The sequence below is a fragment of the Agelaius tricolor genome, unplaced genomic scaffold (assembly GCF_023055355.1).
Source record: "Agelaius tricolor isolate 1412-34295 unplaced genomic scaffold, bAgeTri1.0.p SCAF_2, whole genome shotgun sequence".
NCBI classification, from domain to species: Eukaryota; Metazoa; Chordata; class Aves; order Passeriformes; family Icteridae; genus Agelaius; species Agelaius tricolor.
In genome coordinates this window covers 31,336,576-31,480,754 of record NW_027269262.1, presented here as the reverse complement: position 1 = coordinate 31,480,754, position 144,179 = coordinate 31,336,576, and the positions used below count along the sequence as shown (strand labels likewise).

Genomic DNA, 144,179 nt, shown 5'->3' with positions numbered 1-144,179 from the left:
CACAGGAGCCAGCACAGCAGGGGCTGGTGAAGGAAGCAGGATGCCACTGGGCATGTCCCAGAGACAGCCTTTTCTAGGGTCTGGAAGGGCCTGCTTGAAATTTTCTGCCCTTCAGAAAGCCACAACATTAACTGAAACAAAGACTGGAGGCAGAGATTGCTGCTGCAAAGACACACTGGAAATTCTTCCTCATCCTCGTATTTCTGTTCAGCTGTAACAAAGGAGTAGAGAGGAGGTCCCCCTACAGTTGGTGTTTAATTTCCCTCCTTGTGTAAAAAAACTATAATGCTTTGAATCAGTGAAGCTCTCTAACATTTCCTGGCAATATTCTAATACTTAGTAGAATTAGAATTATCTATTACATAGGCTTCTGGCAAGTACCTGAGTATGTAGATCTTAACAGGATTTGGGATCATTAGACTTTGCATTGGGAAGAAGCATGGAACTCATCTTCATTTGTGATGATTTGAGAAGAAAGATATATTAATTTTCTGCTGTGTTTCTTTTCCCATTTCTGTGCTGGTGATTTACATGATGGATTTATTAATCTAAAAATGCATTTAAAACCAGCTTATATTAAAGTAAATCATACAACATTTCTGAGAGTGTGTTTAGTTTCAGATCTGTGATTTTTTTTATCTTTTGAAACTCATTCACATTTATTGGCCCACACTTTCAAGTCCATTTCTGACTGATGCAACTACAAATTTCCAAAAGCAAGATAACCATCAATTGATTCTGACAGTTCATTTCCTGATTCAATCCTGACTGTAATCATACTGATTTGATGCATCACTTGTTGGCAGGAACATGATTCAGTGTTCAATCACAATGCAGTGTTTTGATGAAAAGTTCTCCACACATATATAAAATATAATTGTAGTACAATGTATTTAACTGCCCATTGCTGTTGCAAGCATATGTTGTCCTAGGATTTCTCCCAGGAACACTACCCAGACATACTGAATGATAATAACTGCCACTAAATCAGGGCACAGTTAACCACACTGTCACTTGATGTGGATTAATTTAACTAGTGCTAATGCATGTAAAAAATAATTAACCAGAAGTTCAATAGGTAGAAAACTTATGTTTTAGCCTTCACAACAGATCAGTTAAATAAAGATAAATTCTGTAAAGTTCACTCATTTTTCAACAGACCTCAGTGAAGAGTAAAGGATTTCTGAGGTTCACTTTACAAGAGCCTATGAGCATCAGTCAGAAATTTTTTGTTCACTTTGGGGATGAAAACATTCATGAGGTTTTGTAACAAAGTTTACCTGCATAGACAAATTCCTTGTCTTTTATTTTCACTATCTGTGAATATTTATTTGCAAGGCACTTTATGAGAACAAGTAAAAAGTAGTGTTTGGGGATGTTGGTTACAAAGATGCAGAGTAGCTGAGAGTGTGAAAATAGGAAATACTATTTACACAGTTCTGTTTCTGAAAAATATTCTGTACAATAACAATATTTTCAGCAATGCAGCATCAAAATTTACACAGCCCATGCTGAAGATTTTGATATTCTCTGGTTTTGAGGATCTTAAATTACAGTAACATTTTCTCCAGCATAAAGAGCAAACAGACTAGATATATGTATGAAGCGAGCTTATGTCTCCTCAGTGTTGATATTGCATGTAGAAATTTTTGCAATGTTGATATTGCATGTAGAAATCTTTGCCAATTAATCTCTTCTTTGGCAGTCTATGGGGCTGCATTTTCAGCTGGAGCATGCTACCCACTTTGCTTCAGTGTAAGATCAAGCCCTGCATATTTTATTTAGGAAAAAAAAAATATGAAGAGAATTATGTTAATAAATGTTGAAGAGACTAGGGGAAGATGTATCAGGGGTTGAAAAAGCAGAGCTAATGAGGTTTGACAGGTTAACTTTCCTGGAATTTGCCTAGGGTATCCCCTCAAGAAGTAGATGATTTCAAAATCAACATCCTTGAATGAGCTTTTGCATAAGCTTTACCTTTCTCCTCCTAAGTGTTACAGGGGGAAAAAGTTAAGTGTCTGTAAAAGCAAATAAAGAGAAATTTTAAGGGAAGATAAAGAGATCCAACAGCACAATCCCAGGGGAGATGAGAAAGGAGAGCACAAATGAATCTTTCTGTAGGCAAATGGAAGAGAAATTTTGTCTGGTTTAACATGCAGTGGGTATAGCTGGTACTCAGAAGAATAGCATGGTGCCAGCTTGTCTATAGCTATCAGTACATATATATTGCAGTCAGTATGAATGTGACAGCCAGGGAGTGCCCTGTGGTAGAAAGAAACCTAAGCCAGCTGCAAACTAGTTAGCTTGGTAGCAGCAGGCATCTATTGTGACAGAACAGTCATGGATAGAGTCTGCAAAACCAACATTGCAGGAAGGGAAAATTACCCTGAAATCTAAAATAACCATAGAAATTAAAGCTTAATAGAAATTTAAATGGAAATTGTGCCTGCCATTAAGGAGAACTGAACAATTCAAGGTAGCTGTTGGTCTCAAGATTCTGTGGACCCTAATAGCCTAGAAATGTTTTGGTGCTGGCCACCAGCTGTCTGCAGATGGATCTGGCTGAGAACTCCTGCATGAGAAATACATGAAGATATTTGCAGAGATATTGGGCTGGCAAAAGTTGAACAGCTTTCACATCTACTTGTTCCGCTTTGTAACACTGCATTATCAGTTAACTTGCAGTAGGCAAGTTAACCAGCTGTGTCCCATCTCTCAATCATTTGCATCCATTGTAGGAAGTGAGTTAATATGCAGCATACTGTTAAAATAATTCATCAACCTGAAATCAAAAGCTCAACACAGTCTCAGAAATAATAAGATATACTTCAGTTTAATACAAATTGCACTTAGCTGCATTGAAAACTTCATAATCACCTAATTTAAAGCACAGCAACACAGGGGGAAAATCCTTCTAGACAGCTATTTAGACTGGTTTTCTTTGACATTAGCAGAGATGGAAACTGATGGAATGGATCTAAATGCCTCCTTCCAAGCCACTGACTCTAATGAACATCCCAAATCCACTTCCAACTAAGCACCTTCTGTTATAATATTGAATTACATTTCAGTCATTTTTTATAAAAGATGAGAAATTTAATTGAGGCATTTTATCACTACAGTACACTATCTTATCAAAAGAAGTTATTAAAGCCATAGTGCAGTCTGCTCCAGAAGAAAATTTTGAAAAATTAGAAATTTTGGAGCATCTGAAGTCTGGAGAGCCCTTGAGAGCAAGTCTTCCTCCAGCACAGTATCTGCTGCTCCTAAGACCAGCCTGGCATTGCTGCTTGGGAATTCTGCTGTAGCATTAGGTTTGCAAATATAAGGAGTGTCAGCAAAAGGGAAGTTTAAATGCTTTCCAAGCTGCTTTTGTGTATGAGATATGATTTAAAATCTTTGTCACAAGTTCAGTTTAAGGGTGGCAGCATCATTCTGAATCTACCCAGTTTTTTTAAAAAAGGATTCAGCAGTAATTTTCAAGTTCTACATTTGCCCACCCAGCTTGCTGGCAACATCAGATCATTTTTTTTAAATCCTGTCACAACATTTATAGAACGTTTTTTTCCCCCTTTGCTTCAGGAAACAGTCACAGAAGTAACAATTAAAGTGCATTGATTGATAAAAACTGTTTTGTGGCAAGTCAATTACAGGCCCAAACAAGTATATCTATTCCAGTCACCTTCACATCAGCACTCAGGCTAAATCACCCAGGCAGTCACTTCCAGGGGTATACACTGTGTGCAAACTGTTATCTGACTGGCAAAGACTGCTGTGCTGTGAACCCTGAAGCCCCTTTAAAAATGAGCCCTTAAAAAATCCTCACACCTGTGTTCAGGGCCTGCAGTAAGACTAAAGCACAAATTAAATGCTCCTTCAAATAGAATGGCTTTTCAGCAAGCTGTATTGGTAGATCCTTTAGGGTCTGAGAAGACACAATGCTAACAGCCCTTCCATTGGTCTTGATGAGAAATAATGGAGGAAGGCATTATTTGACAACAAGCAGTCACTCTGTCCTGAAGAAAAACGGAATGGCAGAGGAAGAAATGGAGGGGGAAGGCTTTCCTGGCTGTCCAGCTTCTGTACAGCTGCTGCAAACCAAATTGTGCTGAAATACTTTATGTTGTTTGGAGTTTTCTTGCAAGTTGGAAGGCTGCATTTGAGGGTCTGTGCAGCTTCTATTTTGTTTTGGGGTTCTGCTCTGCAGAACAACTTGCAGTCAATTTATCAAGCACATGATGCAACATAAAGGCTGGGATATTCTAGTTAATCTGCCACATAATTAGTGTCTTACTAACTATTACATGGTGGTTCTCTATCCCAAGCATCACTTACAGGCATATGAAGGATATTTTGGTCCCAAATCTATAAGACTGTCAGTAGCTGGGGTGGAACAAGCCAGAACTTGGGCTGTTACACTGACTGTGTAACACAGGCTGGTGCTTTTATGTATGTCTTGCAATGACAGGGGGAAAAGGCTTATCTGGGATATTTTCCTACACCAGGAAGATGTAACTGTATATATATGTATAGCTGAGCACACACATGTATTTCCCACAAATATATGTATTAGCAACATTATGTGTAAAGATAAAAATATATCTCTAGCAGTCACATAAAACTTTATTGCCTATGTTCTGAAACACTTGTCTGTGTGGGAGAAATTATTTTTTAACTCTTTTAGTCCAGTGACTGTGTGTCATTTGAAATTTAAAAAAAGACAAAACATTATCTTTCTTAGGAATATATCTATGAAAAGTATCCAAATAAAGATTTGTACAAAAAGTAATTCTAGGAAACCTAAAAGGTCTGGTTTGAATGATGGAATATTCCTATGAAAGTTATTATTTTTACAATTTTTTTCTGACATAGTTTTGTAAAGTCCTAGGGAGTGATCTGAATCGTTGTGCTGAAAATATTACTAAAAGTGCATTAGAAAATCTACAGCCTATTTTTTCTTTACCTTCTAGGAATCAATACTAAAACATAAAATGGACATTTTTGTCTTAAAAGATTGTCTTAAAAAACTTCAATTGCTGTACATAAACAGAATTCTTAAATTAAAAAAGTCAAATGAGCTACGTTTAACTCTTTGTTGATGCCTCTTTCAGAAAATGAAGATTGTTGAATCAGGAGCATCCTTTAGCCACCATCTCTAAGGTAGCTGCTCTTTAAAAAAAAGAAAAAAAACTAGTCTTTTTAGCCATAATGCATTTTTATTCTCCGCTGGCATCCGTCTAACAGACAAAACTGGTCCTTCAGCAGTCCCGCAGTTTAACACAGATACGTGTCTTGCCAGCTCCTCTTTCTGCATCGGGCTGGGAGCAGTGAAATGATCATCCCCATTTCTCAAAGCAAGAGCTCCACCATTTGTTGGCCGGCAGCAGTGCATCCTTCCACGCGCTTCCAAGGGCGAGACAAGGAGAGGGAGGCCGAGGTTTGCCGAGCAGGGTGACATTTCAGAAGAGACATTTCAGATGCACATCCTCGTTTGCTAGCCTTGCCTTTGCAATAAACAGAGAGCTGTAGAATTCCTGCTCCCAAGACGCCCTCGCTGCAGGACAGAGCCTCATTTTTCACAGTGCTGAGGAATGGCGGTGGAAAAGTCGGAAGAGGAGAAGGGCACTGAGATTTGTGCATGGCTAAGCAGCACATGGTTCAAGAAAGATTCAACACAGCTCTTGCCTGGCACCAAGTGAGTGGAACCATGCTCTCAGACAGGGAGAGGCTGCTGGCACCGCCATGCCTGAGGTACCATGGGGGATACATAGACCCGTGCCAATGGGAATTTCCCAAATTTATGGCACTTTGAAGTTTCCTGTTTTCAGCTAGGGTAGATTTGTTTTCTTCTCAGTAGCTGTTACAGTGCTATTTTGGGGATTTGGAATGAGAATGGTGTTGATAACATACTGGTGTTTTGGATTTTTGCTCAGTCATGTTTGTCCTAAATCAAGGACTTTTTTCTTTGTCTCATGCCAGTGAGGAGGTAAATAAATAAAATTTAAAAAAGCAACCCTAACTGTGAGGGAGCATGGCTGGGACAGATGGCCTGAACTCACCCAATTTACTTTATTTTCAATTATGAAACTGTTCTTATCTGAACATACAAGTTGTACTTCAATTTTCCTCCCCATGCCACTGGGGTGGGCAGAGGGGGAAGAAAGGGTGGGTTAAGCAAGCGGCTGTGTGGTGTTTTGTCTCCAGTTGGGTTTAAAACCATGACAGTTCTTTTTGGCATCCAGTGTGGGGCCTGAAGGGTTGAGATAAGGATCCAACCAGAGTGTGCTAAAAGAAAATTGTTATAAACATTCACTCCATTGGTTTAACAGCTGCTACTTACAATTTGGACTTATTTGCTTTCGTACTCAGCATTTTTTCTGTATTATTCCAGTTATACCTTATTTGCATTAAGTGTTCTCTGTGATGTATTTTGTAGGATGGGTTTATGATATGACAGTGTCTCTGTTTGGGACACCAGTCTGGGTTATGTATTCAGTAGTGCAGGCACCTTTGTGCGTTGGGAGTCATCTACTCAAAACAATTAATAATCACACCTTTGGTTTTTTCTCCTCAGAGGAACAACCCACAGGGGAGACAACTTCCTATTTTTTTCTCTTCTCCTTTTTTACTTCCTTGTTCTCCAGGCCGATTACTGTAGTCAAGAAGTTTAAAGATTTTCAATATCTTTTGGCTACCCTTGAAACCAAACATGTTGTTCTTGAAACCAGAACAAGTGTCTATACATAAAAAAAATTAAAAGCCAGCAGATGTTTCTGATTTTTTTTTTATAAGTCCATTCAGACTTGAATAAAATGTCCAGATTGCAGAAACTGAAATCTATGAGGTTTTAAGTAGAAATTAGCACAAATATGGTGTTGCACTGTTTCCAAGGATAAGTCAACTCAGGATAAGATCATAGAATGGCTTGAGTTGGGAGGAACCTCAAAGATCATCTAGTTCCAGCCCTCCTGCCATGAGCTTGGACACCTTTCACTTGACCAGTTTGATCCAAGGCCCACACACCCTGGCCTTGAATGTTTTCAGGGTTGGGGCATCCACAAATCCTCTGGACAACCTGGTCCACTGGCTTACCACCCACACAGAAAACAGAATCATATAATACAAAAAGAGTCTCCCTGGGGTAGTAAATGTGACTGAAAAATAACATGGTTAGGCTTTGAGCAGTTTTCCAAAGTTCTGACAGTGTTATAATTACCAAACTACAGATTTTGTAAATGAAATGGTTGCTTTTGAGACATAAGGAAGAAATTAATTCCAGAATAGAGGACCCAAAGTGCACTTTATGCCTTTCCACAATGCTTCCAGGCCTTGTGCATCTGTATTTCAGGACCCTACTTTTATAACTTTCCATTTTCATGGAAGAGCGGGAGTTGCTGCAGTGATCTCCTCAGGCAGCTCCAGTGCCAGGCACCATCACTGCAGTCACTCAGAAATCCAGAAATTTGACCATCTAACAAAACTGTGATGTTTACCAGGCCTCAGCCACACAGAAGGAGTCACAGGTTTTCATTCCCTCAGTAGCTTCTCCTGTTGTACACAAAACATACTCCTATCTATCTTATACACTCAGCTGTGCATACAGCTCTGTGCATATTACTGTGTAAGGATGGATACCATAATCTACCTCTAGATCATGCCTTATCTCAGGTATTGCATGTTATATGCAACAGGGGATGTTATACGAGTCAATCTTCAAATAAAGATCACGAGCACCTTGAGCCATGTTTATTTATAAAGCCCTAGATTTATTTACAGGGGTAAGGGGCTGCTTGAGCCTGGCAGCACTGGTGGCAGCTGCCCCCAGGCTCCAGCTGCTTGTGGTGTGACTGAGATCATAGTGTCAAAGGAATCCCCACTCTGGCCAGGATTGTGTCCTTTTCCAGGTGACAGACTCCCTTGAGACATGAATAAATATTTAATGTATTCATTCTTCTTATGACATAATTGAAAGCATATCTGAAGCCCCATGAATGAGAGATTCAAAAATAGTATTTTCAAATTCAAAATAAAGCCCAAAAAACTGTGCTGCTTTTGGAAATCTGCCGCTCCTCCAGTGAGAAGCTGAAGAAACTCCAAAGAATTGCACAAGATTTTCAAAGAAAATTAATGAGAAAACTTCTACTGAACTATCTGCTCCATAATTTAAAAAATGAGAAATGCTTTCTTTGGGCATTGAGTTATGAAACAAAATTATAATATCCATATAATCACAAAAGATTGTAACACATTACTAATTCAGAAACTTTAATTTTAATAAAAATACTCCACAAAGGAGATGAGTGTGATTAGTTTAAGAGTGCTTACAGGTTTCTAAATTTTTTAAATAATAGTTATTCCTGTGATAAGAATGGAAAAAAACTCTTCACATTTTAAAGGGCGTGCCAAGACTTCCTGGAATCCTGGAAAGGTTTCTAGATGCCAACAGCTTTTGAATCTCTGTGTGGACAGCTAAATTATTTTACCATTCTGGTGCAGGAAATATATAGCAATATCATCTTAGACTTCTCATTTGGACCTTCAAGCATAGTATTCTGCATTTTTTTATCCATGGGGAGGATTCAGAATTGTTCTCACAAGACTGGCAGGTCACTTAAACTTGCATAATATAGTATCAGAACAATGCATTTATTACCATAACTTACTAATAAATAAATCAGAATATTTCTGGAGTCAAATTTTGTTATGCTTTTTTTCCTCTTGGGAGAAGAAGAAGGGTGGAATGTCACACTGTGTGACAAATGAAAATGACCTGAGCCCTTGTGCTTTTATGATCTGTCAATATCTTTCTGGTAATAAGATGCCCATAACTGAACACAGCATTGCAAGAGCGTGTTTTGCATCCTAAAACCACATAAAGAAAGATTATTAGCTTCCTGCTCCAATCCAGGATGATAGGGTGCCTGGTGGATGCAACCCAAAACCACACTGACCTTTCTTTCACAGGCACAACATATTGGAAGCTCATGTCTAATTTGTTACTTAATATCCCTTGGGATTTTTAAAATTGGACTGTAAAAGGTACAAGGAAAACTATGAGTCTCACTTCAGCAAATGGATGGAATTTTTATTTCAGAAAATAGTTTCCCTTCTGGTTTCTCTTATCTTTTATTGTTGTTTCAAAGCAACAATTTTACAAATATAAATCCACACTGAATAACTAATTATTCTATTCCAGTGGATTACTTTATATGACCCAAATCCTGATTGCTTAGGTAATATGAGGGGAGCCTTAGAATCAAAGTTACAAGTCCAGTGCATGGAGTTACCAGGAGCCTGCTGAAGACTCGCAATAAATACAGAGGTAAGATGTAAGCAATGAGTAAATAATATTTCATTAATCACAATTTCTATTAAGTATGTAGGTTTTTTAATCACAAATTAATTAAGGAGACAAGTTAGATAATTAAAGAGACTGTACTTTTTATAAATTTAACCAGCTGAAAGCTTTTATTCAAATGAGTGTTCATCTCTATTAACTCCTCTTGCTGAACTCTGAGTGTTCAAGGACACAAGACACTCCCCTTGTTTAATGTTAGGGGAGCCTGGTGCCCTAACTTTGTGTCCCTGAAGGCAGTGTGTAATGCAGCTGGAATGCTAATGGGTGACATGTTGCAGGAAAAAGGAAGCAGGTTATCATATTTGGGACATTGACAACTCAAAGTGTTGGGTGATATTAAGCAACAATAGTCACTTGACTAACATGATAGCATTAGAAAAGCCAAGTCCTGACCTGCAACTAAGATATGTCATGCTCAGAAAGTGGATTAGGTTCAAAATGAAATGTACTGAATACAAAAAGAAAACCTCCCAAACAACAAGATTCAGGGTAGGCATTATAAATGTGGAATGATGAACCAATCTTATCTCTGCAGTTACAAACACAGCTCTGCAATGGTCAGTCCATCTCCCTTCTTATTGGTGTCATTGTCCATACCTTCCTCTCAGGAAACAGAAAATAAAAGACACAATTCCACAAAGTACATAAAACTGGCAAGTGTTGGTTTCAGGCATTTGTGTATAGACAAATAGGAGAGCAGAAGCAGAGGCAAGCCCCTGTGAGCAGCACCCAGCACGGCAGGAGTGCACTGGGACACAGGCAGGGCAGCACAGAGCAGCTGGGAGAGCTCAGTGCCCATGAGCTCAGAGCTGCCACCTCCCCCGGGGGAGCAATTCCCCACTGAAGGGACTAAAAAAGCTGAGGGAAGAAAACAGCTGCAGGGACCCATTTGCATCTTGTTGTACCTGAGGATTTAGAGCTCTGTGACCATCCTCTGAAGATATCACCAATGTACAAGAGTCTCCTAGACACATCTGAGATTGCAATTGGCTTTTTCATATTGATCATCCATAAAGAAACTGCACAAGCATTAGAAAATAAAAGAATATTTATTTTAACAGATCAAAATTCCAGTTTGGGGTTTTCTAGTATGATTTTTTCTTTTTTATTTTTGGTGAGATAATTCATTGTGCTGCAGAGTCAGAGTAGTGTCGCTGTGTGTGTGTGTGTGTGTGTGTATGTGTGTGTTCCCTTTTACTTGGTTTTAGTTTACTCTTCTAATTGCATAATAAATATAAGGAAAGGAGCAGGACACAGATAATATGAGCAAAGCTCTATCAGGAACCTGTGCTTTCAAGGTCTGTGCTAGTCTCACATTGCCTTAAGCTTTCATGTTTGAACAGCTAGGAACAAGAGTATTTGATCACACACTTCAGAAGAGCATTTTGAGGCTAAATCCATTGCATACCCTAATAGTTTGAGAAGCCTGAAAATATACATACAGAAGTTATAATTGCTCTAGGCTAATTTACTTTATATGTATAATATGGATACAACAGTTCCTTTTTCATGAGACAGTAGTCCAGATTTTTAGTCGTTCTACAACAAAAGGTTTTTACTTCATCATGGAACATGCAACACACCTTTTATGCTACCTATGCTTTGATCCAGACTTCAACCACACTAGCACCTACTTCACATGCCTGTCTCACAGAGCTGAAATGCACAGCAGCAATGACTACTTTGTGCAATGACTAATTATCATTAGACCTCAGCAGTCATTAATGGGAAAATAGTCAAATATATACTGTTTTCCCAGTAAAGTGAAAGAAGAATCACTGCTAAGTCTGATACTAATTAACATAGTCATATGCTTAAAAAAGAAAATCAACAATGACAACACTGTGGTGACAGCTTGGCAGTGTGATAGGTGATACTGAGGACCAGCCAGTTGCACAGTAATACAGATTGCTTGGCAGGATCATAAAACTCAGCACTGGCAAGTTTTTCAAATTGCCTTCTAGCATGCTCCCCACTCCCAAACCAAAATTAGGGATGCCTGTGTCAAATTCATAGAATTTTGCATAGTCTGAATTTAAATACCTCCCAAGAGGGAAATTTACTGGCACACTGGGAGAATCTCTTCCACACTTTTCTCTTCCATCCCTAGAGCACAGAAGCTTCTTCTGGTGTCTCAGCAGAGTCTACTGATGGACAATTGGAATGCTGATTCCTCTGCAGTGCTCTCCATGTGTCTGCTATCTATCTTCCATGTAGGCACTTTTATTTAATAGCTGCTGGCCAAGTTTAATGCTGCATTCTTTATTCAGGCTACCCCTCTTTGTTAAAATTTCCTTCACTGAGGACTTTTTCCAGACCTATGATCATTTCCAGTTTCTTTCTTCAGTTTTTCATTGCTCTTATGATTTCAAACTGTGCCTGCCTTCATAGTCCTCTCCACCTTGCCCCTTCTCCAATGCCCACAGATATATTCTTTATCCCATACTCTAGGTCACTTGTAAAAATACTGAGCAGCTGTAGACACAAAGTGGACCCTATCTGTTTTGACAGTGCTATCAGTTGTAAAAAATCTTTGAGCATACTTTTCTGAAGAATTTCCAAACTGCAGTTTGTCCAGAATGTGCTTCCCTTTCTCAGCTGTCATTGCACGACATGAGGTAGCAACCAACGCCACCAACTGCTGCTCATCTGTGCAAGAGATTTCTCATCTTGCTGAAGAAATTCAGCAAATTGCCACAAATTCTTTCTGAGAAATCTACACTGTTTGTAACTCATTTTATTGCTTTATTGGGGGTTCACAGGTATTGGCACCAATGGGTTTTTTTCTGTAATTCATATACAATTAATTGTATATGAATTACAGGGCGGGGCTGTGGGGAGCTGGAGTCTGGCCTGGGCCTTGAGCAGGCTGGGAGAGCTGCAGGGGGCTGAGCAGGGACAGCCAGGGCTGGCTGTACTCTCATGTCCCTGACAGTTCCCTTACTTTGTTTGACATCAGGGAAAATCTTATCATTTGGCCACATCGGTCCCTTCTCCAAGGTAAGCAACAGGACAAGACAAAAGGAATTCAAATTACATCAGGGGAGGTTTAGATTGCATATTAGGAAAATTTCTTCACTGAAAGACTTGTCAAGCACTGAAGCAGACTGCCCAGGGAAGTGGTTAAATCACCATGTCTGGAAGTGCTCAAAAAGCATTTGAATTAGGCCCATTTTAAGTGAATTCATAATGCAGCAAGTCACTCCAGAGCAGCTAAGTATGGTAGTGAGTAATTGTTTCTTTGGTAACTGCAGCAAACAGCCTTATGCCTAATAAAATCTAAGAGAACAGAAAAAGTCCCAGTGCTCAGTTACAGCAAGAGATTAGCCCTCACTCCAGAGGCACCACATCCTGCCCAGCCTCCCAGATCCAGCCCTGCTCCCCAGCTCGGTCATGCTGGGCTCTGTCATTTGGTCATGATTTATTTACCCAGAGTGTTAAGTTGTCCTGGCATTTCCACAAGAACTTGTAATGGATATGTAGCTGGCAGAGGGCATGTGTACACAGCACAGCACAGAGCATTGTCAGAGATACCCATCTGCCTGGGAGGGAGCCAGCACACCTATGTGGAACAGCAGAGCTCTCTGCAAAAATACAAACCTGAATTCCCTGGCCACATTCAAGCACAGAAGCGAATTAGCTCAGCTCAGCACTGCACATGCACAGCTCACATCTCCCAGCCAAGCAGGATCAGGGCCAGCAAAGAGATCTGTGTGTTGATCTCTGCTGTGCAAGGCTGGCATTCCCCACAGAGGTGGCTGTGCTGCCTTCTCCTCCTGGTGGCAAAACCAGGTCTTCCCTCAGCATCTTCTGTACAGCAAATGCAGGAATACCATCTGCTTTTTCCTCCCCTTGTTCTTACTGAGCACTGGCTACAACCAAGATGACCTTTGTCAGAAAATACTTATCATACTATTTATGTCTTGAATTGTTGACATACCTTGTCAAACAATGGATTTAGGTCCTGCCTAGCTGATGTATGAAGTCCAAACCTGATTTATAAGTCACGCCTCTTTGCTAGTGCATTCATTTAAGGGTCACTGAGCTGATTTATGGCTTGAGATTTTGAATGATAAATCACAACTGCATTCTGCATTTCCTGAAACTGATTTTTAATCCAGCACTTTTCACTTCCATTATAATCTTTGCTCTGCTAATTTGACTGTACAAATAGTGAAAAGGTGCCCTGATTAACAAGATAGAGCTCCAGGGAATACTTTGCAATGCTCAGGCACCTTTAGCACCTCCAGGCTCATCAGGCCAGGGAAAACTATTCTAGTCCCTGTATAACCACACCACACACAATCCCATGCACCATTCTGCAGCCTAACTCAAACCAACACCTTTGAGGCTGGTGTGGTCTGAACCATAGTTTTTATAGGTCTCTGACTGTGTCTGACAATCCAAACAGCCAGCATCCATTCATAAGGGTTCAATACACCTACTCTCAGATTTGGGATTATACAACAAAAAGGCTGCGAAACCAGGAGAGCATGGCAGGGTAGGTTGGGCTGAGTGCTGAGAGACAGTCCAGCAAAGCAGGTCTCACAGGGTCACAGGGGAAGGCTAGCAAGCCCAGCTGGGCACAGGGAAAGAGTATTAACAGAATCCCAAAAAGATGGCAAGGTGCTAAAAGCAGGAGTTTTCCACAAGAAGGGGGTCAGACTACTAATACTGCCTATACAGCACACTTCGAACATTAGAAGTGTGAATTACCATCTGCATATTTTGGCTGGTCCTTCTGTTTATGAGCATCTCATGCTCGTAACAGAGATGGAATAGGTAGTAAAGTTAAAGAGAAAATACAAAAAGGAGCGCTTGCTGCCAACTCAGGTGCAGTTAACTTCCCTAAATTTTCTATTTAAAACAGATGTAGAGTTCAGCATGTTACTGGAGGAGACAACCTCTCTTCGTTTTTGATAGTACAGTATCTCTTGGGAATTAGGATAGGAAACCCAGACATGTATTTGTATATGATTATTTGTATATTATTGCTATATATATTTACAGAGATTTATTCTGCTGTTGTACCATGAGTCTCTATACTGGTCAGGCATGTTCATTCAGGAAAAATATCTTGTGTCACTAATTTGTGGCTTTGTCGACCATAATTCAGAAAAATACGGCAGATTTTAACACCTGCAGATTACAAAATCCTGTTCAACTACAACTCATGTTCATAGAAAAGGAAACCTCTCTCACTGGTTCCAGTAACAACTGGGTGTTTCTTCATACAAAGCAATAAAAATGTAAACACAGATGAGAACTGCCAAAGTCCTACAGGTAGGTGCCTACGCCCTGTTCCCTTTGCTCCCTCTGTACTTGGCACATCAGATGGCCCACAGCTATCCTCTTACAGGAGGTGTTGTGACCCAATCCTGGGGATTGAGCCAGCACAGTAAGCCAAGTCACAAAAAAGTCTTTAAAGAAGAATATATATTCATCTCTTTCTTTGGATCGTGTGACTAAACCAGATGTAGGGGTATTGACCAAAAAATAAGAAGAGTCAAAGGCTTCTGTTCCAAAAAGTAAAATGATTGCCAAAAGAACATTATTGTCACCACTTACATTGTGACTGACATTTCCATTCCTGCTAGGCATTTCTGTGAATGCTTAATTCACGTGTTGAGTGTTGCAAGTTCGGAAATAAGACAGGTTGCATGTGACATGCAATAGCATTCTATATGTCTCTGTGATGCTCATAAAAAAAAAGAAAGTTGTTTTAAGAGCGCTGCAGGACCAAAGGAAAAGCTGCAGAATTACTTCAGGGCCATACTGAGGCTTTTCAGCAGAAACCAACCAATGCATTAGAAGGTGGACAGAGGAATCAAGGGACTTCAATACACATAAAGCCTATGTGTGTAGCATGTTTGCATGAGGGAGTCCTCACCTAAGGCAAACATTTGTTTAACATCTTTATGGATTGTTTGGACAGGGCAATTGAGTAAGTTCACAGATGAAACAAAGCTGGGTGGGAGTGTTGAAGTGTTGAAGGTAGAAGGTCTCCACAGACAGACCTCCACAGAAGGTCTCCACATTAACAAACTATTGATGGGCTGAGGAAAATGGCATGAGGTTCAATAAAGTAAAATGCCATGTCCTGCACTTTGGTTACAACAACCCCTGGCAGCACTACAGGCTGCAGGAAGAGCAGCTTGAGAACTGCTCAGCAGAAAGGCACTTGGAGGTGCTGGTTAACAGCCAGCGGGATATGAGCCAGGTGGGTGGCCAAGAAGGCCAGTGGCATCCTGTATCAAGAATAGTGGGGCCAGCAGGACCAGGGGAGAGATTTTGCTTCTGTACTTGGCACTGATGAGGCCACACCTCGAATACAGTGTCCAGTTTTGGCCCCTCACTTCAGAAAGGACCCTGAGGTGCTGAACTGTGCTCAGAGAAAGGCAACTGAGAGGGTGAAGGGTCTGGAAAGCATGTCTTATGAGGGAACTGAGCTGAGGGAGCCAGGATTAGTCTGGAGAAAAGGAGGATCAAGGGGGAACTCATTGCCCTCTCTAACTATCTGAAAGGAGGTTGTAGTGAGGTGGGGGCCAGGCTCTTCTGCCATGTCTCAAGAGGAAGGATGAGAGAAAATGGCATTAAGTGGCACCAGCAGAGGTTCAGATTAGATATTAAAAAAAAAAACCTTTAGTGGACAGAGTGGTTAGGCATTGGAGTGGGTTGCCCAGGATGGTGGTGGAATCACTGTCTTGGGAAGTATCCAAAAGGCATCTGGATGTGGCATTTGGGGATATAATTTATGGTTCTGCTATGTTGGCAGCTGGACTAGATGATCTTGAAGATCTCTTCCAACCCTGATGATTCTGTGATTCTGTAATTGCCAAGGAGGGGATTTCCAGACTAGAGGAAGAAGATATAAACCAGAAGCAGCACAGACTTGGGCAATTCCCTTGATGGCAGCAAACACAATATTTTATAGTTCTGTTTCTGCAACAGTGTTTGGGAATTTTTCTGGTAAGTACTGACAAAAGGCCGAGAATGAGAAAAGGATTTTAAAGAAATCTTCCTCTCATTCATTTTTCACCCACCATTTCAGATTTCTTTTATTTAGGTGCAGATGGCAGTACTTGTAGGTGAGGAATGGTACTGACATTAGAATAAGGGTTGTGAGAGGCTTGTAACTTACGGAAGCAGATATTTAAAGTCTTTTAAGAGTAGTTATTCTGTCAGAATAAATGTATCCTTTAATAATCACATTAATAAATGTTATTATCTACTCTCCATTTATACAATCACAGTTTGAGAAGTTCCAAGTAGAACTTAAGGAGTTGTTCCTGGGAAACATACATTTGCATGGATCTAAGATTTTTTAAAGAAACCGTTATTCAACATGCAGTTTAGTTACCAATAGTGTTGAGAAGGTGCTTGTGGTTGAATAAATCCAGCTCCAAACAGGTTGCAAAACAACGTTTTTCTTCTTTGGGCAGCTACCTGTAAGGACTTATTTTGGGTGTCACCCTGACACAGAGGGGAAAAAAATAGAATTTTAAGGTAATTTCCTCTGTCCCTAAAACTTCATCAGAGAAAAAGTAGGAAACAGATGTTTAAAAACCAATAAATTGCAGACATTAATATTTTCAAAATCAATAATTTAAAATTACTCTTTGCATCTATTCAGGGCTACTTGCAGCTGCTATGACCTACAGGCAGGTTAGCTCTTCTCTCAGATTTGTGACAGCCAGCAGAGGGAAAATGGATTATCTCTATGCTTTGACACAATACTTTTCTGCTATATAGACATGCCTCAGAAATAAAATTGCTTGAGGTGTTCTGCTGAAGGTATTTAACTCTCAGTATGCAGAGACAATGACTGCTTGCATTACTGAATGTTGCTGCATGGAATTTTAAGTGTTGGTCACTAGAGCAGAGAAGTGGACACACTCTCTGTAACACAGTTCATTTCCTTGGCAAACCAAGGTTAGTGTCCTTGTTTGGAGATACTTCATCCTCTTGAATCCAGCAGGATGCAAACTGTTGGCAGTTATACTCACACCAATCTCCAGGCTTGCTTTTGAGTTTGCTTGCCTGCCAAACCTGGAAGATCTCAGTTAAAATATTTTTCTTCACTGCTGGCTGACAAGATCACAGCAGCCCTTCCTATCTACTGGCTGTAGAGTGAGGTGATAATTAAAGAAACTGAAGCACTAATATTTGCCATAGAAGTTGCATCATTAGCCACAATGACACTTGTACTTCCTGAGAAGGCACCCGAACCTCTGAAAGTTAGAAAACAGTGCAGACAGTGCTGCCAGACTGGGACTTTCTATTTTCAGTGTAAGAAATGGGTAAGCACTTAGCTTTTCCTTGTTCCATCTGCAAATCCGTTTCTCTGCAGGTCCCAAGCTGTTTTCATTCACCTGTCCTACCTAGATGGGCAGTGTTGCTTTGCAGTTTCACCCAGTGCAGTCTGTGGTTGTTTGCCATGCTCAGTACTGATGGTGGGACTGAATCAACCAAAGCCTTGAGGTACAACTGCTCCACATAACTCTGAAGGGAGCAAACCAGAAGATACCATCTGCCTCCAGCTTTTAAAGCAGGATTTATTAGAACTCAGCATATTAGTGCAGAGTAACTTGTCAGGTAGAGAAATCTTATTGAGTGAATGACGTAAATTCACAAATATTTAAACAGGTCTCTTGTTCCCTGAAGCATTGAAGGGAAGATCCCTCTCTCCACCCTGCTTCCTGCCTCACCCTGTCCCTCTGTCCGCCTGCTCTGCCCTCGGGACAGAAGCCATCTCCCCTCCTTGTTTAACAGAACCACCATGGGAAGCACAGGCTGCCCCAAACTGCCCCATGCAGCAGCAGCAGCACAAGCCAAACAACAAATGCTCTGAGAAGCAATGTGGTCCTCATCTCTCAGTGACACCTGACTGTTAGCTGACATTTTTATAAATAAGACCTGTCTTTTCTGAAACATAAATATTCCCAAGACTGGATTAAAGGAGGACTGAAAGCAACATTTCCAACCTTGAATCTCCTCCAGCAGTCCTATAAGCTCACCAGGTTCTTGCTTCAGCAAAATTATTCTGCCTCAGTGAAAGTCTAAGGTGCCAGCAGCAGGACAAGAAACCTCGAGGGCAGAGCCTGCACAGGCTGTGCCAAACTCCTGAAGAAGCACATCTCCATGGGACTGCTCAGTGCCATACACATTTTTTTCCAATCAGATCAAAATGTTGCTTGGTTTTGCACCAAGCATAGAATCAGGATGCTTTTCTAACTTTTCAGTAGACCACTAAAGGACATGTTCAGCACACTAAATTCTTTCATATATCAGACGGCTTATCTGCAGGTATCTCCTGTTCAGCTTCCAATTTCTTGCTCAGTGCCAGACTAAGATAAACCTTTCCACTCATCATTGTTGTTGTTAAAAGGTTAAGTCTTTAGCTCATATCAGCCTGCTGACTGCTTGCCATCTGACTTAACGTGGCCACTGACATGGGGGTTTTAAATCCACAATGTGTCTGCAGCCTGTAAACCATGGTTAAGCTGACATATTGGTCTTCCAACAACCAAGAATTCATTGGGAGGAAATTCCACTATTATTTAGTATGTGTGCATATCTGCAATGACAAGTTCTTCTTTAACAAGTAACAAATAACCCCTTTTTTTTTAATGTACAAATCAGAAGGGTTGTGACAGAGACTCTGTACCAAAGAATAAGGCAATAGTGATGAGTCATCCCAGAGACAAATAAACCAGATTTTCTATATGTGAGCATGTGCAACTTCTCCTGAATGACTTCCATGTCCTGTACTGTACAGGTCAGAAGGGCAAGAGAGCTGAAAAGTAACAGTAACTTCACAATAACTGTAAATTGGGCATTTTCCAACCTGTGCACAGCAAGCCAGAATTATACTTCTAATCATTTTGGCATGTGAATTGATTGATTTACCCTGACAACCTCCATTTCCCTGGGGAATGCAAGCTAGGAAAAATTATTTTTATACCACTTCTTGTCTCTGCCAAGTCTGAGTTCAATTTGGTAAGACAAAAAGAAAGCACCAAAGTTCATCAGCAGTGTAGAAGTTCTCATCATGTGTCTGTGCTCCTTTTGCATGAGTCTGTGGCCTCACAACTGCAAGACTTTAGGCAGTGCTTTGGCATTTGTTTCTGTTGGGAGACTGAATGAGTAGGTGTGTGTGTTTATGTGTGGTGGCCACCTGGCTGACCATCTAGGTCTGTCTGGGAAGGGAGGGATTTTTTAATAAGCTTTCTGATTAGCAAAAACCTGAGGGGTAATGTAGCTGTGTGGAAGTGTCCTTGTAATGATTCAGGGTTTTCATGGTACAGGAAGCTATATCAAAGCCTTCTTCATTCCTGGGTGAGTGTGAGTGGGGATGACTGGGGAGAATTGGTCTTCTGCAAGAGTGGACAAAGTGTTGACAAGGAGGCATTGCCTCACTCCATGTTTGGCAGCAGATGGGCCAACATGGCTGGGTAGAGATGAGGGTGCTATTACTCTGGCATGTATATTCTGCACGAGACACCAAAGAACCAGTGCCCCTGGAGCAAACCAAGTAGCAAAACATGCCAGAAAAAGGAGCACGTAGCTGCCTGGGAGCAGCACACAGTGGGAATACAGCTTCACTGAGCTGTGGGTCAGGACCATGAAAAAACTCTAATAACTAAAACAAGTGGCACAGGTAACACCACCACAGTCTAGATGAAGAAATTTGGTTCTATCACCCAGCTACAAGGCTGCAGAGTGTTTCATAAGAAAACATAAGACACCTCAGGCAGTAAGACTCTACCTGAAACACCTTGTTTTCTCTTTCAGGGTATGAAGGATCACATATTTATGGATATGAAGGAGCAGGTGTATCTTTCAAATGCAAGTCCTTTCTAGGGTAGGGAGGTGTAGATTATAGATCACTCTTGAACTGTTATTTCTGGGTCTGGAAAAATTGCCTTACCCAAGCAAAACAAGTCCCACAAGACAGGAAGTAAATATAACTTCAAAAGGTGGTGATGTGGTGCTGTAAAAGAAGAGGGGGAATGTGTGGATCTGAAGGGGTCTTAGAGAGTGACTCAAAAGAAAAATTCTTTTCCTAGAAAAAGTAGAGACCATACAGAATTTATCTGGGTAAAGGATGTGTTTCTATCACTGCATTGGATAATCATCTGTCTTTGTTTATTACTGTTAAGTAGGGGAGAATGAACTGGCAACTAATAATGTATTCAGTGCCTGAAACTTGATCAAGCAACAGAGTTAATCCCAAGTTAAAATTTAATAATAACCTTTTTCCCCAAAAATCTGAATGAAAGTGCTTGATCAGACTCTGAGTATACATAAGAGTGTATTTTCAAACAATTGTTTGGAGATCTGGGAAGCTTGGTTGCCATGCTCTTAATGTAGGGAATATAGCAGATTCATGAGGAAACCCTGGAGCAAAACAGTTAATAATGTCATGTAAACATTTTCCATGCAGAGGTCACACATAACTGACACACAGCACTGCCGATTTGATAAAACACTTTTGTAGACTAAAACAACATAAGCCAGCCTGTCACTCATTTGAGCCTTAGCCTCAAGGCTTATTTAAGATATAGAAATGAAAACGAAGTGTGCTTTTCTGATACTCTCTCCTGTTTCTCTTCCACTGGTGCTGGAAGGACCAGTAGGAGCTCAGTACATGTTGGAGGAAATTGTGGTGCCTATTGGTGAATGACACTGCTATTTGTACTCTATGCCCTACATGACCCAATCAATTCTTTGTTGCAATAAACACCACTGCCTGGCTAAAAAACTTAACCTCAGAAATACTGAACCCAAAACAAATGTCATTTGAACTAAATTGGCTTTTTTTTTTGCTTGTTTGTTCATTAAAATTGTTCATAAGATTCCATTTCCTGAGGCAAACAAAGGGCAATAGAAGCAGAGATACTGCTAAACATAATCCTTGATGATTTTATGTTGAAACATCAGTGCTTGGCTACACCCATACATCTTAATTGTGCTGCTATACTCATTCAAATTAACAATTACAACCAGGAATTCATAAATATAAAACTTTACCTTATGTACAATAAATTTCTATGTTTATTGTATTGCTACCTATCAGGCACTCTACACCAGCTCAAGATTTAGAACTCAAGAGTTTGCACCTGAACTTAGAATTTTGATTGATTTGACAGCAGACTACTCATGTCTCTTGAGGGAAATATTGTGCCATTGAAGTTAGCTATCTGGCTGAAGAGTTTCTTTGCTGTGACTGTTACAATCAGCTTCTCAGGATACTTTTTTGACTCAACTTTATGACAGAGATAATAATAATAAAATATTACTAAACTTGAATGTGGCTGAGACTAAACAAGAGTATTTTTCTTACTTTTTGCTGTTGTAGGAATCTAAAAATGTTAAGAACTCTTCCCTTGATATCATCTTGCAGACTAGTTGTTCAACCTACATCAGTGAAGAAAGCCACAGAGATGGCTGACTGATTTGTGTGCAAAATAAATATTTTGTCAGCCTCCTCCAGCAGTCTGAGGGACCATGAGCCCAAAAGACAATGTCAGGTGTCAGTTCTAGAAGGCTAAAAAAGTGCCAAAAGCTTCCCAGGGAGAATAAAGCATATAATGAAAACTGTTAGAAAAATATAGCTGTATCTGGGTAGTGCACAGAACCCGTAATTCTGTGGGACTAATCCTGGAATAGCAGCAGTATTCCCAGAGACACGAGAGGGATGTGCAAGGGCTGCTCACACTAATACCACTAAGAAGGGAGCAATGCCTACACCAGAAAAAGACTCAAATAAGGTTGCTGTAAGTTGAGTCAACTCCCTCTCCAGATGAACACTCAACAATATTTGTCAGTGAAAGAAATCCCATCACTGGACTGAAATAAATACCCTGAACATTTGACAGTTAGTGAAAACATTAGATTACATTGATGCAGATGAAATAGTCTCTGCAAAGAGGAGGTAAGTGCCATAAATTGCATGCACAAAGATTTGGTTTTTTTGGTGAATGCTTCTAGAGAAAGTGTTTTTGTATGCTATATCAGGAGGCTGTTGATTCCAAATACAATTTTTATTGTATGTTTCAATCTGTGCTAATTTTGCCTTGTCATCTGTTGCATTACATCCTGAGGACTTTCATAATTTATTTAACGAAAATTAAGAGCAATGAGCAAGCACGCTCCATTGTAGGGCTTGGTGATTCTCAGAAAGAAACACCATTAAAAAGTCTTGAAAAATGAGAAAATTGGTTCTAATGTATTTTGAAAAAGATATTTGTCAGTGATGCCAGTTACTGAAAGACAAAGGCTGGATAAACAACTTTTCTTTATAGATATAATGTTTTATTTCAAACAAAGGTTATATTGCTCTTATGGTCAAAAGACATAAGAATGGCAAGATATGTAATAATCATTCTTTACTAGACCAACTCATATTTGAAAAAAAAGTTAGTTTTTTGGGCATGGAGGGCTCTTTTATACATAAAAACTTGTTTTTATTTTCCATTGCTAGATAGCAATGTGAATATACACACTATCAAAAACACAACAATGCAGTTTCTTCAATTTTAGGCTCTTTGAAATCTGTATGTGAAAAGACTCAGGCAAAAAAATAAGGAGGAGGTTTTTTTTTTGCCATCCTTATCACTGCTACAAACATTGTGGTTTACTCTAGGCTGTCAGTTCATTTTGATCTTGGGGGTAAATCCAAGCGAGTGGTCTGAATCCACTTCGGAACAGGATTTGACATCATTGTGAAAATTTGTCATGACAATGGATTAGCCTTCACTTTGGCATGCATGATGAAATCATATTTGTGTTGTGCATAGAGCAGTGCAATTTTGAGTGGGGACTTCCTTACAAAAAGATAGAATCCCACACTCAAAAATTTTATATATTGGTGACTCCCTCTAAGGTGAACAAATCCGATTTCTGGGACTGATAACTTTTTGTGACAAAAAAGGACAGAGAAATTAGCCTTAGACTGCCATTGCAACACATTGATTTTGTCCAATTTCAATCTGCATTGAATTTCATTATATTTTTATTAGTACTAGCATTAAGTATAACTATAAAAACAAGCTTTGTCCCGAGAGATTTCTGTTTAGTAATGCACATAATTTTAAGTTAAAAATAAATACAGAAGTCATCATTGACATTAGACCGGTTGTAAAGCCATTAAATGACAGTTGTCCAAACATAATTGCTAATGAGGACTTGTTGATAATAAGTGTTTTCCTGATAAACTCTCTAAGGGATCAGCTGCCAGGATAATGTTCCTCAATACCCCCATGTCAGTTCTGAAGGAAAATACAGGTGATTATAACTGGGCAGGGAGCTCAAAGATCAACCAGCAGTGAAAAGGAGCGGTCATTTACACAGTGGGGACAATTGCTGGGTCAGAGGGTGGAACAAGGAGAAAAGGGCTGTGTTTGAACTGGGAATGTGTTTTCCAGCTCTGGATTTGTGTGTCTCTTTTAGTCCTGATCACATTTGTGGCTGCTTGGAGCTCTCCCAAGCAGAAGGCCAGGACAGATTTCTTGGCTTCCTCCTTCAGCAGTCACTATCATGGTCAGCCTGGAGGAATGGTGTGGGCAACAAGGGGAAGGGTGGCAGCCTTGAGAGTGGTCCTGGGTATGCACCAAAGGATGGGCTGAAGGAAATAAAGCTGCTGCTGAGGATGTGAAACACTGATGACTTTTTTCCTCTTTATTGTCTCTCCCATCTCAACCTCAAGGCTCAACATTTCTAAAATTAGCAGTGCTTTCCCTTGCTGGTGGTCTCAAATCTCAAAGGAGGATGTATGAAGAGGACAGAGACTGTTCCAACACCCTCACAAGGGGAAGCAGAGGGGCAGGTGCTGATCTGTTCACTCTTGTGACAGGACTCAAATGAACAGCATGAAAATGAGTCAGGGGAAGTGTAATTTGGATATCAGGAAAAGATTCTTCACCCAGAGGGTTTTTGGGCACTGGAACAGGCTCCCCAGGGGAGTGGTCACAACAGCAGCCTGACAGAGTTCAAGAAGTGTTTGGACACTGCTCTCATGGTGTGACTCTTGGGGTATCCTGTGCAGTGCCAGGAGTTGGACTAGATGAACCTGATGGATCCCTTCCAACTCAGCATATTCTGTGATTTTAGTAAGAATTTAGGGCAGAGCTATCAGTAATGAAATGATGTCAAAACAGCAACACTCAAGTGCACCTTGAAAGAATAATGAGGCTTTTAAATCCTTAGCTGGTAATATTATAGCATGTTGTGGCTATATCACAGTGATTTAAAATATTAGAAATATGTGTAATTATACTATACAAAGTTAACTATATATTTCTAAAAGTTAAAAAAAAAAAAAACAAAACAAACAAGCAAAACAAAAAAAACCCACACATTAAAAAAAAAAAAAAAACAAACACACACCAAACTATTGCAATATTTTAAATAGAGGCTGTTTTAATGTAATTTTGTATGATGTTTTGGGAAAAAAAAAGATATTTTTACTCATGGAAATTATGAAATTCTACAATGGTTTTCCAGAAAAAGAAACCTGTAAATATATAAAAGTTCAAAGTTAAAAGAAACAACAAATATTTTAAGGCAACAATGAAAGTAGATACAGTATAATTTTTTGTTCACTGTTGATAATCACCAAAGAACTCCACTTTGCACAAAATCATTTGGTATCAGGGAATGGGGCTCTGTGGAGCAATTGAAATCAAGTATGCTTCACTAACAGCAATTAACAGCATGCAAGCTGTAGTAGCTGCTGCACTGAAGCAGGGTTAAGCAAGATGAAGGAACTCACTGCATTACTTTGAGAAAGATTCCACTTTTTTTTAAGGCTGATGTAAATCTGCGATTATATCTGTAACTTTTGTAGTCACTATGGCCCTAAAGGCCAATGTCTTTTATCAGAATTCACTTCTCATATATATTAACCTAATGCTCATTTGCAGAGTTACTAATATCAAAATAAGCAGTAACTGACTGCATACAAGAAGGTTTGTGCATGTGACTGTTCCATGTATTGTTTTTCCCATGTATAAATGAAAGCTAAAATCTACAGAAAGGGGGTCTTTTGCAACGACTTATTTACATTTGTTAATAAATGTCTCTCAATCCTAAAAAACTCTTTATTTCTGAGAAAACACAAGGTCGGACATCCAATGGAAATATGTTTGCCAACAGACCACATGGAACAGGATAAACATTTAATTATGTAATTTTGAAACTCCAAGAGAATCAGCAAAGCTATAATTTTTCATGTTATTTTGGTTTTGAATATTTCACACTAAACTCTCTGATTATATAAATGCAAGTTGACTCTCATGTTAAAGGCATTTTTTCTTTTGAGCAAAAAAGGACAATTTTTTTCTCTTGACATTGGAGGGTGGAAATTTTTCTGTGGAACCAATACTGCTTTAGCAAAACCCACCACTTTATAAAACACTGCAGGAGACTCTACTGTGAACTAGTTTTGTTTGTCAAAAGACTAAAGTATTTCCATCTGCCTTCAGCCAGTGAGAAGTTATCCTAGGAATTATTTTAGAGAAGACTGAATTGGAAATGATAGAACTGTTTGCTAAGGAACATATAACCTATAATTGATTTTACTCCCCTCAGTTTGAATAATACTTTCCTTTATCTAAAATGCATGAGTACATTTACATCTGTGGCTCATTTTGGCACAAAACTACATTAAAGCTTCTCTCTGAAAATGAGCTGGAGTCTGCCCACATTGTTTACTGTCTTATCCTCCTTCTTCAAATATTAAATCAGTACCACAATCAATTTCAAACTATTAAGTTATAGACTTTGGTATTCTTGATGGATTGTTAGGTCATCCTGCTCAAAAGTGGCACACAAAGCCAAAAAATAAATAGACATGATAAGTAAATAAGTCACGATATAGTTATGCAAATATGCTGGTAGGAGATGTGCTCAGTTATCCATTTTCCATAGGCTTTTTCAAATTTGTAATCATGGCTGACATATACAAGTCATAGAAAACTCTAATGAAGACTATAACTCAAATTATATGTACTAGTTTCTGGATTTTTTTTTTTTTTTTTTTTTTTTTTTTTTTTTTTTTTTTTTTTTTTTTTTTTTTTTTTGTTCTTAGCATTTTGGAATAATTACTGATCCAACATGCTTTTGAAGGTTCACTTTCGGCACATGAAAGACCTGACCTCACTATAATGAAAAAGGAATTGTGTGCAATCCCCTTGAGTTCCCAGCCTAAGCCAAAAAAGAAGATGCATGAAGTTCATTTGTGGAGAGAAGAATGATGTTACTGTGTCCTGTACAGCTTGCAGATCTTTTCTTATATACTGTGTAAGAAACATGCTGAAGATGATTTGGGTTACTCTAACAAAGAAATGAAGAATTAATACAAGTTAATGGGGGGTGGATAAGAAAAAAGAAACAAATAACCCCATAAAAATAAACCCACCAAACCCCAAACACACGAGTTCAGTACTAAGGTTCTCAATAAAACATTACATGTCTTGACTGAATGGTCCTGCTCAGAACTCTGAATGCACAAACACTGTCACAGAACTGTGGGTCCAGTACAGCCATGAGATGCATCTGCAGCATGCATGGAAGTACTGGACCTTGCAAAAAAGATGACTTGTTTGTGCTGCTGCCAACAAAGACCAGGGAGCAAGAGACCTCAAACTAAATTGAGAGCAGAAAACATTTTATAACATATTCTTAAAATGGACAGTAAAAAATCACAAGGACCACACTTCCTTCTAATCAAAGAAATGCAGTGAAAGTATTGCACTGTCATTTGCAGGGCATGTGCAGATGCTTCAAAAAGGTCCAAAAAATATTCATGAACTGCAAAAAATGCCTCTAAGAATAGAGAGAGAAAGACTTTAACATAACAAACAGAAGACTGAGAGGTGATTACATGGTACAATCATCTCTATGAGGGAAAAATACTAATACAAGAATTAAGAAGTTTTTGAAACCAGCAGTGTAAAGTGCACCTTTCAACAACAAGGTTGAAAGCTAAAACTTGTCATCCCCATTATTAAAAAGGCATCCCCCATATTAAAAGAATATTTTAAAGGGGAGGATAGTTTACCTCTGAAAAATGGTAATAGAGGAAGTAGCTGATTATCCATCTCTCATGGTCTTGAAATTAACTATTCAAATTAACCATATCTTGGGCTGCATCAAAAGTAGCATGGTCAGCAGGGGAAGGGAGGTGATATTCCCCCTTATTCCATTCTCCTGGGATCCCACTTGAAGTACTGAGTCCAGCTCTGGGCCCTTAGCAGAGCAAAGACATGGACCTCTTGGAGTGAGTCCAGAGGAGGGTCATGAAGATGACCAGAGGGCTGGAAAATCCCTGTGATGGAGTCAGGCTGAGAGAGCTGGAGCTATTCAGCCTGGAGAAGGGAAGGCTTTGGGGAGACCTTATAGAACCTTTCAATACCTAAAGGTAGCCTGCAAGAAAGCTGGAGGTGGGGTTTTTACAAGGGCATGGACTGATAGAACAAGAGGGAATGGCTTTATGCTGGAAGGTTAAAGATTAGATATTAGGAAAAAATTCTTTACTCTGAGGGTTGTGAGACACTGGCACAGGCTGCCCAGAGAAGCTGTGGATGCCCCATTCCTGGAGCTGTTGAGTGGATGGAGCTTCGAGCAATCTCTTGTAGTGGAAGGTGTCCCTGTCCATGGCAGGGAGGCTGGAACTCAATGACCTTTTCAAGTCCCTTCTAATCCAAACCCTTCTACAGTTTTATCCTGCACTGAATCACAAATCAAGTGCAGCTTCCTAATGAAGTAATTATAAGGAAAATGTTAACAAGTACAAAACAGGCTTCTTCTTGTAATATCACTCTGGGAAATGACCAGACTGTTTCAGGTGAAAATCAAACATGCACAAACACGGAATCAGCTTGAACCAGGCTCCTTAAAGGGAAAGGTTTGCAAGGATGTAGACAAATTAAATTAAGCCTTAATTATAAACAGTAGTAAGACTTCATTTTTTTCAAATAACCTTTGGATCTGCCTGGTCTTTTGTATGGAAGGTTAGGCAAAAACAACCTTCATATCTCAGTACTAAGCAAAATTATTAACAGTATCTAATCATTGCTAAAGTGATTGCTTTCAAATATACACAGAATTAGTCTAGCTTCATAGTCATATTCAAACATATTTCTATTTCTGCTTGATTAAAATTTAAAATAAAAAAGAAGATTTTAGATTAAAGAAAACATTTTTCATGAGGACACTAACCTTTTAAAAATGCCACATAGCATTAAGAAAACTATCTGCTGTATTTCTTAGGCCAAAAGCAATCTGAAAGATAATGCAATTATAAAGATTGAGAACATATTTTTAAATAGTAAAAATACACTTGGTTTTGAGAGCTCATAAGCTTTTGAAAACTTTTTTTTCAAAATTTTTTTTTCAGTTTAGTATGGAGGTAAAGTGCACAGTAGCCTTTACCTATAAAATACAGAAATAGTCCTTAACCATGCCAAACATACTCACATGCAGTTAGAAATGTGCACTCATACACATGGATGACATGCAAGTAACGGAGTTTGGCTTCATGCTTGCAAATTGCATTTTTCCTTCCCTTCCCTCCCCTAAAATTCAACTGTTGTAATGAAAGCCTTATTAGATTTTCTACTTATTATTAACCTGGAGACCCTCCAGCCTCCTCCCTACTCTCTTTCTTATTCGTTTTTAAACTTCTGACCCGATGCAATCTGCCTGCAGGGGCAAATACAGTTATCTCCTTCTAAATTAAAATTGTAACTCATTTGGTACAGTTTACACAAGGCCTCAGCTTTGACACATGCAATTACTATGAACATAGGAGGAACATGATTGCTGAGAGCCACCAGAAATAGAGTTTAATCAGAAAACATGGAGTTGTTCCAACAGATTTGTAATTTCACCACTTGCTATTCTTTTATGTTCCTGAGTGTTCAGATAATTAGATACACTATTTTTTTGCTTCCCAAGAGGCCAGCAAAAGCAAAATTCCTTCTTTTACATTAACAAGATGAAATTATAATACAGAAAATCTATAACTTTTCTGTTGAAATGACAAATTCATACAACATTAATTTTAGTACTTACAAAATGTTACAAATAATTTGTTCTGTAGTATCAGTGTGTATCACAAAATGTAGACTTAGGTGAATTAATCACCCATTCAGATGGATTGCCCAGTCTATCAGCTTTTACTCACATAAGAACCCCTAGATAGCTCCCTTTGCCTATCTTAAAAGGCAGGGTTTTTTTAAAGTCCTTAAAAAATATAAGGTTCATATTTTGTGCCACTGTTAGGGAAGGATCCTCTGGGGTAGTGGATCAGACTGCAGATCCATTTAAAAAAATTGAGATGTTAGGAAGAAGATTCATAGCTCCCCCTGATCTCTGTGCCTCCAACTCCTCTCTGAAAAAGGGATTTTTAATATATTTGATCAAGTTTAGTGAAATATAGAGATTAATTACCAAAGAGACATCACTCAATGCAATTAGAAAGGAAGATGCAGACTTCAACAATATGTTGAGTGCCTTGCATGATGGAACCACATTCTTTCAAGAATAGGGCTGTTCATGACTCAATTGCTTTTACAAATAAAAGCATCTAAGCAGTAAATATAAATGAATAGACAAGTGCAACATTGCAGGGTTTCGGGGTCCTTTTACTGGGGTCTGAACACATTCATCTTAATTATACTTTAATATCAAGTTCCCCAGGCTGATGGATGGGCCTCTGGGAGGACTGTAGGTCAAGTAGGGAGTAAGGTTACAGGAAAGGGACACAAAAAATACTTCAGGTAAAGAAAATGCATGGCTGATGATGTGCTCTGTAGTACAAATGCAGTCCTGCAGCTCTGGCTGTTTTTTCAAGAGGCCACCTGCTTTCTATTTCTCCTTTTATGTTAGCCATTAATTTTGCTGCCACAGGCACAATTCATACTTACAAGGTTGGAGGCTCAGACAAAAGCAGCTGCTGTTTCAAATAGCACTACTCCATTTCCAAGACAGCCAACTCAGCTGCAACAGCATCAATGACATGGATACACCAAATTCACCAAAAGACAGATTTTCCCATCTTTAACACACTCTTTTATGCTGCATACATAACAGCAAAGCAAACTCATAAGGCTGGAAGGAAACAAATTGTAGATAACGCAAGTTTATGGAAAGAAAGAGTCTGGAACAGCAACAGAGAAGCAAAGCAAAAGAAAAAAAAAAAAAAAGAAGAAGAAAAGGATTTTACAAATATTGGTGATGAGGTTTCCAGTCTATCTCAAGCAAGCTTCTTGGTATAGAAGCTTTCTTGGTTACTGAAAACCTAACTTATTTGATAGTAGCAGTTACCCTATTTATAAAAATATGGCAAAATAGATAAATGTTCTATTACCCTGCTTGATTAAGAGTGGGATGTGCCATTGGCACACACTGCCTTTCTGGCAGCCTGTGCACCCCCAGCCCCCTCCCCAGGACCCCACACTCAGCAGCCTCTGTGGGAGAAAGCAAAGCATTGGCAGAGTTCTCTCAGGTCTTAAAGAGTTTCTGACCTGAGACAGCCCTGGGCAATCTGTGCTTTTTTGTTTAAAGCCCATTTGGTTGCATCTCAGCCCATTCTGAGAAAGTCCAGCCCAGGGATCCCTGCACCACACTTTCAAAGCTGAAAATGCAAGTAATGCAACTCAAAGCATCCCAATACTATCACAGGCACAGCTCTTGAATTGCATTGATGTTGATACAAGGAGGCAGGACCCTGCAGCCAGCAGCAGGATCAGGGAAGAGGAGGAGAGAAAAGGAGCACAGTAGCCCCAAGCAGTCTGCCTTATGTTGCAGATAAGAAAACACCCCCTGAATCAGCTGGAATTTAACCATGCCATTGTACACCAAGGAGAATTAGAGCTTGGGAGCAGACCTCCACTAACATGTGGGGACAGCAAGGGCTCACAGTGAGTGGTTTTGCAATATCCTGAATGGAAAAGAGTCTGATTGTTCCCTGTCTTGTCCATTGCAGAAGCAAAAGCCAAAAAATTCATTTAGTAGCAGCCATGCTCAAAACAAACAAAAGGAAGTGCCTAACCACACAGCAGATGGAGAGATGATAAACTCCTCAACTCAGAGGCTGCAGATTCAAGAAGTGTGATAGGCCTCTAACAGAGTCTGCAGGAGCATTTAAAAGGTCCTAAGTGTTGCAAAAGAGACCACAGCAGATTCAAGAAATACCCTCAGCTGGGAAAGTTTTAAAAGGGAAGTACTTTATAGATTTGCTTTTATTGCTCCCAAGCCACAGGCTTTTGGACACTGTTGGAGACAGGATAATGGATTAGTTAGCCCATGATTTGTACCAGTCCAGCCACTCCTCCACTCTTAAGGCTTAAATGTCCTACCAGCTTCCAGTTAACAGCAGCTGGGATATTTCCATGGCTGCAGCTAAACTGCTGAGTTTGACAGTCACATCAGGCTTATCCTCCAAAAGTATGCTTAATCCCATTTTTTTAAACCTGTTTCTGATCTCCATATTATCTTGCAACAATTATTCTAAACTCTGTTTAGAAACTGTGAATAAAGGCACTTCATCTATGTTACTTTTAATAGGTCACTTGGCACCTTCATAGAAAGTGCTCTACTAACCACATTATGGGAAAACAGTAAAAAATTTGGGGATCTTTATCATATTCTTTACCATATGTTCATACAGCTCTTTTCTAGCCTGAAGCAGTTCATCTACTTATTTTCATCCCTCAGTGCAAAATTATTCTCATAAAGTGTTAGAAAGAACATATTTTAGGAGGTAGCTTTGAGAGTTTTATGCCAAAATTTACAACAGATAAAGCATAGGAATTTAACGGATAACAGTTTATTTCTATAGATAATTTTCAATTCCTATTATGGTCTTCTCTTGTGCTGATTTTTCATGGAATAGAGACTCTACCCTTGTACCAGACTCTTCTGCATCCCTCTGTCACAGTTCAGATATTTACAGGCACATAAGCTGACTCTGAGGGAACTGTGAGGACACTGAGTACTGTAATACGAACATGAAAACATCAAATACTAAGTATAGCAATAGAATTATCCACAGCACTTAAAAAGAAAGGACTCTCTATAGTGATATTATATTTTTATGATGGCCACGGAAATTGATAGTAACAGTGGCTCAACAGGAATAAGGATAGAATAGAAACATTTTTGTAATTCATTTGATTTGTGATGTTAGACCTAAACTTCTCTCCTGTGCTTGTAGATAGAGACAAAAGCAAGTGCATATACGTCAAATGTAAAGACAAAATATCTCTCGTCCTGTAAGAACAGGTTTATTTGCTGGAGCAGCATAGCTTTCCGCTAGATGGTGCTCCTAGCCTTGGGAAAGCCATAAAGAGGCTCATACCTGCTGCATTGCGTGGGGAGGAACAAGTTGTTTCATGAGCTGGTGAACCAACAAATGCAAAGTGGCATCTTGCAGATCTCAATCCACATTTCTAGAGCCCTAGGCTGCAGTAATTTTGTCCTTTCCTCATACTTGCTAAGGACTCATAAGCATATTTTCCATTTCATTCTCATGTTCTAGTCTTCTCATCACAGAGACTGCCCCAGTCTTCACCCACAAAAATTCACAAAGCCTGTAAAGATGCCTCTAAAACATTTTCTGCAAAGCAGGTTTGTGCAGAAACCACATCTCTCAGAAAGCTGCTTTAGGAAAAAATATCTATATGGATATATTATGCAAGTTCTTTATCTGATCATCTTCATTCTTACTGCTATTCTTTTTATCTCCTCCACTATTTCCATAAGGGTTACCATCTTCTTCATTTTTGACAGGTAAAAAAAAGAAAATAAAATTCTAAATAATGCTGTTGACAGACACTCACTTCTGCTGTTCCATTGGCAGATTGTATAGATACACATCACCTCTCCTTGCCCATCAAGAGGCATTAATTCTTTTGACTTGGGCAACAATTAGTGATACCTTCTCCTGTACTCTCTTCCATCTGGTAGCAGAGCAGCTTTTTCATTACCCCCCTCAGAATAGCAACATATGTAAAAGCATGTTGAAATACTGGAGACATTTCAGAGATGAGTCGCTGAAATGATCAAAGATAGGAAAAACGTATCTCCCGGTGAGAGATTCAAAAAGTTCAACTGTCCACTTTAAAAGTGTTTAAGTACAATCACTTCCCAAGATAGGAAAAGAAAGTTAAGAATTAGTACAGAACCAAAAATACAGACATAGTTCTGTCCAAGCTAGCACTGGTGTGCAGCAGAGTTGGGTTCATGTGTATTATAAGATGGAAGAAGCTAAAACTGAGCGGACTATGAAGTCTTCCCAAAGAGAGTTGTGGGTCGAGGTTGTTTTTTTTTTTTTTATTTGTTTGCTTGGGTTTTTTTCTCCTTGCAAGAACTGTCTTTGGCTCAAAACAGCTTCCTCTGGTGGGTGGAACAGCCCAGCAGCACGCAGCACCATCACAATTTTTGTGTCAGAAACATACTGCCACAGTCCACTAAAGTGAGATTTCTATTCAGGATGTAAGATTTTCCTGTGGCATCTGGAAGATCACCATTTACAATTGCTGTCACTAGAACACTGCTGATAAACCAGCTGTTGTGACTGAAGTCCACATTGCCATCATGAAGGAGCAGTCCACAGTGCTGCAATGCTTTTGGAAAGACCACACGGTCATGTGGGCTGCTGGTGAGATTCATGTATCCAATACACTGAGTGCACTCATGGAAAGAATATTCCTCTGTTGTTTGATAGAGTTACAGAGAAGTCTAGTTACAGTAAGACTGGTTTATCACTCTTAATAGAGAAAGACAGTTTGTTTTCCTCTCTAGGCTTCAAACCCCTTTAATAATTACTTTGCTAGAAGAGAGGAATGGCTGACCACGGCCCTAGGCAGATCAACAGGGAAATCTGTACTGACAGGCAAATGTGATATATGAGGCTGAGTCTGACAGATCCATTTAACCTATCCTGGGTGAGCAAGACATAGAGAAGAAACATAGAGACAGAGCTGCTGGAAGTTTGAACTGCAGATGTTCCTTCTGTGAAACTCTATGACTGATGGGGGAAGCCCACTTTGCCTTACCGTGTAGAGCCTTGACTCCATGCTAGAGACTGCCCACCTCTGCACCTGGTAATGATGGGAATCATCATGGACATTTAGTGTTCAGAACACTACCCACAATAAAAATATCTACACATCCTGTCCCAGAATGATGGCCCTCACTACTGAGTATCTCCTCCTTTGCCTGTCTTTTCCCCTGCCCCATGCCCCAGTGCTACCTTGTAGAGCACCTGGTAGAGCAAGGAGATAGCAGTGGTCAGAGTGCTCCTGATGTCCTTTCCAGCACATGTCCCTCACAGAAACATTTAGGCTGCATTCTCCTGTCCTATGGAACAGAAAAGGCATTGAAACCACTGTTACAGTGCTGTATTTCTGGTTGCAGAGATAGCAATAAAACACCTTGCATTGTGGCAAACAGGGGTGTCTTACGTTCACCTCTTTTTAAAGGAGTTTTGAGACAACTTTGGTCTCTATCCCAGAGCAGAAGTCCTTGGACTCATTCCATTACTTACAAAGGCATTAAACTCTCTGATGTGTCCTTTTCCACCAGACATACACTTGTTGGATTGATTGGCCCTGGTTTGAAGAGCCTGTGATGAAAATATGATGTAGGCCTACCATGTTTTCCTGAAGCTGAAAGTGCTCTCAAGGGCCTCTCAAGGCAGCCTCCCCCCATGATTACCAGGTCAATGTAGGTGGGTTTGCAGCCTCCTTGATGACTGCTGCCAGCTCACTGGAATTGGCAGCTACTTGAAACCCATCAAAGAAGAACAGATATGCTACCCTTTCCGGAATCTCCTCCTTTCAGGAGTTTCCACATGCAGATGTAGAATTCAGCTCCTTCATTCATTGTTACAGAATAAGGCTGCCCCAACTTAAATGGTAATGGATGAAAAACAGTTTTGATTTAATTATCAAAAGCTGCACACTGGATGACTTGAGATTAAACACGGCTGAATAGAAAGACTGGCTACAAAATTTGCCAATAAAATAAATGCCTACTGGACAATTTTTCAAAATTGTATTTACTGCAAAATATAGTGGAGCTGACCCTCTTTGGATTCTTTTCTACGAGGAAAGAGCCTTAAGTCTTGAGTGAAGAAGAGTAACATGCCAATGTAACAGAGGTTTGGGGATTTCACAGAAGAGCACAAGACATTGTGGGTTAATTGACCTGTATCTTTTGAAAGGAGATATGAAACTATAGGTTTTTTATGTGGTCTGTGGCAAGAAATTACCTGCATGCAACCAGCTCCTACATGGTAAATTATGTGAGACCAAGGACTGAAAGTATGGTGTATGCATCTGTGGGCATGAATATCTATAAATTATTAATATTATTATTATTACATTACTGTTGAGTATCTTTATATATATATGATGCAGTTGCAAACTTCAAGCTTCTGCTGAGCTGAGCAGGAGGATACTGAGCTATATTTCTTGCAAGTCATAAAATAAGTCAATAAGTAAAAATTTGACATTCATCACAAGGGAGAGAAACAAGCTAAAAGGGTGCCCATGGACTGTGGACTCTGCCATGGTTCAGTTTTGGAAAGCAGTATAAAAGATTCTCTTCATCATGTCAGACATCAGAAGGCAGTGAGAAAAGAGACACAAGCAGGGGCATAAACTTTTCTCAAGCTTTCAGAAAAATCCCAAAGAGTAGTTAAAAAGGAGGAGAAAAAATGCTTTTCATGATAGCAGCAGTGTATCTGAAGGAAAAGGTGTTTTCTGAGAAACCTCCATTCCCTGACTTTCACAAACACTTTGTGTGACAAAAACAGTCTCATTCATGCTACAGATTGTGAAGTTGAGATTTTTAGGGCAGATCAGCCTTGAAATATATAGCAGCTTGGTTACCTGTCACATTTTGCTTTTTGTCTCTGATACTGCAACCATTGCCCAAGTCCCTGGCTGCTGGTAGATTTTCTGTGCAGTTTATTAGTTTAACTCACTAGTCAAAGAGGTGAAGTCCACCACTTCTGGAGCAATGGCCATTCAGGCAGAACACCACATGACCACCTAAAGTGATCTCTGTAACTTCTGCCCCCATATCCCAGACAGCAACTTTTGCATGAATTTCTAATTCCATTATGGAAGACTGAAAATAAGTACTACAGCAGCTAATGTGAGAAATGTAAGCACCCGAAAGGAAACCTTTGAATACTTAATTTTTTTTTTTCACTAGTCTTTTCCCAAATCTGGTCTTCTCCGAAATAATTTGAATCTGGATGCTTTTAGCTTTCTTCCAGTCACTGGACCTTGTTATGATATTGTTTTCTGCAGGGTTAGAGTCATCTACCATTGACAATCTCCTTAAGTGCCTGTAATTATGAATCCTACAGGATACATCAGACTCCAATTTTATCACCAGCCTGGTTCTTTTTTCCTGACCACAGAATATTCTTTTGTTTTCTGGCTGAAATCTCTTTTAAACACTAGCATCATTTATGAAGCTGTGATCCTCTGGTAACAATCTCACTCAAGCTGCAAAGGACTGTCCCATGCTCAATCCAAACAGGAGAGCCATGTCAATGCATGCTTGTGACATGAGTTGGAGCCTGAACACCGTGCAGGGATGATCAGCTGATTCTGGGGTGTTGATCTCCGTGCCCTCTTAATAAATTCACCATCTCTAAATATTGTTTCCCTTCTCTCTGGCTCACTGCGATGTGAGCCAGAGAATTACAGCACATGAATCAAAGGGCACAGATAGGGCTGCAGCCACCACACAGGCAATGCAACTACCTCTGCCTCCTGGGGACAGCATGTGAGGAGCTCTGCATTGTTAGCAAGGCACAGGGGCAATAATCTTCCCTGCTCCCTTTGCAAATCCTCTGCTGGCTGACCTGTGATTACTGCTGGTTGTGGGTGGAGTTGTGTGAAGTCACACAGAAGAGCTTAAAGCTCGTGTAAGACATTTTGTTTAACAGGGGCTGCTCTGTGGACCATCACTATGACTATTTTTCTCTGCCACTGAGTAGATTTTCTCAGATCTATCCATCCCTATCAAAGTTCTGGGAAAACTGTCTTATCCAGCCAGCAATAGCACACTACGAATGAATCAAAAAGTCACTAGCAGGGAGCTCCTGCAAATTGAAAACTGGATACTGAGTGCCATCTTTTTCCACTTTACACAACAGACATTAAAAAATCAACTACCTTTTGGCAAAAGCCAATGAAAAGTGTTAAAATCTAATCTATACAAGATTAGTATAGAACAGGACTGTGCAATTTACAACTGAATCATTTCAAGTGACTTTTACGACTTGACAGGGTTTAAAACTTTCACATCAAATTAATGCACTCTGTATAGCCAACCTTAATTACTGTTTGTCATCATTGCTCACTGTTATAAAATATTTCTTTTGAAATGTTACTAACACAAAATGTTCTATTCAGATTATCATCTTTTTATTGGCAAGATGATCTTGAATTTAAGAAAAGCTGTAGAAAGGTTAGGTACAATATTAACTAACCACTCTGTTCTCCAGCACCAAGAAATTGTTCATAGCATGAAGAACAGCTAAGTAATTCTGAGCTCATAGAAGAGCCTATCTAAATTTAACTGCTGTATCATGGTAATGAGAGATAAAATGCCCTGCATCCACAAACAGATGGTGCTAGCCCACATTAATAAACTCACTGGAGAACTTAATATGCTTAGATTTAGATAGGTTATTCCACTGCATGACGCAGTCCATGACGCATCCTGAGGCAATGTATCTGTATTTGGCAGTTCTTCATCATCCTACTTGGTTCTCCAGGCTACACTGTCTGCTGACCCTGTGTCCTGTCCTGCCTCTGGGCTATCCTCACTTGCAGACATACAGGCACAGCCTTTTGTGGTTCTTACTTGTGGAAGCCAAAAACACTCACTGCGGCACAGCCGCATTTTGTATTTTTTCCCGATCCCTGGATTTTACTGACCCCACAGAAGATCTGTACATCCATCAGTATTTGGAGAGCAGCTAGCGCAGCCCTGCTCTCCCCAGCAACATCCACACACACACACACTCCTTTTGCCAGCAGAGAAAAAGGAGTATACAGGTATGGAAGATATGGATGCCTGTTTCTGCCTTGCCCTGCTCCATCTGAGGGCTGCAGCTGCCAGGGAGCTGGCAGGGGCAGGAGCATGAGCTGGGCATAAGGCTGCTGGCACCACTGTGACTCCCATATGGGCTTCTTATGGCTTCAGGCTGTGATTTTGCCTTCCTAAAATCCAAGGCAGCAGATTGAATCCGGACAATTTTGCCCAGGGATCTTTTGGCAGCTCATCCTATCTGCACTTCCAAAAGCATAATATGTTTGTATATTATGCTTTGCATATTTAGCCACTGTTATTAGCTTATAGTAAATAAATATTTAAAACATATTAAATATCACACTATTTCAGAAAAATTAAGAATTCATGTGATTGGAAAACAGTACTGAATGCAATTGAATCGTGGTATTAATTTCATGAAGGCTGCTTCTGGTGATATCATTTATATGAATTTGATTCATCTTATCAGCAATCTCTATTACTATTTGTGATGTGAATAATGAACAAAGCTTCCAAAAATAAATCTTTGGATACCATTTTCCTCCTGTTCTGAATAATGTTAATGTAGTTCTCTTTAAATAAAGGTTGCCTAATACTAAACTTTTGTAAATAAGTACAATAACTTAGAAATGAGAAATCTTAGGAAGCAGGTGGAAGAGAACAAGTGCAAACTACAGCTCAAATGTGTTGGAATTCAAAAGGTATTTTCATAAGATATTGCAATATTTGCACAAAGACACAAGTGGAGTATTCAGGAAACTTTAGATGTTCTTATCTACTTCGTATAATGTGACCTGGAAGACGGGAAGTATTTACTTAGTATCCTAACTTGCAGAAATGATCATGACAGTCATGGAGCTTTAGCTGCTATATATCTGGCCATGGGATTTACATGGGGGCAGAGAAATACTCCTTCTTTTGAGCACAAGTGCATCTGTAGAATTTGGTAAGCATGTACAGTCTACTTGCAAATGACAGCTGTACCTGAGAAAGCACAGGTAAGTCAAGGATTTCATTCCCTCCCAAGATTATCTTATATCAAGGGCATACTTTTCCATCTCCTGAGTACTGCACTTTCCTGACAGAATTAGAAACATAAAATGTTTTTACCCAAAACATTGAGAGAGAGAAAAGGGAGAAGGTATATGAACATGAGAAAGAAATGAACACATATATAGATGGCTACAATCATAGTGAAGCACTGAAAATATTTTTTACTTTATTTTGTACCTAGTTCCCTTTAACTGGGCTCTGTTTTCAAAACCTTGTGTGTGTAGCTATTTACAAGGATGTGGTTTTCCAAGTAGGAACTGAGAGAAGTTCATTCTAGATCCAAACCATCTGTAAAAACCAAATATTTTTAAATGTCTCTGAGATATTATCAGAACTAGTATGGACTCTTTGTTCTGTGTTTCAGTTTAAAAAAATAAGAGAGAAATAAAATACATGGGACAAACTGGGATACTATTGATCAATTGATCAAGTATGAGGCAGATCTCAAATGGCACAGCAATTTCTTCCACAGTCTTAAATAAGCCTTTGAATGAGGTGAGCAAAGCTCCTGCTGACCAAAATTTCTTTTCCTCCATGGGGAAAGGATGAAATCAGCACACACTGTACCCTAAATTCCCTCACTCTCATAAGGCTGGGTATTTCCAATAGTGTGCAGGAGCAGGGTTTGTCCACCAAGTGTGGAGAACTCAGCACCTGTCAGAGTCTGTACCACTCAAAACATCAGCCTGCTCCTGCCCCTCTACTGAGAGGCCATCATTGGAGGGGATCTAAAGAGTTTCTTTGCGATGCTAAAGCCAAGGTCATGTGTGAACTATAATACTGTGAATCCTGAGGTAAAACATAGGTATTAAGAAAACAATTATTTCTTGAAAACTCTGAATTATGTTAAGCTATGTTTTCTAATAATTTCTGAATGAGGGAGGTCTTTTTTTTTAACTATCAAAGCAAGAAACTGCTCTTCTTCCCATAGACCTGCCACTAACTCCAGCCATTCCTTTTCTGATTCAAGAAAGTCAGATGGATTCTGTGTTTCTTCACAAAGCAGAAGAAAAATGTTCGTGCATTTTCATTGCAAAAATTTGTACTACTTCTAGTAATTCAACATTAATTTTTCCCTCCATAAAATACTTTTTTTATCAAATATTTTTAAAACCTTTCCTAGTTTAAACATAAAATAGATTTATGACGAAAGCCATAAGGGAAAAAATAAGAAAGATAAAGAAAAATACCCCTACAGAACATGTGAAATCAACTGTAGAAAAATTGTTTTAAGGGTGGAAGTGTACCAGAATCATGCTTGAATAGGTATCAGCTGATTCTACCAAATAGCCATCAAGGTGAAGGACCATCATAAAAATCAAAGCAAGGACTTTTCCTAGGCAATAGTTTTTTTAAAAATTTTGAAATAAAGTTCAGGGCTGCGGTCAATATATTTGCTTTTTATGAACACCTCTTTGATTTATTTTTGAGAAAACCACTTCAGTTTAGCTGTTAAATATGGAATACTCCTTTTCCTACTTCAAGGTTCACAGAAGCAGATTTCATAATATTTGTATGCTTTTTATGCATGAGTCCTCTTATTTATACAGCTCCCTATAAATCATATAAATGAATGACAGAAAGGACCAATTAGAGCTTTTTCAGGGTGGAATGGCTCTTAGATGGTTGTGCAGTCTCATTTTAATGGTTTCAGGTTCCACAGTTTCCCTGAGGAGGTTATTTGAAAGCTTACTGCAATTTGTTCTCACGATAGTCAGCTTCAACATTTCCTTTTCCAATTCACAATACACTTACATCCAACATAATGTATCACACCTCTTGTGCTGTAAGGTAGATTCCATAAATCCTGCAATAAATTCATCACCTCTCCTTATGTCCTTATAAGCCTGCATTACTGAGTAATGTAGCACATGCCAGCCTTGAAAGCCACAGCACAGTTATGCCTCTTTAGTGATTTGCACAAAAAAGTAGCAATCAAACTCCAATACTACAGACATACTTTATTCAAGCATCAAATTAATTCACAAAAATGATCCACATTTTTAAATAATTCCATGGTTCTGTGTATTATAAAATACTGCCCCTTTTTTGTCCATGCTTGCAGAGTCTTAAGCCCATCTTCCTAGGGTCATATAATAAAATTCCAGGAGCAAGTTTTTTATCATGTGTCACTGGAAGGATTCAAATAAATTTTCCAGTTCACTACCAAGTAAGCAGTTCTGTTGTGTGTGGCTGACTCTGCCCTGCCATGTAGGCTGGTCCCTTCACCCCTCTCTTTATCACATGCCAAACTGGTCTGCTTCCAGATTCCTAGCCTGCCTTTCCCATTCAAGTCCTGCCATGGGATTGCCCCTCTTCCGGGGCTCATGCTCAGTTCCTTCACTGCTCAGATTTTATTACACAAGAAACAGAGCTTACATTCATCTTTTTACAATTTCAGATTAAAGGGACTACAGAGATAGGGAAACACATTCCTAAAAGTTTAAGACTGCTAGGTTGTACATTTTTAAAGTTATCTGTCTTCAGTTACACTGATCACATCAGAATTTTGAAGAAAACAAATGAGAACCAGAAACCAGGAAAGCACCCCTTAACATCCTAGTAGTTCATATATGTACATATTCCATGAATTGTAATTTGATAACCATCTCCTAGCTTGTTTTAGAGGCTATATTATCCCTACAGAACAAATCAGTTCTATATAACTACCAAGTCTCCTGGAAACTCTTGTCAGGTGTTAATGTGCTAATTAGAAAATAATTGACTAAACCCATGAAAGCAGTTATAAAAAGTTAGAATACTGCTCATTCACTCCGTAATACAGAACAAGCGCTCTAACAGCAAAGGTTTAAGAGCCAAAGGACCAGGCAGGTGCCTAACACTTTATTAGGGTTTATAACTGAGGAAGACGCTACAAATACCCAAAGTGAATACAAATAATAATAATAAATCATTTTTGGAAGCTGGCTTTAGAAAACAAATAGAACACAACCAGCAGAAATTAATAAGCCCGATTACATCTCAGAGCTGTACCCATTCCAGTACCCTCATTGTGTCCTACAGCTACCAGATGGGGAAGAAGAGCACGTACTGGAGCGCTCTGACAGGCCATGTGCTGGGGAGCCAGTGGCCACCACCTCCTCCCTGCTGACCTGCAGGACAGCTCTTCCTGGCTGAAGAGCCTGAAGAGCCCTGAGGGAAGCTGCATTGAACTCCCTGGCTACATGGCATGTGGGTCCTGTTAGAGTCTCTCCTTCATTCTGCAAAAAATCTGTCATTCATTACTGAAATCAGCCCCGTATGGCTGAACCAGCAACCGGCTTGAAGTCACTGGAGAGGGAAAAAAGGTGAGGGCAGCCAAATTGTTTGGAATGCAGCTAAAATACTTCAGAGAGTTTAAGGTTAAAAGGGATCATTGGATCACATACTCTGACCATAGGCCAGTAAGTCTTGCTACCAACCCCAAACTGAGCCAAGAAGCTTGTTTTTGATTAAAACCACTACATTTGCATTACATTATCTCAGCTCCTGACCACTGATTTTTTTTTTTGTTCCCTTCTACTATTTAAAAAAACTTAAGCACAGCAAATCTTGCAGATCTATTTGACAAATTGATAATGGGTTCAGAACATAATCATTATAAGAGACTTTCTCCAGTACTACAATGTTCTGCCAGGTCTTTCCTGCACCACTTGATCTTTAATGTCAAGAGCTACACACCTTGTTCTACTCTCAGTTCCCATTAATACACACTGTAATGCTGCTAGTACATCCAACAGTCAGACTGGACATGTCGTTCCTTATCCAAAACAGCTTGCTTGACATGATTTTTAGGCAATTTTTTCTAAGACATAAGCTCTCATTCCAGAGGCATGGCTTGTAATCCTGAAAAATTTGGCAGTAAATTTGGCCTGCACATTTGGCTGTTTGAAAGTGTTAATTTTATTAAGCAGTCCAGATGACATTGCAGTTGCTCTCACAGTAGTTTACTAAGTTACCATTTAGCACATGCACAGATTTCATTAACAGTGAGTTCATCTTGGATCTCTGATAAAAATCTTGAAAATGCTGAGCCTGCAGAAACTTGCACACCTCAAAACCATGAAGACTAGCCTCCAAAAACTCTTCTGATCTTTCAGAAGTTCAAAACTATTTCTCTATTTAACACATTGACCATTCAACAGCATTAGTCATTAGAAGTACATATGGTATTAACCAAAGGACTCCGAGACCATTTTGCAGTTCTAAGCCTACTAGACTAAAAACAGAAGCCATGTTTCTACAATTACTTTTATCAATCTACCTGTGTTACTGAATAAGGCTATCAGAATTGTTAAATAAGTCGAGGTGATCGAGGTGATTGACACTAAGGATATCTTACTCATCTCCTTATCAAGAGATAAGCTTATCTCTCTTGTTTATTTTTCTAATGTTTTGCCTGTGGTTTATGTTAAAACAGTAAAGAACAGTACGGGACACCCAGCTTGGTCTTTTGAAAATGGACAGAACACGAACGATTGTCTTTACTTCTTAATAACTTACTTTTCATTTTAAGATTTATTAAACCCCAAACTCAGCTACTTCCTCAGCCAACTCTGTCAAGATCCCACGGTGCAAATTAGCCAGACTTCATTAAAAACTGTCTAGGTTTGCTTGGAACAGAGCTTTCCCCACGGACCTCACCAATTCCAGCCACGTGATGCCAGCAGCACACCTGGCTTCTCCCAGCTACGGCGGCGGTGCCCATCCAGCCCCACCGACGCGCGCTCCGTTAGAGCTGCGGCACCTCACACCCGTCTCCAGCCCGGAGCGTTCCCCTTTTTCTCTGAATTCCCCTCGGCTGCCGTACACCCAGCGGAGCCCCCGTTCGGGGTTCGGTTGAGGTGCCAGCACCTGCGCAGCGGTGGCGGCAGCTCCCCGGGGCCGCCCCCGCCACACTCCCCCTCCAGCCGCGGGGGATGCGGCGCCGCCGCGGCCCCCGGGCGCGGGTGGCCGGCGCCCCTCATGCGGCCGGGCGGGGCCGCGCTCCCGGCATGCCCGAGGGGGACGCTCCGAGGGTGGGTAGGTGGGCGGAGGGAAGGAGGGCGGGAGGGTGCGCGCCCACCCCGCCGCCGCCGGCGCTTCCCATTCCCAGGCGCTTCCCATTCCCACCCGACGCGGAAACCGGCGCGCAGCCGAGCCGCTGCTGCCGGCGCGCAGGGCGCATGCGCGGGCGGCCGGGAGGGCGGGGGCCGGCGTTCAGCGGGGAGCGCTCCGGCCGCCGGTGCCGCCCGCACTCCGCGCTCCCGCCCGCCGCCGCTACCCGGGACCGGCGGCCGCTTCCGCGCAGAGCCCGCGCCCTCTCCCGCGCCGCGTCCTCCCGTCGTCCTGCCCCGCCATGAAGTTGAGCAGCCGCGGCCGGGGATGCTGCGCGGGCGGCAGCCGGGAGCGCGGGCCGCCGCCGCGGAGCCCCTTCGTGCACCAGCTGCGCTTCAGCCCCCTGCAGAAAGCCAAGGTAGGGGCGTGCGGCCGCCGGGCCGCCCTTCCTCACCGCCGCCGCCGCCGCCTTCCGCGCGTCCCCCGCGGCGCACCGGCTGCCGGGCCGAGTCCTGCGGCGGGCGGGGGCTCCGCTCCGTGCCGGCGGTGCTTTGTGAGCCGCGGAGCCGGGCAGCGGGCGGTGCTGGGCGTGTGCGAGGCGGCGGCCGGGGGCGGCCGTGGCCGGGCCGGGCGGGCGGGCGGCAGGGAGGGAGGGAGTCTGGGGGCGGCCGTGATGCTCTAGTGCGGGGCGTGCGCCTCAACTTGTGCTCCCATGCCCTCTGCGAAGGAAAAAAAAAAAATCTGTTGGTGTTTTTTGTTTGTATGTTTTGGGGGTCTTTTTATGGGTTTTCTTGGCGTTTTGAGATTTAGGAGTTTTTTCGGTTTTTCTGGTGGGGAGGTTTTTTTGTGTGGTTTTTTTTTTTTTGTGGGGTTTTTGTTCTTTTGTTTTTTGTTTTTTGTTTTTTTTTTTTTTTAAACGGGGATGAGGGAGCAGCCCTTAGGAGCCGCTCTTTTTCACCGTCAAGTTAAGGTAGGTATTAACCTGGGCCGAGGCATCCCGGTGCGGCTGAAGTTTGCCCCTGGGTAAATAGTCCCTGCGGCGTAATTTATGTATTGTATTGTGCAGGTAGCGGTGAGACTACAGGAGACGGTATTAAAATGCAAATTTGCAGTTGCGTGGCTTTTTATTTCATTGTTTGATTTTAGGGTTTTTTTTCCCCCTGCCGTGCCTCTGCCTCGCCTCGCACGGTGAGCAGTAAGTGGTTCGGTATTCAGAGGGCATGGCCCTTGTCTTAGGCTTTCGGTAAGATCTGGGTCACTGGCTGGAGAAAGAAATACCGTCAGAGGCTCACCTAATGAGGGGCTGGCCATTTCTGCCACTTCCATCACTGTAATGCTTCATAGTGCTGTTGTTTTGGGAGCCTGACAGCCTTCAGTACCTGTTAACATTGAAAATTATGATTCACTAATATTGAACCTCTTGGGTCAAGGCGCTTTAGATCCAGCTTTGATTTGCATTTGAATGAAGTTAGTTGTTGCACTGCCCTGTTGCTGCCCAGATGCTTAACACAAGATATATATATGGCCTGACTTGAAAAACATCAGAATGTGCCTCATGTTACTTATCGGCCAGCCCAGGAATTTATAATACACTCAAGCAGAAAAGGTTTCCACTTTTTATTAAGTTGCCCAGTATGTATTCAGTGGTTGCTCATAAATTCTTGCTTGAACTGGAAAGTGGAGAAATGGTTTGTGTCATCTACTTCATTTAGTTTTTATCTAGAGCTTCCTCAATAAATTGCACAGTTGTAAAGATTTCCTGTCCTTTCCAAACCATACTTTGTTCCTGAAGTCATGATTAATGCAGTTAATGAGGTAGAAGTCTTTCAGGCAGCAGAGAGAAGCAAAGACAGCAGATGTTCATAGGGACTAGGATTGTCTCCAGTTATAACAACTAATGTTGCTTTCTGCTTGGTTATTTATAAAAAAATTTTAAAATGCTGCTGGGAGAGGAGAGCAGACTCTGTTTGACAGTTTTTGCAGTATTGAGTCTCATAGGAGCTACTAGCATTGCTGATCTGATATTAGTCCTGACAGACCTTGAGGTGCTGTGTCAGGGAAGTGACTGGTTGTAGAACACCCCTGCTTTCTGCGTGGGCTGCCCTGTTCCTAGGTATGAGATGTGAGCTTTGCCAATGGATTTCAAGGATTTGTTTTCAGTGAAGATGAGGAGATGTGTTCAAACCGCTGTAGTTTGTCACAGTGCACAGGCCAAAGGATCATTCTCCTCACCAGACTGTGTCTCACTTGCTTTTTAAGTGAGCAGTCTGTTACTGATATACAGCAGCACAGAGTTCTTTAACCCAACCTTCCTTCAGCCTTACTGTTGCAGTTTTATGCAGGAAAAAGTCCATAAGCTGCAATACAGAAGATTTTTTCCTTTGGCTTAGTCATGCTTTTGCAGCCTCTTCACTGATTAAAAGTTGTGCTTGAGGCAGAAGCTGTTAAAGCAGAGCTGTGGAACTGCTCCAGTTGAGAAGAAGCGCTCCCCAGGTGAATTACAGAAGTGAGAATTCTCCTCCGAACAGCCTTGGAGGGCTACTGAGCACTCGGTGTGAACTATTGCAGCTGAACTCACTTCCTGTTCAGCTGCAGGCTTGCACTGTGTCACAGACTTTTCTGTCTGTCCTGAGAATCTGTCGGGGGTTCCTGGGATTGCACAGGCTATCGAGGAAGGGTAGGAATGTAGCTACACTAAGTAGGAAGCCCAGGGGACTGGGAGGCAAGACTGCTTTGTCCCACGGTCTGGTGTCTGTTGCTGATGGTGTGCCAGATAGCCCCATTATCTTCGCTACAACCTCGTCCTGTGCTCTGCAAGAGGTTAGATTAGCTTTTTTATTCATCAATGCAGCTCGGAAGTAGATGCTTTTTAGCATGTTCCAGCCTGAGACTGTGGGAGTGAAAGAAAGGTAGAAAGTGAGAGGGTAAAACAACCACAGGGAGAAAGAACAACAGTACAGAGAAATCCTTTTGGCCATCAAGGAACTGTTCACGTCATCTTTCATTGACTTTATAAAAACTGGGAGATTACAAGAGCATAAAAGCAGTAAGGCTGTTTCAGAACAGAGTCTCATCAGTAGAAATTATGGCTATTTTACTCTGATCTGAGGGTGACAGCAGGGGTCATTCTTGAAGCTACCTGTTTTATTTCAGTGCTATAATAAAAATATTCTTTCTATGAGAAAGACAGACATGGTTTTATTAACCATGGATTTTGTTCATGCTAACGTCTTCTGGGCACCTGTCATGTAAGTCCAAGCTCTCGATTCCTATTACCACTGCAGAGCAGGCAGAAGCATTACTGGAGCTGTCAGTAAGCATCTGTAGCTTTTTTTCCTGCTGCTTCAAAACATAATACAATGCCATTTTCCTTTCTTCCAGTGTTTCTGGCCCTTTTATTTCACCAGTGCTGGTGTTCATTTGGTGCCTTGGTGAGCTGATTTGGCTCATTAAACCAGCATATCATTGTGTTTTTGTGTTCTGATTATTTTCTTTTGCTGGGATGGCTGTGTTTTTTCTCACTAATGAGCTATATTGGCTCATTGGTGGCTCACATAAGTGCTAGAGCTGACTCAGGGGGAGGATTGAGGAGAGAGTGAGCCAGGACCACTCTTTCACAGCAGCGATCTGTTAGATTGGCTTAGCTGCACAGGAAAATATATCCTGCTGTATTTATCTCCATGGATGTGTCTGCTGGGGAACTTGCAGAGTGGGGAAGTGGGTAGTGAGAGAATGGTTGAGGGATTAATTCCTAGCTCCTGCACTGCCATCTTTGGTGAGTTGAGCTATAGGGGTGATAATACTGAGGAGGTATAAGTGTAAGATGTAATTTCTATCTGATAAGTGTAAAAGAAAAATCAAAACATCTACTGTGTCAAATAGTATTTCCTTTCTCATTGTTGTGACTGCTACTTTGTAGCAAGTCATGGACATTTTGTTGGCAATAAACTGGTTTTAGTGATGTTTCTTATGGGATTGGTAATTTCCAAGTTGCATTTTTTTTTAGCTTCCTTGTGCATGGTTTTCAAGACAGGAAACAAACCTAAGTAGAAACAAGGGTACTCTGTGATTTTCTTGCTCAGTGCTTAGGTACATAGGACCAGATATTTTGGTGAACTTGAAACTTGAGTTCATATTTTGTACCTTCATTGTGAGGTCATACTTAAATCTGAATGCAATCCCTCTAAACAAGGGGAACATATGATACCTATTTCGTTTAAGTGACTTGCCTTACATCAGATTTAAGCCCTTCTGATGGAAGAATGGAGATCAGTTTCCCAGAGCAGCCTTCCATTACAAGCTGTCCATAGGTCTTTCACAGTATACACTGCAGCTTCTGAAAAACTAAGTTGGATGCTGTCGACCAGCAAATGGTAAATAAGCTGTCGTCAACCCTCTCTTGAGATTTCTTTGGTCGTGAGCTGAGCCCCTCAAAGTACAACTCCAGACAGACCTTTAGAGTTTTTTAAATGTATCTCAAAACACAGGTGTTCACACATTACTTGTTGCCAAACAGAATTCATAATTTTAATGGAAGACATGTCTCTATGAACATCCCAAATATGTAGGAATGTGATCACCAAAATAGTGTCCACATAAGGTCAGAGCCAGAGTGTATGTCTCCTGCGTTCTGGTCTCTGGCAGTGGCCAGTGGGGACAGGATCTTCTCCTTTTCTGTCTGACACTGACACTTGCTGTACATAGGTTTTACAGGATAGAAGCTTTCTTACCTGAGAGGATATCTGAACGTAGACACAGACTGAGCTACTTTTCAAATGTTAACACCTTTCTTAATTCCTAGCCTTCTTCAAGAGGTAGACATATTTTTCTCTCCAGCCAAATTTCTTGTGTGAGCAGGTACTCTGCTCACTACTGCCTGCTAAAAACAGGCTGGTGTCACAGCCAGACCCTGTACATTTGCTTTTGCTGGCCATTACTATCCCTGCTGTCTCTGGAAGACCAAAAAGCCTTTTCTGCACATCTATGCCATCTTTTATGGCATTATGGATACAACTTCTGCTTTCAATCTGTGACATGGAACTAAAATGATCTTTGGTACAGAGTGTCAAGGGATGGAGTACTTCACTACCAGTCACCTGCCATTCAGCTTTGCCCTCAACTAGGAGAAGACAGGGAGGGAGGGAGGGAGGAGGAGGTGTGAATCCCAAAGGTCTGTGTCCTCACCTGCATTTTACTTCACTTATTTCTTAGCAGCTGGTCCTTCTCATTTTAGAAACTTAGAAGGCAGCTGCTCTCATCTCCAGAATGCTCCTTTATTTGCTGACAGGCATGGTGGTCTTGTCTGTGGATGCAGAGTTGTGTGAGTTGGTGTAACTTTGGTGCTTATCTGACAATTGTAGTGGGTGAAGTTTTACTGCTTCATCTGGGAAACTAGCCTATCTAAGAAAAAAAATTCCTTTTTCTGTCAGTTCTGCAAACTAAAGCAGAGTCTCCATAGGGACTGGAATCCTCTTCTGGAGAATGAGATTGTGGTTGTTATGAGATGATGGTGCCAGCCTGAACCAGCGCTATAAAATCCAGCTGCAGTGGGCTGGTAGCTTAGGGCTTGAAAGTGGTATCTTGGAGTGGTATCTCCTGCTGTGTGTTCCTTGCACCTACCCTAGATTTACAGATTTGTGCACCTACAGAGTGAGTTGGTTGTTGAGCTGTTTTGGGAAGTGAGAGGAAGTGGAGAGTGAGCTGCATGATGACTAGATCTGCATTGGGGAAGAGAAGAATATGAATTAATCTTTCCACAGCAGCCTGGAGATGCATCAGATAAGCACAACGTGAGACAGCACCTTATGCATTGTTACTCATCCTTGCCCAGCTATTGTGATATTGAAAAGTGTGCTTTTTTTACCCTTATCTGGCATACCCGGAACTGAATGGTATTCCGCTGTTTCTACCATAAGATACTTTTAAGTTAAGAAATGGTATCAGTTTCTAGGAATCACTGACCTTTTCAGTCTGAAATTGTGTTGGAATAATAGTTTTTTATTACTATTTTTATTTTGCAGATTGCCTTCATGACCTTGACTCTGTTTCCTATCCGACTCTTTTTTGCTGCTTTTATGATGTTGCTGGCCTGGCCTTTTGCGTTCATTGCTTCAATGGGATCTGACGAGCAAGAGCTTGAAAAGCCCCTCTCCTGGTGGCGAAAGTGAGTCACTGGTGTGGTGAAATACTGAGAGGATCATTATAAAGTTCAGCAGTTCAGAATAGAGGAGATGGGAAATACCTTTTACCTGTCTCAGAGATGTACTTTTCCCTTCAAAAGAAAAATATAAAAATTATTAAACACTTTCCTCAGCTGGGAAACTAGAAATGCCTCAACTCTTTGATTTGCCGGGTGGTCCAAGAATTACACTGGTAATCTCTGGCTTCTTATCTTTATTGAGGAGCTAGTGTGAAGCTTTATTGTGGCATCTTCCATTGCATTTATTCCTGTAATGTCAACTTCTGGTTATGAAGATTGACTCTATGGAATGTGCCCAGATTTCATATTCTAAATTGTTGTTTTAAACTGCTTCACCTCACTGTCTTCTACCCTGTGATGAACTGACAAAACTTGTGTTGATTCCCCGAGGGCTTGCCCATACTTTGGTGCTTATTGAAAGTCTGTGGTTGCTTTGATATTGCAATGCTAATTAAGGTAGTCCTCCCATCCATGAAAACTGCCATTTGAGGAGCAGGAAAGGAGGGGTGTATCACCTTTTCTATAGACAACGTTAAAATTAGGAGCTGGCATTAGCATGAAGGAAGCTGATTGTGTTTTGCATCACAGGAGGGAAGGAGGTTGAGAACCACTTTACATTTCATTTGGAGTGATATCAATACAATAACTAATGGAATAATTGGCTGCCTTCAGTCTTGCATACAGTTATTTTGAATCTTTTTAGATTCTCCTTCCTCATTAATTCCAATTTTCAGTGTTACCCTGCTCTCCAGCCTCCAATCCCTGTAAGTGTTACAATTTGTGGTGTTCAATTTTTGTACTCTGTTGATTCAAAGTTTCTCTTTTCATAACTGTCAGACAATTTAAAAAGACAAACAAAACTCCACAAAAAAAACCTTCTCCACCCCACCAAAAAGAAAAAAAATCCATAAGAAACAAAAATCCAAATCACTTCAGGAGAAGATGGGGAAAGGGAAGAAAGGAAAATATTTCCAGACCTCGCATATGTATCCTGTAGGCTTCCCTGTATTTGAGAATTTCTGCCCTATATTTGTCCTGTTTTGCTTGGGTAAACTTGAAACCAAGAACCAGGGTAAGTGCATTCTGGCAATATCCTAATAGCATATTTTGGGACTGAATTTATTAGAGCTTTTTAGAAAACCTTATTAGGCATTGTGTAGTCCGAATTGAAATTAATGATGAACTAAATGATGATCTTGGAGACTAGAATGAATTAGTGTTCATGTATAAATGAAGCTGAACAGTATCTTACCTAAAAAGTGGTTTTAAATCAGCTGAGAAAGAGAAGAACAAAGTATGTGCAGTGCTCCAGCTCTGTTTTAAGCATTATATCCTATCTGAACTTTTGTCATGCATGTAATTTTTAATTTTATTATTTTAAGGTGTTCCTGTGGCACCATAACTGTTTTCCCAACTCTTTACAGGATAGTGGATATTTTGCTGAAGGCAATAATGAGAATGATGTGGCTTGCTGGTGGATTCCACTGGATAAATGTAAAAGGCAGACGGGCATTGCCAGCAGAAGCAGCGATATTAACGGTGGCTCCCCATTCTTCCTACTTTGATGCCATTCCAGTAACCATGACCTTCGCCTCCATTGTGATGAAGGCAGAAAGCAAAGATATTCCTGTTTGGGGAAGTAAGTTGGTAGATACTTAATTTTTCAAGAACAATTTAAAAAAGATTGCTTAGGAAGTTCACTGGCTGTGTATGAGAAGGATTGAAACAGAAAAAAAAAATATTCTGACCGTTTATTATAGCAAATTTTCCTAACTAGTCAACTCTGAATACCAACAGAAGAAATTGGGGCAGGAGGGGAATGGCTTTTTTTCTACTTTCTCTGAAGTCGAATCCCATCAAAACTTATGGTTTAATTTGCAGTGAACTTGTAACATTCTAAGACCTGCCAGATGGAAAAGCAAATTAGGATGGAGCTATGGAAGCAAAGACTGTTGCTAGAGAGAAAGTCTACAAATACTTGGTGCGAGTTGGGGTGCCCTCCCAGAAATGTGTTTTAGGAATGTGGTCTGCTCTGAACACTACCCTGCCTTGAGGGAGTGCTGCTAATCCTTCACACATCAATAAGTTTGTTTCAGGCAGAGTGTGAGAGATGAGCACAAGAGCAGATTGGTGTGCACTTGGGTTTAGTCATGACAAAAGCAGATGCCTGAGTCAGTAGTGCTTGAATACTGTCTTTGGAATTATTCATATATGTTCTCAAAAATATTTGAGGGACACCTCAAATTTTTGGTGATTTTTGGTGCAGTTGTGACAGGCAAAAAATTGTGTAATCTTTTGGGCTTGTGGACTTCTAACCAAAGCCTGTGTGGAAGCATTTTGGAGAAACCCACCATCTTGTGTCTAGTGACCAGCAAAGTTCAAAGAATATCCCTGTCTCTCATTGTGTAGATTTTTATGGGTAATACAAAAGTGACAAAAGATTTTACTTTGGCCACAGATAGGACTCTTAAATGTAAAAGTCTAAACAAAAGCTTTGAGCTTCTTTGCAACTAAGTGAAATTAGGCTGTTGGTTCTGACATCCTTCTAAAATTTAATTAGACAATGTGTTTTTAAGGTCACATTCAAAACCAGAAGTGAGACATGGCCACAAAGAGGGAGCGGTTGGCTATGGAAGTTTCATTTAAGGAATCTTGTCATGTAAGGGTCTGCCTGAATGAGGTAAAATTCAGGCCAGATCTGTAGTTGCATCTTACTTTCATTAAATATCTTACTAATGGCATTTAGAAATTTGTGGCAGTGAAAAATCTATGTAAAAATGAATAGATGCTTTGAAAAAAAAGGAAAAGGGTGCATGCAGACATGTGTTTCTGAAAACAAGTGTATGCAAACAACACTGTGAAAACAAAAAGAAACTGAACTCCCTTGTTCAGTACTGAAAGAAGATACTGTTGTGAGACAGCATGTTGGCAGTCTTGTACAGCACAGGTGTATCCAGGCCAACTTGGGCATTAGGAGCAGTCCAGACATAGAAGCAGGGGCTGATTTATCTTCTTTCTCAGGTGACTCAGTTGACTGTTTAATAATTGCTGGCTCAGCAAAATAAATGTAGTCTGTGTGGAGCTCCCTTTGATTTGAAGGTGATCTGTCTGGAGGACCCGAATTAAATGGGGTAACTCCAGTCCATGTTGTGCTACTGCAGTGGGAGAATGGCTGAATGGCATTTGACAGTGCTATAGTGGCTACTGAGGTATCCCACGTAGTAGAGTCAGTGGGAACCAGGAGAATCTGTAGGGATATGGAGATGGTAGTTCCCCTGAATGTAACACAAATATATGTGTATTAAGAAGATCAAATTATTTTCTAAATATCTAATTTAATTTTGAGGTGACGTTTACAGGATTCCGTTGAAAGTCTAGACTTCCTGCAGTGCATTTTAAAAATTATTCACTTCATTTAGTTCATATGTGAGTACAACCAGTTACAGAAAAAGAGAACATGTAGTGATTTGATGGAATATTATTGGAATGTACAGTGCAGTCATATAAATGAATGTTTTGTCTTGTATAGCTGCATTTGCTGTATGCTGTGCAACCACAGAAGTTACGTAGTCACTTGTGAAATGTTCACAAAAATGCCACAGAAGTGAGGCATACCAAAAGTCGTAACTGGGATTGAGAGTTGAAAAACCATTTTTGTTTTTAGGGGTGGACTTCTATATGAGCAACATTAATTACAGTAGTTTGTGTTCTTTAGGTAAATGGACCTTAACAGAGAGGTAGTAATCACTGTATTGATTACTTTGGCTTAAAAACTAATTCCAGTAAAAGTGATTTTTTTTTAATCTCTTTTACTGCTTTGAGAAGTTTTCTGTGAAGCAGATAGTGCTGACTATCCTCTCCTTTGCTTATTATTTTAATCCAAATGTTATTTACACCTCTCTACATGCACACACATAAAAAAATACATTTCATGTTCTTGGACCACTTATATTTCTCTTGTTCTTATGTGATAATGTGCTCATGTTTTTGTTGGATTGCCTGGTGGATTGTCAACACTCTAGACATTCATCCAGAATTTATCCCAGAGAGGTCAGAATCATGTTCTATGTTCTTTAGTTTTGTAAGTCCTGCAAGCTTGGTATACTATCTTCAATAAGGTTTTGGAGCCAGTCACTGATGTTCCTAAACTTGTTATCTCTTGACTCTTGTGAATGGTTGTTCTGAATCTTCTGGGAAGCTTTGAATAAAGTACATTAATTTAAGTATCTGAGCAGACTTAAATATGTAAAAGATGAAGTGGCAGAGGAAATTTAAAGATAACTTCCAAGGATGAGGACTTTGGGTGAAGAGTACATCTTCATCCTGTATATTCAAGTATGATATAAATAAATGGCCTTTTGATGTAATGACAGTGTTTATTAAGACATTGTACACTGTATACCAGAGGGATCAGGTGCTTTAGCAGGCACAAATTGATCTGATTGCTAAATGGTTACTAAGATTGGTTCTGCAAGCATTTTAATAGGTTTCTGGAACAGCTGCCTATATTATTGTACTCTTTGTTAGTCAGTCATGGAATATTAAGCTTCTGATCCACTTGAAAGTCCAGATGATTAAAAGCCTGTTCTTTATGGGATTGGAAGTACTCCACAACTGTATGTGTATGAGGGTTTTATTGCTGTCTAACTTGAAGGCAGCTCTCCTGGTTTGCAAAGTCCAGTTTCAAAAGCAGACTTGTGTCTTGTGACTCTTACAGATATCTTCATCCTTTTAAGGAAAACAAAGAAAACCAGATTTTAAAATGCTCATTGGTTTTGGGAGAAGAGTTATGAACTCTTCAGTCAGTGGTCAGTAGTGAAGAAAATTATCCATTTGGCACACACACAAGGTTAACAAACTCTGGGGAGGAACTGCTTGCCCAAATATAAACAGTATTTCAATGATCATTAAAAAAACAACCCAGTATCTGGAAAGTAGAGAATGCCAAACAGATGGAATATGTCATGATGTTGAAGGAAGATGAATGTTTCTGTACAATGACTTGCCAGAGTTTTGGTAGATTGGAGATGTGAACTTTGCTGGACCACTTCAGTCTTACAGTGGGAAAATGACATGTAGGATTCTGTTATACCTTACATGGTCTGAAGAAGTCAGATCAATTTATCAGTACAGATCCTTAAACATCCCTGTTTTGTCTGCTGAATCCCACTTCAAGTCAGGACAAGGTTTGTGCATAAATTTTGAATAGTTCACTGTCTTATTTTTGGCAGTTGAAGCAACCTGGATGACAGTAGTTTTTCATTGCTGCAGTGATTGGTCCTGCTGCAGAAATGCTTCAGTAAGAAGGACAAGGAATATATCAGTAAATATGAATTGATGGGGACTTCTGACCACTTTTATGATTTGACCATTTTCAGTGGCCTGAACTTTTAGAAACTAAATATAAGTGAAAAGTTAATTTAAACTTTAGGCAACTTCTCAATATCTCTAACACCGCTCTCTGAAAGAGAGGGAATTGGTACCTGTGAAATGTACAGGATGATATGTTACCTTAAGTTTATAAGGGGGAAGGAGGTAATTTGTGTTTGGCAGAACACAGCAGAGCTACAGAGAAAGGGAGAATCATGCAGTGCTATAAAACTATCAGTTCTGTTGTAGATGGTTTTTTTCACACCTAGTAAACTCATGAAATTTTGTTCAAGCTCATTTTTTGAAAGTGCATTATAGGCCTTTCTCAAGCATCATGACTAAAAGATGAAAGTAACTCAGGGGAAAGCATTTATGCTTGGGTAGCTGGCTATGTTTTCATCTCAAAACTTAGAAGGTGCCAAATTACCCACCAGCCCTGTTGTGCAACCTAATCCTTTAGTCCTGAATCCTAAGTGCCTCCCCACCCCTTCCATACAACACAAGGAAGAGAACTGTGGTAACCCCATAGTTCTTCTGTGGGAATCCCACATTTAAACACTTAGGAGACTAACTAAAACAGTCCTTAAACTCCTTATGGAAAAATCTGTTCTAAGGTGACAGATTTCTTCTCTTTTATACACTGTAAATCAGGGGCTTGAACGCTGAGGTTACCAGGATGAATGCCAACATCCTATGCTGTGTTGGCATTGTAGCCTGCCTTGAGTACACACTTGAGCTCCCCATTTCTGAACAGCATCTTGAAGTTGTTGCCAAGCTTTTCCATTTCATCTTCTCCTTTAAAACCCTCTGTTTCAAAATTCAATGTTTCCTTCAGACTGTGGGCACCCAGATGGTCCTGCAAGATTTCAGTCTCACAGAAGCTCTCTCAGAGAGATTTAAAATACTTGCATTGTCACCTGTGTGTTATAGGTATGTGTTTATCATTTGGCTTGGAGTCCTGGAAAATTCTGTAAAAATTGCTTCTCATTTAAACTGCTACTGGAATGCTTTTAAACCACCATCACTCATTAATATAATTTATTGAAGTTACAAACTGCAGTATATAGGAAACCTTCAAACCAATACTGCTGCCTGCCTTAAATGCTTTTTAGATTGGCAGCAGAAAGCTAAAACATAAAATCATGTCCTCATACAGGTGTTGCTGCAGGTGTCTCTGAGATAAAAAAGAAGTCTTTGTCCCTCAAGGAGTCCTTAAAGGAAGTGGGTTACGTTTGGAAAGACCACCTAAATACCACAACTTCCTTCTGCTAAAGCTAAATAGGACACCAATATTTACTTCCCACTGCTGACCTTTCCTTGTCCTATAGGCTGCATTGTTTCCTGCCTTTCTCTTTGGAAGCAGGGAGAAGAACTTTCCCATTAATGCTGCCTGCCATTCATTAATGCCATGAATACTTGGCATGCCTGCAGTCAGGTGGTCCATCTGCTAAGCATTTAGTCAAACTTGGAGACGTTTTCTTCATATACATCTGTCTTCAGTGGTTGATTCAGACTTGAGTCAAATAAGTATATATATTATATGTAAGTTTGTATATAAAATAAGATACTACCACCAGCTTTACAAATCTCTTATAGAGTATCATGACTATAATAACACTTCTTTTGTAAGAACAATGTAATTCCAAGTGCAAAAGATCCTAATTTTGGTTGAATTAAGTTTTGTGCATTGATACAACTTTGTGTATTTGGTGTGTGTATGTTTCTTGAGTTTTTCAATTTTTGAGGTCTCTGTATACACAGGAAGTAATTGTAAGAAAACCTTAATGGTTTTCTTCCCCTATAACTTTCAGAATACTTTTGAGCCTCTTACAGATTTCTTCTTTTCTCTGCAGAAAAGAGAAGTTTTCATATTAGATGTTACTTCATTAAAAAATTGTAAGTTCAGAACTGTGTGAGCGTGTACATTTGAGTATGGCAACTCTTGAAAACTAAGTCCAAGATAGAGCTTTTCAACCTTTATCCTTCATGGGTTTTGTACCCCTAAGTACCAAATGTGCAACCTGGTGACTGTTAGTAGAAAAATAACTGTATTTTTCCATACTAGAAAAAAGCTGTGGAGTAAATACTGTAAGTGGATATCCCACTGCAGGCAACTTGTACAGCTTACCTGCAGTGTTAAAGGAAGCAGAGCCAGTTGTGCTGCCTCTGTAGGATTCTCCTGAATTGTCAGGAGAATGTAGTGGTGGGGTTTTGTGTTGTTTAGGAGAGAGATGAAGTGAAAGCCTCAACTTCAGCATTCTCTGCTTTTGCAGCTGTCACTTTGTTTGTTGCTGATTCCACAGTGGTGAAAATCTAACTGCCCACTCAAAAATGTGTGTATCCATACCTTTTAGAAGAATTGTTTGTAGTTCCCTGTGTGTGTTCCATAGCTTTGTGTGTTCTCTGGTGCCTTGTAGAACCAGGGGTGATGTTGCCGGTATAAATGGTTTGCTACAGTACTTTCTGCTGCTTTCTGTTATCACTTGGTGTCTTGAATTGAAACAAGGTTTCCTCACACATACCTGCCTACCAAGAGAGATGGGAAATAATTTTTTCCCTGCTGTTATCCTAAGTTTAAAGACACCAACTGTATGTGTTCAACTTATCAGGAAAAAAGATGGGTTCTGTTTATGCATTGTGCTGGTGCTGAAATTGATTGCATGGGAGTTATGGTTCTGAAATCAGTTGGAGCTGCCACCCTGCTATTAATTAAAGCAATACTGAGTTTTTGCAGGTTCTCTTTAAAAAGGCTGTTTCAAGGAACTTTCAGTTGGTTAGAATATCTGTGGCATTCTGGCTGCCCTGAGAGGCAGAGGTTTTAACGATTTACTGGCAGCATTATTTAAATTGCATATTAAATGCCTGCCTAAGAAGGTAGAATACAGCATGTCAATGTCCTCAGGACTCCTTGTATGATCTGAAATTTGGAATGAGGGACTAGATGAAATGGGACTGACACTGCTAGAGAAAAAGCTAGAATAGTGACACTCAAGATCAATTTTGTGAATTGACGGATTCTCTGTCACTGCCCACTAGATTTGATAATTCAAGGGTGGTTTTAATGGAGTGAGAGGAGCTGGGCAAGCCCATTTTTCAGAATCTCTGAACACTTGAGGTGTGGTCTTCACTATCTGGTTACAGCCAGTCTTGGACAGTTAAATAGCTGAGCAGAGAGGGATATGATTATGTTCTGTTTATTGAACATGTTGCAGAGTTCTGCTTGTTTCCTTTAGTTGCTCAGCATGCCAGCTGTCTGAAACATTTTATGCTTTCACTTCTGGCCTGACTTTGCCCTAGTCCTGCCTATTCCTTGCATCACACACTACCTTAGGTACTGTTTCCCTGTGTTTCAACTTGACTTCTGACCACAATCTCATCTTGGTTGCCTATTTGGTATGTTTTTCAGCTTTTCTTTACAGACCTTTGACCCTGCTCCTGACTTACTTGCACAGGTCAACTTGATACAGCCTTTGAATTTTCAGATTTGTGTGTTTACTGAACGTGAAAATACGTGATGAAAGTAAATGTCTGTGTAGCCTTGTGCTCTGTTTTCAGAAGTGGTTAAGAAAAGTAAAAGTTAGCCTTCCCTTGGTGCGTATTTTCAGTTTTTTACTGATGGCTGAGAGTTTCAAGTTCACTTAAAGTGTTGGACTTAACCACTATGGCCTGGTAGCTGGTGTCTCACAGGATCTTCAGTTTCTGTTTAATATTAAAACAAGAATTCTGTCATCCTTTTTAGTCCAATGTCTAAGGAAGTAAGGCTAATGTAACTACCCTAATAGGCTAATTCAACAGGCAGGACAAATCCATAGGAAGCTCTCAGTTGCCTCTGTCTTTCAGCATACCAGAGTAATTTTTCTTTGCACAGAGGTGTGTTGCTGTTTGTGGTGCTGGTCATTTGTAAGGTAGCTCACCTGGTGTCCTCTGGAGCTTAGTAACATTACAGTAGCTTGCTTTTGAGGAGGTTGTAACAGTAAAGCTCCCAGGTTTGCCCATCTTGCCTGTACAGTTCTCAGATACTGATGACCTAAGTATAGTCTCATGTTTTCTGTCACATTGCCTGAAGAAAAATCTGTCTGCTTGCTTAATTTCACGTGTGATGAATAAGACCCTGCTTGCAGCATGTCCTCAGAAAAGAGCCTGGGAGTTCTGGAATTATCTTATTCATTCTTTGGCCTGAAGTAACCTAAATTCTGTCATTTGGGCCTAATGTAAAAGAAGCTTCCAAGTCAAGGCTGGGGATGTTAGATCTTTTGCTTTCCTTTACTTTGTAATGTTTTTGCTATGGAGCAGTAAATTGCAACAGGGGGGCAAACTCAGGAGTAGGATCACTAAGAAGAAAACAATTATGATAACAAGTATGGTTTCCCTTGTTATTTTTATTGCTTGTTCTGTGTTTCTGGGGTTTTTTCCCCCCTATTCTTTGTGTGTTAGTCTTTTTGTGGTTTATTTTGGGGCATCTTTGTTTGTTTTTACCTCACCATGACAGTAACCCCAGCTGGCCAAAGATGATCTTTGCTCCCCTGACAAGCATTGTTCTATAGATATTGTCTGAGAACAGGCATGTAGGAAAAATACAGGGGTAAAGTAACTTTTCTGATATACTGTCTCCTGAGCTGTGGCAACTTGGGGGATAAAAGTAATATTTCAGAGGCTGGCTGAATGTTTGGGAACTTGCTGTAAGGTTTGACAGATTAGTTTCTCAGAACCTTCAGAATTGTAGGATTTTGGTGAGTTAGTGGCTAAACTTCCAGTGGGATAACACCATAACCAGCAGCTTCTGCTGAGTACAGGGCTGTAATTCCTTACACTGTTTTTTCCTTCACACTTTAAGCACTGGCTGATCCGTTAATGTAGCAAGTCTATCCCTGACAAAAGCAGATTATACAGTGTCAGTGAACTCTTCTCACAGTGGCTGGAAAAATGAAAACTGTACTTGAGGCAAGTAGAATAGCTGATGTTCTAGTGACTCTTGAACCTTCAAGTAAGATTACATGATACAAAAATTATTAAAAGGTTTTGGAAGACAACCTGCTTAAATAAAGGCATGGAGCACTATATTTGAAGGTGCTTCTCTTGTAGTGCTTTTGGACACTGCAAAAGAGCTGTATGGGCTTCTTATTATTTTGAAAGTGTTCTTTGGTGTCTTTGTGACAGACATGCATTGAGAGTATCTTGTGGATTGATTTCTGATTTTTTGCTCATGTTCATTTTGTGTCTGGCTACATACAAGAGGTTTCCCACTGAGCCAGAAAGAGGATGTCTGAGATCTAATTCATCTGGTATGAGGAACAGGCAAACAAGTGACAACTGAGAAAATGAGCATGCCTTTTCTGTTGACACTGATTCTTCACAAAAAAAAACATCAGTGTATATAATATCCTGGGTGCTGTACCTTTAGTGGAGCTGAACTGTCATGGAAGACAAAAGTTTTAAAGAGAGAGAGAGTTTGACTGAGAGGATGTCTTTTACAAGCACTTTGGTAGCAGGGAGATTCCTGCTGCTTTGCTGGTTTGGGAGTGGCTATAGACTTTGATTTTTGTGGAGGGAGGAAATGGCCTATGGACAGCCACTGCTGCATTGCTTTGGAAAACTGCATAATATGTACCATCATGTTTTACATTATCTGTGTTGTATGTATTGATCTTCTAAAAACTGAAAAACTGCAAAATGCCAAAATTTTGAAAACTGTTTTCCTCATAGAAACTTAGGAAAATATTTCAATAAAGCTGCAATAATTCAGCTGAGTATTCAGTTTTGCAGTGTAATATAGTAGTCATGTTTTCTTCACAAAAATTTTTGTCCAGAGGACTAATTGGTGGTGGGGGGAGGAGTGGGGATGTATGGAGTCGGGGGGGGGATCTTTTTCAAACAAAGGAAAAATAAAGGCTGGTCCATGTTTTTGTTTTCCCTCCTCTTCAGCTCTGATCAAATATATCCGACCAGTATTTGTATCTCGGTCAGACCAGGATTCTCGCAGGAAAACTGTTGAAGAGATAAAGAGGCGTGCCCAGTCTGATGGTAAATGGCCACAGGTACTGTATTCTGCTACTCTGTAAGAGATGCTATTTGGCATTCCCAGGCTTGGGATATGCAGTTTGCTTTCTTCATTGTGGGTGGCTTTAGATGGTTTGAGGTGGTGTGCATGTGTGTGAAATTTCCCCCACCCCCTCTTTTTAGAAGATAAAATATAAGATTCTCATCTGTCTCTCATTGCATTGTGTTTTGAGGGAAACTGGGTAAGTACATGGCTAGGCAGCTCTTAGGTGGACTAAATGGACAGACCACAGCAGGTGAGGAAGTCCTCTAAGGAAAAAAATGAAGTGCTTAGCAGAATACCTGGGGAAGTACTGTGTGTTCTTGCCCTTTGCAAGATTTTGGCATTGCCATTATTGAAGATGCTGGGCAAGGCACCTCAAAAAATTTGGATGTTCCAATAACCACCTCTGTTAAAACACATGATGAAAACCTGGATAGAACAAGTGGCTCAGGGCTTTTTTCTGCACCTTAAATGTGGCTATTTATAGTGTGCCTTGAGAGAGAGCAATGGGAAGGAAAGGATGATATATAAGATTTCAGATTCCTAGAAGCATGTGATTATTTTGCAAATTTGAAGCATTCTGGTGTTTTTTGGTGTTTTTTGAGTTTAGGGCACTGTATATTTTTTATGGGATTATTGCTGCTAACAGTGGGTACACCTCTGCTTACTGGACTGCAAAAATGTTATAAACAGCTATAAACAATGTAACAGGTGATTTATAGCTTTTGCATTGTGACTTTGATGATTAGATTTCAAAGCAAGCTAGGACAGAGTGGGCAATAAAACTAGTAATGTTAGTCCTAGTCCTAATATGGATTGGGGTGTGGGGGGGAGGGCTTTGTTTGTTTTTGTACAGTCTACTCTCTCTCTTCCGATGAATTGGTTCAACTTAAGTGGTTTTGCCCCTTTTTTTAGAATTCTGTTCAGGTGTTTTCAGTCTCTGTCATTTGGGCATCTGTGCACATGCCAAGGAATAGCAAAGAGAAAATAACTCTTTTCTTAGCCTGTAAGCAGGAATTTTGTTCTGGTACACTACAGACTATGATACTTTTTCTAGCACCAAAATCTTCAGTGAAAATATTCATACTTAACAAGTGTTTCTGGTCATTGTCAGTGTTCCAATAAATAGAATTATTATTGGAGGGTAAAAAGAGGCAAAATCACAGATAAAGAAAAATGTTTTTCCTATTAAGGTAGAACTTTACTTGACATCTTCAGCAACATTTTTTTTTACTCTAACTGAACTGTTTTTCCCTGAGAACATTTTTGCTGTAATCAGTTAATAACAGCTTTGAAAATATGTATTTGTAAATAAATTCACATTGAAATAGTTCTTAAAAGTCAACTTTTTTTTTTACTTCAAGATAATGATATTCCCAGAGGGCACTTGTACAAACCGATCCTGTCTAATTACATTCAAACCTGGTAGGTATTATGCTCGTTTCTCTGTTCTCTACAGAATGTCCTTGTATCTTCATTTTCTGAAATACCAGTTGCATTTTAATTTGCTTGCTGTTGCAGAAGTTGAGTTAAAAACCTTGCAATAGGGTGAAATTGGAATATAAATTTTGATGCTACAGGAAGATTGTAATTCTATTGTTGAACAAAACAGTTTCAATAAGTCAGGTTTTTTTCTTGGCTTCTGAGATGCATATGAACTGAAGGAGTAATGTTTCTTCCTGGATCTGGGTTTGTGTCTTTTTTGCTTTTGTTTTTTTCCTTTGTCCCCTCCATTTCCTATTTTGGGTCTGTCATGCAGCATTTAGATACTCACTGCTGCCTTAAGCTTTGTAGTGTACCTATTTCAGGCTGCCCAGCATTTTTTGCTGTGTTGTATCTGGCTGATCCCTCTCTAACTCTTCTGTGGAGTTGCATTCTGGTGAAAAGTGCTCAAAAATGTTTCCCATGTAACACTGTTACACAGGCTGCCATTTTTTACATAACATCCATGTTCTAAGCTCTTTTCAGTAGGATCACCCTTTTAGTGTATCAGATTAGTAGAGGGTGTAACACTGAACATTGATGCAGCTGTAAATTGCATTTCCAGTAGGAAATGCAATTCACAAATGCCAGTACTGCAGTAAACCACGAATCTTTAATGTAAACTTGCCTTTATCACCTAGGTAGGGAGATGGTCAATGAAGAAGCTTCAGTGAGCAAGGCAGCTGTGAATGTGTTTTTGGACTTCTTAGTTTTCTGCCTGGTTTCTAGTCTTACTGTGTGTTTTGTGTTTTGTTTGGCTTGCAATTTAAATATCACTTAGAATATTATGCAGTGAGTCAGCACTGTGGTTCCTTGCACTGATTCATTTGGCTGAAGGTATCTCAGACTTTTCTCTCAGCTCTTACCTTTTTAGATGACAGAATGGTGGTTAGGGAAACACCTACTTCTGTAGCTCTTTGCTCTCCTCTCTTCATCTGAATCCTGACCATGCTTTGAAAGCTAGCCTGAATCCTTCTTGTGAAGCCCTGATTTCCTGCTCTCCCTCTGTGCCATAGACACTCCAGGCACCATGTATTTCATCTTTACAGTCTCACTCTGTCTTCCTCTGCTCTGGTGTAGTACATGCTGCTGTCTGCTTCTTGACTGTCACTTTTCCTACTAAAACCTGCATCTGTATCCATCCAGCCTTCCAGAAATCCTTTGCTTCAAAATTCCTCACTTATATCATGTTACTTTACATCTCTATTCACGTTATTTCTATCAGGATGCCTTTCCCCCTTCTGCTAACATGGCCTATGCTCCTTACTCTTACTGCATATTTTCTTGGTTTTGTGTTTGTGTTTAAATGGTAGTGTTGTCATCTACCTCTCAGCTTTTGTCAGCTTTGGATTATTTCAAAAGTTGCTTAGACTGTTCTTTGAGACTGAGCAGGAGGTACCACTGGCCTCCAAATCTCTTAAGGGTTCTATACATATCACCTTCATTTAAAGATGTTTATATTCCATAAACAATTATTTCTTTTAAGTCTCAACAGTTATTTTGTAAAGCAAATGTTATGCTAGAAATACAGTGTACTTCAATTGTTCAGTTCTTAATTTTAATTGGCATATTAGGGAGACCGTAGTAAATTGTCAAGAATAACATAATTTGAGTGAAACTCTTAATTTCTTCATGAGAGAAAGAGATGTTTAGTGAAGTCTTGACCAAGATACTTATCATGCTTACCCAATCTTTGTATTAGAAACCAAGAAAATGCTTAGCAAATGACACAGAACTTCTGCTGCTTATTTATCAGAACTGTAATTTTCCCATGAAGTGAAGCAATGCTTCTGAATAATAGCTCTAGTTCAATACAGCTCTAGTTCAATTTGTAACTATTAGTTTTCCCATAGCTACAGAATAGAAGTGACATTAATTCTGTTATTTCAGAGATGACAAATTACCTATAAATTATTGTTGTTCAGATAAAAATAGAGAGCTTATTTTATATAAGAAAGCCCAAGGTCTTTACCAAAAATATTGTTGACCACAGGGAATAAATTAATTTAACCATCTTCTGCATGCTCATTTTTTATATCCATTTATTGAGCTGAATTTGGTACTAAGCTTTGACTTGTGTAAATAACAGTATGTGTAAGTGGTAGAGGATAATTTAAGTAATATAAGCAAACATTTTTAATTAGCTATCTGCTAAAGAGGAGGATATACATTGTCATTCTCCAGGGCTTGCTTTTTTGATTACTTTTGAGGCTACTTTCAGATCCTGTTTTTTCACCAACTACTTCCTATCAGTCTGTTAGTTGTATAGTTTTTTCTTGCTGCAGTAAATTTCTTCTCTATCAAAATGCACAGCAAATTAATTATGTATTGTATGTGCCTTCTAGGAGCGTTTATTCCTGGGGTTCCTGTGCAGCCAGTGGTTTTACGTTATCCAAACAAACTGGTAAGTTCAGCTTGCAGTGTCCTTGAAATTCAGGGCATTTTCATTGAAGTGCATTGTATAACCTTTTTGGTTTAAAAATTCAAAAATCATGACTAAGTTATTGTTAGTTAAGCATTTATTCATTAAGCCTCAAGCAATGTTAGAGAGTTTTAACTGAAACAGTTTAAATGTTTCTGCTTTGAAAGTTGTTCAGGTTGTTACAAGAAGTACTCAACAATAATGAGTAGTACTCTCAAATAATGAGACAAATGACGATTTCTGTCCAGGATCTGTGTTCCTAAGTCCTCCCTGTTCCTGCAGTGTTTGCTGGAGAGTTTTCTTAATGTCATTTATTGCTGGAAGATGCTTCTTCATCTCCTGCCTTTGGGGGTGTTAGTCATGAACTACTGTGACTGGATGAATGGTATAGGATAATATGTTGAGGACCTCTGCACTTTATAAAGTGTCATCTTGTCTGTTTTACATTCACCATGCTAAGCATGGTGATTAGCTAATTTGGACTAGTCTTCCAATGTAAATTATATTCAGGTAAAATGCAGATTATTAAATGTTTATTTACAATATCTGAAGCTTGTCCCCTTCTGAAGTGGAAGTTACTTAGGGGAGGGTATGAAGAGTGTCAGAAATAAAATAAGGACCACCTGGTCTCTTTTACTGATGCATGTCACATCAGATCATCTCTGACTAGCCCATTAACAACCCCTTGTTCTAAGGAAGAATTTTGTTTCATCTTGGTACCTGAGTAGCTTACAAATATTTCCATCCACTGTTCTTTCTGTCATTTACAGGTGAAACATAAAACATATGCTTGATTAAAAAAAAAAGGATCCAAGCAAAGTTAATATACACAGACCACCATTTGCTCTTGGCTGAGTCAAGGTGTAATGGCAATCAAATAGTTTGCAGTAACAGACCCAGAAATTATCTTGGCAGATGCTGTGACAAGAGTAGCAGCCTGATATGCTTACATAGTGTCAAGTGCATTGTAGCAGGCTACCTGGGACTTTTCGTTACATAATTGTTATATTTTCAGGAAGACAGATTCTTTTCTAAAAATAGTTTGAAGTTTTGATGGCACCGCCATTTAAAATGACAAACATGGTCATGGCTTATGTCATATTAATATGCCTTGTAACTTTTTGTTACTGTTAAGCCCATAGCAATATAAAGCTATCAAATGTTATTTTGTATATACCTTCAAAATCCACGTGCATACTGAAATGTCATTATTGCCCATAGTACATAATATTCAATGTTTGTAAACCAATAGTGAATGTTCCTAACACTTTACTAACAGAAATTTGTGAGCTTCTAATGTTGAAGTAAAACAATATAAATGTAAATTAATTTTTTTTATAATTTTTATGTTATGGCAAAAATGTCGTAAAAGAAATTCTAACTAGTTATATAGATATCCATTGTGAGCTGGCATGAGTTTGTGTATGGGACTTAAGTTTTTCCTACTATTTTTACTTTCTGTAAAACACTTCGTTTTCAGTGCCTTACTGAGTCATTTAACCTCCTGTGATCTAATTCCTAGAGACCTTCCAAAGGTCCAAGCATTAATGACAGAAGTGGTAATTGCTATTACTGCTTTATTTTTCCATTAGCTTGGGGGTTGCAGAAGAGTTGCATCAGAGTTAGAAGGAGGAGAGGCAGAAGGAATATGATGTGGTACACGAAGATGAAGTTTATTTTTGTTAGGAATACGGAGTTAGATTATTATGTTTCAATTATTGAGCTATTCTCATCTCAACCTACAAGGCAAGGCTTACCTTTTCTTCCCAATTCTCCTGCCCACCCCGGGGGAGGAGCGGGGAAGGAGCAAGCAGTTGTGTGGTGCTTAGTTGCCAGCTGGGATTAAACCACAACACATGTAAGAACAGAGTAGGGATTGAGAATTGGTTTTCATACACTAAGGTAACATTTTTAGCAAACTTTAAATGTCTCTGGCTTTCTATTTGTTGTCTTGACTGATGCATATTATAATTTTAGGTTTAGAAAGGAACTCCTTAAGACCTTTGCTTAGCCAGTGAACTCCAGATACACATTGTGTTCAGTCACCCCACTGCGTTTTGCTTGAAGTGCCTGCCCTGATCTATGTTCAGAGCTTTGAGTTCCACAATATAGATGAGAACAGTCTTGGATTTGAGTGCACCTGGCTGTTTTGAGAGGCTTTTTGAGATCAGAGCCTGGGGTGAATGTAGTCGGTGTCTGCACTCTGGAATGTTTATTTCATTGTAGACTGTTGAAGAGCTAGGGATAGTACTGCTGTTCTGCAGTGGGCTGAAACATAGCAAAAGTGAAGAAGTAAATTCAGGGTTTTTTTCTAGCAAATAAATCTAGTTCTGGTTGCTGTGAAGAACTCTGTGTTTTATATTTTTTATAGAGTCGCTCCCTGAATAACAGTCATCCTGGGGTTTGTGACTGTTTGTATTAGATGGCATCTATGGTCCTGTATCAGTGATTTTTAGTAGTAATATTTTAATATGTTTCTCTGCTTGATGCATGAGCAGAAAGAAATTAAGGCTTAAAATATTGTTTAGACCTGATATTCCAAATTTTGCTACTGGTTGTCTAGATTGGTAATATTTTAGGTATTGGGTGCCTGAGAGCTATTACCTATATTCTAATTAGAATAAATGCTCTAATGTCTTCACCCATAGGTTCTCTACTGCAGTCCTTTTTACAATTTTTTACTTCTTTCCCTTGTTTCTTCATTTGAATTTTCTGTCAGAGTGCTGTTACTTATGAAATTATGAAAATATATAAACTATAAACGTGTTTAAATATCACAGAGCCATGTAAAATCTATTTTATGTCCATTTGTCTTCCACAAGTAACTGTGCTATTTGATAAGCAGTTTGGCAGCAGCTCTTGTACAGTGTTGGTATATCAGGGTTAACTGAACCTGTAAAACACAGCCAATCTCCTCTTTGAAGGTTGGCATATGATTCTCAGTATCTTTTTGTGTCAAATACAAATTCTATGGAAGATGGCTCTTCTGCCTGTTTCCTCCCATGCTGAGGGGAAATAACAGAGGGGATAATGTTCAAGGTCAGGTTGGATGGAGCTCTGGCCAACTGGATGTGGTTGAAGATTCCCCTGCTCATTGCAGGGGAGTTGGAGTAGATAGCCTTAAAAGGTCCCTTCCAACCAAGTTATTGTATCATTTTATGTACTTCCACACAATTTAAAGTATTCATTACTTGGATACAATAGTTTCAAAGAATGGTGATATTGGCTATGATACTGGCTATGCTGGTAGGAGTCTCCTGTAACATGGATTTGCCTCTTGCAGATCAGAATCCCTTTTTCCCTTAGCCATTTCCCTGGCCGTTATCCCTGATGCATCCTGATGCTTCGATGAAAAAAAGCATGCCTGTCAACTATGACATTTGCATTGGGAATTTCTTGCAGGATTGTTGATGGCTTACTTGACTTTGACTTACCAGCTAGCCAGCATGAGGCTGCATTCTGAAAATACCTGTGCCCTGTTCAATGATCCAGGCACTTTCATGGAGATGACATTTTTCTTTATCTCGCTCTGTGCCTTTGCAATTTAGAGAGCTGAGTTAGAGATGTGTAGTGCTTGGTGCTCTATAAGGCAGATCTAGTGTCTAGATAAGTTATCAGCTATCTACACTGGTTTCTCATGGTTTGTAATGAAAGTTCCTTGTGGGAAAAAGACAAAAACCATAATACGCTTACTTGCAGTGTTATCAGAGACATCAAAACAGCCAGAAACTGTGTAACAGTAAAACTATCCACTTTATAGTTCTAAAATATCAGTACATGGAGGTGGGGTTTTTTAATGCAGATAAATTGACTGCTACAGATAGACTCATCCTTTATCATATTTCATTTGATTGAAAATAACTGTTAAATGTCAAGTTTTAAATTTTTAGTCGTTCTTTATGACATGCTGACCCTATTCTCCAAGCTGTTGTTCTATCATTAATCGCATTTTTCACCTTTTATGGATAAGTTTGCTTCCTTTTATTTTTACTTTAGGTGGCTCTAAATGGTAATTAAAACTTGAGTTAACTTGTTTTTTTCATGGTCATAGCGCATGTGATCACCTGAAATCTCTAGAATGGGTTTGGATGGTAACATAGAATTGAACTGGAACATGTTCAGTAGGTTGAAAAAATATTTTTCTGATCAGGTTTTTCAGAAACCTGAATTTATGTGTCTTTTTGTCTTTACAATAATGACTTGAACTCTTTTTCCAAGTTAGAACAGAACTAATTTTTAGGTTTTTAGATCCTTTTTTGTACATTTAAATCACATCTCTAAGTACTGCATTTTTTTTTCCTGTGCTGTTTCTTAGTATTAGTTAAAAATGGGATGATTTTTACCGTCATATTCCTACCTGTTATATATTGCTTTACAGGTCTCTGTTCCCTTTTTGCTATTTGCATCTTGTTCACTTCTTTTACTGTGATTTGTCCTTTCTTAGTGTTTCACACAGTGTTCATTTTGGCCATATAGCTGTATAAAAGACGGGCTGATTCCTAACAGGGTTAAGAACTTTTGCAAAGACAGCATAGAAGTTTCCATGAAAGCTTCTTAGTAATATATTGTTAGTTATGCTGTGTGCAATGTAAAAAGTTGAATGCACAATAATTAATTGCAAATGTCACACTTCTTTTCTTAGGACACAATCACATGGACATGGCAGGGGCCAGGAGCGTAAGTGGTTAATGTTTTACTGCTTTTATCATTGCTTTCCTTACTTAGTGTTTATTTATATGACTTATATGCATATATAGTCAACCAGTTGCTGGTTATTTGATTATTTTTTGGTATTAATTTATCTTTTATCTATTATTCTCTAATTATACTAATAGTCATTAAGCGGAATCCAGGTGTAAATAATAACATACTTCAGCTGCTATGACTCTCTTGGTTTTCTTCTCTTTAGAAAGAATTTTAGGTTTTTATTTCAATTTTTTTTTTTAACCAAGTGCCTGAAGTAAAACAACTTGCTTCTGCTCTATGCCTGCAAGTTGATTTGGTATCTTACTATATAAAATCTATGGCTGTTGTTTGAAATTTGTCTACTCTCACAAACACAGTTGACCCACTCAAAGAATTTGGAGATACTGTTTCCATTATCTTGTCTGAATATAATTTCGACCTTTTTTTAAACAAAATATTATTCTAGAGGTTCTTTAGCAAATTCATGCAATATAAGATATTGAAAAAAGCAGTTCTTGCTTGTTTAAAAAAATGTTAAGCATTATTTTCTCATTGGGATTTGAATAAAAATTCCGAAATGTTTGGATCAAGAGGAAAACAGCAAATTTTGAACCCTAATTAAAGGAGTGTTGGCTTCTGTGGTTAATGCTTTGTATTGTTTTGAATGTCCCATGTGACATCCTATATTTCAGTAATAATGAGGAAACCATGGGGATTAGCCAAGATTCAAGTAATTTAGAATTTTGTCAATTAAGTTTTGCACTTAGGAACCAGGTCTAATTACGGACATGACTTTGAGACTTGAGGAAATCATCGAACACTTGCAGAGGTTCAGCTTACAAATAATTTGTCACTTTGGAAGTAGATGAGTCCATGGTTGTGTATAATGTAAACAGACACTGCAGCATTTGCTGCATAAAGGGATTTCTGTTCTCGTGAGCTCCTGCCTCTTCCCTTGCATTTGCACTGCAATTCATGTGAAAAAGTAACTCAGCCATAGAGGAGAAAGGTGAGCAGCTTACTTCCACCTTAGTATCCTAACTGAGGACTCAAGAACACAGAGGAAGACAGAAAAAACCTGTAGGTGTCTTGCCTCAGATCACTGGACTGTCTAGAAAACCCTTATTCAGAAGCGTTGATCTCTGCTAATAAAGTTAAATTAAATTAAAGCTGAATCAGAATCTGCAGCAACATGTGATGTTATGCAAATTGACTGGGTCAGTTTAAATTACAGCTTGGCTTAATTAGGATTAATTCTCCTGGGTGACCTAAAATGTATTTGTGATGTCTTAGCAGAAAATGCTATTAAGACTGATAACAGGCTTCCTTTTCTCAGCAAACATATCTTTGTTTTGGCTCACACTAAAACAGAAATCTGGAAGTGTTTCTGTTTCTAGGAGTATTCTGTTTGTTTAAAAGTGCTGTAGCCTGTCAGATGGATTGAAAACTTGTCACATGCAAACTTAAATCATTGAAAGTAAGGTTTTTACTGCCTTGGCAGTATTCAGAACAGATCAACTGAGTCTACCTTGAAAACAAAGAATGACCCTAGTTGAGTTGGATACAGATTCTATCAGTTTTAAATTTTCATTTAAATTCAGGGTTCAATCTTTGAGGATTACAGAGATGGCAGAGAGAAAAGTTTACTTGTAACTTATTGGGGGGTTTTAATGCTTTTGAACAAGGACCTAGAAACCAGACTTACGTGTTTCTGTCAGGAATGTAAACTTCAAATTACAGGCTCCATTGTTGTTCCTGATTCTTTTCTTTGCTTTGATATGTTGGAAGCTCAATAAGAAGGAAGCAGGGGGGAAATGTTTTGCAGCCCTACATGGGTGTATTACAAGATGAGTAGGGTTTTGCTTCTAGGAACTGCCCTTTATCTGTGTGAGAGGATTTTGGCCTGCCATCCCCTCACAATGATTGACCACTGTAACTACCTAGATACTGTATGAAAATGTGGCTACTTGACACTGCTCCTTAATTTAGGTTTACTAAATCCTTTCCTGGATTTGAATCTTAATGCTTTCTAAGGTCAAGTTGATTCCAGTTATCTTGTATCTTAGGCTACTAAAACACACATACTGCATTTCATTAACAGACTTTGGAAGTATAATGAACTTTGATTCCAAACTGAGGTAATGATAAAATCTCAGTGGTTGCATAATTAATCTTGCTAGCTCTGTGCTGAATACTGCATTTTTCTGGAACAAATCTACTCTTCCTTTAACATGTTATGCATATATTACCTTTCACTGTTTGTCTTCCTGTTTTTGAGTATTTTTTAAGATGCCAATTCAGTGTAAATTTTTGTTCCACCTTACAGAATGTAATATATAGAAGTACTTTCAAAGGCCTTTTCTGATCATTTTTATCTGAATATGATTATACTACAAGTAGGATGCTACGTGAAGACTTTGGAACATAATGTATTACAGTTTCACTACATATATTTTTTTCTCCATCCTTCCCTATCTTTTTCTGCTTTTAGGTTTGAAATTCTCTGGCTTACTCTATGTCAATTTCACAATTCTGTGGAAATCGAGGTCAGTAAAAAAACTCCAGTGTATTCTGAGCAGTTGTAGAATACATAATATTGTACATAATTCTGCAGTAAAAGTTTGTATTCATAACTTGTATGTATGTCTGTAAAAACAGGTTAAGATACTACTTATATTTTATACAAATGGCTTCTGTATCTGAAAATACAGTCTAAAAATGGAATAGCAAAATACAGTTTTCCAGTTGGCATGAGATTATTTTTTTAGTTATTTGAATTGAGTAGATAAATTTCTGGCTCACTTTAAAAAGTCTTTTGTGAACAAATTTCTTGTCTTCTAATGGCTTGATTGCTCTTTCAAGTAGTGTACCAGCTTTGTATGTTAGACATTCAAGTGTGTGAATGCTGATGTACAAACTAAGAACTGTCTTGTAGAGAAAAATTGGAGGTGGTTTGTTATAGGCCATATAAGTTATTGAATGTCTGGCTAATTATTTTATTAGGCTGCACTGTTCAGAATGTGAAATAGGAAAACACAAAGAAAATCTATCTATATTCTTAACTTTATTTTGAGGAAAATACTGTAATTTTAAGGCTGAAGACTATTGTAATGAAAACATGGAAACAGTTATAGCCTTTCCTTTCAACTTGTTGTCCCTAATGCATTTTACACAGAGTAATTACATTACATTACTCATGTGGACAATTACAGTATTTGAAGTGTGTCATATAGGATATTTGACAGATGTTCTGCAATCCTTTTGCTTTTTGAATAATGAAGCAGCTATTTAGGTCTGACAGATGGAACTGATGGCAGGGTAAATCAGTAGGAAGAACTATTGCATGTTTGCGTACACTGCGTTACAATAGTAACATATATTGCATGCTGATCACTGTACTTGTCATTGCTCTCTGTTTGCTTATTTTTGCAATCAGTTATTCTCAAAATTAATGAATATGCAAAATACCGGCCACTCAATAGTTGTATGTGTTGTAGAAATTTGTGGTTTGTGTTATCAATTCAGTTGGACAAAAACAAATGTGATTTCCAGAATAGTGGCCTGTGTTTTGCAGAGGGGCCAGGGAGTGACTTCCTCACTCAGGGCTGAGACAAACCAGCTGGTTGGCAGGATTTTTACCCTTTCTCAGGAACATGGTTTTCTGCCCTAGGCAAGTAAAATGGGTTCTTTCACACAGGAGTGAACACTGCTGAGCTTTCTTGATTTTTGAGGCAGCAGCTGCTAGCAGATGTTGGGTTTCTGTAGCTCTTACATAACAAGCTATGATCTTTGGTAGTTCTTGGGGGGAAAAAAAAGCAAACTAACTAGTGACCTTCTGAAATACTCCATACTAAAGCAGTAGTTGGCAGAAGATAGAGGAGTAGACCTGTTTGCAAGGTTGCTCTCAAGTATGAGGCAGAGTAATGCCTCAAGGCAAGTATGAGGCTGTGTTAATGTGAATGGGAAAACAAATGTGTTTGGGTATCAAAGTTTTGAAGTTAAAATGCAGATGGGAATGAAACAATGTTGATGCCTGGATGCCATGGATACTACCTGGATAACTGTAGACCAGTTAACGTCAACATAGTTAAAAATTATTTACTTCTGACCACTTCCAGATGCCTCCTTCAGTTCTCTAGACTTTCCCAGTTTATGCAGCTTCTGGTACAGGAGATTCCAGCTCAAATCCTGTCAAGGCTGTTCTGGAGCTATAGCAGTTGAATCTGTTTTTGTTAGGAAGTGCGGTGAGGACTAGTAACATATAGGAAAAATTAGTTGTTTTGGGTTCAAAGTCATATTTTTCCCCTGGTCTCTGACGCTTATTGGTTGATATTCCTGCTCTGTTCAATCAGCACAGATACTGGCAAAAACCTAGGAGCCTGGATACCACAGTTAGTGCTGATGATTTAATAACTCAGGAAGACCTATGACAAAACAACACAACCTCAGAGGTTTTTTTTGATTAAATGATAGCCAGTAAGATTTACCAGCCAGCAATCAGGATCCAAATTTAGCTAGTCTGGGCTTCTCTGCATAAAATATTTGTTCTGGCATGTTGCGTGTGTCATCCAGTGTCACTATAAAATAAAATCTATGTAAGTTTTATAATAGTTTTCTGTAAATATTCACTCATCCACCCATCCTGTACTTAAAAATGGCATGCTGGCAATGTGAAGAAGAATGGATGTATGATCATCTGCACATGTAGTTTGTTTTGGCTCATGTCTGTTTTACTGACCTGTCAACTTCAGTGTTTGTACATCCATGACAGTCTGCAGCAGCTGAGGGTTCTTCTCTTGGTTTTGTTAGTGATGTTGAAATGATTATGCTGTTTATGTTGAGTTAGGCACAGACATGCAGAACACCTCTGAAATCACCTCATATTTGAACTTCTGTGTTTGGACAAATTACTTAATAGCCATTTGCAACTCAAATAAATGGAATGAGGTTTCGAAGTTGAAGAAGCAGTCTTTCCATCTCTGTTAACTGCACAGTCTTTGTGGTTTTGTATATTACATGAGGCTGGTGTACCTGCTTGTAATGTAAACTTAGAAGACAGGAGTCATGTGTTTTCAGATGCAGTGGTGCACATAGGAAAAACTCCAGCAAAACTCAAAATAAATTCAATATTTGTCCTTTCCAGGAAACAGATGAATGTCCAACAGCAGTGTTTGGGTACTGTTGATCATACAGTTATGATCAGTAACTTTAAAAACACAGCTAATTTTAAAACACAGTAATTTTAAAAACACAGCTAGCTTTGTGGTTATTGAGAAGTGTTTGCTGAAATTATGAACTTTAAAATAAAGACTAACAACTTTACCCAGTTGTTAGTTTCTGGTTTAAAGACCAGTGTGAAATTTCTGGGTCATAATTTCCATTTTCACTACGCATAGGTAATTATATGTACTGCAACTAAGCTTCTTGCAGCTTTTTTTCTAATACAGAAGCTTTACACAGGATTGTGAACATTTTGCTCACTTAGTGCATAAATTACCTCACTGTGCTGCACTACTAAGAGAGTTGTGTGTCTGGTACTGACTAGGAGTGGTGATCAGAGTGATCCTCTCTTGTTCCTCCTGTCTGGGAAGTTAGTCACTTGGCAGAATGAAATGTTTTGAAGGTTTTTATTGTTGAGACTGGCCATGATCTTGGGGCTTATGTAATTTTTCAATGGACACTTAAAAACAGCTTTAAATACTAGAAGATATTTTAATGTAGGCCATGCCATTCTGAAAGCTGCCCTTTCTATTGTGGGTCTCCAGCAGCTCTGGTTTAATTTTCCACTTTCCAACATCAACTATTCTGTGGTTCTTTGGTCATCTGCATTCATTTAGATTTTTTTTTATTTCAATGGAGCATTAATGGCTTATGTCCAATTAGAAGGAAAAAAGTTTCAAAACGTCTAACAGCAGAAAATAAAAACACTTTTCCTGTGTATATTAGGCAGTCGTACATGATTTCAAAATGTGCAGGGGGAACAGTAAATACCTGATGTCCTTAAAATTTGGATTCTTAATTTTTAAGTTATTAAACAATATTCCTGTAGCATGTGCTTTTTTTGGTTATCTGAAAAGAGCTGAACAATACAAAAGGTAAGTGAGGTATGTGCAAGAAAGTGCTAATACTTCTAAATTATTTTAAAATTCTCAGTACCACTTCAGAAATGAAGATAAAACTCTGCTTGGATTCCGTGCAGTGAGAAATAAGCAGAGTCAGTGTTATATAAATTTCTAGAAGTATGACGTATACTTAAGCATTTAAAAGTTGAATTTTTAATATTTTCTGTAGTCTTAATGTAATTTTCTGAGTAACAACAAACTGTATACAATATTCACCCTAGTGCTGTAAGAGATTGTTTAAAATGTTAAATATTTTTGGTATAATTCAGTTCTCTGTACGCAGTTTCTACCCGTGTACATTCCTTCAGAAGAAGAAAGAAAAAACCCAGTGTTATATGCCAATAACGTCAGGCGTGTAATGGCAGAGTAAGTATGTTGTAATTCTGTGTAAAAATAGATGGGTGATTTTAAATTTAGAAAATATCACAAAATCAAATCAGTGTGGTTGTCTGCCTACAAAGAACCTTGTAGTCTGCAGGAATGTCTGCAAGACCTTTTACATAGCAGTTACTTTCCCCTCTGAAGAGGCCAGGGATCCACAAATACAGCAAGAACTGTTGGAGTTGATGGGTTTGGAATATTTTTTTTTCTGTTGGTTCTTTTGGGGGTTTTTAACATGCCTTCCTTCATATAACAAGCCAGTTCTTCTTGCTCCGGTGGGTATTTAGTCTTTTGGGGGAAGGGTATGGTGGAATTTTAGGAAAGTTATGTAACTGAATTTTGTGCTATTGGGGTTGCATTTTAAGCTGTGACTGTTTTAATGAGGTTAAGAATAGTTTCATGTATTCCTTGTTAGCCTGTAGTATTTCAAACAGCAAAGCGCAGTGAAGTGGCTTTATTTCGTTGGAAACAGAGAATTGATACAATGCAAATGAATTGAAGTTAATGTTAATTGAAGACAGTTAAAACACTTGTCTATACGGTAGAATGAAGGCAACATTTAATATTTTCACTCTTTCATTGTGTTTTTATTCATGTCTTTTTCATTTATTTTTTGTTCTTTCAGTAAATCTTCCATTAGTCAGTAGATAACTCTTTTCCATATTTACAGTGAACCCTCAGGCCTGTGATCACTAATAACTCTTGAGAAGTTTATGTATCTTCCTAATCCTGATTTTGAAAGAGCTTGTGAAATCATAATTTCCTTTGTGTAACTTCTCTTCCGTTTCTAATTTAAGCCAAAGGCCAGTTTGTAGGTAGTGACTGAGAATTCTTGTCTGCTTGAACCCAGGTCTGCGAGTTTCCTTAAGGATGTTGAGACAATAATATAACAATAGATCCATTGTACAAAAGGACATTCCTCAAAGGAGAAAAGAACAAAAGGACCTGTTTGAATCGTCCTGTCTTAGAGTCAAAAATTTTTTGAGGCACTGGCCTCAAAGACTTTTGTTGTTAATTAAAAACCGTCACCTGGCAAGTGCTGTCCTCAGACTATGTGTAGAAGGCCAGGTCATTAAATCTTCATTCTGAACTCTGCTCCAATCACATAACAGGAATTGTGTGCTATAAGGAAAACTTTTGAAAGCCTACAAAAGTTTACAACAACTGGCATGTTGCAAGCCTTCCCCTCTAAGTGTGCTTTGGAGGAAAAACATGATTATGTTTCTCCCTCCCACCCCTGAAGAATTAAGCATTTGTGGTCACAGAAAAGGAGTGCAGATCTAACAGGAAGACTGTCAGAATGAGAGATGTCGAAAACCACTTTGGAATGAAGCAGGGGCTGTAGATGCTGTGTTAATGCAAATGGGAAAACAAACGTATTTGGATATCAAAGTTTTGAAGTCAAAATGCAGATGGGAATAAACCAGAATGTAGATGTCTGGATACCATGGATAACTGTAGGCCAAGTAACATTGACATAGTTAAAAATTATTTACTTCTGACCACTTCCAGATACCTCTTTCTTGTGTCAGTTCTTTAGACTTACTCATGCAGGTTTTGGTACAGGAGATTGCAGCTCAAGGCAGTTCTGGAGCTGTAGGAGTTGCAACTCAAGTACCTCAGGTGCTGTTTGGTGGTAGCATTGCACTCTGCATTGCTGGATAAAGGACAATATTACTGTTTCATCTAGATTTTCTTGAGGATTGAGTTAGTGGCAGTGTAGCATCTTATTGTAAAGAGGTCCTTTTGGGATCTCTTCAGGTGTCTTCTTACCCCTCCTCCCCATCATATTTCTCAGGCAGAAGTGCGTAATTCTACTGGATATTTTACAGCATCAAAGGTGGCACTCCCAGGTACTAATGTATTGGTGAGTCTAGAACCAGTGTTGTGGAAACCTTGTGTCTTGCTCTTGGCTTCAGAGGGAGTTGATAGAAGTTGCTGAGTGAGCAATAGATACAGTTTCTGCTCTTGAAATTGTTTGCTTTCACAATAATCTTAATTTGTGAACAGCTTCTATTTAGCATTGAACACAGCATTTGACTAGACATCTGTGTCTTATGCTGCTTCTGCTTGTTGACTTTCTGGAGAATTGGTTTATCCATATTTGACTAGCTTTCCTGTGGCTCGCCACAGATGTGAGTGATGGTGGTCTCTAGATATTCAATTTATATTTATATATGTAAGTGTAATATCTAAATATTTTGTTAAGGAGGTGCTGTCATTCATGGAGGTTTGCTTCTTTATTAGGATATTAGTTCCTTGCACATTGGATAAATTTACTTGCCCAAAAAGTCAGTGCCAAAGTGTGCCTGTGTTATCAGAACTGGAATTACTCATACAGGATAGCCACTGCTGCTGAACATGCTTGCCATCCTTTGGGTCATTTTCTTAATTTGCACAAAAAGTATGTGCAGAATAGATTAATCTGCTGTTTAAAATATGGTCCCTACTTATATCTTAATGATATGCTTCACATTTAATTTTCTCATAAAACTCATTTTTGAGTGAGTCTGTCTTATTTGATCTTTCTGGCCTAGTTCTGGCTCCTACTCAGTTTAGTCAGTGCTTGTGTCACCCACCAAGTGCTATCAGGAGCTGTGTTTAGAGTCACTTTCAAATCACTGAAAATGTTGAGTGCTTTTAAATATGGCATCAGTGCCGGCTAGTTCTTTAAAATCAAAAAATAAAGCGTTAATTCATTTCATGTGTTCTTTATTGGCTCTAACAAAATTCTGAAACCAGCCTACTAGTAAGTCATACCATGTAGGTAAATATTATATTGCCTTACTTTTGTATTACTTAAGCAAAATCATCATTTTGGTCTTCATGTGCATAACCTATTATCATCTTATGTTGATGGTAGTCAACATGGATTGTTTTCATCTGGTAATTCCTTAAGTTCCACAGTTTCTTCTATATGTTTTCTAATTGAGTGTCAAACATTCTGGCCCATGTTGTTTTTTGGGGTTTTTTTAATCTTCAAATTAATAAGTAATAGTTTACTGGAACTATGTTAGTGTTGTAAAATTGTCAGCCACTTGAAACTTCAATCCCAGCTTTTCCAGAACTATTAGGAACAAATCACTTGACCTTGCAATCACAAGTATTTATTTCTAAAAATTTCTCAGTGCTAGAGGATATCTCTATCACTCTTAGAGCATTGGGAAATACTTACTTTTATTCATAAGATTTGTTGTCTTAATTGTTTCCTAATGTAAGTATTGCACATGACAGAAGAGGTTTTTTTCCTGATGAGAATTTTCCTATCCTTAGCTAGTAGCTGGTTACATTTTTTTGTATTTTCTCTTATGCATTAAAAAGTCTTACGCTTCTTAGCTGCATCAAGCCACTACAAGTTTTTATGCATTTTTACCTTTCTATGTTGTTTTGCTGCATCATAGTTCTTAATTTACTGATAGCTATTTGAAGAATTATTTGTTTTGTGGCTTGTTTGGAGTATTTTCCCCTAAAGAAAACATATTAGTTGCCTCTTTTCATTCTTTTCATTGTGGGGTTGTACCCATTTGCTACTGTTCTTAAATCCTAATTTTCATGAGCAACTGTATTCTGAAAGACATCTCTTAGTTGTAATCAAAGTACTATTTAGGGTATAGAAATTCTATTTGAAGGAAAAAGTAGATAAATTTTACTGCCACTGTGGGGGGAAAACCAAGTTTGTTACCCTGCTGCTCTTTAGGACTCAGATGTGTTTGAAAGAAGTATGTCAGTAGCTTAGCTTTCAGTTAGCTGCAAAAATTCATTTTTTACATAGATAAGCCAGTGGTAGTGAAGGCAGCTGGTGGTGAAAATCTGTACTGCAGGCTCTTTGTGCAAGTCTAAACTAACCTCAGCTGTAATTACAGATATAAGCTGACTAGATGATGATACACAGACCCACAGGTCACTTATTCACATGCAAACACAATTTGTTTCCCTTTAGTTTTAGTTTCTCATAAAGACTGTCTTCAAAATAGGGAAGAATATGGTTAGGTGGTACAGTTTGGGAAAAAATGGAAGACAAATTATTGCAAATTTGTTAGGTTTTTTTTTTTTTTTTGCATGTAGTAGATGTTGAGACTGAAACTTGATGGAAACCTTTGGCCCTTTGTTTTTCAAAACTGTAAATACCTCAGAACTTAAGTTTTTTCAGTACTCCTGATTTGAGCATTTTGTTTTCCTAGATCTTTTGAGTGTTAAACTCAGCACTGTAATAACATGCGTGACACTCTCCAGGAGTTCTGAAGTTTCATTTTTGGTGAGCCCAGAAATGTAGAAATAGAAAAATATCGTCCAGTTTGCATTTTTCCAGTAATTTTGTTTATCTTCCTCACAGAAACATTTAAAGACATATTTTTATATTTGCAGTAGATGCTGAAATTGATTAAAGTGCAGCATGTTAGACATGGAACTTAAACATCTGCCTTCCTGATGTTTTCTGTCAGGTGCTTGCCAGGATCACTTTCCCCGTGTTGGAGCATGTCATACAGTTAAAGCACTGACGTACCAGCTTGACATATGAGCATTATATTTTGCTTTTGAAAAATGAGTACTTTTATCCAGCATGCTGGTGAAGGCAAAAAACATTAAAAGTAGTCTTCTGTGTCCATCTTCCCTTTTGTCATCTTCTACATATTAAAATCAGGGTTTGGTTTTTTTTCTTGCAGGCTCTGACAGCATCAGAATGTGATCTTTGCCAGTATATGTGATAGAGTAATGCTAGTTGCAGAAGAGTAGCCTTGAGGATGGGAGTTTACAGTAACTTACTGGTCTGACTCGTGGCTATTTCTTGTATTCAGTGGCCTGTTGAATCTCACTTTGGAAAAACTGCAGTGTTCTGTGCCTGTGCTGTCTGAAATTTCCTTTTATGATTCTTCACAGGTACTGTTTGGATGCTCAGCATTCAACTTTGAAATCCAAACTGGGGTTTTGGCATTTTTATACCATTAAAGGCATAAGCATCAGTATAAGTGGAATTACTGTAGTGCTGGAGTTAACAAGCATCCATTTGAAGCATCGATGGTGAAGGGTCTAGAGAGTAAATCATGTGAGAAGTGGCTGAGGGAGCTGGGGCTGTGTAGCCTGCAGAGAAGAAGGCTCAGGGGGATTTTACTGCTCTCTATAACTGCCTGAAAGGAGGTTGTTCCAAGCTGTGGGTTGGCCTCTTGTCCAGCACAGCCAGTGATAGGATGAGAGGAAATTGCCTCAAGCTGCTCTAGGAGAGGTTCAGGTTGAACATCAGGAAGAATTTCTTCATGCAAAGTGTTAAATATCAAAATGGGCTGTCCAGGGAGATGTTCAAGAAACAACTGGATGTGACAACATGGTTTAGTTGAAAAGACAGTGATCAGTCAAAGGTTGGGCTTGACCTCAAAGGTCTTTTCCCACCTAAAAGATTCTGTGCATGGTTTGGGTTTCACACCATTAACAAAAATGGAGATGAGAGATACATTGTGCACTCTGTTCATTTCTGTGAATACTCTGTGTGTGGCAGGTGGAGAACATAGTCACAGAACAGGGTTAACTTCTGTGCAGCTTGTTGCCACATTTATTTTCTCAAGGAAGAAATGAATTTTTTAAATGTTAAGTAATACTTTGCAACACTGGTTTGAACTGCAACACTCTGGTTTTTGAATGCTGACAACACAAGGAGAACCTCTTCTGTTTTTTACTCCTTGAAGATTTGTGATGTGCAAGTCTACAAGATCAACAATTGCAGAACCCAATTTCAAACAACACCAGGCAGAAATACAGTCATTGGCAGCTTCTTTTTCTGTCTAAATCATTATGAGATAATAGATTCCTTATGTGAACTTCAGAATCATGACTGCACCTTCTTTTGCTGGGAGAATGTCACAAAGTAGTAGTCTGAGGAGAGAAAAGGGACTATCTACTCTGGCCTTCCAAAAGGAAATAGTTGGCAGCACTTTGGCTTGGGAAAGGATGGGGAAAAAAGAGAGTGGAGGGTTGTTTTGAAGGTCAGGAAAATCCCAGTGTTCTGAAAAAGCATACTAAAGGAAGTCTTAGTTTTCATAGCAGGAGGGATGGAAAGTACTCAACAGTAGATCAGCTAAAAGTAAATAGAGTAAGTCTTAAAAATGTGCAAAATTGTGGCATTCATTACCAGATAGATAAAATTATTTCATCAGAGCTGAGATATACTGTGAAAAACATGTAGTTAATGAGTGATTCTAAAACATAGTGGTACAAAAGGTCTCTGGTTCAGGAAGTTGGTGTACTACTGATGACTAGATTAGATGACTACTAATAATTGGAGTTATTTGTCCACAATGTTTTGTGTGTCTTTCTGCTGAACATCCAGAAATGAAAAAAAATACCAAATTAGATAGAATCCTAATGTTTTCAGTACCCAATAAAGATTATAGTTGATTTATAGGAGTTGTTCTGAGCAGCCTGTGGAATGTTCTCTTGATTAGTTCACAGTTCTGCTTATGAACAATGTAAAACATTTGGGGAATCTTTTTGTTGAAATGTAGATTCCAAATGTCACAATATTGCTTGTACTGTTTTCTCTCACTTTACATAATATTCCAGCCGTCACATTCTGTTTTATGTTTGGCATTTTGCATGCATAGTGGATTGGTATGCAGAAAATGAGGAAGTTAATAATTCATCTTATGACTGCACAAATGTTAGACATAGAGAGCTGTTTGGGATAAGACATCAGTATATAACAAGTATAACTTGTGTTTCTCAGATTGGGTTTGCAGGAAAGCTTTTGGGGTTTTGTTTCATTTGAGTTTATTATTTTCAAGCAACTTGCTGACTTTGAAACTTCATGTAGTGTGATGTCATGATGGGTAAACAGCCAGCACCTTGGGCAGGGCAGGGAAGGAAAAAGTCTCAAGGTATGTCAAGCGAGACATTCATATCAGGCCATTTAAATCTGCTGGACTTTTTAAAAGGCTAGGCTCACATTACTGTGAAAGCAGAGGTAGTTTGAAGAAAAGAGGGGGAGAAATGCTTTCAAGTGAAGATATGGGAAAAGTTGTTTTATTTTTAGTTTATTAAGAATATGGAATTGTACGTGTGATTTGCATCTCAAATTGAAATTATCTTTTTTTTTTCCCAGCTGAAGTAGAAAATGATTGCCCTGGAGGATGAGTTAGAATAGTTTGATAACTGGTTGTGTAGAAAATCCTGTGAGTTGCACTTGTACCGAGGCCTTACAGTGAACTCTAATAAGCCTGACTTTATTCTAAGAAATTAAAAATTTCACAAGTCTTAGCATAAATAATGAACTTTATATGTTGCCCAGTTTCAGTTTCTTCAATATTCTGAGCTGAAATCAAGGTCCTTTAAAGCTGCTAGCTCTCTACAGCTTGTGATTTGTCTTCTGAACTCAAGAGCCCCTTGAACTCTATCTGGCCTTGGCTGATTCTATGATTGAACTTTGCTTTGAGCAAAAGTGTTTCTTTCCTTCCTTGCTTCTGACCTTTGTTATTGTGAAAGTCTGGATGTATATGTACCCTCTTTAAGTTCATTTGTTTGGGGTTTTTTTAAGTCCAGCAGCTTGAAAATTACAACAGATGAACAAAAGAAGCTGCTTTTGTCTTTCTGAATCCCATTTTGTGTTTGTGTTGACATTGAACATACATGTAGGTATTAATTGTAGTGGGGATTTTCTTTCACTGATAGCAGCAATATAATTCTGGCCCAACTACCACCTCTTTTATAAGGGGTGCACAAAGCTATAAAAAGATGCAGGTTGTGTTTCCCCTTGTGGTTTGGCTGAGTCTGAAATGACCCTGGCTTTTGTTTGGAGTTTATTTTCTATCTTAAGTTTGGTTTTGATTTTTTTGTTGTTTGTTTTGGGCTTTTTTAAAAACTTCTCTTGGCTAGGCTCCTTCAACATATTCAAGGACCATTATTTAGCAGTTATTCAAATCTGACATTGGTGCTGGCAGTCAGTCAGGCTTCAACCCTCCCCCCAGGCTGAGTGCCCTGATCTTTCTTAGTCATCTTTCTTTTGATGTGTTGTAACAGCATTTGCTTTTGGTTTTAACAAGCTATTGTTTGTTGCTTTGGCTTGCCACCTTACGGTTATGTTTTAGCTTGTCCATCTTCTCTATTTCACTTGAGAGAAGGCTTGAGTTTCTTCTGTTTCTTTAAAGCCTCTTTATTTTAATTGCCACCTTTAATCATTTTCAATGACTAATTTTTTTCTGTCCTTTCAGAATTTAAGTGTCTTACCACTTCTCTGATTTCCTAATATGTCCAACAGAGGAGCACTTTACTCTTTCAGTTTCCTAACTTATTTTTAACATGCTTCCCCTTTTGCATGTAGTTCCCCTGTGCTTCAGCTGATTGCCTGTAAGTTCCTGTATTTCTGTTATATGCTATACCTAGTGTGGCCTGGAGAACTGATGAATTTTGGTGTAATATGCTTGGCTAGGCTAGATCTTTGTTTCATTCTTTTATGGAACTGCTCTGGGTAGTACTGTCTGTAGCATGTCCTTGCTGGAGACAGTTGAGATGGATGTCTGTAGGGATGATCAAGTGCAAAAGATGGGAATAGGAAGTAATCTCAACTGGCTGGAGAGACTCTGCTTCTTTCATCCACTCCTTTCTCTTCTTTTGAGGAAAACTAATTTTGTGTTGTAAAATACCAGTGATTTCATCTTGTATAATACAGATTACAAATATTAGTACAGATTGTTATAATACAGATTACATCTATTACATCATATATTACATCTTGTATAATACTATATGGAATACTATAAAACAGAAGTCTTGACATGCTCACAATACCTGATCTCTAACTCAGGTTGAACTTGGAAATGGATTTAAATCCCCATAGCATGGGGAAGTTCTTCATCTGTATTTTACCATGAGTCTGTGGGGTCAGGTAAGGTATCACAAGAATCTTGTCCATTCCATTAAGGTGGTTTACTGATTTACAAATACTGCTGGGACACTTCATAGGAGGAGAGAATTGATTGAACAAGAACAGACCAAACAGGGAAAATTTTAGAGGAACTGGATTTAATTGCTTAGATCACCAGTATGAGGCAATCTAATCTTCAATACTCTGCTTGTAAGATGACTTTTCTATGTACCTAAATCATTTGGTTTAGTTGATTTTGTCCTTTTGTTCCTTTCTCTTTGTTTCTTCTTTTTAGGAAGAGGAAAGCTATTCAGTCAAGATCACTACCTTCTAATTCCTTGTTTTGTGCATAAATAGCTTATAAATGCTATCTATTTTTTTACCATATTTGGTACTTTGGAGCTTGAATATTTATTAGTTAAATGTTTGACTTTATCAGCCTCAAAGAGAAGAGATAAGCCCTGATCAATACCTTTAAGGTTTAGTGCATGGGCTATATATCAGAATTCCTGAAGTTTGATAATTAATTGGTGGACAGAAGAGAACTGGCTTATGTTATTAACCTTGCTATTCAAAGGCCTTGGAGTGAAATTCCATGAGGAAGAGACTGTTTGACAGAAATTGTTTGCATAAGAGGTGACAACCATTACAGATCAAACTACTTATAGTAAAGCAGAGAATTGAATGTGGAGTTTTCATCAAAGCCAAAATTAGTGTGGCAGGCCTCAGGGTTTTGCATCAATCTTGCCATTAGTGTATGTTAACTTCACATATGAAAAAGATGGTTAGCAGTAAGATAGCCAAACTGTAGATGAAAAGAATGAAGGTAACTAAACAAAAAAATTTTGTGAAGATTTCGTCAAACTAGAAAACACTGCATAAAGGAGATAATGCTCCTTACTAGGATAAGTAAAATCAAGTATAATAAAAAATGTGGCAGATGAGTAGCTTATATGGAGCTATGCTGGCTTTCCAAATTGCATGTTATGTTTGTACACTGAACTCTTAAAGGCCTCTTTCACACCACACTCTTTCTCTCAACTTTGCCACAGCAAATGCAGGGCAGCTACAATATCAGAATTTCCATCAATTATCTTTTGGTGCTGCAATTACTACAGAGTATCAAGTTAGAAGTGAAGCCAAAACCAGTACTGAATTGTTTGGTGTATAAAGACTTGGGAGTATTTTTTTCTACCTCTATGTCATACATTTAAAAATAACTTGTTTGCTTAGAGTTTAACTCTACTTGTTTTTATATGTTGTGTTCTAGCTGTTATTTATAGAGAAATGTTGCCTTTTGTGTAATATTAATACTAGCTGGAGGTAATAGCTGTTCTGCTGAGGTGATTGCGCTAACACATTAATAAATCAATAATAAAATATTGGACACAGTTGTTAATAAATATATATTTGTGTTCTAGATTAAAAATTTTGAAACCCTAGATATTCACTTCTATGAAATTTGTCTATGAAAGTCTATGCACTGCCTAATTTTTGCCTTGTGTTCTTGCATATTTTCATGGACTCAGTCACAGCAGATGCTCTGCAACAGATCATCACCATATTTCGTTCTCTATATAAACTTACTTTTATTGGCTCTTCCTTATAGTTTTTCAGAATTAAAAGCATAATAGTTACAGGATTTCTTGCTGTGAAAAAAGTGATTATTCTGCTCAGTTTTCTTAGTGTCTTGTTTACAGTGTTTCTTTGGTTTATTCAAGGGCGTTGGGAGTTCCAGTGACAGACTACACGTTTGAAGACTGTCAGCTGGCTTTGGCTGAGGGACAGCTTCGTCTACCTTCAGATACGTGTCTTTTAGAATTTGCAAAGCTTGTGAGAAGCCTTGGGTGAGCATACACAATATTTATATGTAAGGTGCATCTTTATTATATATTTGTAGTTTTCCCATGTTATCATGTAACAATATTGCATTTATGAGTATAAATGGAGTGTTGTCATCATACAATCAGGGAAACACAAGTGTAAAATTAAAACAGTACTCTACTTCACTTGCAGGCAGCACCCCTGAATCCTAATGAGTAGAGTAGGTTGGAAAATTCTTATTTTCCATCTGACAAGTGGAGCAGAGTGAGTCTGAAGCATTCATTCCTGAGCTAGAAGACAGTTTCTGAAGAGGATCAGGAATACCATGGAATTCCTAATATTTGATACAGTTGAGAGTCAATTGCCTTTTCCTGTGACATCTGTGGAGGGAAAACAAATGCTGCCAACAGCAATCTTGTGGCTGGATTAACCTTGTAATAGTGAGGACAGAAGGGTCACCCTTTCCTGAGAAGGACAAGGTGGTAGTTGATCTGTTGAGCAGGTCACTGCCAGATGGACTTTCTAATGCAGCTGTAGCTCAGTGCATGCAGCGTGGGTCCTCTCCTCTTTCTTCCCATAGTGCCATTTCCTGCTAGCTCTACCTTTCAAAAAAGCCTCAGCAAACCTGAAAATTTTACATAAACCAAGTAGTAGAACTTGCTGCTGTTTTCCAGTTTTCCTCCTGCTTCTCCAGTGACCTTATTGAGCAACTATGAACTAAATGTACAGCCTCATCCTATTAACTCTCAATATACAAATTCTTTTTTCATTTTCTTGTCTCATCACCTGAAATTACAGAGCACAGTTTAATGTTTCCATTGTGTATTTTGTGTCCTTTCACTAATTTTTCCTTCATCTTCAGCTTGGGTACATAAATGAAAGTAAAGAAGAAAAAGCTCTGTTGGAGAATAAGGAATGTAGGACAGCACACATCATGAATTCAGATGACAAGCATGTACTAATCTATTGTCAGGGCTTCCATCTGAAAAACTTCCATTAGGATAGGAGAGACTTATAGGGGAAAATAAAGATTCTCACTTTGTTTAAAAGGCTCTGAATTTACAGTCCTAAGGAAGAAAAACAAGTGAAACAAAACAAACCAACCACCCACGTCTCTTATTATGCAGTTGATAATCCCAGGATTCAGTTTAATCCTCTTGTTAAGTTGTCTGGCTTCTGTCTGCTCAATTTAAAGCTGTTCTTTTAAATTATGCTTTTGTTTTGGCCTCTGAAACAGTTACATGCATTTGTGAGTGAGGTTCACTGCAGCCCAGAAGTTCTTGTTCTGGTATGAGCAATTAATCCTTGGCGAAATATAATGCTCTCTGAATTTGGGCGTGTGCCAATAAGAAGGATATTATGCTGGTATTTTTCTGGCACAATTGGATGAAGATTGTAATATGACTTCATCTCTAATGCACTTTTGATAATAATGTAGTCATTTTGCTGTTTATTCAAAGGTTTTGAGGTCAGGGAGGCATTAAGATCATCCACTAGCATCCCTAAATAACTGGAAAAGTAAATTTTATCCAATGGATTTTTCATCCTGTCTTAACATTTATTTTTGAGCAATGGCATACTTTCAAGGTAATATCCATTCTTAAGATTCCTATAGTAAGGTAAATTCAGACTTCTTTTTGGTTTTGATTTTTTGAAATCAACTTACACCTCAATTTGCTCTACTGAAGAGTTACTTCTGTGCACATTGTGTCTACAGGATTCATTATTGTTGTTGGTAAAATTTGTTTAGCCTGTGCTTAGCTGAATGGGATCCAGTCCAGAATGCATGCAGGCACAGCAGTGAGTTCTCATGCTTCATCTAAGGAAGAGCTTGGGCTCTGTTAACAGCTGTACAGCTGGCTTGTACCAAACTCTGTGATAAAATGACTGCTTTATCAATGAGATCAATTGATCACAGACATACCTTCTCAAATTGTGCATTCATTACTCCTCAAGGATTTGTGTTTCTCTTCAGTCTGATAGTTTAAGTCTGACCAACAAGCTAATTGCTAAACTATGTGTAGTCTAAGTTATAGCTTTTATTTTTTCATACATTGTAAATCCTCTGCTTCATTTGATGACTTATTTTGTAAGTGATTGCCCCACTGTTTAAAGTGAATCTCTATTTTTAAATTAACTGAATCTATCACCATGTTCTGGACATTGAATCTTGTTTGGATTTTGTGCCTCTTTGAATATCTTCTCCTTCAGGAAGTGTTAATACAGTTAATTAAGTCTAGTCTGTCTTTTGATGAGATGCTTCTTATGAGTTGCTTTAGGGTAGTTGCCTGCAAGGAGACCCTTGAGTTCTGGTTTGAATTGATTTGCTCCTATTGTTTCAAGGTTCTGTTTGTTCTAATTGCTAATATTACCTCATCAAGTTGACCATGAGGATCCTTTTAGTCAATGCAGCTGTAAGCTGCCAAGATCTGCAAGGACCTCAGGCCTGGTGCCTGCCTATTCTTGCTCAACAGCCTCTAGCATCCAGACTGCAATGCAGACTTCTGCTCTCCATGTGTGTCTGAAATGGTCCAGTAGGTAGAACTTTGTGTCCCCAGAGTAATAACCCTCACAGCTACCCGTGGTGTGACTTCAGAGTGCTCATCTATAACAAGGAAAAAACTTCTGGAGGATGTTTACCTTCTGCATTTGTGATAAAAGCAGTGCTCTCCGATTCAGGAGGTGATCAAGGATGAGGCATGACAGCAAATACCAGCCATGGTAGCCCATGCTTTTGTGGATCAAGGCAGGGTGTGCCAAGAGTATTCAAGAGGGTCAGTTTTGCAGTTTTTCAGTATACTTGCTCTGTGATGGCAAGAAGTTGCACATAAGTACATCAGCAGACATAAAGTTGAATGTCTTTTCTGGCTTAGGGCATGTTTCTCTGTGCTTGCAGTTTCCAGTAGCTAGCTACAAGCTCCAGCTGTTCTTCCAGCTCTCTGAAGGTTTTTGGCAGGTTCCCAGCATGCAAGAAATAAGCTTATTTTCAAATAGTCAAATATAGTTAAACTAGCTTACTTGCTAAAAATAGTGATAATTATGCTGTAAAATATTCTACCTTGAGGGATTTGGTTTTCCTTGTGAAGTCTGCTGTGAAAAATTTGATGTTCAGAGCTGTTAATCTTGAAGAATGTCCTTTCCATCTTCATGGACTCAGGAATACTTCCTGTTCTCTTTAGTATGCACTGACCTAAAAAATGAATCAAAACACCACAACAGCAAATAATTTTATATATCATAAAGCCTAGATCGTGCATGGAAACTATTAAGCCAACAAACATGATTTCATGAGGGAAGACAGTTGTTATGGGCTTTCTATAATTTATGGCCTCCATTGGGATAAAAGTGACAATTGTAAAGCAATTGGGACATTCAGACCTTTTCACATTGGTTCAGAACCTATTAGGAGATTTGCACTTGGCTTCTGAAAACTTCAGTTTAGCAGCTTATGGTCATCAACATATAATAATGACTTCCTGGTTTTGAAGGGCTAGAGGGAAGTGAGCCCACCTTGGATGACCAGAAGCACAGTGCTGTCATACTCAAGTTGAAGCAGTTTGCCTCACTGATCCACATACTGCTTTTGAGATTGCCTTACACCTCCTTCTATATTTACAAAACATAAACTACAAGATGCCTGTAAGATTTGTGGTGAGCTGTGTTACTTTCCATACAAGATTTTGCCTTCAAGCTTCTATAGCTGTTCAGGCTTAATTACTGGTGAAGAGGAGATCTTGCAAGTCTTGAGTGCTACTCACCAAATGAGCGCTCCCTCAGTTCTAGGTGAATTTTGAGACAACTCATTGCAAACAAAATCTCTCTGATTTAGAGACAAATGTTACACTACATATTTTGCGTCAGTGGAGGCTTATCTCAAGGGAGGATTTAGATGCCAGCTGTCCTCATGCTACAGTTAAAATCCAATGCGGCCACTACTCTGGGATGTATTATCAGTGGACACTTCTTGCATGTAATCCTGCATGTGAGTAGATGAGTTCTGTGTGCATCTCAAATCCTCTATGGATTTTTTTTTTTTTTGTTATTGTTCCTACTACTTTTCTACTTGATTGTGGAAAATTAATGTCTGCAGAAGGGTGTCTCATTCTTTTTTCACTGTCTAGGACTAAATCTTGAGATAAGTGCTTTAATGCTAGGATGGAGAATTTGTGAATTTTCTATAGGAGCCATGGGTTTCTGGAAGAATTCTTGCATGTCCAAGTCTTATAATTCAGAAATACAGGTCTTGGCATGGTTTAGTTAGTACATATTGGTAAGTCATATAGGTCATGACAAAAATCATGGGAGTTGTATTTTTACTTAAGAGTTGTGATGTTTAGGAAGGGTCACTACAGCAAGCAATCAAGTTCTGGAGCTGATGTATCAGATCATCTTCCTAGCAGAAATGCTCTTATCTTTTTCAGAAGCTCCTCAGAATGCTGATATTAAGCATTTTATTCCTTCTTGTTGCTGAGAGGAAGCTGCTGAAGAGTCCCAGCTGCAGTCTGGGAACAGTTCTGGTGGAAGCTTCTGAGTTGTGTGAATAACTGCTTTTCCTTGTCTGCAGCAGCAAGCAGCAAAACAGGCAACTGCAGAAGGACATTGTAGGAGACTTTACTGGTGTCTTTTGTCTTCAGAGTGGAAAGATGCCCAAGTTGCCCTGAATCAGTTCAGAGGAGACCTGATCCAGATCTGCTTGATGTTGTATTTGGGGGGAAAGCTGCTTTTCTTTACATTGTACCTGCAGCACCATTTATTTTATTCATAGTAAGATTATTCAGTAGGGCTTTTTTGTTGTTTGGTTGGTTTTGGGGTTGTTTTTGTTGTTGTTGTTGTTGTTAGCTTTTTTTTTTTTTTTTGCAAACCCAAAACAGGAAGCTTGACTTAGGCAAAAAACCAGCCAACAACCACGCAGTAGATATCTATATAAGTATAAAAGATATCTATATAAGTATAAAGTTGCTCATCCATCAATGTCTGGTTTTGCAATGGGGAAGGACTAAGGAAATTCTGTAGCTGTAGGAACTACAAGAATTTTGTTTGGGTTACCTCATGGTGTCCAACTCAAGACTAAATGTGAAAAATGAGGACTGATGAACAGGATTAACAGTATAATCACTATTATGTAATCCCTGATTTTTTTTAGGTAAGATGCATCATGTCCTTCCTGTTCAGTGACATTAGTAAATTTGGAAACATAATTGGTTTATGTTAGTGTCCTACAATACAGCCATTTTCAGGTGACCTAAATTCCACCTAGTTCTCCATGCTTGGAATTTATTAGCTAGTTCTAGGCTGTGTTTCTTCCTGTTGAACTGCTTGCACATATGCCTTGTAATCAAGGTAGACTAAAGGACATGAGTTTGTCCAGGGTTCTTAAGCCCTTGCAGTAATTCCTGATACAGCTTGAGAACTAATGGGAGCTTTAAAACTACATAAATACATTATTTGATAATAAAGTTGTGTAATAATTCTGAAACCAGACTTTCTAATGCTTTACACCATAATCATCCATTTTTTCATTTGATATTTTGAAATACATATTGTTAAAACTGAGTTGATTTTTAAAATGTGCAAAAATACTATGCTTTATAGGCTGAAGCCAGAAACACTTGAAGATGATCTTGATAAATATGCTGCCAGTGCCATGAAAATGAAGAAAGAAAAGGTTAATCTCAAAGAATTTTCAGCCTACTTGGAATTTCCAGTTTCTCAGACATTAGAAAGTATGTTTGCACTTTTTGATGAGGTAAGAAACATTAGGTTTTAGAATTTTACTGCTTTTGGTAAACTCCACTTTGGCCTACTTCTGTTTCAATTGAATTCACTGAGGTCTGATTTCTGAGCATTTTACCATAAAATTTGCTTACTGCACTTCCATTTCAACAACGTAAGGGCACCCATCATCAGCTAAATAAAGCATTCCTTTAGCTAGAACTTAAAAGGAATATCGGCTGGACAAAAACTATCTCTTTTCTAGATGCAGAATATGAAGAGGAAGAAAGGTAGGGTCAGGCTAGACCTCTGCTGCTGCTCATAGCAGATGAATGCAGTGTCTGTTAGCTGATATTTCGTTTACCTTGTAAATAAATGACTTGTTCTTCTACAAGCCTGAAACCTGAAGGATCTTGGCAAGTGAGCCAGTTTTTCATTCCTCTGGCAATCAGTCAGAATGGGGAAATGACAATTATCTTTGTGTGGATGAGGTGCTGTCTGGACCAGGAGGTGGATATGTCCACAGTGTTCTCTCTTGGAGCAGATGTCATGTATTCAGGGCTTAAATTAGGGTATGTTGTCCTCTGGTTCTCTGTTTTTTATTTCAGCCCAGTGATTCAGATGCTTCAATGGAAAAATCCTAAATATACAAGTGAGGGGTGACAGTAGTAGTGCTGTCTTTCAAGAATATTTAAACTGTGAGTTTTGACTGAGACTGTGAAAAGTATCTGCAGAGCTTTCACCCAGGTTCTTGGCCTCGTGTGATTTCATTTCAGTGAGACTGCTTTTTTGATCATGGTGGATGTAACAATCTTTCTGAATATTCTGCATTTTTAGCAACTGTTAGTTATTTATGAAAATTCTCAAACAAACTGCACTATTTTGATGAAAGGTTTTCCTTCACAGAATGAAAATGGTGTAATTGACATTCGGGAATTTGTCATTGCTCTGTCAGTTGTCTGTAAGCCATCCAAAACTCTGGAAACAATTCAGCTGGCATTTCAGGTAAGCTGCATTTTCTTGGTCTATATAGTTTACTTATTTTTAGAAATTACTAATACTGGCATTAGACTCAATAGATGTTTCCAAATTTCCTTTTGATACTTGATTACATTTTAAAACAACATTAATGGCAAGTTAGATTAATCTGAGTTCTTGTTAACAGGGAATGCATTGCAAGTGTAAGTTGTGTAAAATTATGAATGCTTGCTGTTTGAAATTGTTCTCTGTAAAACTCTGGCAGAATCCATTTTAGCAAATTAAGTTTCAAACTTGAAGTCCTTTGTACAGATTCCTCTAAACAAACAGTCTGTTGAGTAGTACTTACTACTCTTAGAATGTTTCAATCAAATCTAATTTTTCAAGTTAATAAAATATTTTTTTTAATTTCCTACGTGTTAATAGAGATTTTTCTATCTCCTTTTTTCTTCTTTTTAAAATTTTCTTCCCTCTTAGTCTTACCATGTATGTATGATGGTCCTGCAGTCTTTGTCCAGACTTGATGCTTCCCAGAAGCGCTCCTGATCTTGCTCTAGCCTTGGTGGTTTGTTTAGCATCACCATAGATTGTTAATGCAAGCTTTTTGGGAAAGTGACAGCAGCAATGCTTAACCAATGGGTTTCTGACACCTTGATTTATTACTTTTCAATTAACTTCTTTAATATTACTGTTTCAACATGCAAACTCTGCTGCATCCTGCATCATCTTTTCCCTTTGCCTTGAATTCACATGGTCTTCAGTGTTACTAAAACTGAGAAGTGCTAAGTCTTGATGCTGTCTTCACTACTGAATGCATGGAGCTCAGAGCATTCAGTTGCATGGTGCTACATTGAAACCTTATTTTCTGTGTAGTTATATTCAGGTTCTTCAGCATGGTGACTTTAAATAAGTGCTGCTGAAGAAATGAGGCTCCTGTGAATGCTTAGTGTCACATGTATCATTCTTAGCCTTCAGCCAGAATCCAATAAATTTGGCAAAGGAGGATGGAGCAAAAATATTTATTTCCTACAAGTGTTGTGGGACATCTGCCATTAGTAGCTGCTGTTGTTTATTGCTGCTTCTGAGGGAAAAGCAGAAAGAAAGGTCTCTGTCCTGACTCAGTCCATTTCAGCTATAAAATGGCATAGAAAAATAGGTGCTGTTTGGTCATCTCTGTATCTTCATACTAAAATGAACAATTTTGAAGTAAATGTAAGGGGGCTTTGTGGAAATATTTTTTTTCATTTAGCTGTCATGCTTGTTAATGTGCAAGATAATTTTATGATTTGAGAGGAAGAAGAGCTCAGATTGGATGGCTATTTTCTTTCTGGAAGCACTTGAAGTTAATTAAACTGTGTCTTAGGAAAATTTCTGTTCTTCATTATCTGCTTCATTCCATGACTCATAATACATAATTTTGAGTCACTTTGTTAATTACAAAATGTAAAGTTAGCTGTAAAACTGCAGAGAAGCTTTATGCATGTATTAAGAAGGGGAAGTACTCAGCAAGGGGAAGCAGGTATGGCTCATTTTATCCTGCTAGTGATGATTGGAAGAGTTAAGAAAAGTGTCAGGCTGAGGAAATTTTGCTTATGCTGGGATTAAAAAAAAAGGAAAGAGAACCTTTTTTAATCCTTTTCTACCTCCTGTCCTGACTTCACCTACAATAAGATATTCACACAGCTTACCTGGAGCCATTGAAGGATTTTGCTAGTTCATGAGTGTATGACTTTGAACAGGTGCTGTCCTCTGCCATGTGCTACTTCTTTTGGGAAAAGTGCAACATTTCACTTAGCTACAAGTTTTCAAAGTTAAAGTGTTTAATGTATGACTGAAGAACTTGAAAAATAGTATCGTTATATGGAGTTGTTACAAAACTGGGGGGAGTGGCAGATACACCTGAGGGCTGTCGTGCCATTCATCGGGGAGAAACCCAATGAGGTTCAGCAAGGGCCAGTGCAAGGTCCTGCACCTGGGGAGGAAAACCCCAAGTCCCAGCACAGGCTGGGCTGTGACCCACTGGAGAGCAGCTCTGCAGAGAAGGACCTGGGGGTCTTGCTGGATGACAAGCTGGTCATGAGCCAGCAGAGCCCTTGTGGCCAGGGGGGCCAGTGGGATCCTGGGGTGCTTTGGGAAGAGTGTGGCCAGCAGGCCGAGGGAAGTGATCCTGTCCCTCTGCTTGGCTCTAGTGAGGCACATCTGGAGTGCTGTGTCCACTTCTGGGCTCCTCAGCACAAGACAAGGAGGTAATGGAGAGGGTCTAGCAGAGGCCACAAAGATGATTTGGGGTCTGGAGCATCTCTCTTATGAGGAGAGATTGAGGGAGCTGGGGATGTTTAGTCTGGACAAGAGAAGACTGAGAGGGGATCTCATTAATCCATACAAATATCTCAAAAGTGGGTGTCAGAACAATGGTGCCAAACTCTTTTCAGATGTGCCCAATGACAGAATGAGGAGCAGTGGCCATAAACTAAATCACAAGAAGTTCCACCTGAAGATGAAGAGGAACTTATTTGTGTTGAGAGCGGCAGAGCACTGGAACAGGCTTCCCAGGGAGGTTGTGGAGTCTCCCTTTCTGGAGACATTCCAAACACACCTGGATGCACTCGGGTGTACCCTGCTCTAGGTGACCCTGCCTTGGCAGGAGGTTTGGACTAAGAGCAGCACTCCAGTGCAAGTGCTACACCTTCCCTTCCAAACTGCTAAAGAAACTAAAGGCTGTTGTAAATCTTGTCAATATAGTGTTTATACTGACCACCCAGTATTACCTGGCTACTTGTTCTGTGAAAATGTATCAAGTTGTATTAAAGAAATGTCTTGGTCTTTGCCCTATTCCTGTGAAACAGTGTGCAGGCTAGGTGCTGGGGGGCAAAAGGCAAGATTCTTGATTTGAGCATATGTTTTCTTCCATGGAATTTCAGTATTTTTATTCCACTAAGGTGTTCTGTCTCATGGCAACTGCTTCTGCTTCTGTGAAAAATACATACTTATGCCTGTTTTGTTTCATCTCATCAGTTCCCACCTTTCTGATGTAGAGAAATTAAAAGGAAGTTTCCTAAATGGCACTTTTTACATGGTTTGATATTTTCAGTGTTGTCATGCTTGAAAAGGAGAGAGAAATACTTCAAAACCTCCTTTCTGTCACTTCACATTGTATAGGCAAATTGAGTTATCTTAAGAAAGCTTAATGAAGCTATATTTGGTACAGATGTTTTGAAGTATTCAGGGTAAAACACTGTACATATGCAAAAATGGAATGAGACTATGAGCAATTATTCATAGGTTTTAATCTGTCAGTAGTAAAGCTAATCTTTTCTGAGGTAACTCTTTAGGATGTAAGAATATGCAATTGATTGTTTTCTGGAGTAAATACTTGTAGAAAATTATATGCCCATATGTATATGCCCCATGTGGGTAGGATTCTCCTGATTAATACTATTTAGATACAGACATTTAATGCAAGCTCGCTCTTGGATTTTGATCAAAGGAATCTTGAGTTTTACACCTGACCAAGTGGAAATGGGATCTGATTTAGGCTGACCTAAATATACCTCCCAATATTACAGACTGTGTTGGAGTTCAGACACGTAGCTCAATGGACTGAATATTGTTCTCAGTTATATGTTTGCGAAACATGTTAATTTTTGACAGTCTTGTTGAATATCACAGTGATTCCAGTGGTTAGACATGTAAACATAGGACTTTTTTCTGATTATAGCAAGCTTTACTTTCTAAGCATACACGTGTGAACTGATGATAATTTTTTTCCAGACGAATCTGAAGTCCTTAATATATCACATCAGTCTGAGAGTGACTAGAATTTCTAATACCAGCCTTTTGCTTTACTTCAGTGTAGTGCTGTTTATAAGAGCTGGCATTCAGCTTTGCAATGATTTATCTTGCTGTCTTGATTCATAGCTGTACCAGTCAGAAGGCGGAACTGTAACAGAAGAGGATTTAGCTCATATTCTGAAGACTGCCATGGGTGTGTCACAAATTGATGTTACACATCTTTTTAAAGCTGTAGATGAAGAGGAAAAAGGAAAGATTACATATGGTAAGTATTCTAACTGCATCTGAACTGTCACAAAATGTCCAAGTTGCTTGCATTCATGTTGACAAACAATTACAATTTTATTAAACTACCTTTTTTAGTTGGCTTGGTGACTTCAATACTGATAACAGCACTGCAAACAACGTAAATTTACATTTTAAAAAATGAGTTTCACCTTTGGTATCAAATGCCATGTTTGCATGTTTTCAGTTTTCCCCTCCTCAAGTCACATAATATGAGGATTAGCTTCTTTAAAGTATTCTGTTCTATGACTTCCATGTATGTGAATGTGTATTTTTAAAGAAACATGCCTTTGCTCTGTCTTGTTGTTTTGTGTCTGAGAGCAGGAAATGAGGGGGTTAACCAGGCTGCCTATTCTATAGTCTGCAATATAGGTGGAATGGAGGCGAGAAAGTTGCATTTGAAAAAATTGAGACCTGGGTGAATAGATTGTGCTGGGAGTCAGAGTACTTCTGTGCTACTTCAGATTATTTATGTTTTATTCAGTAAGGTTCTAAATTTAGTTATTTCATTTGAGTATGAACTGAGTTGTTGGTAGCCAACATATTAAGCATCTCCAGTAGAGGTGCATATGACATACCCTGTTCTAATTGTTTTCCTTCAGGATAATCAGTATGTATTTAATTGGTAAAAATCTTACAAAATAATACATTAGCATTAGTAAATCATAGTTTCTACACTAGTAATTCCTCTGTTTCAAGCATACAATATGTATGTAAATCTTTAAATACACAAATATTCTAGAGTTACTAAAATCAGTATCAGGACAGTATTGCCACTGTCCTTTTTTTTTTGCCTGACTACTGTCTTCTCTCCTTGATTCCTGCTGTACTATCCCTTTCCTTTCTGTGCCTCTATCTATCACATCCCCAGCATTTCCACATCCATCCTGCCAATTGCCTTTCTCCTGCCTATCACTGTTGCTCCTTGTCTTCCAACTCATAATGTGCAGTGACTCAGCTCTTCCCCCCACCTCCCAATCACCAGCTTCAAAAATACCAGCACAAATCTTAAGCTGGTAAGTGTAGCAGAATTTTAATTTTGGTACATTTCATTGTTTGAGAATAGCTAAATCTGTAGTCATGTACAAGTGAACTCTGACCAGGTCATGTGAGTTGCCAAAGAACTAATATTTTAATATTAATCTGTAATTGTTGCATTTAATCTGCACTTTTTCCCTAAGTGGTCATCATATGTTCCCATCACAAGAAAATCTGGACCACCAAGCCACAGCAGTGGCCACTGGAGTGCTTGGCCCTCATTTTCACTATTTTATATCCTGTAGTCAAGAATAGTCTTTTATGATGGAATGCAAAGCAGATAGCAGGATGATGTTTACGTAATTTCTTTGAAACTTTCCTTAGCGGTTTTTCTGAGAGAAGTGCTCATTTTATAATAGAAACATGTCATTTTAACATATCTGAAAGTTTAACAGTGGGAGTAAATATCCAAATTACTAGCTTACAGATTTAGAAGTTGCAAATAAACTTTTGGTATTGCATTTCTGTCTTGAAAGTTCCTGCCATAAATATTCAACCTCTTGCCTTTCTTGAGAATATGTGGGACTTCACACATGCTCAATTTGTTGCCCTTACTTACTAGAAAGGAGAGGTGAAAAAACTTGCAGACCATACAGTTCTGAAGATACTGTCCAGACAAGTTCTGAGAAATCAAAGCACTGTATCTGATGGAGCTAATGTTACTTTGGATACACAGCAGAAGTCTACTGCCAATATCCTTTCTAGGGTGTTGGAATTTAAAGCAGGAATATTAAGTTGAGCCTTACTTGTAAGAACAAAAGATAAAATAACTTAAGTATCAAACCTAAATTGCTGCATGCACAGCAGAGTCCTTAAAGCCACAGATTTCATCTCAAAGATAAAGTTCAGGTTGCAAGTAAAGACAATAATCAAGAACAAAATTGAGGTTGTGAATCTGAATTATTGGAAATCTGAATTTTTGTTGCATGGTTGAAAGCACTCTGGTTGCCAAAGATTTATGTATCAGTTCTCTTACACAGTGTGCAGTTGGCTTAGTTGTTCAGATGCACTTTCATTGCACTGCTTTTCCTTTTAGTCTAATATAGACAGAGGCAAGATCTATCAGTCTTAAGACATGATTCAGGAGAGTTTGAATAGGTTCTCTAGGAGGGCATGTCAAATTCTAGGAAACTCTCCACCAGCTCTTGATAGACAATTCAGACTGTGAAAGTATTCTGAAGACTGCCTGGCCTGCTGTAGCCAGGAAAAAAGGGGGAATTGGCCATATTTGGAGTATCTGTATGGATGAAGAATCAGGGAAGGAAGAATTATTTGCTTAAAATAATTATATATTAACCACAGGATTGTAATATTATTTACCTTAGTGGAAACAAGAACTAGAGAAGGTTAATGAGCACAGAGCTTCCAGGAGGAGCATCAAGTAGTAGGGAGGGTGTTTCAAGGATAGGAGAAAAACCTCTTGAAGTTCTTGTAGTACATATGCATACTTAATGCAAAGATATAGACATAAATCTTAACTCCACTTTGGGTTCTTTATATGTCTCTTTGTTTTTAATGGAGGTAGGAAGCAAAATCACCTTCTTTCCCCAGGTTAATGACTGAGGTGGTCTTTTCCTTCAGTCTAATGCTTCACAGTTGCTTTCAGTTTGAACTCCAAGATGGGAACTGTGATTAGATGCTGGAATAGTTGGTGCTTTCTACATGACCTTGTTTCACATTTCTGGTGAATAAGGCAAATGGGATTCCAAGCACTTTTCATTGCACTCTGCAATGTAAGTGCTTGTATGTATTCTTTAATAGTTTCAGTATTTATTTTAGCAGGACCCAAAATGTCAGCTTACTGCGATGTATCCAAAATGTTACTCTGTTCAATTTGGATTGCCCTTTCCTTATGAAGACTTTATCATTTATATGATCCATCAGCCTGTTGTATGTAGAGTTTTTCAACATAGATGGTAATGTTGGTTTTCATGACCTAAATTTCATCAACTTTTGTTGAAGTTATAGGTCCAGAATGCTCTAGGTCCATATAGACTGTAGATAAAGGGTGCCCAGTTTTTTGTGAGTGGAAGGATAAAGTTATGTTTATTGCTTTCTCCTCACTATCCCTTTTCAACAGTTCAGAGGCAGAGTTGCCCTACAACTTCAGTGCCCCTGTGAGCCTTATGGCATTCCCTTGCTCCCTTGCCCTTTGCAGTATTGAAAAATTATGTCATCTCAAAGAGTGGCAGAGAGGGAAAGCTGCATGCTAGCCCAAGTTGTAGGAGGAACTGGGCTTCACTCCGTTGAAAGGCTTCTTTGGGTGTCATCTGCTCTGCACTCCAGAGAATTCACATCATCATCTGATCATGAGCTCTTCTGGGATAGCACAGTGAATTTGAGTGGGAGGTGTGTGATACACTGTAGGTGACTGAATTAGTGAAAACATTCACATCCAGATTTTTCTAGTGTCAGTTTACATTATAAGAATAACTTCTTGTTGCTTGGTTCCTGTACAGTATCTTGTGTCCAGATCATGTCTGAATAAAGTCATATGGGCAAATTGAGACAAAGTTTCTGTGTCTGATTTTCAACACAGAATGTTACTTCTTGATATTAAAGATTCCCCACTCCACCAAGAACTAATCTGGCTTTTCTTATTATCATGTTATTATCTGATATTAAAATCGGGAGCTCTTTCCTGTGTTATAACTTATCTTCTCAATATTATTCTCTAAAATATTAGGACTTTTAAAATGCTGAAATCTTGAAAGCAGAAGGCAGCAATGACAGCTGCTGTTAGGTTGAAGCAAACTATGAGTGCAAAGCATTAAAGGGCATGTTTGCAAAAGAGTTTTAAGAATTTAAGAAATGACTGCTCTTGATGTTCAGTGATCTTCAGCTGGAGGGCTTCTGTACTTCCCCAGTGAATAGTAAAATGCTATGTCAGGGCATGTGGTGTTCATCTTGCATTTTAATGCAAATCTGAGTCTGTTTACCCCTTCATACAGCTAAGCCTGAAGTGTTTTCAGAGGGCTTAGATAACTCTTTGCAGCATCTCAGCTCTGCAGATGTGATAAAGTTAGGCTGAAAGCTAAAACAAGCACTGGGGATAGCATTATGTTAACTGCTGCTATTTTCCTCCAAAGAAATCATGTGATTATATATGTGTAAGTATTCAAATTTAGCATCCTTCTGTTTCAAAGAGCTGATTCTGTGCAACAACTATTGTTTTTTTTAGATGACTTCTACACATTTGCTGTGTTGCACCCACACTTTGCAGAAGAATATCTCTATGCTGATCAGATGGGAGCTGAGAGCGACTTGAAGACTTCATCTCTCTCTGCTCCTAATGGTATCTGTACTGACTTCAGCCCTGACAGCGCTGGAGATAGAAGGAGGCCCTTGCAGAAGAAACTGAATTAACACTACAACTGTTACCTTCCTCTCCTGGTGAGAGGGTTGTATTTTCTTGGGATTTTCATAAGTCACTCCAATTATACAGCAAATACCAGTTTTGTGTGTGAAAGTTCTACCTGAATACCATCCTTTGAATCATATGTGCTATGTTTAACAACATGTTCCAGGTTACTTGGGGAAAGGTGTTTCTATTTTTTTTGAAAAGGTCTTTGAAAGGCAAAAATGTGAATGTGCTTCATTATTAATGTTCATATTTAAAAGGAAGCGGCACAACTTATTTATATTCCATTGGCTAGTTCCATGTACCGAGTGTCGCACAAACTGTGCATGTATAAAGAAAATGTAGCTACTATGGTGTAAAGTGCACTTTGGTGATTAGTGTTTTCCCTAGTTATGGGGATGTTTATTTGGGGCCAAACTTTGCTGTCCATATCTGAATAGTCAGTCTTGTTGATTTTGGTGGGAATTATTCTCTTGAGCAAGGCAAGCATACTTTGGCCCTTTGTTTTGGTTTCAGTGAACAGTTTGGAAACAGTAATACAAAAACTTGCTAAGGATTCCTTTTTTATTTTTATTGCTGAATGACAAAATTGTTTCTCTTTCCATGGTAGAATGAAAAGGAGAGGATCCTTATCCCTCACCCCAGCACTTTTCTACTGTAATCTTCCGGATGCAATTAAACATGAATTCTTTCCAAACTGACATGCCACATACTGTTTGAAAATACATAACTGAACTGTTTGTGCTTTTCTCTCATAACCAATCCAAATCACATCCACACAACATTTTATGGGAGATGTATACAGAGCTATATTTGATTGAGATTTATCAGTAATCATAGGTTTCTTTTGTAGCAAGCCTGTACAGATAACATAGCATGGAATACAGCATGGAAACTTGGGTGTATCAGCACAAGTTGGAAAAGGTTGCAGTCACTTCAGAGACCAAGCTAGCAGCAAGTTGCAGAACATCCTGAAGAAGTGCTAGTTAAATCTCTATAGCAACATTACTTATACTTCACAGAACGTATATGAAGCTTAGAATAGTTTAGAACTGTTTAAAAAAACCACCACACTTGTATTAGTAATACATATGTTTCCTTTTGTAAAGCCAGATGCCTTAATTGCTACTGGAGGTCTCAGAGAAAAATCTAGATTATTATAAAACCACAGAGCTTCATTGATTAGGAAATGTGACTGAAGGCTCCAAGGAGTAGGAGGAGGGAGGACTCTGTAACAAAATAACTGTGATGGCAACTCTGCTTCCAAACAAAAAAATCTTTTAAGTCATTTCTGACCAGTTTTATAGGGTTTTGTGCATGGAAATCTATTGAGATTATTTAGCAAAGGATGTCTGTTTGTACCAAATGCTTTTATAAGTATTTTTTAAATAGCAGGTGTTTTAAAGCTCATTAGGGTATTGGAATGTGTCCTTAGAAATCCTCAACTGTATGTGGCAGGTCTCCAAACTGGAACTGGCTTTAATAAAGATGGTAGGAGGAAAAAAATGGAAGAAAATATGCTTTATGGGGGTATGTGGAGGTAATAATTAAACTTTTGATTTATCCAGGTAACAAAAGCCAAGCTCACAGGGCAGCAGCAGACTTGCTGGCAAGATTTGAATTAAAACTGATCATGAAAAATAGGAGAAATTGATTGGAAAAAATAAGGTGTATGAGAAACTACACTTAAGTAGGAATAGTCAGCTGCACAGAGGAGGAGTGTGTATTACTGTGCTATATCTGGAGGCAGGGATGGTACAGAATATGTCAAACTTAGCACTCTTAACTCTTTGCTGCAGAAAAGGTGCTCGTGATGGAGGGGTGCATCAGCATGTGGCCTGTGAGAAGCAGGGTATTTCTTAGTTACCAAGATGTGATAAGGTCTTACCTGAGGTACCTGTTCATATTGGGGCACCTGAGAGAGATGGGCTGTAAATTAATAAAGTCTGGAGGACAGAAAGTACTCAAAAAGAGATTTAAAATACCCTTTAATCCAAAGAAGAGGAGACTGAAGGAAGATGTGAACAGTCTTTGAATATGGAAAAAGTTGTTATAGAGGAAATAGGAACACTCTTCTCCACAAGGATGGCAGATGCTAGCTATGAATTGAAAAAGCAAGTTAAGCATTAGGAAAAGTCTCTTACAATATGCCTTATTAAGCTAAGGAGAAGGGTTTCAGGTGGGGTGAACAGCCTGCCTTCCTTCACTGGAGGAAGGAAGTTTTTGAAACTGGAGTTTTTGAAAACAGAAAAGACAGAGAACTCCAGTAGAGACACTTGATTTTGCTGATGATGCCCCAGGGTTACAGGGAGATGTCCCTGAGGTCTGTTTTCTGCAATTACACAGCATGTAAGGGAAGGCAGGTGTAGTCTGGACATATTGTATCTCTACAAGACTATGGCATGTGGCTCAAGCTGGCTAAGGTAGTTATCTTTTCCTTTGTATGTGAGCTTGAGAATGTGAGAATTTCATAATGCAGGGAATAAGAGAGTTCCCCAACATCTGTCTGGAAAGAAGAAAGAGGTAAGCTTAGAATCCTGTGGACAACTCTGAAGTGAGAGAAGCTCCAAAGAAAGAGATACATGGACCACATCTGTGAAAGAGCAAAGAAAGCTGATTAAAGTTGGCTAAATACAAGTGTGTCTAATTTGCATGTATGGTGTGACTTGAGGATCTGTTTGATGAAAACCCATAGGTTCATTGACTTCTTTATTTGTGAGGTGTTTTGTAATTGTGATGAGTGCAATAGCTGTTCTTGTGTGCACCTAAGCTGTACAGAGTGCCTTGGAGGGTACTGCAGCCTGTAGCAGATGGGCCCTTGAACAGGCTCCACAAAGAGGCACTGAAAGTCCCATGCACCAGTGAGCCCAGTCCAGAGCAGCTGCTGGAGAAGGCTGTGACCAACACAAGGCACAAGCAAGTATTCTTGGTGGACTAAAGCTCATTTAAAAATTGGTGGATTAAATAATTAAAAAGAAAAAGGCATAAACTAAACAACAGATTCTGGAAGGAAATGTGAATCTCCCTCTTCTGAGAAATTACTGAATGAGATAAAGAAACAATAGGAGGAATGATAGGATGAAGGATCAGCCTGCATGGAAACATTGTTAGACCACATATCAGGCCACAAAAGTTGAGATTAATTAATATAATTCCATTAATTTTAGCATTTGTAGTATATCATATTAGACTGCCTTTTAGTGAGAGAGAAGCCACATGACCGCAGGGTGGTGAACTCAGGCTCTTGAGGGCAGAGGCCTGTAACACATCACATAACTGTAGCCACACTCTTGTTGCAGCTCATGCATCAAACCCCAGCTGCAGAAGTGTTTCAATAGTTCCTGATGAAAAGCCTTTTTGGAGGCATCGACTGTGGAGCAGCTGGATTGTGACAGTCAAGTTTCAATGACCTGATGCAGAGTCAGAGTAGAAGTGAAAACTTCCTTTCCCCTTCACCAAACACTGACATGTAAATGCTTTCCATTAAAATATTGGCAGATTGGTATATTTTAACAGTTACTATCAATACCCCCTGAATTTACAAAGGGACATAAGCAGACTTAGCAACTATTTAACTCAAATGATCCTTACACAAAAAATGCAGTGATGTAAAGGCATTTGACATTTCTGATGAGCATTTTTGTACTCTTATGTAATACTGCCATCCCTTGCCAGTAGAGTTCTTGCATCAACCTGAATTTTTACATACTGTATGAGATACCCAGCCAAGGCTCTGGGTATCTCTTCTCAATATGCCTGAACAAGTATTAAAAGTTACCCAGAAAACCACCAAATCAAAAATATCTGAAGTTTGGGAGGGTTGATCTGAAGTTTGGGAGGGTTGTTTGGTTTTTTGTTGTTTAATTGTATATTTTTTCAAACATAATGGAACCCTACTAAAACCAAACAAATGCTTGGTAGGTGCAAATCATGTTTAAACCACTGTCTGTAGCACGGTATGGCAAGTGTTATTACAGATTTTTGGGGAGTCTGTTGCTGTAACAGATAAAACACTTCATAGGAAATTTATAAGCCTGATGGAAAAACTAGGCTGTACTCTTAGTTTTATCTTAATTAATTACTCTATATGTTTTAGATGCATTTATTGTAGCTAGAATGATCTAGGTGTGATAAATAGCAACCAGACACGTCTGTGTTTGCTAATCCCATTTTCAAGGTATAAATCCTTAGGTCACAGGGGTTGAAAAGGACACGTGTGCAGTGAGGAAGTGATGCAACCTCTTCAGTGACACAGCTGTCAGAAGTAAATACCTAAGTGTCACACAGAGCTTTTATCAGAATCTTCGTGCAAGCTGAATAACTTTGTTAGCTAGTTTAGGCATTGGGGTGGTTGGAGTATTTTTGTGTTCACAAAGTGCAGTAAACATTTTCCTGTAAAAGTCATTGCTGCACTTCAACATCTGATAAATTTATAAAGCAGGTGTGGTTTTATATATTTATGAGTCCCTGATAAGTTTAGCTTTGGTATTGCCAGTAAATTATTCTTCCTACTTTTATATTACCATGTGGTAACTTTAGCTTCTCATATTAACTGTTTTAGTCACCTTCTGCTCTCTCCTCCTTCAAAAATAGCATCCTCGTAAATGGACAAATTAAAAAAAAACAAAAAAACACCTGCCATGACTTAAAAAATACTAGTTGCAGAACTCCAGTAGCATGTGTTGTAGATCCTGTGATCTCAGAAAAAAACTTGTAAGCACAGCTTTGCATATGTTATGGCGCTAAACTAGGCTGGAGAGAAAACAAAATTTTGGTTTAAAGTTCTGACCAACTAAGTTCAATTTTTCTTTAGCTCAGAGTGTGGGTCATAATACTTTCTGAAATGTTGCATTTTACCTAATGTGAACCCTCTGGTTTTTTCTCTAGCAGAGCTTTCATGAGTGTTCTAGAAACAGGAAATGACAAATGCACTAGCCAAGGTTTCTACATTAGCAAAATTCAAATTTGGCTCCTAAAGCCATATTGAGGCACAGAAGTTCCCTGTGAACCAGGCATTTCAAGTAGTTGGCTACTTTTCAGGTATCTGAACCTCAGCTGATTAGGAAGACTTAAATTAACAAATTATTCTGAATAAATCACTACAAAAAAGCCCCAGAAGAATAGAAAATGGAAGTAAGTGTTGTCATCAGTGCCATTGGTAATTAGTTACTAATTAATTAAATTATTAATTGATCAGTCCAGCAAAACTGCAAGATCTGTTTCACATATGAGCAAGAAGGCTTACATTCAGGTAATTTTGCTGTCCTGACTAGGTAGAGTTTAAGCCAGGTGGTCTTTACTCAGAGGGTGACTTCTTGAAGGTACTGCAACATCCCAGTAATGTCTTGGTCACTGACAGTGGAGATTTCATCTTCTCACCCTGCATTTTTTTCTTTGAATTATGGAGAAAAGTATTCAAAACATGACAGGAACCCTGTAGGATCTTCTTCCAGGTAAAAACCCTCCTGCACCAGCTCAGAGATACAAAGGTGATAGTTCTGTGTAATAGTTATGGTGCTGAACTGGATATACAGTGCTGGTCACCAACTGTTTGTGATCAAACCATGTATAAATGATAATACTGCATTAAAACTACTGAGAGAATACAGCAGCAAACAGGACATCCTTTAGATGTGTTTGGAATTGGGTCTGTGAGTATTTCCTGCGTCTCATAGTGCTCAAGTTGAGACAGTTCCTTTCTCTGGGAAACATTTCAGGTTTCTTTCAAGATACTAACTGCTTGGACTTCTTCAAGGGGAAGAGTGCTTTGTTTTGTAGAAAGTAGGTTCTTTTTCCCCAGATGGTGTGATGTGCTTTATCATGTGTAATGTGATTAAACTGAAGTGGGTGATACCAAGAGAGCAGAGGATATAAGAGGTTTATAAAATAGAGGGTTTATGTTTCTGTGAGATATGCTGACACATTTCTGCACAGTAGTTGACACTGCCTAGATTGTCTTGCAAGTCCATTATGCAAAATCCTTTTACTAGTTATGTGGTGGCAGTGGCTGTTTACTCCACATTCCTTAGCAGGGTGGCAGAGCAGAATATTCCTGTGCAGACGAACTTTGGGGTAGAGATTTATTTGCAGTTTTAAAATGATCACTATCTGGGAACAGAAACAGTAGAATCACCTTAGCGCTGATTGCACCTCAGTAAGTTATTCCTGTTACACAACTTAGCTCTTTGGGGGTATTTTTTTATTATCACAGTTATCATGCTTTATTCTGAGCTGAGTTGAACAGAGCCATATGAACATCAGAGCTCACTTGAGATAGCTTGGGGATCTCAAAAACGGTGCTCTATGATAATCTGTTGGTAGGGTGTTACATTTCAGTTTTTTCACTTTGACCAAAAATGTCAGGAGCAAGAGAAAAATGTCATGACTTCTGTAATACTCTATTTTTATACTGTCCATGGGGTGTTATTTAAGAGTGCCAGTTCTGAGCCAAAGTCAGCTGAAAAAAAATCAGGCTGAACTCCTGATTCCAAACCAGCAAGTAGAAAATCCCATCCATGCCCAGCATGGCAGCTGGCCTTTTCCCACAGTAAAGAAGAATCTTTTCTGCCTCTTGGGCTGGTGAATTCAGTTTACTGTATCCCTAGTTCTTGCTTGTGCTGTCTGTTCTTTGTAGGTTTGTTGCAGCCAGAGGGAGATCCTGCTGCCTCCTAAGCTGAAGTGACATTCATGGACTTTTCTCCCTGAGCCGGCAGCAGCAGGTGAATATTTGAGTCCTGTTCTGGTATTGCTACCCAAAACTAAACTGTTTTGTGCCTGCCATTAGGTACAGAACTGCTTTTTCTTTTCATACACTTCAACCATTGCAGGTGTGTCCAGGTGACAGCAGGTCAGAAAGAGCTTATGAGATTGTCCTTGTTCCTGTGAGCAACAAGACATTAAATTTAGAAGTATTAGAAGTTTACAGTGAAACCTTAAATTGGATTGACTCCTGACTCGCTATATATATATCTATATCACTTTCAGTGTGAGCCTGTTCACTTCCATGTTCCACATGCAGGATCTATAAATGTGATTGCAAACAAAGTCTCCTCATGGATACCGAAGAAAGCTGACGCTCAGACACTTTTCATCCTACCATGGTACTGGAAATGAAATTCATCTGACAATAGGTTGTTTCTAAGTCTATGAATGTATATGGGGAAAACCCAAATACATGTCTTTTATTCACTATCCAGCATGAAGACAATTTTGTATTTTAAATGCTAAAGAAATAAACTTTGAAAGATCTTTTATGGCCTAAGTATATATTTTTTTGTCCTATGTTTTCTTTTATAATGAACTTCAAGCAAAATATTTCTTATATTTCAAAAAGGACATTTAGGTTAGCCAGTGCTGTATTTTCCAGACAACAAAAGCAGTTTTAAAGTCAACATCTAAAAATGAAATTGTATTTTTAAATATGTGAATTAGACTTTCTTTAAGTTAAACATGTCTCCTTAGCAACTGTATATACTTAGACAAAAAGCAAACCCATTGCAGCTGCTTGTCTCTATAGTTGTTTGTGTTTGGTGATTTGTTTATATTGCTTTTTCATATTGCTCTAAGGGTATTAAGAGTCCATGTAAATCAGCAATGTTAGAAATAGAAGTCAGAAGTAAATTTCTTTAGAAGTGATAGAATTTGTTTCCTGGAAGAGGACCAAGAATAAGCATCAGCTAACCTTGTATTATATACTATACTACTTAAATGTTGCAGCATTGTGCTGAAAGTATTTGACATCTGTTCAATGGGACCACTTTCTAAACCTTTTTGTAATCCCCAGCATCTGTCCAGGTGTGTGAGACATTTCTAATTTGATGACAGATACTAGTTCATCATTTTTGGAAAAATAAAATTGAGTAATCAGCAAGCTGAGAAATAACTCAGAAAAAAAAATTTTGATCTCTGTAGTTGAACTTGCATTGAGGATATCATTTTTATACTTTGGGAGGAAAAAAAAAAAAAGATTGCTGTGATTTTGAACACACTTGAAACTTTAAATGTACAACCAAAAAAGTTAACACTGAAATTATCACATTTTGGAATTTTCTTGTACTTCTACTGAATCCAAGTTAGGCACTGCCATGAAAAGGATGCTTTTAGCTGAAAACCTGTGTTGACAGAGCAGGAAGCTGTTTTGTAGGGACTCTGAGGTATCACATGGTTGATCCATCAGTGGTACAACTTCACTTGCTGACCTCAAGGGTGCTCAAACAGAGCTGGTGTGTTTAAAGAAAGAAGGTTTTTATTGTAAGAGCCCTTGGATGTGCAGTGTAAATCTGTAACAATATATAGTGCTACTGGATAATAATGATCTAAATGCATATTTTCTGCTGTAAATTTCCCTCATGTGGCTCCAATGATATGTGTACATAGACTATTACCTTTGCACTGAACTGACTATACTTCATAAAATGAAGAGCAAAAACAAGTGTTGTACTAAAGATGACCATACCTTGTGGCTCCAATTGTGGAAATACTTTTGCAGAACAAAAGGTATAGCTTCAGTGTTATAAATTTGATTTTTATATTTTTTATTAACATGCATGGAAGACTAAGGATAATATTTTTTAAAAATGAACTTGGTTTTTGTACATTTTTTCAATGTTTAAAACTATATGATTTAACATTACCTCTGAATGCCAGTGATCAGTAAATTTTTTAAGGAAATACCTCAATTTGAGCATTCTTCTCTTGTTGCTTGTCTGATAGGTTAAAATGGACTATAGGGTGTGATGAAGTGAGCATATGATATAGGTGCTTAAACTGTGCTATAGAAGGCGTATGATGATTTACTGAAGGGGACCTAAATGATACACTACAAGTGTTGAGTGCAGTTACACAATCATGGCTCATTCTGCTCAACTGGACATTTTCCTCGTGAATGGCTTGTAAATTAAATTTTCAGCGTGAAGCCAAATTAAAAAATGAAACAAAAAATACTTGGTTTCCTCTGGATTTATTTTTCAACTTTTTTTTTTTTTTTTTAACCACAGGGTTTAAAATAAGGGAAAGGATACAATAATTGTAAGACTGAGTCTGTATATGTTTAGGCATGCTTTATTGATGGGTGTTCTCTGTGTCAGTGTGTGTAGGAAAACAGTGTTTATTTACCTGACAACTGGGAGGATGAAATGCAGGGGTTCAAAGGGGGAGGGAGGGGAGGAAAAAAAAAAACCCAACAAAACAATATCCCTCTGTGACAGCAATATTGTCTCCAGTTCTATTTTGTGTGCTTTAAGAAAAACACTGAAAGATCAAAAAGTATTCAGAAAAGGCACTCCAGAATTCTGGGAGAATAAGTCTGTCTAAATTAGACTGAATTAGCTCTGGCTACATTTTTTTTATTCAGGAAGCAGACAAGAAGGGATCCAACACTCCAGATACCTATATACCTAAAAAATTTATAATGGAGGGTGGAAAAAAAGGCATCCTCTGAGGTCCAGTGGGTGTAAGCTGAACCATTAATATGAACAGTATCAAGAATAAAAGTGAACCACCGGGGAGTCTCACCAGAGAAATAACAGACATTCAGCATGATACGAGGATTTCAAGGGAAGACTTGTTAGTGTTTTACTTAATGTTATTCTCTAATTTCAAGTGATGGAGTTGTTGTGGTTAACCTCAGCTGGCAACTAAGTACCACGTATCCACTTGCTCACTCCTCCCCCACCCCTGGGGAAGAGGAGGAGAACTGGGGAAAAAAAGGAAAAACCTGGGGATTGAGATGAGAACAGTTTAATAACTGAAATAAAATAATAATGAAAAAGGTGACAACAAAGAGACGGATAAAACCCCAAAGAAACAAGTTATGCACAACATAATGACTGACCAGCCTCTGACCAATGCCCAGCCCCTCACTGAGCAGTGATCAGCCCCTCCCAGCAATTCCCCTCAATTTATATACTGGGCATTATGTTCTATGTAAAGAATATCCCTTTGGACAGTTCTGGGCAGCTGCCCTGGACATGCCCCCTTCCAGCTTATTGTGCACCTCCTCATTGGCAGAGCATGGAATTCATCCCACAAATGGGTTTGCTTTTGCCTGAGGCAGCAGTAACCCAGATTGCTTTTCCCAGCATATTTTTTACATGCATTACAGGAACTTTATCACCTTCCACATGAAAGTGCATAGAAGATTTGATTGGGCATGGCCAGCCAAAGTGACAGATCCTCTGGTCTTGATTAACCACATGGCCTTTGCTAAGTGTGCATCCCACTGTTGGAAGATCCCACCTTGTTCTGCCTCTTCCTCGTGTTCTTGTGGTGACCTCACTTTGTTCTCCTTTACTGAACAAGGTGACTTTTGCATCTGTGTTTTCTCCTGTACAGGAGCAGCCAACACCAGCATGGGTTGGTTCTCAGGGCCAGGTGCTGTGCCTGTCACTGGGGTCGGAGTACCTGCAGCCCCTGTTCTCTTGTCATCAGATCCAGAGACTTCTTCTCCCCTTGAGGGTAATGAATAAGGTTGAAGAGGACCCAGTTGGCCTGGGCCAGACCCCAGCACGTTGCAATCATCTGTGTCTCTCTGGAACAGCCAGGGCACCAGCATACTTTTTCCAGATGTTTTACTAGTTTTTCTACCATCTGCACTTGTTCAAGGGTAAAGTTGAATACACTGGAGGGGTTGCCACTGTCCTGGGCACCTGCCCGTGCTGTCCCACTGTAGTGGGTTGGCCTGGAAAGGCTCCCACCAAAGCCTTTCTCTCACTCCCCTCCACAACTCGACAGTAACAAAAGGTTCATGAGTTGAGATAAGAATGGGAGAGATCACTCATGGAATAGTGTCACAGACAAAACAGGTCAGAATTAGAGATAATAATTAAAATTATCACTATCAAAGAGCAGTATAATAAGAGGTAAAATAAAACCTTAAAAACACCTTCCCCCCCACCCCTCCCTCTCTCCCTCCCAGCTCTAGCTCCTCCTCCAGTGGTGGAGGGAAACAGGGAATGGGCAGGATGGTCAGCTCATCACCCAACATTCTCCTGCTGCTCAGGGAGAGGAGCTCTTCCTTTGCTTTGCCATGGGGTCCCTCCCATGGGAGACAATTCTCCATTAACTTCTCCAGCATGAGTCCACCTCATGGGCAACAATCATCCCAAAACTGCTGCAGCGTGGGTCACTCTTCTGCAGGATGCAGTCCTTCCAGGACAGGCTGCTCCAGCATGGGCTCCTCTCTCCATGGGCCTCCCCTAGAGTAACAGCCTCCTCTCACACATCCATGTGCTCCAGCGTTGGACTTCTCCATGGGCTGCAGGCGGATCTCTGCCTCCCTCTGGATATCTCCATGGGCTGCAGGAGCACAGCTGCCTCACCATGGTCTGCACCATGGGCTGCAGAGGAATCTCAGCTCTGGTGCCTGGAGCACCTCCTCCCCTGACTTGGGTGTCTGCAGAGTTGTTCTTCTCACACGTTCTCACTCGCTACCATTTCTACTTGGCCCTGCCTTGACAGCAGCATGTCCAGCTTTGGGACTACCAGGGAGTGGCTCTGCTGGACATGGAGGAAGCTTCTGGCAGCTTCTCACAGAAGCCACCCCTGCAGCCCCCCTCCTGCTACCAAAACTTGGCCATGCAAATCCAGTACATCCTTCTGACCCACTGAATCTGTGCTGCTCCATCTGGGACATCTGGGACATTGTTGCTCCAGAAGACCCAGTGTTGGCATTGCAGTATCCTCGATGGGAGCACTCCTGCTGCTTGGTCCGTGGCCCCCCATGCTTTAGGCCTTTCTTTTTTTATAATAAAAGCTGAAATCACTTTAGTACCGGGAGCCTGCTCTCATTTTTATCACTTATCCTAGAGTCACACACAATCCATTCAGGCCTCCAAGATCATCAAGTCCAACCCATGGCATCAGCTAGACCATGGCACAAAGCACCAGGTCCTGGCTTTCCTTAAACACCTCACAGGGATCCATCATCCAACTCCACCTCACTGGGCAGCCCATTCCAACATCGAATCACCCTTTCTGTGAGGAAACTCCTCCTGAAGTACAACCTAAACTCCCACATGCAGTTGTCACAGACACATTTTATGAAAAATCCTTTCTTTAGGATTTTTTCTCCTGAGAAGCTGAGAGGAACAAAATGTAAACAATGGTTATCTGCTGCTGTGGAATGCAACAGGTGCATCTGTGATTGGTCTCATGTGGTTGTTCCTAATTAATGGCCAATCACAGTCAGCTGGCTCGGACTTTCTGTCCGAGACACAAGCTTTTGTTATCCTTCTTTCTTTTTCTATTCTTAGCTAGCCTTTTGATGAAATCCTTTCTTCTATTCTTTTCGTGTATTTTTAATATAATATATATCATAAAATAATAAATCAAGACTTCTGAAACATGGAGTCAGATCCTTGTCTCTTCCCTCATCCTAAGACCCCTGCGAACACCGTCACACAACCTAAACGCCCACATGCAGTTTAAGACTTTGTCCTCTCATCCTGTTACCTGGGAGAAGAGGCCAACCCTCCCCTGTCTGCAGCCTCCTTTCAGGGAGCTGTAGAGAGCGATAAAGCCCTCCTAAGACCCCATTTCTCAGGCTGAACACCCTCTGGGTGCTGCTCCACATGGGACTTGTTCTCCTGACCCTTCACCAGCTCCAGTGCCCTTCTCCGGACTCGCTCCATCAGCCCGGTGTCCTTTGCTCCGGCCCCGAGCGCGGCTCCCTCCGCTGCAATCCCGGAGCGCTCCCGGCGGCGGGCCCGGCACACAGCGCCCCCTAGCGGCTCCCGGTGCTGGCGGCCGCGGCCGGCCGGGGTTGGGAGGAGGGGGCGGTGCCTCCCGCGGCCGCCGGAAGTGACGGACGGGCCGGCGGGGCGGGGCGGGGCCGGCGAGGCGGGGCGCGGTGGGCGGCGCGTGGGGGATGCGCGAGCGGCGGCGGCGGCGGATCCCGAGCGGGGCTGCGGCGGGGGGCGGGGGCGGCCGCGGCCGCCGCCATCGCCATCGGCACTGTCACCATGCTGAGCCGCAGCTCCTTCACCAGCCTGGTGGTGGGCGTGTTCGCCGTGTACGTGGCGCACACCTGCTGGGTCATGTACGGCATCGTCTACACGCGGCCCTGCCCGGCGGCGGCGGACGGCGCGGCCGGGGGATGCGTGTGGCCCTACTTGGCTCGGAGGCCCAAGCTTCAGGTGAGCGGGGTGGGCACCGCCCGAGGCCCTCGGCGCGCCACCCGAGGCACCGCCCCTGCCCTCTGTCCCTGTCCGTGCCCTCTGACCCCGCTTCCCCCTGTCCCTGCTCCCTCCGGGCCCTCTCGGCAGTGCTGGGCCTTGCGGAGAGTTCCCTTGGCTGGTGCGCGGGTGGGGCTTGGCTTCGTGTGTTGTATTGATTTCGTATATCTGCTGTCACACACGTACTGGTTAGAGCAGCGTTGCGGAAGAAATGCTGGGCCTGTTTAGTTGATAGAAGTCTTCATTAATTCATATAAATATGTGAGAGGATGGGTGCCAAGGGGCTGGTGCCAGGCTTCTAAGTGGTGCCTGGCGACAGGATGAGGAGTAATGGCCATAAACCAAAACACAAGAACTCCCACTTCAGTGTGAGGAAGAACTTCATTATGTTGAGGGTTGCAAAGCACTGGAACAGGCTGCCTGGGGAGAAGGTGGAATCTCCCTGTCTGGGGACATTCCAAACCCATCTAAATGTGTTCCTGTGTTACCTGCTCTAGGTCACCCTGCCTTTCCAGGGGCATTGGACAAGGTGATCTCCAGAAGTCCTTTCCAGCCCTGACAGAGACCCTTTCCTTTATTGACAGGATCTCTGGTTCTCTGAAATGGCTTCACTTCCTTCAACTTCCAGAACAGGTCATCCCATTAAAATGTATTTAGTGGCTGGCTGTTGTTTCTGTCCCCAAAAGGAGCTGAAAGGCTTTTTTTTTTAACACTATTTTCTTTCCCTATGTATACAGCCTTCCTGCAACTGGGCGAATTAGTGAAGCTCAAAGACAGACCTGTACTCTGAACGTAGATATGCATTAATTTATTTCCATACTCTTAATTTCTCTGTGCTGTGTTTTGCTTTCAGTTAAGCGTGTACACTACCACCCGGTCAAGCATTGGTGCAGAGAGTAATATAGATCTCGTTTTGAATGTGGAGGATTTTGATATTGAGTCCAAATTTGAAAGGTAAGGATCTGGTCTAGTAGTATCCAAGGTATCAGAGTTCTTTGTTGAATTCTGAAGTGTGCATCCTACCTAGGAGTTACATGGATGGAAGTGTGCATGAAGCCAAGGTAGATTTCACTATTGGTTAGCTTGGATCAGCGTGCTGTTCTCAGCCATATAGGCAAATGTTTTGCAGAAGTGTGCCTTGCTCATAATAGTAAAATTTACTTTCCATTGAGAAAATCTAAAGACAAATGTACCTAGAAGTGCTTGAGACTTGCCTCTAATCGCCTAGGTAGGACAGTGGCTACACGTTTTGTTTTGTCCTTAATTGCTGTGGCTTCAGTCCTGGAACAGGACTTAGATGTCAAGCCACATTCTCCTTTCATGTATTTTAGCAACATGCTCTTCCATAACTATTTGTCTGCTAAAAATCACATGAGAAAACCTTATTTTCTGATAGTCTAGGGTTTGGGGATCTTCTGAAGCAATATTGGTGCCAAGACTGTGCCCTTATAGAAATTTTTTAATAGAACACTACACTCTGCATATGCCTCTGAACAATAAAAATTACTGGAACTACTTGTTTTGTCTTCAGATTTGCTGTCTCACTTTTGTTTTGTTTGTTTAAAATAATTGCCCCATTCTTGACTCTCTTATCATAGTCTCCAAGATTATTTCACTCTCTTCATTTTCTGTGACTAAAAAACTTGTTGGTTAGAGTTTAGGTCATATTGAACTTCTTCTCTGACAGACCTTATAAGAATTGTTTTACTGACAGGGTCTGCTAAGCTATTGAAAGTATTCAGAGCAGAATAAGGTGTATTCCTCTACAGGAATAGAGGAGGCATTATGCAAGGGTGCAAGTAGGATGATTTCTTGGCTAATACAAGGGGAGTGACTTCATGGTTTGGGGCTCCAGTTTAGAGTTCTCTGCTTGGCATGCCTTAGCTGAGAAGTTACTTTATTAATGCAAAGTGCGTGGCAAAACTTTGTGATTTTCTTTTTAAACTTTGTATCGTGTATACGATCTGTGATGCATCTTCAGCACACGAAGGCTGGTTTTTTGCAAGTGCTGTCATAATTTTGGCCCTGTGACCTATCAGTAGAGGAAAGCAACAAAAGAATTGATGCAGTCCTATGTTATCTAGGGCAATAAAGTTGGGAGTGGACAAAGGTTAAACTATCTTAATATAATAGTAAATCTTTGGAAATGCGTATATTGTGATATATTGTATAAAAAATTACCCCATCCAGCTATGGAACATGTTAGCCAGAAGTAATTGTGTCTAGTAATAGTGAAATATTTCAGCATGTGCTATGTCATCTCATAATATATTTATTTTGTATTTTAGGACAGTGAATGTCTCTGTACCAAAGAAAACCCGAAATAATGGCACATTATATGCATTTGTATTTCTTCACCATGCTGGCATTTTGCCTTGGCAGGATGGTAAGCAGGTGCATATAGTAAGCCCTCTGACCACGTACATGATCCCCAAACCAGAAGAGATTAATTTGCTCACTGGTGAATCAGCCACACAGGTAGGTGTGTGTCCCATCTATGGAAGAGCATCTGCAAAATAAGGAATTTATTTTATAGACATTTCTGGTGTTAGTATCTGCTGTGCTTGCATCATTAAACTAAGGATGATAAAACAGAAAAAAAAAATCAAAATCCTCTTCTTAATTATCTTGCTAATAGCAGACCACTCAGCAGAGCAGATGCAGAGCTCTTTAAAATGCTGGCTAGTTATTTAAATACTATCCTGGTTAACAGTAATCACTTCAAGGATTCATTGCTTTTGGTAGAAACACTGTATTGCTCTGTAGCAGCATGGTGCTGCTTTCTATAGTGAATTGAATTCATTTGAAATAATATGCTTTGCTGTTGTAAAATAGTAGAATAAGATATGAAGACAAACAGATAATGTTTGGTTGATCATCCTTTTGACTGTTTTGAAGTAACATCTGATTACTGTTTCCTCCTGATTTCAAAGTGATTTCTTCTCACTAGTATCCACAATCCTAAGGTATGAAGGTTAATTAGATGAATATTCCTTCTTGATGAACAAGGCTGTGAATGGACACTGAAGTTTTTCAGTGTCAGATTGTGGTGGGCCTTTAAAATCCATTCTGTTGTATTTGAGCAAAAGACTTGATCTTGTCAAAATTAAGGTAAATTGTTTCTTAGCAGGCTTCTGGTTTATGATATAGTTAATGACCCTCTGGATTCTGTGAGTTAGATTATTAGCTTGTTCAAAATTGTGTTGGTTAGCAGTATGCATTTTTATTCTTTTTTTTAAGCAAATTGAAGCAGAAAAGCAGCCCAATGCCCTGGATGAACCAGTCTCTCACTGGAGATCAAGACTAACCTTAAATGTCATGGTGGAAGATTTTGTGTTTGATGGATCATCGCTCCCTGCTGATGTTCACCGCTACATGAAAATGTAAGTTGATGACTTAATTTTGTCAGATATGGTATTTATAAACTTATGTCACATTTCTTCAAAAATCTTCCTTGACCTTCTGTAGTACTTTATGTTTAAATTGGCACCTAGAGACAAGGGCAGATGCTCTTAATGCTTGCATTTTGGTAGTGACAAATTGCTGCTAAGATACTATGTACTAGAAAGCCTTACTGCACATACCTGGTTCCTGGACAGCTCAGAGTTTACAATACTTTTTCTGTGTGGGGTTACTATAGTAAGGCAAAGCAGGACTACAAAGACACAGGTAAAATGCTATAGCAGACCTCAAACCTATTTGTTGTCCTTCTGGCCTTCAGAGCAATTGCCATCCCATGACCCTTTCCAGTTTTCCTTCACCTGCAAGTTACTTGCACAAACTGGAAGTGCTGAAGTGGTACAGCTGATCTCCTAGGAAATCTTTTTTTCTCCCTTTATGATTCGTTTTATTTTACTTGGACAGTGTGTGTTCCTATGTTATGTCATTTTCCTGAAGAAAATTCTAACAAACAGGGCTGGGTTTTTAGGCCTCTAGGTGCAGGCAGTAGCTTCTGCTCACAGCTTGCTTCAGTCACTTCCAGTATCAAGCATATAAGTAATGCTCTACAGGCTTGTGCTGCTGTATGTTGATGCCTTTCTCTACCAAGACCCTCTTAAATCCAGAAGTAGTTGGTTAACCAGCAGACCCCAGGGTTCTGGGATAGCTTTCCAGCCAGAATAGGTAGAACCATAACAAGAAGGGGTTGTTGGACTGGGGTTGATGGATGAGGTAGTTTTTTCTGGTTGATTTGCATCAGTGATGTTTAATTATGGCATTATACAGGAAAAGAGTTTTGATATGAAATAACCAGCTGCAATTTCAGTAACGATAGCTTTAATCATAGTTACTACATAGAAATCAAATCACTTCAGTTAAATAACCAAGCACTGTTTCTGAGCCTCAATTTAGTCCTTTTCTGTGTTACTGTTGCACATTGTGCATTTAGTGTGCAGTCTCTTAGCATGCATGGAGACTCTTTTCTTTTGTCAACAGCTCAAGTTCAACTTTCAGGCTTTAAGAATCTCCATGATGCTACTCCATAGATTTTTACCAAGAACATCACAGTGTAGATACCTAACTGCCTTTCTAGTGAAGACTTGAAGAATTTGTCTCTGTTAGTGTATTGGACTAAATAATTTTCCAAGATGCTGACATAGCAACTGCATGTAGGTCATAATTTACTAAATAACTTTACAGTAACCAATTTGATAGAGGGCTTGAAGGCTAGGAAGTGATTATTGGATTCATGCAGGTTGATGAGGTGGTATAGCAATCCAAATGAGAGTTTCTGTAGATGGCAGAGAAGATTTCTGCTCCTTGTACAGTCCCTGCAGTAGTATCTGACCTTCTCATTTGTGCATCAGCCAGCATCACATTCATGGTCCCATATGGGCAAGAGCATGAGACTGATGTTGTGCCAGGCACCAGTGAGTGGGGGAGATGGTGGGGGGGTGTCATGGTCGCAGTAGGAGGGGGATATTTGAAACAAAGGACACAAATATATGGCAGTAAACTTCAGCATGTTTCTCTTCCACAGACTTTTAAATTTCCCTTGGTCATTCAAAAGCTTCAGCATCATCACAACCGATTTAACTTGTATTTTTATTTGCTTATTCTGTCTTTCTACAGAAGAGTGAAAACAAACAAAATTTTTCAATACCTGTATCTTTCAATGAAAAATTGATTCTGGACTAGTGGCTAATTTCTTGCTGTGTGTTAAAGGAAAATCTGCTTGAAAAGATGGTGGGATATTTCTACATGGGTAGATTTGAAAGTGATGAATGAGTGCTAATTTGAATAAAAGTAGTTTTCTTTTTAGATCACTACAGTTATAAAATCCATGTTTAAACATCCTAGGGTTCAGTTGGGGAAGACAGTGCATTACCTTCCAATATTATTTATTGATCAGCTAAGCAACAGAGTGAAAGATTTGATGGTGAGTAATAGAATACCTTTAATTACATTTAACAGTTTTAACAGTAATCTTCAATGTTGTTTTAAGATTTTCTCATAGGTTGTTTGTTGTAATGAAGAAGTATAAATGCACAAAAGGACTCAATGACCATTTAACCTAATGTGACCTAATGTGGTAATTGCAGAAGCTGGATCTGGGTTTTGAGACTTCTCTCTGGCAGGAGTATCTGTCAGTCACTGTCTTCTATTCCACCAAAGATGTTTGGATTCCATTGCTTTTGCCTTTTGGGTGGATATGGAGGACATCCCTGTAGCAGCAGTAGTGGCAGGACCAGTTTCTTCAGTAGTTTGACTCCCTAATAGTAGATTCTCATACCTTCTAGGCAAATTGACAATATCCACAGCTGATAGTGGAGCTACACTTGAGATAAGTCAGTAGCTATTCTCTTATCTCCTCAAAATTAAGATGTGAGTAAATTTCTTGGTGCTGCTGTCTATCATGTTAGACTAACCTGAGCACCTGAAAGTTTGGTGTCACAATACATCTAATGATTTTGTGCACTTAAATAAATCAGTACTTTGAAACTTAAGTAAAAGTTGGATGAGATTTCTGGAGATTGCTAGTCCAGTGCCTCTTCTTAGAGTAGGATCACGTGGAGTGAGTTTTTCAAGACCTTTTCCAGTTGAGGTTTGGCTATATCCAAGGATGGAGAGGCCACAGCCTGTATGGGCAACCTGCTTTAGTATTCAGTCACTCCAGCAGTAAAAAAAAAAAAAGAATTTTCTGTATTTGGTTTTTGCCCAACTCTTATCATGTAGGAAATCATACAGTTCCTTTGCTACAGGTTACACATGGCAGTCCCATGTAGCTAAATCATGTTGATCTTAGCAGCTCTTAGTTAACCCTTGCAGTTCTTTTCAGTTGCCTTGACTGGAATTTGGTACTTGGAGTTACTGAGAACAGCAGTCTTGGGGAATGCCTCAAAACTGTTAAATGAGCACATCTGAATTATGCACCTTCTAGTTGAAAGCCTTTGTAGATGTAAACTTCCCATAAACCTTTAAAATTGTCTCTCCAATTCATTACTTTAGCTCAGAGAAAGGGTTTTGTTACTTAGTGTTCAAGAGAATCTTTAGAATTTTGTGTCCCTTCCACCCCAGATTTGTACAGCAAAATAAACTCCTGAACATTTGTTACAAGTCTTGACAGCAGATTGTTTTGTCCAGTATTTTTTTAGATATGTATTTGTAATGTCTGTATTAGTGATCATTGTCCTTTGTTTAAAGTTTTATCACAGCTTGTCCAGTTCAGTACATCCATGTGAACTTTTAACTGGTCAAGTCATGTATCCTGTTTACAAATAAATTCAGCATTCCCATGTTACTAATGACATTCCTGCAGTTGTCATGCATGTCACAGTTAATATTGTTGTAACTCACTGCCTTAGAAAGTCATTAAAGATCCTGGGAAGTGCTGCAAAGACTATTCCACTAAAACCTGCAACTTCCCTGTCAGCACTGGCTTGTGTGATGTCTCAGTAGTGATTGGCCAAAGTGCTCTCAAGCCGTGCAGAAAGAGTGGTCTTGTAGTAAACATTCTGTAGGAGAATAAGTGGTAAGTGAAGAGCAGGCATGAATAAGGAGAGAAGGTGGTACAGCTTTTGTGGAGCCAGGTTAATATTTGAGTGTAAATAGGGGCACAGACAGTATCTGTTTTCTATTCCTGACCTAAAATCGTGGAGCTGAAGATGTGTTTTTCCTGCTTGTGCTGGGCTGTGTAGATTGTTAACTGACTCTCATTTTCATCAAGATGTAGGTCTTCTGTGGTGAGTACTGCAGTCTAGAGATTATGTGTTCCTCATGTTCTTAACGTGCTTGAATGCTGTGGGTTTGGGATTGCACAGAATTTATTAAAGAGATAATTTTAAAATTCATACCACTGAACTTAATTGCAGTGTTTGCACACTGTTTTGTAGTATTGATTAAGTAGAGTGCTAGAAGTAATGATGCTCTGATGCCATACTGCAACAGTAGGTGTATTGCAGGAATTTGGTCATTCCTAGCTTTCAAAGGCTTAACAACCATCACACTCACATTGAGGTTGTGAGGCACCACTTGTGGGTTTTAAGTTGTTTGTTAAGAAAGAATTCATTCTTCTAATCTTACCTTTATTTTAGTTTGCTTTTGGGGTTGGACAATTCCCATCTCTGTCTTCTGTTGCAATCCAATTTCCTCCCTACAGTCCCCCTAATTCCTCCATAGTAATTCTTTGTCTGTGCAGAGTGCATTTGCCACATGCTGCTTACCCAGGCATTTGCAAAATTTTTGTTTCTTGTCCATCCTCCACAGATAAAATTTCTTTTCCCTTTCTGCTGTAAATGTTAACACTGTCTTTGATAGACTGAGAAATTGAAATTAGACTAACTGAATTACAGGAATCCTTTGAAAAAGAGAAGCGGTGTGAAAGATGTTCATATGGCTTTTGGAAAATGGCTGTAGAATCTTGCCAGCGTTCTCTACAGTCAGCTGTAACCACACTTGATTTTTTGTTTCATTCAGTTCAGAGATCCCTGACACTGTTCTAGTTTCTCAAGCTTTTCTCTCTGCTGTATTCATAAAACTTTCTCAGCTTCCCTTCCTGTCCTTCATGTGCCTGCATGATCTGTCCCTGTCTGAAAAGCTTACAGAGTCTTGTGAGGGTGGTGAAGTTGAGATTTGTTTGTACTCACTGGAGGAAAGAGTGAATGGGAGAATGAATGTAGCCCGCAGTTAACATCTAAATGATAGGTGGGGAGCCTAAAGCCATGTTCTGTGTCACAAGAATCAGAAGCCCATTCACCTCAGTCAGGTGTCAGCTAACTAATTACTGTAGAAACAGATGCAGAGTAGAGTAGCAGGTTTGAGATGGGAATTATGACTGGGAGTAATTAGGAGCCTGGAGCAGCTGATCTTGAACTCTTGCAAAGAGTGCCTGCCAATCTGTCATCCTGGGCTATCCTTGGAAATGTAAAACAGACTGCCTGAACATGTTCTGAGATAGCTGAGATAGCTGCTGAGTATTCTAACATCTTAGAGGACAAGGGGCTTTTTGTGGTTTTTTTTAAACCTTTTTGAGAGGTGGGCAAGGATAGCTGTCATGCAGAAGGAGCTGAGGCAATTTAAGACTTTTGTTTTTTCAGCTTAAGTAACATGTAGATGATACAGTAGGATTAGCAGAGATTTGATTTTTGGGGTGCAGAAAGAAAATTTTTGTGACACTCCAGATCCCAAAGTTATCTTACTTAGCTTTAGCTGTGGTGTTTTCATTAGTCTGAGCTAGTGGCATCATCTTTCTTCCCCACCCTTTCAATTTCTCTCAAAATCAGCTTCAATGAAGTAAATTTCTGACTGTGGCCTTTGGGATACAATTTTTGTTGGGTTTTTTGGGGTTTTTGTATAATATTCTAGTTTAGGTAATCTTAGCATGTACATTCAGAGAAGAACTGTCAAAAGAGTTATCTTAAGCACATGTTTCCCACTTTATGCTGCCATCTCAGAGGCATTTGTATACAGGAACAGTGAGGTTGCTATAGGAACTTGAACAGAACAAACTGCTAATTTAACATTTCCTGGAAAAAACACAAAGTCTTCAAGCATGATATAGAAGTCCAAGATCTTATTCCCTTTTAATGACAAACTGAGTTCATAAAATTGTGTGATTAAATTATAGTGTGATACAATCACTTTCTTGATTTTAAAAAAATATTAATGGGAATAATTGTTACCATTTTTCTGCTGTTAAAGATGAAACATTCTTTTTGAAATGCAGGTTATAAATCGTTCAACAACAGAGCTACCTCTTACAGTGTCATATGACAAAATATCTCTTGGAAAACTCCGATTTTGGATCCATATGCAGGATGCTGTGTACTCCCTCCAGCAATTTGGTATGCTTACCTTTAATGACTTTAGGCTAAGAAACCACAACTAACCCCTTAATTTGTTTCTTTTATGTACATAGATGATATTTTTTTTTTTGATAGCTGGTGAAGAGATTTAATGCTACAAACCTTGTGTTGATTCACCTTAAGTTAAAGATAAAAATATATGTTGACATGTGATAGGGAACAAGAATACAGAGGTGAATTAACCATTTTTAAAATTAATTTTATTTGGATAGTACTCTGTAAAAGCATTGGAGGACATAGTCAAGAAGAGCATTTTCACCATGGGTTATCCCTATCATCCTGGAACAGAAAAGTTGGATCAGTGGTACATAGGCTTTGATATAAGGTATTCACAGCTGCTCACTGTAGCCATATATCTGCAGAGAAACACAGGCAGGCCATACTAAGTAAAATCCAACTGCTTCTCCTTAGTTCAGTTATATCTAAATTAAAGACAGTTATGTCTGCTAAACATAACTGTTGTGAAAGAGTCAAGTAATTGCTTGCTCAGAGTTTGTGGAGGGCATTTGTCCACCATCACCTCTTCATAATTTTTTGTGAGCCTCCTCAGAATTGAAGTTTTCATATTCCATGCCTTGGTTGTTGTGTGATAGACACAGATATCAAGACCTCTCATCCCAAGTGTACCTCCTGTGCCTGGAAAAAAGGCCTGTGTAAGGTGCTGCTTGTTCCCCCTACATATGTAGATAGTGAAACAAATTTTCTTATTGGAGTAATTTCTGGAGCAGTCAGATTAGTAGAAAAACTCCAAAATCACTTGTGAATGGCCATGTACTTGCTGTGGTGGCAAAGTAAGTTGATGCTGCACTCAAGCACCATTGCCATAAATGCAACATTGTGTATTTTCTGAGAACTGTGGACTTCGATCATAATGTTGCATCTATAGCCATGTTTCTCACTGACTTTCGTTGTCTGTTGCTGTGTAGTCCTTTTCTTATTTTTCAGCTTTTGATGTGAAGCTCACTCTTCCTGTATCAAACTAAAGTTCAGAGGTCGATTTGTAAAACATTTTTTTTTACTTCTTGCTCAGCCAAAATGATTTAATGTGTCTTCCCATTTGTCTGTCAGGTGGTCAGCTTAGGTTGTAATTACACAACATGTTAAAGGCACATTACAAAACACATTGTAATTACATAAGTCAAAGGCTTGTAACTGGTGGGGTTTGGGCTTGGGCAAGACAAATAACTTGTCAAAATATAGGTAGATTAGGATTTTACCTATAAAGCTTCCATCATGTTTTGGATTTATGATTCCTTAACAAAACTTGTGCAGGTGACATTAGATTCCTTTCACGCTGGACTTGAGCATAACAGCAATGAACTGTCAGGTACTTCTTGCACAATGACTTGTTCTTTTTTGTAGGGTTTTCAGAAAAGGATGCAGATGAAGTAAAAGGAATTTTTGTTGATACTAACTTGTACTTTCTGGCTTTGACATTCTTCGTAGCAGCGTTCCATGTAAGTGGTTTTAGTTTTTAGGCAGTACATAATATGGGGGGAAAAAAAATGGGGGAGGTGTGTCTGACTTTCAGGTGTTCCATTTATTAAGAATTATTCTTGAAAATAGTAATTTCAGTAGAGCAGTGGAAGCATTATCTGGTACAAAAGTCAGCTTTATTTCCAATACAGAGTTAATATAAAAACCTTAAATAAGGCAGACATTTGAGATAATTATACAGAAATTAACAGTCTTGACTGAAATATAAAACATTACCTTCATTATCACTTTTTTTCAATTGTAGTTGAACCAAAGCCCCTAGAATTAATATGCTTGTCAACATTGGTTTAAATTTTGTTGACTTCTCACAAGGTTCCTCACTGCAGTAGCATAGCTGGGGCACCTGTATTAGGGTTTGAGTCTCTGACTTCTAATCCCCGCAGAAATTTAGATCAGCTGATATTTTCTGAAATTGCTTCCAGAAATGTTCCTGTAAAGTGTGGAGTGCTCGTGATTATTTTTTTTGTTTTTGTTTGTCCCTTTTTTAGCACTGGCTTAAATCTGAACCTAGATTTTAATGAACAACTTTTTTTAGACACTGGGAATGTTTTTGTAATCTACAGTTACACTCAACACAGTTCCCATACTCCGGGAGAGATAAGAACTTGCCTGGAATGTTACGTTTCTTTATACTTACATTGCACGCAGTTAACTTGTTTGGAAAGCCTTAGACTTCCATGGCATAGTAATTTAATTTTTCCACTCTGATCATCAGATTGCAAGGTATCTGTAGACTAGGACAAGCTTTTCTGATACTTCTTTCTCTTGTGTATCATTTTCCCAAATAATAAAAAACCCCAAACCCCCCAAAAAACCAGAAAAAAAACCCAAATAACAACCCTCTTCCACAAACAAACAAACCCCACAAAAACAACTGAAAATTTCCTCATTAAAATCTACTGACCCAAGAATTTCTGGAATCTGTGTTTGATTTTTTTTTTAGACACTGAAGGCTTAAAGGAAATACCAAAAACTATACTGAATGAAAATACTGAAGAAAATAAAAAAGTTTCCTACAAATAAATTGAATTCTAAAATGTCCTGGAAGTTTAGGTCAACTTAGTGACAAAATACAGAGGAAACCTGCCTTGCTGTATTGTAGGATTTTTTTTTTCTAAACTTTTGATATTAACCAAATGTAAATTGACTATCAATCCAATACTAAGCATTTTTAGTTTAATTTACTATGCTTTTCCCTGTGGTGTGTGGTTCCTCAAGGTCCTTGTTCTTCACCCTCAATGATGAATTATCCTGTATTGGGTCTCTGGCTTGCTTTACAGGACACTAATCTGGGCAGCATTGCAATGGTAGTGTTTGAAATTCATCCTGTCATTTTACATTGCTTTTAGAGCCTGGGCTTCTACAACTTTTCTTTTTAGGTTTTATTTGTGAGTCTTAATTTTCGTTTCTGAAGCTTCTAAAATGGGGTTTTTTTAGTACCATGTTGAATGCATTGTTAGCATTTTCAGTCTCTCATTAGTGTATGTTTCAAATGAGCAAATGACTATGTTTCTGCCTATTTGCAGCTTCTCTTTGATTTCCTTGCATTTAAAAATGACATCAGTTTTTGGAAGAAAAAGAGGAGCATGATTGGGATGTCTACAAAAGCAGGTATGGACTAGAATGCAAAGTGTTGTCTATGTGCTGTCTATTATATGGTGTGTGTTTTCAGTCTTGCTCTAAGTTAACACTTTGTAGGTTTATAGAGATAGCCAAATGAGATGGTTTGTGTACAAAGAGATGGCTAACAGGCTACACAGATGGGTCTAACTTTGTTAGTTCTGTGCTCAGGTATCACTTGAATTTAAGCACTTGTGTCACTACTGAGGTTTGACTGTCTTGGAATTGGGAATTAGATTAATAGTGAGTCAGTTACCATGTTTTCCTTGCTGAAGGAACAGAGAAGTACTTTGAGAAAAGAATGAAGAGCAGAAAAAGTTCTGTGGGTGGAGAGAATGTGCTTTCATGAGTAATGCTGTTCTGCAAGTCCCTTGTGTTCCTTGTAGATAACTACAGGTTCCAAAATATTTGTGGGTGGAAAGTGCTGTATTGTAATGCTCTTGCTTGATTTGGGCTTTGATGTAAACAGGAGCAATAGAGGCTCCTGGGGTGGGGGGAGGGGGAGAGCATGGGAGGGTTGACTTGATTTGTGTACAGGAAAGATGAGAGAAACATAGTGATCTGACATCCTGCCAAGCCTTCTAGAAACAGATGAATAGCTTTTTTTCCAATCTTGATTATGAAGCAAAATTGTAAACCTGGAGTCACTTGACCTCTGAGACTATTCCTAATTCTATCATATTTATAGATAGATTAAAACAAGTAAGGAACATCAATACCAGGGGGGAAGGGCATTCTAATTTATGATGAACAACATGCTTTATCATGTGGAGAATCCATCTATCATTTTTATGAGTGCATTTGTTTTTTTAAAGCAGTTGTACTGCTCTTGGCATGTGTATGCCAAAGTGCTTATAAAATTCAAAACTGTCCATGGAATTTCAAAAATAAGAGTCAGTTGCCAGATTTGAGTCTCAGTAAAGTCAAATTCAAAAGACTTTTAACATTTACAAACAATAAATGAGTCTCAAATACTGACATTATATTATCTCACAGCCTTTCAGCTTCCAGGAGACAAGCATAATGAATGTAGCTCCTAATTGTACTCACATATTGCTGAATTGCTTCAGTACAGAAATCTTCATTAAATGTTCCAATTTTTGTTCATCTCCTGTGATAAGGATTGCATAAAATGTTCTTGTTCCCTATTTGCCTAGAGATCATTGGCTGTTTCTAGGACTACTAGATATATCAAGATGTACACAGAAGAAATTCATACCTAAATTGTGTAAGACAGAATTGTACCAAACAGACCATCAGTCTTCTGTCATCTCAGCTGTTCATTTAAATATTAATAAGCCTTCCATTTTCATGTTTTCTGTCTAGTGCTTTGGCGGTGCTTTAGTACCGTGGTAATATTTCTTTTCCTTTTGGATGAACAAACAAGTTTATTGGTACTGATCCCAGCAGGCGTTGGTGCAGTGATTGAGGTGAGTTCTTAAAGCTGTAGCACCAGATACCAGTATATGCAGCAACATCCATAGTTTATAGTAGAAGAATAATGCTGAACTAGTTACTGGAAAATTCTGGTGTAGCTTGCGTGTCCTTGGCTTTCAGTGACAGAGGAGATGGTGTCCCTTGATCAAATAACTAAACTGGAAGTATCTGTTTTTTCTGGGATGGGCCAGCTGATATTGCAGAAACCAAACACAGTGATGCTGAGGTTCCACTTATCACATCACCTAATAGGCCTCACTCCTGGCCAAGCAAGTATAACCATCGTCAACAAGCCTGCATGGAAGCACTGTCAAAGAGCAGGCTGTGTGCCCACAGACAGTGCCAGGACTGAGGTGATTGGGGAAGGAGGAAAAGGAGGAGAGTGCTGCCTGTGTGCATGATTCCAAAAGTCTGCATCTAGTCAGTGGGTTGCAGGTAGCACAGCTGTCTCAAAGTGACAGCAATCTCAGTGACAGTACATCTCAGAGGAATTTGTCTTCTAGGAAGAGCTTTTTTACAACTTGAACTTAACTCCTGTTACTCATGCAGTGCTAATAGTGACATTGAATTGATTCTGTAAGAAATTATTTTCTTACTTGTACCAAAGATACAAGTAAGTGATACTGTCGTTACACTATTCCCCTTTTTTTTTTTGCCTGGAATATATGGTGTGTGAGAAGAGAATATTGGTGTATCTAAAGTTAAGCAAATTAACTTTGTCCACAAAAAGCTTCAGGGAGTGCAGCTCTCCTGGGGACCTGCATTGCCTAAGTTGTCAAATCTGTATAGCAGTGTGGGTACATGAGTAAATTTTCAGGTGAACTGAAACTTCAGGTTTACATTAGGGTCAGGCTGTTACAGCTGTACAGTAAGTAACCAAATAATTCAGCAGATTCGCTGATTTTTGCTTGTAGTTCACTACTGAAATGTAATGACTATATAAGTGCCAACTTAATCCCTGTTAGGAGTTCTGAGGCACTTTCATCAAAGGCACAGAAAAAAAACTTGCTTGGCAAATGACTACTGGAATTTTCTAAATGCCTGACCTGGGGTTCATCTTGGTGCTAACCCCACTTAGGCACTACCATTCAGATATCCTGGAACGACTACATTGCTTCACTTAAATTATCATCTGATAAAGAGACTTAATAGTGCAGGCTCACAACATTGTACTTGTTAGATTACATGGCATTTGGTTTGTGTAGACACAGGCAGTGTGTGCTGCAGTCAGGATGCTACTGCTTTATGCAGTGGGTGATTAAAATAAGTAATCTGGAATCCCTCATAAGATGTTCCTTTGTATAATAATCTTTTATGTACATTTTTTGGTTTTGCTAATCACAGCTCTGGAAGGTGAAGAAGGCCTTGAAAATGACAATCAGGTGGCAAGGTTTGAGACCCAAATTTCAGGTATAGTAGACATTGCTCTGTTAATGATTACACTCTTGAGTCATCCATCTGTTTCCAGGTTACCGTGCATCTTGACTTCTAGTGAAATGAAGAATTTTTTTTAATTATAAAAGTTTCCCATATACATCTCTCTATGAATGGCTTAGTCCAATAGCAGGATGAGCATTTGCAAACCTGTTTCTTTCTTTGAGTTCTTTAGAAGAAGCAGCTATTTGTATGTATTTATGGTGCAAGAAACTTCAGAACTTTTCTGTCAGTTCTGCTTAATCTTTATAGGTGGGCTGTGCTGCCACTGTGTTGGAAAGGCACACTTAAGTGACATCATGTTTTGAAATAAGAAACTGGCTTTTTCATGAACCTGTAGTGTAACTTTTCCATTGTGGAACTAACAGAAGATATGGCATGTTCTGGGGACAGTACACTCTTAGATGATTCTTCTGGGTAAAATGAAGTGCTGAGATTACAGAACATGCAGTGGCAAAGTGCAGTCTACACTGAAAGTTTATCTTGCTGGCAGAAGAAACAGTTGTCTAATATTCAGTATTTCTGCACAAGAAGTGCTGGGGTTTTGTGCTGCTTAAAGTCTGTGTCTGGAGTGACTGGTGGCTTTGCTTGTTCCTATGTCGAGGAACTGTGTCGAAGCACGCAGAATTTCTGGACATGTGGAGGTAATCCATAACAATGATAATCCATGACCTCTTCATGGTTATGGTTTTTCATAAATGCTTCCTGTATCTGACAAATTTCTAGCTACTTGACTTTGGTTTTGCTTCGTGAATTCTGCTGTTTCAATGGCATTTCTCTAAGCAAAGAAGTCCTGGAAGTTTGGTATAAAATATGAGGTTAAAATTTAATCTTTTTGCCTACACCATATTTAGTAGGCTGCACAGGACTAATATATGACTCTCCTATATAGAAACTTATAAAAGCTTTGTTACCTGCTTAATGTAGAGAGTTGGAGAGCAAATGCTTTCCCCTATGTTCTCATGTGATTGTGATTTTCATATGTGTTGCAGTTTGGTGCATACAATGACTCTGAAAAGAAAACCGAGGAATATGATGCCCAGGTAAGAGGGAATCCTATGACTTGTGATCTACAAAGTCTGTATATGTCACCTGTTGATTGACTTGTTTTGCTCTTTTTTTTCTACAAGTGTATTTTCCACATCTTCACAGTTGTCAAGTGGATCATCATTGTGTAGATGATCAGATAGTGAAGATACATTCTGATAATTTATGAAAGGAAACCGTGAAATAGTTCTTTTGGTTGTTGAAGCTGGTTGAGGCATTGCTCTGAGAATCATTAACACTCAAAAATTTGAAAGCTGTTATTTCTACTTGTTATTTTTACTGAAAGAAAGTTCACATGGTTCCTGATTTTTGAAAGGAATTGAGCATAAGTGACAACATTGGTGTTAAGTAGGAAGCTACTTGTAGAGACTGATCTTTGCGCTGTCTCTTGGTGCCAATGCTCTGAGGTGATTGTTTGTCTGAATTGGGCTTTGGAATTTTTACCACCACCACTAGAAGTGGAAGCATAGTAGAAATTATAGCAGGCATTGGGGAATAGGAAAATATTTTCAGGAAAAAATTATGTGGCTGTCTTCTTTTCATGGCTATTTAATGCCATGAAAAATTTGTCCATATGGAATGTGAACTAACAAACTATTTTTCTTATCCATTAGGCTATGAAATACTTGTCATATTTGCTCTATCCACTGTGTATTGGAGGCGCAGTTTACTCCTTGCTGAATGTCAAATACAAAAGGTACTGTAACTTTGTAAAGGATCTTACAAGGAATTGAAACATTCCCCATTTTTTCTATATGGTTATTGAAATCAGTTGTTAGTTTGATGCATAGGCCAGGAACTAGAAACTTCCTCGTCCTATCTAAAGTTGAAGAATATAGATTTTTTTTAACATTCTGTAAGCAACAGGCTGTTGTATTTCACAGGTTACCTGATAATTACTTTAGCACAGAATTCAATAGCTTGCATACATGTCAATCAGAAGAGGAGGAAGAAAGCTACTATTGACGTTCAGAGGGCCAGCTGGTGATAGGAGAGATGAAAGGAATTCAGTGCTTGAACCTGTCCAATAGCAAAAAGAAGCAAAAACCTTCACAAAATCATTTGGTTTGAACAAGAGGCTTCTTTGTTCCTAGATATGATAGCTATGATGGCAAGCAAGCAAAAGCATTTTTTAGAAAGGGCTCTTTATTCCTTTAGAGCCATGAACTTCCTGCCATATAGTAATACTTCAGCAAGAGCTGGACACTCAATATTTCATGAACAAATGAAACCCTTGTCACCTTTCACTCAAAATACCTGGTTGATTTTTTGTTGGAGAGATGCAAGCAAGTGTGTAGCAATGAGACTTTTTTGTAGGAAAATCCTGCAAACACAAGCATGGTGAGGACATGTAGACATTTTTTAATAGTCCTTAGACCCAGATGGGATGGAAGAAAACAAGCAGTAGTAGTTTTTCCTAATGTTATTTTAAGCTGTTGCTGCATAAATGAGCTGTAACACTCATACTAGAAACTGGGGCAATTTCTGGGCTATTAGAAAAGCATATTTTTCAAAAGGTTCTTGTCTTAGTAAGCAGCTAACAAATATGCAACATTTTAAAATTCTGCTTTTCTGACAAAATTTTTTAATTTGTTTAGTATTTCAAAATACTGTATTTCAGGTATTTATGAGCTGCAGCTTAAGGAAGTGAAGGCAATTCATATAATAGAATTCTTGCCATTGTTAAATCAGTAAGGAAATGTGCCAGAACAAATAATTTTAGCAGTGGATTATCCTTTAATCTTGGAGGCATTTTCTGATTCATTCTTTAAATACTTGTGGATTACTGAAATGCTGCTACAACTGTAATGTTGCTATTAATGTGACAGTAACACAGCAGTGCAAGTTTAATTTTAAATTACATAACCAGAGTGTGACAGTTATTAGCTGTTCTTAGCTGTTCTCAGAATTGCAAGCAGGAGTATGGGATTCTGTCATTGTCTGTAGCCCTACCATTATTTTGTTAGGATTGTGCTCCATTGAACATCTGGGAAGGTTATTAGATGTAAAGAGGGAAAAATCTAGATTCCTTGTATTTACTTTTTTTTTTTTAATACCTACTGTTGTGGTTTGCACTGAATGGTACTTGTTAAGGCCTTACTGTGCCATATTAAGTGACTCTTTAATATTTAGAACACAGTGTTATCTTTGCAGGCCTTAATACAGTCAGGTTTCAGTGAACAGTATTAACATACACAGTGCACATATCTCATGTCAGTTACCTGATTATCAACATAGATGTCTTAAAATGGTGTGTAAAAGTATAAAACCAGTTGATAAATCTGTCAAAACTTCTTGTATGGACTGATAAGTATATTTGCTTAAACTGCCTTCTCTGGAGCCCCTCCAGGGAAGGAAGATGTGAGGTATTTAGTTCTTGTGATGGAGAAATTTATAACACAGCTGTTTCCAGGAGTAGTCATGTGGTGTACAGTGATGTATAGGATGTGTTATAATTTTGGCTGAAGAGAAATGTAACTGTACTGTCTTTATTTGTAGCTGGTACTCCTGGTTGATTAACAGTTTTGTCAATGGTGAGTCCCTTCTGTTCTCTTTTCTATACATATTTTTTCAGATGAAGGCCAGGACTCAAAAGTAGAATATTAACTGCTGTCCTTTGCATCAGTGTAATACAGATCAATAACTTATTACTAAATTATCACAGTGATTGAAAAAGGGAGAAGAATCAACCCAAAGTGAACAAAAAAATTAGATGCATCTTCCTTCTTTAGGGGGAAAAAATGAGTGAAATTAGTAATTAATGGAAGTACAGTCGTGTGATTAACATCTGTGCATTTGTTTGTTTTCCATATTTCATCTTCAGGAGTGTATGCTTTTGGATTCCTGTTTATGCTGCCCCAACTATTTGTAAACTACAAGGTAAGATTGGAAAGTGATGAAGGTCTACTTTTCTAGTCTCTTCTTCCAGACTTGATTACAATTTGATACTTTTTATTTCTAGATGAAATCTGTTGCACACTTACCATGGAAGGCTTTCACATACAAAGTAAGTAAAGCTCTAATTTAAAGTTGTGTGCAGTCATTTTGAAAATTATTTTCTGTAAGAAAAAGCCTAATAATAAATAGCTTAAGGATGGCAGTACTTTTTTTGTTTTAAGAACTAAACTTGTTTGCAACCGTCCTTAAAATATAAAACCACGTTGATTTTCGTTTTTCATAATGACTTCCATATGATGAGAAAACTAAAACTTGCATCCTAGTTTTTATGATAATACTGCTTTTTGTACTGTCAGCTGTCTTGCATGAGTGCAGATGTTGGTATTGCAGACAAATGTATCAGTCTCAGTTAAATGCCTTATTTTAAGAAGGTGTCAATGCATCACTGGCAAGGAATAGTTGCCAAGAAACAGTTAGGAATGCTAAAAGACCTTATTTTGGCAGGTTCCAGGAGCTACCAGAGGCTGAAGTAATGTACACACTGTTCTGTGCCAGGGTGGTAATTGTGAGCTTCTGGGCAAATGTGAGGGGGGATTGTTCCATGGGGGAAGAGCAGCTGCACTGTGGTGTCCCCACTGCCTAGACTGCCCTGGTAAGGCAGTGCAGTGCTGCAGCCAAGCTCAGTACCAGAACTTGGAGGGGAAGGTGAGCTTATTTAAAGCACAAATCAGCTCACTAACCCTTTGATAGCTGCATACACACAAGCACCCATTTGTATGTCCAAGTGGTTTGTATGGTACTCAGACACCAAGATGATAGACCCAAGTATCCCAGTCAACTCTCATATGCACAGATATGGATAACAAGGGGCACCCACTGCTGAGTTCTCACGTCCCCTATGTTCTCCCTCAATTAGCAACTCTGTGCTAGTTTTGTTCTTGTACCCCTAAAGAGGTGATAGTGTTTTGACTATCATTTCCCACCAATCCCAGTCATCAGAGTTTTTGTACTGTGCTTTGTTTTCCTGATCTTTGTGTCCTGAGAAACCCTGGCTGGACGTGCTGGGATCATCAAGGCCCTGATGCCATCACTATGTACCCTTTTTATTTGTGCATCCACTCATAAATGCGTTCATTTTTCCTGTGCTGATATATTACAATTATCCAGAACATCTGTACTTTAAAAGGAGCAGTGTTTAAAAACTGCTCAAGAAATGGTGTCCAATTCTGAACAGAAGATATGGGACAAAAGAACTAAAACATACACGCCTAAAGAGACTACAAAGGCTTTTCCATTTCTAGGAGCCTATAGCAATTGTCCAACTTTCTAGTGCCTTCTGTTTTAAGGAAACAGGGTGCATCTAGGGAAACAGATTGAAATGTAGCTGGTAGCAGAATAGCAACTAAGCAGTGTTTGATGTGGAAATAGAGTCAAAAATAACAATAAACACAGTATTTCAGGCATATACTAGGCAAATCAGCGTGTTTCTTAAGAGGAGGGAGCAAAAGGTATATTACTGAAATAATTCACAATTTTACTTCACCAAAGAAAATAACTGAGCAGAGACATCAGCAGTTAAATAAACAACAGAGGGAGGTTATTCAAGCAAATAACCTTTAAATCAGTACAACCTTGCCTTTTCTTACAGAGCATTTATAGTTCGTGTTTAGATGCCATAGGCTATCCACAACAAAGGCTTGTGTGTGTAGAGATTGAAGTCTATTTTTGTTTTCAATTACGTTTCATTTAGACATTTGCTTGCTCTCTTCTTCACTTCAAGTGGAAAGAAGAGTCTGAGGGTTCACCTGTGACCATTGTTTTAGAGAGCTTTGTCGTCTTTTTTCCTTAATTTGAACTCTGACTTACCAGTTTCTGTGGGTTTTATGTTTCATTGTTAATAAAGAGTGCCTTCAAGTAAGGTAATCTCAAAAGAAAATTATCCATTCCAAACACTATCAAATGGGCTGCCTTGGTGCATTCACTTGCAGTGCCTTGTGAAGACTGCCTGTGTGCCTGAAGGATGGAGCATTTAGCTTTTTCTTCCCATTGTTATTGTAGGATCACTCACCTGGGTGTTGACTTGGAAAGGCTGTCTTTTCCAGCTTGCCAAGGTTTTTGGTTTTGTTCCATGACAAACATTTGCACAGGCTTGAGAAATGCCAGCCATATTCCTCATTCACTTCAGACTGATGGATTTGTTTTGACCTGACAGAAAGAGCTCTCCTGTTGTAACTAATCTCTAACTGGAGAGAGAACTCTCTCCTGTCCAACACCCCCATTTTCTCCCGGTATTTTCTTCCATCATATAAACATTGGTTCATTTTGTAGAGTGAGTTTTGTGCTTACATCACTTGCACCCTTCTTATGGTATGGATTAGCATACAGCTTGCTAAACTGAAAGGAGCCATGTTACTGACTCAGTTTGTTAACCTAACAGTGAATATTCTTTGCTGGGTTTGTTTCCTGATGTTTTCAGTGAGTTTTAATAAACTGTTTTTTGAAACAGTTTATTGCAACATGAGTACTAGAGCTGGTGCACTGTAAGAGTTGATACGTACACCCTTCCTGTAGCCAAGAGCCAAATCCAGAGGAGTTGCCTTTTGGTTAAATTACTTTTCATTATTGCTGCAGAAATAGAACCTATAGTACACCTAGTTGATTGGAATTGGTGTAGAAAATTATCCATCCGTTATTCAAGACATGGTTACTTCCAGGAAAGCACTGAAAATATTTTAAAGTCTTTCCAAGGCTATTAAGTTAATCTTCTTAAAAGCAATAAATTAACAAATTTTTACTCAAATTTCTACAGAAAACGAAAGTGAAGTGACATTTTGTACATCTTGTCATTTGAGTAATGGATGAACCAAAGTCTGGGGGTTTTTCCAGTTCCTTTTGAAGTTTTCTCTGAAATTGAGTATGTGTTTTTTCCCCTCCCATGACAATACTCTCACTTACCTGAAACAGTCCTACTTCCTTTTTACTTGTAACTTCTGGTCTGTAGTAGACAGTATGTCTTCATTAAAAGAAGGCATTTTAAAGTTTGCATTAATTAGTTTTGCAGCATAACTTTTAAGTGTTGTTATAAATATGGAGGAAGTCTGTGTTCCCACAGAAAAATATAGGAAGCTTCTAACTTTGTATGACTGATGACTTCCTTTCTTCACAGCCAATTGAAGTATACTTTTCTTTTCTCTGTAGGCATTCAACACCTTTATCGATGATATATTTGCTTTTATCATCACTATGCCAACATCTCATAGGCTGGCATGCTTTAGAGATGATGTTGTGTTCCTGGTCTATCTCTACCAAAGATGGTATGACTTCCTTTAATATTTGTTACAGTTTTTACAATGCTATAGATGGTTGCATTAAGAGGGTTGCTTTTGTTGCTACAAAGAGCTGTAGATTGGGATAGACTTGGAGCAGAAGCTTTACACTATAATAATGTCTAGTATAGTATGGGCTGGATAATGTTAGTTACGTATATGCCTAGGAAAGGGAATGGTGAGCAGGGCACCCTGTAAAGGAGATCTCAATACAAATAAGAGGAACTAAACCATTTTCCCATAACTGACAATAATCCTGGACATGACACAGAGTAGTAAAAAGATTCCTCTTCTCACAGTACTCAGAATTTTTGTCAGTTACCCCTTTTCCCTCCCCACAACATCCTTCTTTTCACCGGATTTGGAAGTCGCAAATCCTCCCACCCTCCAAAAAAAAAACCAAAACAAAAGAAAAACCAACCAAAACCTACAAAAATAAAAACCACAAAAACAAAACAAAAAACCCCCCGCAAATCAAATGTGAGACATAAATACCTGAAGTTAGGGAAAGGAGAGAAATTTCTAAGCTTGTATTCACCTTAGCAGTTTTGGGCTTCTAACCCTTGCTGAGGGCCACATCTCCAAATGCTCACTGTCTGAGGCATGTTCTCCAAGGTGCTCTGCAGGGCAGTAGTGAAAGGTGTTGTGTGATGGGGGACTGCTCTGCTCTGCCTTTCTGTTTACCTGGTTTGCAAAAACAAGTTATCAGGTTCTCTTGTAAGTTGAGTACCTGTTGAGTTTGAGATTCTTTGAGTAACTAAAATCAGGTAGGGAATAAAGCTATATGCACTACTTACGAAATATTGTTCATAGTGAAGTTACAGAAAGTGTATTTTTGTTTCCAAGAATAAGCATTTTTGATTATTGTTATTTTTGTAGAAATTAAGTGGTCAGCAGCTTCTGATAGGGGCTGGGCACTGGTTTCAAGTTTGACAGATGTCCTGGATTGCTTGAGGAAAGACTCCAGCCAAGCTTTAAGGGAGCTAGTACATCTCTTAAGAGGTTCTGTTATGAGACAACTGGTTGAGTCATATTGTGAAAAAGCTGATATGTCTGTACAAATCTTTAAAAATGTTGGGGTTTGCCCCAAATGGGAATAGAGAATATGATGACAAATAAATTAAGTTTTAAAATTAGGCGTCCTAGAACTACTTAATTCCTTCAGATAGGAGGCTGTAATGTAACTAAAGATTTGGGTTTTTTCTTCCAGGCTTTATCCTGTGGATAAGAGCAGAGTAAATGAGTATGGAGAATCTTATGAAGAAAAGTTAAAAAAAAAAAGCTCATAGAGAATAACTAAGAACTGAAGAAAATTCTGACCCCTGGACTCTTCCTCGTTTTGTGTATTACCTGGTCTTAAGGAAGGAAAAACTTATTAATAAGAGTATTTTTAAAGCTTAAGACAGAACTACATGGACAATACATCTTCTATATTGCCAAAATCTAGTTTTGATACCCTCCTCTTTCAAGACCTTCTTCGTCCTCACAAGGTCTACGGTCTGCCAGATGACATTATATAAACTTCCTGCATTTCAGCTTCTCTTCAGTGAAAACCTAAGCATCCTGACCATTGTAATTAAGATCCAAATCTGTGTTTTTAAGACAACTCATGAACTGAAACTGTGGTGCCTGTGCCACTAGGCTATGAAAACTGAAATAACAAGACACTGTGCTACAGCAGAATCAAGAATTATTGCCAAACTGGGGGCTGTCAAAAATAAAAGGTATAATATTGGATTATATTCTACTTACAAATCATTCTCATTTGATAATGGAGATAATGGAAATTGTAGAAATTGTGAATTCCTAGCTAAAAAGATATATTGTTGGAAATATAGGATAAGGTAGATGGCATTGTTAAACTTCAAATTTTGCCATGTTCTTGGCCTACAATATGACAGAGGGTTTCAGTTTTCTTGAAGTGAATGAAGGTGTGAAAAAACTGTAACATGATTTCTTTTAATATGTATGCGAGTTCATAGAAATCTTTCTGTATTGTTGACAAACCTGATTTCTTGGCATAGAGGGTATTCATGTAATGCAAATCATTGTTACATGCTGGGAATATCTCTTAATGCTTCCTAAATTCTTCATCATTTGGTACCACAGTGACCTACTAGACCAATTCTGTCATGTTTCAAAAGGAATAATTCCTCTGTCTTTTCCTCTCTCCCTCCCTGCCCCATCCTATTTTTTACATGAAACACACATCATTCAAATATAATTATTTTGCTCAAGTACAGGTTCAACAAACTACATGATGCAGAGAAAAAAAATAACCTGGTAAAGAACAATTCATACATTTCAATTTAAAATCTGTATTCCATGGGAATGAAATTCATTAAGGGAGGCATTTTGATCTGTTTCTTTCAAATTTGTAAAAAATAATCAGGTTGAATTGTTATACCAAAATACAAACTCCACAGCTATATCTAGAAACCACCTCTAAAAATGGTTAGAAAAATTTTTTAAATCTTCAAAGATTTTTAAAAGCAAGTTTCTTAGTAACAGTAAAGAAAATACAGAGTGCATTCCTTTCAACAGCAAAAAAAAAAAAAAAAATTTAAAAAATCCAAAAGGCAGAATTCTAGTTTCCAATTCTAGTTTTGCTTTGGTCAGTAAGTTTACAAATAAACCAATATGATACTTAAGTTTATTGAATTGCATGCTGTTTGCGCAAGGCTGTTTAACTTCAATTTGTCATGAATTGAAAATATCCATACAGGTCAGCTCCTGTGGTCTGTAACTACTTGGTGAAGTGGATTTTATCCAGTTCTGGTACTGCAAAAGTCTGAATGTATAAATACTTGGGTCCAAAAAGATAAAGAAGTTTGCCTGACTATTGTGTTTTGCTACAGACTACAGCCTTTCCTGTACTGAAATCCTCCTTACACACTGCTGACAATGGAAAGGAGTCTTGAAGTGAATATTTATCTCCTGTTAATGTTAAAGGCTCTTTATGCTGTTAATTGTAACTACAGATTATTGACTTTAGCATTAAACACACCTAAGTAAGTCTATGCAAAACTGGGGCTGCATTTGCTGTATCTTGTACCTGTTTTGAATTTGTTTGGAATGAGCTCTTTACTGTTAAGCAAACTAATATTTCACATTAAGATAAATGTGTGTGAAAAGTTTTCCTGATGTAAAGAATGCATATAGCACATTCCCTTTTTGTGCCATTTCAAAACAACCAAGTCATTGGTTCTTCTAGAGTAGCTTCCCAAAGTCCAGAATACTGTATTTGGGTATTTCTGATGTTTCCTGGCTCATTTTTGTACACAGAAAGATTTCTTTAGCACCTTTACATACTGTGAGTTTCCTGGTCTTCTGTCTTGCATTTCTTGACACTGACCTCATGATATTCTCTACAATAGTCATAAAGCATATAAAATTAGAACATTTTAAGTCTAAGATGAGCAAGACTTTCCTGTTCAAGTCATTGTTTTATGCATTCCATTTCCAAATAAAAGACTTGGCATACAGGATAAAGAGTTACCTTTTGTTACTGAAAAGAAAGGTGGTAAAAAAACTGTAAGTAGTAGCTTTGGAGATACAAGATTATATATTAACTAATTATATATAAACTTTCTAGTTGTGGTAATGACATCAGCTAAAAATGTGGTTCTGTATTTGAACCAGCTCATGCTGGATAATCAGTATTTTAGAATCTGTCTAAGTTTCCAATGTGATGGTGTTCGCAGGGGTCTTAGGATGAAGGAAGAGACAAGGATCTGACTCCATGTTTCAGAAGGCTTGATTTATTATTTTATGATATATATTATATTAAAACTACACTAAAAGAATAGAAGCAAGGATTTCATCAGAAGGCTAGCTAAGAATAGAAAAAGAAAGAAAGATAACAAAGGCTTGTGTCTGACCGAGACAGTCCAAGACAGTTGGACTGTGATTGGCCATTAATTAGAAACAACCACATGAGACCAATCACAGATCCACCTGTCACATTCCACAGCAGCAGGTAATTATTGTTTACATTTTGTTCCTGAGGACTCTCAGCTTCTCAGGAGAAAAAATCCTAAGGAAAGGATTTTTCAGAAAATATGGCTACGGTCCACGAGTAAGTTAAAAACTTCCTCACTTCTAATGGGATTTACTGTTGTAAGCAACTAGGTGAACATCTCACATTCTCATCTTCATTAGGCTTGTAATGGGTTTGGAAATTATAAGATTACTGTGATTTGGGGTTGGGGCTGTTTTAGAATTAATTCAGAAAACCATCATATGCTTCTGGAAGCTGCTCTTGCCCAGGATTTAGCACTGCAGTCCTGATTCTCTAAGGACGTAAGTGACAAAAGGCAGCTGGCTGGACTCTGTGGGTGTAGATGGCCCATGGTGCAGTGCCTCTGAGCTGGGACAGAGACTGCACTCCATTCCTGCACAGCTCTTCACTTCCATACCCTGCTACTTCCTCCTCATCATTTCCTGCTGCTCTTCTCCAGGAGGCGACCTTCCACCCTTTGGACTTTTTCCCCAGGAGCCACAGGACAAATGGATTTACAAAACAGCAGCAGCACAGGCAGGTTTTTCTTACCAGCAGAGCTCAAGAAGTCTGCTCTGCTGTGCTTCTGTCCCTCTGGAGCTGCAGCCTCAGCACCAGTACATATTCCCTTTAACATGACACTCCAGTAACTCAGCTACAGCACATACAGCTCAGCAACAGAAGCATTAAGACACAAAATTCTGTAGTTTGTCTGCAAACACCATGCTTTCCAGTTTTTTTCCATCAGAAGATAAATCTCATCTTGAAGAAGTAAAATGTGGCAATTTATTGGTAATAACCTTTGTGTTACAGCTTACAGCTTGTCTTTATTATACAATCTAAAAGAGGTGAGAAGGGACTTCAGGAGGCTGCCCACTACCTGCAGAGCCTCTTATCCCTCTTAATAACACTAATTGTGCTTTCCTGATAGTCCCTTGTAAAGCCCTCTGAGTGAATAAATCTAACAATAGGTATTGAGATACGAAGCCAGAAAGAGCCCAGCCTTCCCAGATACCCAATGACAGTCTCTGACTCTTCCCATCTCCCACAAAGTGGGAGGCCCTGTGTGAGGATTGATGCACTTTTCCAACGATTACAGAAGGATAGAAAAAAGATATTAAGCTGTTAGCATCAAAGGAGAGGAATGAGGATGGTGAAGGGACTGTAGGGGAAGCTTGAGATCACTTGGTCTGTTCAGGCTGGAGAAAAGGAGACTGAGGAGAGACTTTATTGCAGTCCAAAACTTCCTTGTGAAGGGGAAGCAAAGGAGAGGGTTCTGATCACTTCACTCTCATGACCATTGACAGGACTTGAGTAAACAGCATGAAGCTGAGTTTAGATTGGGATTTTATTAGGAAAAAGTGTTT

The 144,179-nt window shown here is 39.0% G+C and overlaps 2 protein-coding genes across 2 annotated transcripts; both read left to right on the top strand.

The window, feature by feature from the left end:
• The first annotated feature begins 44,824 nt into the window (after positions 1–44,824).
• On the top strand, positions 44,825–106,767 carry LPCAT1 (lysophosphatidylcholine acyltransferase 1). The gene is made up of 14 exons (XM_071455494.1): positions 44,825–44,957; positions 50,560–50,702; positions 52,163–52,377; positions 62,031–62,143; positions 63,513–63,573; positions 65,976–66,034; positions 70,695–70,729; positions 73,230–73,284; positions 77,144–77,226; positions 87,811–87,936; positions 93,506–93,659; positions 94,532–94,630; positions 98,522–98,660; positions 102,900–106,767. The coding sequence occupies exons 1-14, from the start codon at positions 44,841–44,843 to the stop codon at positions 103,082–103,084; spliced, it is 1,584 nt and encodes a 527-aa protein (XP_071311595.1). The 5' UTR covers positions 44,825–44,840; the 3' UTR covers positions 103,085–106,767.
• Positions 106,768–115,947: 9,180 nt separating this feature from the next.
• Positions 115,948–142,304, top strand: CLPTM1L (CLPTM1 like). Its single transcript, XM_071455479.1, has 17 exons — positions 115,948–116,212; positions 117,105–117,205; positions 118,540–118,729; positions 119,492–119,634; positions 121,550–121,628; positions 125,415–125,532; positions 126,916–127,010; positions 128,577–128,661; positions 129,997–130,100; positions 131,452–131,517; positions 132,534–132,584; positions 133,203–133,285; positions 135,088–135,122; positions 135,413–135,468; positions 135,551–135,595; positions 138,685–138,800; positions 140,023–142,304. Exons 1-17 carry the CDS (start codon positions 116,039–116,041, stop codon positions 140,099–140,101), a joined length of 1,620 nt encoding a protein of 539 aa, XP_071311580.1. The 5' UTR covers positions 115,948–116,038; the 3' UTR covers positions 140,102–142,304.
• Positions 142,305–144,179: the final 1,875 nt, after the last annotated feature.

Excerpts from the sequence above, each read along its gene's own strand:
- LPCAT1 (XM_071455494.1), top strand. The coding sequence starts at position 44,841 with ATGAAGTTGAGCAGCCGCGGCCGGGGATGCTGCGCGGGCGGCAGCCGG. Across the intron at positions 50,703-52,162 it reads CCCCTCTCCTGGTGGCGAAA|GATAGTGGATATTTTGCTGA; the intron begins GTGAGTCACTGG and ends AACTCTTTACAG. Across the intron at positions 66,035-70,694 it reads TACGTTATCCAAACAAACTG|GACACAATCACATGGACATG; the intron begins GTAAGTTCAGCT and ends TTCTTTTCTTAG.
- CLPTM1L (XM_071455479.1), top strand. The coding sequence starts at position 116,039 with ATGCTGAGCCGCAGCTCCTTCACCAGCCTGGTGGTGGGCGTGTTCGCC. Across the intron at positions 116,213-117,104 it reads CTCGGAGGCCCAAGCTTCAG|TTAAGCGTGTACACTACCAC; the intron begins GTGAGCGGGGTG and ends TTTTGCTTTCAG. Across the intron at positions 119,635-121,549 it reads GTTCACCGCTACATGAAAAT|GGTTCAGTTGGGGAAGACAG; the intron begins GTAAGTTGATGA and ends TAAACATCCTAG.